The 144,179-nt window shown below is 35.1% G+C and overlaps 1 protein-coding gene across 5 annotated transcripts; it reads right to left on the reverse strand.

Annotated features, from left to right (window-relative positions):
- Positions 1–48,787: 48,787 nt before the first annotated feature.
- LOC149563787 (LIM domain-containing protein HDR3-like) lies at positions 48,788–101,322 on the reverse strand. Of its 5 annotated transcripts, none has more exons than XM_089826915.1 (13): positions 101,261–101,322; positions 100,981–101,129; positions 97,800–97,954; positions 87,162–87,252; positions 62,174–62,309; positions 59,826–59,946; positions 59,597–59,680; positions 58,947–59,066; positions 58,620–58,832; positions 58,439–58,501; positions 58,207–58,322; positions 57,906–57,964; positions 48,788–49,548 (listed from the first exon to the last, which is right to left on the reverse strand). In XM_089826915.1, the coding sequence occupies exons 2-13, from the start codon at positions 101,009–101,011 to the stop codon at positions 49,244–49,246; spliced, it is 1,494 nt and encodes a 497-aa protein (XP_089683041.1). In that variant the 5' UTR covers positions 101,012–101,129; positions 101,261–101,322; the 3' UTR covers positions 48,788–49,243. The 5 variants fall into 5 exon arrangements, with proteins under 5 accessions (XP_089683041.1, XP_089683040.1, XP_089683044.1 ...); XM_089826914.1 differs by having other exon boundaries at positions 62,174–62,315; XM_089826918.1 differs by lacking the exon at positions 100,981–101,129.
- Positions 101,323–144,179: the final 42,857 nt, after the last annotated feature.

The following is a 144,179-nucleotide window of genomic DNA, read 5'->3' on the forward strand; positions in this document are numbered from 1 at the left end:
AAGAGTAGGTTGGATCACTAAGGTGATGGAGTATGATGTGGACATTCATATTTCCAAGTTGGTAAGAGGGAAAGGATTGTGCAAATAGATGGTCTCATATTAGGAATCAAATGAGGAAGTAGCTATGGTATTGATAGAATAACAAGAAGCAAGGAATTGGATAGATGACATGATGATCTTCTTGTCAAGCAATGGATATCCTCAAGGATTGGATAGCGATAAAAGAAGATAGTTTAGATTGTAGTCCATCCCCTATGTCATTGTTGATGGTGTTCTTTTTATGAAGGAATTTAATGGAGCTTTGTCAAGATGTGTAGATATATATTAGGCTAATAGAATGGTCAAAGAGCTTCATGATGGTCTTGATGTGGGTCACTTCTTAGCAAGAACAACTACAATGAAGATAATAAGGGTAGGATATTATTGGCCATCCTTGTTCCATGATTTCCATAGGTATGTCAAAAAATGTGAAAAGTGTGCTTTCTTTTTAGGAAATCAAAGATTAGCAGCTCTTCCAATTCACCCTATCCAAGTTAACCAACCCTTTGTTCAACGGCGACTAGATTTCATTGGCCCTATTAATCCACCCCCTAGTTTTGGTCATAAATGGATCCTAGCTACTACATATTACTTCACCAAATGGATAGAGATAATTTCATTGAAGGATGTCATATAATTATTAGTTTTTGAATTCCTTGATGGGATAATAACAAGGTTTGGTACCCCCTCAACCATTATTTCAAACAATGCAAAGTATTTTGTAGGAGCTCAAATTTGTGCATGGAAAGGTGATCATAGTATTTACTTAAGAAGATCCTCAAATTACTATTCTCAATGAAATGGATTAGCTAAGTCATCTAACAAGAATTTGATCATGATTATGAAAAGGAATATAAAGGATAATTAGAGTTGTTGGAATCAAAAATTAGAAATAGCATTGTGGGATGATAGAATAACACCTAAAAGTGCTCAAAGTGCTACTAGAAATTCACCTTTTATGTTGGTATATGATAGAGAAGCAAGGCTTCCAATTTCACCAGAATTTTCATCCCTAGAATTGGCTCATTAGTTGTAACTAATGGAAAATGATGTTATATCTATAATAATAGTAGAACTAATGGAGCTAGAGGAGAAAAGAAATCAAGCCATGTAGACCTTGGAATTACACTAACAATAGATGAAGAAAAGCTTTGATAGAAAAGCTAAATTTAGAATTTTCAAAGAAGGAGACCTTGTGTTAAAATGGGATGTAGATAAGGAAAATTTTGGGAGACACTCAAAGTTTGATGTACTATGGAGTGATCCCTATGTGATTATTAGTTGCAAACAAGCAAATGCTTTTTAGTTAAGTAGGCCTGATGGTGAGATCTTGCCTATTCTAGTCAATGGGATATATCTTAAGCCTTGTTTCTGATGAGGTTTAGGGTTTTCATGTACATCATAGTTTAAGTTTTATTCTTGTTCTTTCCTATATTCCAAGAAATGCACGTATACATGGTGTTTATGCAAAGGTTGCAGAGGTTTCTAGTTCCTATTTTGTAAGTACAAAGAGCAATTTTTGTCATAGAGGGCATTTTTTTAGTATTTTAGGGTTTTTCTAGATGAATATCCATAACTTATATGACTCTATTTCCCAATGGATGTGCAAACTATTGGTCTATGGATAGCTAGCTTGCATCCCCCTTTAGTTGCCAGAATTGTTAGCCAAATTTACCTTCTTGTCAAAACTGAGATATTTGATTTTAAATAGTATAAAGTTCATATTTCTAAATATTAAAATTAGGGCATGAAAAATAAATCTTTTAAAACCTTAGGTTATATCTTTTCCTAAGTATTTTTGCACTTTAATATTCTTTTTTAGGCTTATTTTTCATCCACTATCTGATGCAAGATGATCAAGGGTTATTACTTTGTCACTATTAGAAAATGCAATTCTCTTTTTCATACCAACAAAGTGGCATATCACCACATAACTCCATGGGTCTCTTTCCTTGGTTAGTGAATTCATCATGTGGGTCAACTTTTGGATCATTTGATCTTTCATGATCTATGGCCATCACCTTTTCACCATGTAGAAGCACTCACTCCTTACCTTATGCGACCAAGAGACAAGTGAACATGTGTACCTAGTGGGCCTTCTTCCTTCTTGTGGTTGATGAGTCTTTTGACATGGGTCCAACTATCAATCTCTAATTCATTTTGTGCTTCATGGGCCAGTGTTTCTTAGCCTCTTTATTTTCCATCAGATCATGGATCATCAATGGTTGTCACTATCTTTCTATGCAAAAATTTTCATTCTTTTTTCATAGTGATATAGTGAAATTATGACATGTAGAAGGTGGTTCTTTTTCCTTTTATGGGCCACAATTGAGTTGGCATGGGGTAATGTTTCTATTGGTTGTTGTGCTAACAGGTCAGATGTATCTTCAAGGCTGTCAAATGTGATGAGATCCATGGTTGTCACTATGTCACTTTGTGGAGATGAAAGGTGGTTACTTTATGTGACATAATGATAGGGTACCACATGTACAAATCAAACACAATTCACAAGGAGTTTTCCATAATTAGTTTGAATGAAATGTCAGTGCTGATAGTTAATATTTTCTAACCATAGTAAATGTAAAGAAAAGGTGGAGTAGTTAGTTGGTTTGAATGGTCAAACACATGAGGACTTTGTGAGGTCAAAAAAAATAACATGATTGGTTTGTGGTAGTTTTTAGTTGTAGGGCTCAGTTGACCTGTTGACTTTGTTTATTCATGAGCTAGAAATGAGGGAAAAACTAGATTTTCTTACGTAACCTGATCTCTCTAATCAATCCAAATTAGTCCAAAATTAATTTTGGGCTATAAATAATGTAGGGACACTTCCCCAATGTTTGATCATCGATTTTGGGAATTTAAACATTGATTGGCATCATTTTTGTCATTTCCAAGGGTTCTTCTAGCTAGGGTTTAATGATTTTCATGTGCCTAGGTGTGTAACATGATTAGATATTTCCTAGATTTGTAGTAATGATGGATTGTAGTGGTTGATTTTGGCTTCCAAGGAAAGATATCTCAATTATGTCTGAGCTATAAAGGAAATTTTCAAAAAAATTGTAATGGTCAGACCCTCTTTGTTTCACTAGCATTGCTCTGACTGCTACTATAAATTTCATTTTTCTTTGAACTATATAACACTATGTTTTATCATTTTCAACTATTGAAGGACTATGTAGGACTTATTTTCATCTCCTTAGTGTATTGTGAACATATGAAATTTTCATGATTGTATCTTTTTTGACCTATGAATGACATATAAGTGAAAATATCTCTTTCCTTGCATCATTTACCTAGTTTTTTTTATCTAAATGCAGTTGTTTGATGAAATAAAGTCTGAATTTGTATACATTTTAACTGTCATAGTTGTTTAAAAGTGTAGTATGGGTAGATATTGGTTTGAAAACTCTATTTTGGTGCATCACCTCTTTAGGATAGATTAAGTTAATGTTCTATACACTACCTTATTCCCCTTTTCCTCTCAAGAGTAGTTAGGTGCATCTTGATAACAAAGGAAATAGGCCTTCTCTAGAGACTCAATGTCATCATTGAAATCTCATAGCTTGGATGTTGTTTCCATGTTTCACAAGGTTGTCCTTAGGTAAAAACTTTGGACAAGGGTGCAATCTTTTGTGACAATGAGTATTGATATGTTGCATTCATGACTATATTTGTCATTGATATCAACATAGCAATAATTTTGTAAAAACTAGAAGAATAGCAGTCAATAATTGATGTGCAGAAGCTAAAGAATTATTAGATGATGTGTAGTGGATGGAATACTCATGAGGTTGTCCCAATGATGTGGTCAAGATGACTAAGTCTGATTCAATGGTGTACGGAAGTTATACTTGATTTACTAGTAGTACAAAAATAGAGCATTGAAAAATAAAGTATAGATGATCTATCACTATCTTTCATTTGAGATGTAATGAAGATGATGCATAGACATATGTGATAGATGAAAGTCATGTGGTGACACCAATGCATGCCAAGAAATGGTTTCACATGTGTGAAGATTTGTATAGACTGTGAGTTGACAATGCTATTGTAATTGTGAATTAATTAATTTTCTTATTTTAATTAATTGGGAAAGCCTCAAGGCTAACTCAAGGAATTCTTATGAAGATATGATATAAAGGAAAGTTTTTTTCTTCATTAGTATGAGGACTTGGATTAGAGAACCAAGTGGGATGTGAAGTATCAGTGCATAGAGCGAGAAGGAGTAGAATGCTTGTTGAATGAGTTTAAACAGTCCAAGGGATCATTAGATGCATCATATGAGATATCGTTACAAGATTTGAAGAAGTAGAAGTCTAGTTGATAGGACAGAGATAGAGGAAGAAGCACAATTTAGTTCTATTATTCTACAAGGAATAATATCGAGATCCTTTGGACAGTGAGTTCATTGATCTTAACCTTGAAGTTGTTTGGGCAATGGGTCTAGCTATTTTCCACAACTCCTAATAGGGTTGGAATCTCCTAATAGGGATTCAAATTCTCCTAATAGGGACTCATATGTACTAAATTTTGTAACAAAATCCTAACAAGGTCCATCTTCTAACAAGGAATATTTATATTAGTACATCATCTTGTGGGTACCATCCCATTGGGGTTTTCCCTCTGCTCAAGGGTTTCCCTAGTTAACATATTTGGTGATAATTATGTATGAGTATTTAGTTATGGTTTTAGTTTATATTACTTACATTGTTAATTTTTTTAAATAGTAATGATTGTGATAGTAGTTGGATAACTAACTCACCCCCCCCCCCCCCCCCCCCCACCAACCCCTCTTAGTTATATCAATGGACTATATATTCTAACATGTTGTGTCCTTGTGATCTCTATATTTTCTTGTTGTTCCCTTGCTCTACAATTTCATTATCATGTCATGCCCTTGATTTTTAATTTCATTTTCATTTCGTGCCCCTGCTCTACAATTTCATTATCGTATTGTGCCCTTGTGATCTACATGACCTAGTTTTGAGATTTTCTTCAAGGGCGAGAAGGGGTATGTATCTTAATTTCCTTTTTTCCATGTAAACATGTGTATCTTTATATTTCCTTCTAAATGTGTATCTCTTTATATACTCAGAGAGATCTCTTTCAAGGTTCTCATTACATATATGATCTAGTTGCATACATATTCCATAATCCAAATAATAAAACAATAAAACTCACTCAACCCGTGCTAAGTGACTTAACTCAAGATCCTACACAAAAATAATGTAGACCACAAAAAATGGGCTGAGTTCATAAGAAATTTTACAAAAACATATGATAGCAGATGTTTTTAGAAAGAAACAATCCATAACCAATTAAATGGGTCTAGTTGTTGATTAGCTAGGTTGATATATACATATATTTAACTAGGTTATGGCATCTATAATGGAATGAGCCTTGTGATTATGCATATGTATTTGGTGCATTTCTTTCCTATGATATATCTCTACATTTTGTTGATGTGCCCTTGCTCTACGATTTGGTTGTCATGCCCTGTGATCTGGGGGATAAAAATTAGTGAAAATTGAGACATCCCCAATGCTCCAAGAATCAACATCATTACAAAGTCAAAATTATGACTCCAACTCAACTTGAATGGGTAGAATTAGAATCTAGATGACCAAGTTATGGTCTATCAAAGTTTGGTCAAACCAGGAATAGAGGTCATAAAACGGTGAAAAATTAATCATCTCAAAAGTGGTCAACAATGGATTTTAAATTGAAGAACTCATTGAGAGCTTACCAATGGCATTCATTTCATCAAAAATGGAGAGTAGATGTAGATGTTATGACACTTTAAAGTACAAGTAAAAATATGGATTCTAATGACATCATGATGATATCACCAGTACAATCAACATATACATGGCACATTGAGAATCAAGTGGTAAAACTTTGTTGAGGAGATTCAAACTCCGAATTGCTATGCCACACAAATGGTTTTACAAATTTTAAGGAGGGAAATCTATGTAAATTAAGTAAAGAAACTACCAAGAGAAAATGGAGCTCGATGGGAGTTGAACTCTTAACTGACCATATCCAAAAATTAAGGCTAACCACCACACCATTAGCAAACTCAAAGGGGTAAATGGGGTTAGTTATATTTGAAGTTGACTTAGTTGCCAACCTTAGTTAAATAAGGTTTATTTGTTAAGATTGCCCCTAAAAATAAAATAAGACCATATTTATAAAATGGGAAAGGGGATATTTTTGGGGATTATTTCCCCAAGCGAGATTATTTTTGGTTTGATGGTTAAAGCATAATAATGGCTAATCTCATGTATAAAATGGAGGTAGGAGCTCTTTGAAAAATGGTCCAAGTGATGAGAAGGAGATTATGGTTTTGGAGACTTGGTGATTATTCCTACACATTGGAGAATAATCTTGCAATTTTTCTTAAAGGGAATTATTTCAAAAAACTTGTAATTGATTTTGGAACTAATCAGATCAGTCCCTCTATTGGAGTAGGACTCAGAAACGTAGTCCAACCTAGGGATGAACTCCATTATCAATTGTGTTTTTTCTACTATCTCTCTACTCTATTTCTTCCAGTCATTACCTTATTATTCTTTTGTTTATTTTAAGCATTTAAATTATGTTAATTTGCTAATTAATGGTTTGAATTAACTTTTTTGTAATTATGTAATGCATTCCTCTGTAATAGTCCTAGATCCTAATCAGATCACCTTGTGATCTTTATGTTTCATTTTCATGCCCTTGCTCTGCAATTTCATTGTCATAATGTGCCCTTGCTCTCTAATTTTGTTGCCATGCCCTAGCTCTAGGATTTTGTTCAAGGGTATGTAAATTTTGGTTTCTTTTCCTTCTAAATAGGTATCTCTTTATATCTCCTTTTGAACATATATATCTAGAGATCTTTTTTAAAGTTCTTTTTTACATATTAGCTACACAACAAAAAAAATTGATCCAGCTACATACATATCCCAAAATCCACATAATAAAAAAATAAAAATTACTCAACCTATGCTAAGTGACTTACCTCAAGATCCTCCACAAAAATAATGCAAACTAGTAAAAATGGGTAGAGTTCACAAGAAATTTTACAAAAACATATCATATCAGATATATTTAGAAAGAAACTAGCCATAATCACAAGGCTCAATCCCTTGCAGAAGCCTCTAACATAATGATATTACCTTAAATCTTACAAAGGATGTTGAAGTAGTTTCCAACCTTGAAACACTCTTATAAGTATTTGATACTTGGGATCATCGTAGGGAGATTGTTCCAATACTTGAAACACTCTTATAAGCATTGGATATTTGGACTATAAATTCTCAAAGACAATTGCAAGTGATTCCAATGTTATATTACCTACTACAACACTTTTCCAGATTCTATCCAGTGGTACCCATAATATCCTCCATATTGTCTAGTTATTGTTCTATCATGTAGTCTATTTCTAAAGTCTCTCCTTCTCCTTTGCTCTTGTGCCTTAAATTTTGATTATCAAGCTTCTGAATATTTGTCTCTACCTTATCTAAAATTAGCTTCGCATTGTGTTGTAACTCTAGGATAGCGGTTTGATCATTGATAGCTTTCATTACAGCATTCAAGTTTTCAATATTTGTCAACACCCTCACTTGAGGACCTCGCATGCCAAGAACTTTTTGTACTATTTCAACACCATGTTCTTGTTTCTAAGCTAATAGTTCTTTAGATACATTTTCTTGTAAAACCGTAATTTTTTTTAACAATTGTAAACTCTTAGAAAATACATTGTTGTTTTCATGTGTGTGTGTGTGTGTCTATGTATGTATGTATGTATGTATGTATGTATGTATGTATGTATGTATGTACATACATATACATATCTATGTATATACATATATATGTATATACATACATATACATATATTTTTGGATACAATTATTTAATTGTGTGTTGTCTTTGATGTCACACAAATGTCATATCAGTCATCAGGCAGTGTCTACTGAGCTCAGAAGGTCAGCAAGGTAATAAACAGTGTCTATTGAGCCCAAAAGGTTAGTAAAGATAATTTGTAGTGTCTACTGAGTAAACAGTTGGTTATGGAGCTTTCATGGTAATCAAAGAAATTTAGTTCTTACTAAGCTCACTCGGTAATCAAAAAAAATTTGGAAGAAGTAGTTCTTACCGAGTTCACTTGATCACCAAAGGCAATTTGGAAGAAGCAATTCTTACCAAGTAAACTTGACATCCAAAGGATTTTAAGGATATTGTAATGTTAATCAAGTCAAGAAGGTTAACTCTAGAAATTCTTGGAAGTAGCATTTACCAAGCAGGGTCGGCCAGTAAAGGATTTCATTGCCTTATGAAATAACATTTATTTGTTTAAGAATAATATATCTAGCCGACTGATGAATGGTTTATTGGTAAATGTAACATATAATGGGCCGACTTGACAATCTAAATGGTATAAGTAAGAGGTCAAGTTGCAAATTCAAAAGAGTATGTGGAGGAATGAGAAGTTAATGTGATATGAAGACTGATTATTATGGAAGCGAATTTGAAGGATGATCAGAGATCATTGAGGAGCACCAGAGTCATATTTGATTAAGGAGGATCTCATGATGCTAAACAAAGACCTATATCTAGCAAATTTAGTTGCATCTTATTCAGGTCAATTCATTTTTGCTTTCTAACCATTGTAGCAGTGATTTCAAATCTCTTAACAGAGTTGGTTTAATAGCCATTTTGTAAATCCTCTAACAAGGTGACAGTTTAGTTGAATTGTTCTAAAGACCTCTAGCAAGGCCACTCCTAACAGGGTGATTAAATCCTCTAACAGGGTCACACCTAACAGTGTGTATTGTAACCTTCAACAAGGTTGGCTCCTAACAGGGCTCACTTCAAAAGAGTAAAAAATTGGTGACTAGTTACTTGGTGGTTTTTCCCATATTAGGTTTCCACGTTAAATTTGGTGTCTCTTGTGTTCACTTTATTTTTAGTTACGTGCATGAAATTCTGGAAAAGAAAGTAATAGTTTAATTTACCAAGTTACAGCATTTTTTTTCCATGTATCAATAGTAACTAGATCTTTAAGACATCTAAGGGATCTGTAGATTAATTTTTGCTAATAACTGATTCACCCCCCCCCCCCCCCCCTCTGTTACAATATCTTTAATCCCAACAATATATATGTATATGCATACATATACATATATATGTATATATATATATACATATATATATACATATGTATACATACGTACATACATACATACATACACACATATATATATGTATATATATATACATATATATGTGTGTCTATGTATGTATGTATGTATATATGTATATATATGTATATATATATGTATGTATGTATGTATGTATGTATGTATGCATGCATGTATATATGTATATAGAGAGAGAGATATTATGGATTGTGGATTATGGATTATAAACAAAAATGAAAAGAAAACATGATATTAATCATTCCCAATTTGTTGTGATTTATTGTGGAGATTTGCACACAAAAGAGGGTGGAAAGCTATAAACAAAGGTGCAAAGCTCTGAATTTTGGTGGAGATTAGTAGAGATATAGAATTTTGTTGTCGTTACCTTGTGATCTTCATGCCCTTTCTCTACAATTTGTTGGTCTCAGATTGGTTTTGATAATTGAGTGTCAACACACTTAACCAATTTTCAAGATGATGCCAAGTATAATACAGATGTTGAGCTATAGTATGTGCCAAGTTAGAAATTTAACAAGTGTCGAGTGAACTTCAAGTGCCAAGCAAGATTCAAGTTCCAAGTGATAAGTGATGCTGAGTCAATATACGTGTTGAGCAAAGTATAGATGTTGAGTGAAAAAAAGTTACTATAGGAGCCAAGCGAGACAAAATTCCTATATGTACCAAGCATCAGCAATCAATAAGTGCCAAGTAACATAGAATTGGCATATGATTTTGTGCCTTCACAAACTTAGATGTAAACTATTTTTGATGCTAACTTGAGAAGAATCTCAAAGGATCTAAGAGATAAGATTGAATCTTTTGCATTCCCTATGTAATTAGCATGCACCCAATAAGAAAAATGGAGAAAGCATGTAACCAATAAGAAAAGTGAAAGAATTGTGTGAGAAAAGAAGGATGAATACTAATCATAGATTCATATCAAACCCTTAGGCTTTGAAACCTTTAAAAGGAGGACAAAACCCCTTAATTTGAGAGAGTGCAAGAGAGGTACATGGAATGCATGAGTGAGAGTTTATGGGAGAATGCTAGTGAAGTTCAAAAGGGTTCAAAGACTTAGAGAAGGAAGAGTTGCATTGCAAAATTTAGTTTGTTAGAACAAAGTATCAACACTTCAAAGCAAAGACATATTAGATCAGGAAGGATCAGAATAGACTAAGCAGAACAAGGATCTGAAATTAGTAATTAAATATTGTAAGTCATTAGGTCAACACAATCTAATACTTTCTAGCCATTATATTAGGAATGAAAATCCTATGATGATAGGTTGGTCTAATAGCCATGTTGTAAGCCTTTCAACAAGGTGCTAAATCCTCTAACAAGGTAGCATTCCAAGTAAGTGTTTGTAAATCATTTAACCAAGTCACTTTTAACAAGGTGTAAAGCCTTTAACAAGGTAGGCCTTTCACAAGGCAGACCATTAGAAGTGGTCAAACTTTGTAACCTTAAATAGTTACATATTGCTACATTCATAATTTGTGGGTCTCATCCCCATGCTAGTTTTACCTACTCATTTTGGAGGGTTTCTAGGTGACCAAATCTTGTGTTATCTATTTTCATGTATGTCTTTAATTTTATGTTAATTAGATATGGTAGATGCATGTAAATGATCTCAATTAAAAGTTTTAGAGGTTAAATATTGTTACTTTTGATTCACGCCCCCCCCGCCTAGAAGTAAATCTTCCCACTTGTAAATTCCAACAATTGGTATCAGAGCCTAGTTCTCATAAGGAGGAGCCTTACAGCTTGGAGAAAAGATCTAGAAATGGAATTCTAAAAATTTAGGAAAGTCATAAAAAACCAAGTGATTGATATACAACTTGCTCTACATACTTTGGAAGAAGCTAGGGAAGAACTGAGAAAAATCTTTAAAGAGAAGAAGAGAGATTTCCATAGCTAAGAATCATACACAATACAAGGAGATTGACACCTCAAAATTTTTTGCAAATGGAGATTCCAAAGAGTTTGATGTAGCAATAGCAAACCTAATGGAGAAGAATAGAGCCCAAGCAGAAGAGATTATAACTCTCAAGATTGAACAAGAATCACAAGCCATGATGCTTTGTGAAGTAACTGAACAGAAGAAAAGAACTATTGAAGATAAGTCTATGCTAGAAGATGACAAGAGAAACCTTGCCAACAAATTGAAAGAAAAGTCAATTGAGCTTGTAATAATTTCAAACATGTAGCTAGACACCCTAAATCAGATGATGAATGCATATCATGAATTGAATATCAAGGATATTGAGATCTCCACATTGAAGATGCAAAATGAACAACTGCAAAATGACCTAAAAAGAGAGAAAGAGATTGTAGAGAGCTTCAACAAACCTAATGAGGCCATAAAGTACTTTGAATAACTGCTAAAATTACCAAGAGCTAGTAATGATACTTCAGGACTAGGATACACTAGCACTAAAAAAGAAGAGTCATCCAAGACTATAGAAGAAAGAAGTGACAAAGGTATGAAAACTAAACCTACTTGTCATTTTTGAGGTAAAAAAGGACATACCTCTAATATGTATAGGAGAAAGAATGCACATCAGCATGACAAACCTAAGAATGTGGGTCATTGTCACAAGTGCAATAAGCAAGGACATCAAGCACATGACTACAGGACTAGAACTATTAGAACACCAAGATTTGAAGGTCACTGCTACAATTGCAAGAAGTATGGACATAGAGCTTTTGAGTGTAGGTCAAAGCCTATGTGGACACCTAATCAGCCAACAAGGGGAAATAATCATGGACATCACTACAATTGGAACTACAACACCAGGTATAGCTGCCATTACTATCAAGAATATGGACACATCCCTAAAAATTGCATAAGAACACATTTCAATGGAAACTATAGAAGATGGCTTAGCCAAACTACATGCTTCAGTCATTTGAAGACTAGTCATATTAGCAAGAATTTCCCAACAAGGTCGAAGGCACCCAACTCAGAGTTCAACAAAGGAAAAGAGAAGGTAGGTGTTGAACACATTAGAAGAGAAATGAATAAGACATGGAAGAAGAAAGATGGAAGTAGCACATCAAATGAAGGGATCACTTCACCTAAAAGGTCAAGTGGTCACACTTCATCCAACTAAGTAAAAGAAGGTATGTGTGATTGATATACAAAGATTTATCATACATCAATTCCAAGATAAGCAAGTAATAAAAAGAATAGATGCCTTTAGATGTTGACTAAAATTCCAATACATGACAAGTTGATTGCCAAAGTCAATAGAAGCCAAATGATTAGTTGCAGTTGAGTTGGTAGTGGAAGTTAAGTGAAGAGAAATTTTAGTTGAAGCTAAGTAATGTAGAAATGCTTAAGAAGCCAAATGGACAATTGTAAATGCACTAAGCATCAAATGTTGTGAAATAAGGGTATATGATTGCATTTTGAACTATTTTTCTTCATCAAAAATAAAGAACAAAGACAAAGAAGAGTGCAGAATGATTTTAAAGTAGAGAATCCAACATTTGATCTAATATCAACAAAGATTCAGCTTAGTTTCATTGATTTCAAGGTATTTACATTGGTGTCGAGCTATGTAGTTTTAAATTTCTTCATGTTTAAATGCTAGATAGAAGAAAATGGCCTCTAGTTCAAGGAAAACTTAGAAGAAAGAGCCATTTGAGGTCCAATTAGTGTCAAATGAAGTTAAACAACCAGATTTTTGGCCAATCCCTAAAGTTGCATATAAAAATGACCTAGCCGAAGCTCTGTCTGTTATTCCTCCTAAGGTAGTTATGGTCCAAGATGTTAGGAGGTGTTATAACTGTAAGATTGGTGCTATTGGGGACATGGAAATGAGAGAAGCATATGATAGGTTGTGTGAAAATGGAGTTTTAAAGGAAGAGTATCAAATCATTGAAAGGAATGGTTTGACTTGTGCCCTGGAATTCCTCACTGTCTTTAAAACTTAGTGGATCAAAATTGTGCTCAATAGGATTCATGGTGGAAGTTTGTGGTTAGAAGATGGCCTAATCAAAATATCAAAAAGGATCATTCATAGGGTAACAAGGTATCCAATCCTAGATTGTCCAAAGACCCTTAGAAGTGACTCTAAGGAAGCAATTGAGAAGAACATAAGAGCCAAATGGAATAAGAGAGGAATGACTATAGATACTATCTAAGACCCTCTTGTTGACTTTGATGTTAGGGTTATTTCTCACAAGTTTTATCAATCCAGTAGACCTAACAGTGTACCTTGCATTGCAATGGATGTTGCTTATAAATTAGTTAAGAAGGATCATACTTATGATCTTGCAGAACTGTAACTGCAACAAATTAATGAGAACTTAGGAGAAATAAGGAAAACTAAGGGAGCATAGTGCAAATTTGGTGCAATTTTCATTTGTATATTTTTATATGTACAAAATGAATTTCCATCTTTTGGTAGAGTTAGCTAGAAAACTAATAGGTCCATTGTAGCTCAAGTGAATGAAAACATTGAAGAAATGGGATCTAATTTTGAAACTCTTATGACAAGTTATTTTGAGGATTTCAAGAAATCCATGAAATAGAGATTGAGGATACCTATTTCACTAGTAGAACAACATGTAAATTATATATATTTTCTTATAGATATTGATTATACCTATATTCAAGCAGCCATACCAAGGGTTAGATGGCTTAGAACTATTGGATATGAAATCAACATTGATGAGGCATCTACAGCTATAATAGCATTATAAGCAAAAGAAGTAGATAAGAGTGCACCACATTTTGGGACCTATGATGTGGTAAGATCAAAGGTAGATATGGATTGAAGACTACCTCCACATTGAAGAAAAAGGACAAACTAGTAAAGAAGCTTGAATAAAATTTGGAGAAGAGGTAGCTGAGGCAGAAGAAGAAGATGATGAAGAAGCTGATGATGATGAAGAAGAATAAGGACAAGAGCCATTAGCACTGACCCAAGGCATGGGTGAGGATGTAGAGGAAGAAGAAGGTGCCAAGTAGGAAGCACCAAAGGCTGAACTTAAGAAAATAAAGGCATAGAAATAGCCTGCTACACAACCCAAAGGGAAGAAGAAAGTTGCTAAGCCAAGCCTAGCCAAGCCTACCACCAGGGTAGACACAAGGGCTACAAAAAAGGTAGCCAAAGAGCAAGAGAAGAAGAAAGATATAGAACAAGGAGGGCGAATGAAAAAAGAAGAGAAGAAAATATGTTTCACCCCTAGAGTCAGACGAGGAGAGAACAGAATCTGACAATGAGCAATTTTGAGTGGTAAGACACTCCACCAAATCTAACTTGGAAAATATTAGTGATAATATTAGGAATAATGTAGATTTAATTAGTCTGAAGACCATTGATTTTAATAAGTTGTCAAGGGAGGAGCGAAACATAGTGGAAGAATCTATCTACATTATGATGGCCAAGTTCAAGACTACTCCACTCGAACTTGATAATTATATGCCTAAGGAGCTAAGTTCAATCATTGAAAATAAATGGCATTGTTGTTTGAACATGGAAAAAGAAATAAGAGAGTCAACATTGGCTCGTGTAATGCTTGACCTTACAAAAGGTCAAATAAGCAAGGCTCATAAGAAACATGGGAGAAAATTTGCACCCAAATATAGAGCCTTCAACATTCTATAGAATAAAATTGAGGATGTTGTAACGAATTCCACATAAATGTGGAAATTGATTTATGGGCTAACTACTATCAAAGAAGGAAAAGAAGATCCCTTTGAGGGAAGAAATGATGATGAGGAAGGAGAGGAAAATTAGGAAGAGAAAGAAGGAGAGAAAGAGAAGGAAGAGGTAACATTGGAGAAAGAAATATAGAAAGGTGATGAGGAAATAGTTGAGGAGTAGCAACAAGAATAGAGTTTCCAAGACACAATTTCCACCACCAAGTCCTCCACATGCACCATCTACATCTGAAAAGAAATTAATTGTGAAGGATGTTCCTGACACCTCAAGTCAGAACATTAAACCATTAACTGTAGAGGATCTCAGAAAGATCCTTCACCAAACAACTTTGCAATCATAGTTGTCTACAAATCTTGTTTTGGTGAGTGTAGAAGAGTTACAAAAAGCTATAGCTGAAATAACTAAGGAGAAGGTGAATACATAAGAACCACCTTCACAACCTCCTACAGCTACAAGTGATCAACCAAAAGAGTAAGCAGCACAAGAGACAACTACTAAGGTTGATTCCACAGTGATAGCAACTACAACTATCAAGGAGAAAACAAAGGAGAAAATAGGATAGAAAGATATCACTGATCCTATAGTACAAAGCCAAGGTGCACCTCCTCTAATCACCATAATTGATCAAGGTAGAAGTGAAGAAGATAAGAGGAGAAAACCCCCAAGGAAAGAGAGCAAGAGGCAATACAGACATTGGTTAATTTTCCTACTACAGGGACTCCTACTAAGTAGTCGAGCACTAATGTAGTACAATTGTAAATTTTAGTGCCAAGCTTGAGATCTACCAAGGTAGCAAGGGTACTTCATTATGGAGACCCTACACTTGATGAAGAGACACTCATACCAAGTTATGACTACAAGACAATGAACTTGACACAGATAAGTGAAGTGCAAGAGGCACTAGAGAAGAAGAAGAAGCAAGAAATACTCAGGAATGAGTATAGGTAGAGGCAAGCACTAATAGAAATCAAAGACATCTTCCTTGATACATTTAGCTTCCTAGTACTTGATGAAACAAAGCCCATCATGGAGCAACTGTCCAACACAGTGTTAGGATAAAATGACAGACAGAAATAAAAACTACATGCAAATATAACCAATAATAGAAAAAATAATAGATCACACAGAAATGAACACAAGGCACAAATATTTAACATGGTTCACCCAATCCCTGGGCTACGTCCACCAAATAGCAAGTCCGATCTTATTACAAACCAGTGATTACAACCTGATTACAATCCATAATCCCTTACAGCTGAATACCGCCACAAGAACCAATTTTGCATTACACTATATTACAATCCCTAAACCTAAGCCCTTTTATACAAATATTAAACTGCTTTATGGTTATAACATTTTGACCATAAATTAGCCATAACTTTACTGGTGAATAGATGAATGACAAATCTATGAATAGTACCAAAAAAAAATTAATTATGAAGTATGTATAGTACTTTCCTGATCAGTCACCACAATCTAACAATCTCCCACTTGGGGACTGATCAAGCTCCACACTAAACAACAATATATCTCCCACTTGGAGACTAATCCTGTAGCAACACCACTATCGCATGGGTCTCCCACTGGATCAAACCACCCTGGACTCTGTTGCTCTTTTATTCATGTTCAGTCTAAAAGACCAACCGAAGCTAAAGAGGATTTTAGCTTCTCCCTTGTTACAACCTTTGTCAACATATCTACTAGATTTTCATTTGTATGTATCTTCTCAAACTTTAACTGTCCATCCTCTAGAATTGATCGAATGAAATGGTATTGCAACTGTATGTGTTTGGTCTTAGAATGAAGAGCTGAATTTTTGGCAAGATGAATGGCACTCTGACTATCTGTGAACAAATAATTATCCTTCTAAAGATGTCCCAATTCTTCCAAGAAGAACTGAAGCCATATCATCTCCTTGGCTACCTCTATAGCAGCAACATACTCTACCTCTATAGTGCATAGAGCATTAATCTTCTGTAACCTAGAAACCTAGCTCACGGCTACCCCACCAACTGTAAAGACATAACCTGTAGTACTCCACTTGGTATTGATATCCCCTGCCAAATCTGAGTCAACATAGCCCTGTAAATTAGTAGTAGAGCACCCAAAGTGTAAACACATATTGGATGTTCCTCTCAAATATCTGAGAATCCACTTGGCAGCATTCCAATGCTCAAATCCTAGATGACTCATACACCTGATAACGACTCCCATTGCATGGGCAATATCTGGACTAGTGCATACCATAGCATACATCAAGCTTCCTATAGTTGAAGCATAGGGTACCTTGGACATCTTATCCTCCTCGTCCTGTGTCTTAGGACACACCTCCTTAGCCAACTTCAAATGACCAAGTAAAGGTGTGCAGACAACTTAAGCATTCTCCATAAAGAAATGTTGCAACACCTTCTCAACATAATCAGCCTGAGATAGTGTTAATGTTCTATTATTTCTATTTCTGCAAATCTTTATACCAAGGATTTTTTTTACTGCCCCCAAATCCTTCATAGCAAATGCATGTGCAACAGATCTTTGTACAACACTTTCTCATTGAATATGACATCCTGGCTTCTTATAATTTTATGATTTTCAAAATTCCAAAGCCTATAACCAAATTCATTAATGCCATATCCAACAAAGACACATTTCTTTGATTTAGCTTCTAGCTTGGTTCTATTTTCAGAGTCTATATGAGCAAAAACTTCACAAACAAAGGTCTTAAGAAAAGAATAGCTCACCTTCTTACCAGTCCATGCCTCCTCTAGAATACCATAGCTCAAAGGAGTAGAGGGACCTCTATTAATCAAATATACTGTAGTATTGGCAGGCTCCACCCACATGTGTAACAGCAACCCAGCATGCAACCTCATGTTCCTTGCGTGCTCCATTATAGTCTTGTTCATGCATTCAACCACTCCATTTTCCTATGGAGTCCTTGGAATAGTTTTTTGTCTACGAATACCATTAGTGGAGCAATAATCTTCAAATTCATGACTACAATACTCACCACCATTATCAGATCTGAGACATTTTAATTTCTTGCCAGTCTCATTTTCAACCAAGCATTTCCATTTCTTAAAAGTTCGAAATACATCAAATTTATGTCTAAGGAAATAAACCCATACTTTTCTAGTTGCATCATCAATAAATATAACATAATAATGAGAGCCACCAAGGGAAGATACCTAAGCTGGTCCCCATACATCTATATGCACAAGCTCTAATTTCTCCTTTTTGTTTTCCTTCCCAGTCTTTACAAAACTCACTCTCTTTTGTTTTCCATACACACAACTTTCACATAAATCCATATTAACACATTTTAGACCTGGTAAAACTTTCTTTGAATGAATTACTTTCATACCTTTCTCACTCATGTGCCCAAGTCTATTGTGCCACAATGCTATATCAAAATCTACAGTAGCTATTTGTTCTCCCTGCTCAACTATAGCAATTGTTCTTGAACATTCATTTTTCACTGAAACAATCAAAGTAGAAGGAACAATATGACCTATACAAAGATATAAGGTGCCTACTTTCACACCTTTTTTTACTATGAGGGAACCTTTTGAAACCTTCCAATTTTTATCATTAAAAGTAACTATACAACCCTCATCACCAAGTTACCCTGCTGAAATTAAATTCCTACTCAGCCTTGGAACATGTCTTACCTCATGTAGTAGCCAATGATTCCCATTCTACAACTTAATCTTAATTTTTCCATTTCCAACAATTTGACAGGGTTCATTATCCCCCAAATAAACAAGCCCAAAATCTCCTTAGACATAATCAATGAAATAACCTCTATGAGGTGTAGCATGAAATGAAGCACCAGAATCTAAAACTCATGAATCATCAACACTTTCTAAAGACAAAAGCAAAGCATCCTCTTCAGATTTGTTACTTACCACATTTGCCTCCTTGTCTCCATCTAATTTATCTCCTTCATTTTACTTGCGATTCTAGCAATCTTTCTTTTTGTGCCCTAGTTTCCCATAGTACCAGCAGTCATTTGGTCCTCTCAATTGAGACCTCTTCCCCTTTGACTTTCCTCTTGATTTCCCATGATTTCTAGAGTTAGTTCCTCTCTCAGTCGTTCTACCCCTACTTTGTGCATTCAAAGCACTTGCTGATGTAGATCCACCTAAGGATTTCCTATGAGTTTCCTCACTCAAAACAACACCAATCACATCTTCACATTTTAGGGTACTAGATCTAGGAATAGAATTACTCACAGCCATTACCAAGCCATTCCAGCTTTCAAGCAAAGAAAACAAAATCAAGAGAGCCCTAATTTTTTCACCAAAATTGATACCCATAGAAGATAATTGACTAGTAATAATATTAAACTCATTTAAATGATCTACAACAAATCCACCTTCTGCCATTTTCATATTAAATAAATGCTTCATGAGAAATACCTTGTTTGAAGTGGAAGGCTTTTCATACAGTGTCGCTAGGGTTTTCATCAACTTTTATGTCATCTTTGCTTTTGTAATATTAAATGCCACTGATGATGTCAGGCATAACCAAATACTTCCAAGTTCCTTTCTATCCAAAAAATCCCATTCAGCATTTGACATAGATCCTTTATTCTTGGCTTTGCCTTCCAAAGGCTTCCATAAATCCTTCTGATAAAGATAGTCTTCCATTTGCATCTTCCATAACTAGAAGTTCTGCCCATTAAACTTATCAACCCTTAGCTTACCCTCATCTGCCATCACTCCCACTCAACTGTAAGACTCCCACTTAACCATGAGACTTTTCTGTAGAGGATAACTAAAAGACAACCTCACTCTGATACCACTTGTTAGGATAAAACCATAGACAGAAATAAAAACTACATGCAAATATAACCAATAATAGAAAAAATAATAGATCACATAAAAATAAATAGAAGGCACCAAGATTTAATGTGGTTCACCCAATCCCTGGGCTACATCCACCAAACAGCAAGTCCGATCTTAATACAATCCAGTGATTACAACCTGATTACAATCCATAATCCCTTACAGGTCAATACTGTCACAAGAACCAATTTTGCATCACACTATATTACAATCCCTAAACCTAAGCCCTTTTATACAAATATTAAACTTCTTTAGGGTTACAACATGTCGGCCATAAATTAGCCATAAATTTAGTGGTGAATCTACTAATAGTACCCAAAAAAAAAAATTAATTATGAAGTATGTACAGTACTTTCCTGATCAGTCACCACAATCTAACAATCTCCCACTTAGGGACTGATTAGGCTCCACACTAAACAATAATATATCTCCCACTTGGAGACTAATCCTATAGCAATACCACTACCACATGGAGCTCCCACTGGATCAAACCACCCTGGACTCTTTTGTTCTTTTATTCATGTTCAATCTAAAAGACCAACCAAAGTTGAAGAGGAGTCCAGCTTCTCCCTTGTTACAATATTTGTCAACATATCTACTGGATTGTCATTTGTATGTATCTTCTCCAGCTTTAACTGTCCATCCTCCAAAATTGACCGAATGAAATGGTACCACAATTGTATGTGTTTGGTCTTAGAATGCAAAGCTGAATTCTTGGCAAGATGAATGGCACTCTGACTATCTATGAACAAATAATTATCCTTCTAAGGATGTACAGTACTTTCCTGATCAATCACTACAATCTAACACATAGTGGACCAGGAACAAAATGAAGATCTTGATACCAATGCTAAATTATTGGAATGGTTTGAGAGGAAATTTCAAATGAAAGTCAATGAGAAAATATCTAGTGAAATAGCACTATCACACGTTGAATTGGCTAAGAAAATTGACAGAGTGAAAATAGTACTTGAGAACATATTCTCATTGCATTCCAAACTGTGTGACTCTTCATATTTGACACAAGAGACTAGCCAGAGAATATTGAGCGTGGAAAGGAACCTTAAAATATCAAGTACTCAACTACCAAAGGATCCAGCTCAAAGTGAGACGCATTTTGCTACAATGCTTCACACTCAAAAGGAGTTAGCTATATTAATAGCAAAAGAGGCTAATTTTACTGCCAAATTAATCCAAATCTAGTCTGCAATAACCCCAAACTTGGAAGTATTGCATAAAGAAGCCTATGAAAAAAATGTTTTGAAGAAAGATCCAAATCTTTCTACATTTCTACATTAAAAGGCCTAGTACATCTTGTAGTAGAGACAACCATCTAGCTTAATAGCATTGGACAACTGGGATTCTTCTCTAAAGATAATAATGGAGGTAAATAAAATATTTTTGGCTAAGTATTCTATTCATTCTTAGGACCCTTTGACATAAGTGTCAAAAAGAGGGAGATATAATAAATATAGGAGATAATAAGAATGGGAGAGATATAATAATTTGGGGAGATAATAAAAGAGACCCAAAGGAGAAAGAATACTCAAAGAGGGAGATATTCAAATTTTGAATTTTGAGGAGTGATAAGGATAAAGCCAAAAGGATACAAACTACAAGGAGATGTGTGAAAGGGGGAGTAGACATAGACCAGACACAGAACAGAAATAGAGCAGACTAAAATAGAAGCAGAGGAATGATAAGGAAAATAATGAAAATAGCATGAGACAAATCAAGCTTAAGGAATTTTGGATATAGAGATGGCACATCAAACTCAAGGGGAGTTACAAATTTTTGAGGTATATAATCTTCTACAAAAGTTTGAAAATTTTTTTGAAGTTTTGTACACATGCAAATAGAATGTGTATTATACTCATAAAGATCGGATTCATAATGTTTAGCTAAGTGTTTTTGCATGTCAAAGGGAGAGATTGTTGGTCTCAGATTGGTTTTGACAATTGAGTCTCAACACACTTAACCAATTTCCAATATAATGTCAAGTATAATACAGATCCCAAGCTATAGTATGTGTCGAGTCAAAAATTCAACAACTGTTGAGTGAACTTCAAGTGCCAAGCAAGATTCAAGTGTCAAGTGATAAGTAATGTTAAGTCACTGTAAGTGCCGAGCAAAGTATAGATGCTGAGAAAAATAGAGTTACTATAGGAGCCGACCTAGATAGAATTCATATATGTGTCAAGCATCAGCAATCAGTAAGTGTTGAGTAATACATAATCAACATATGAGTTTGTGCCTTCACAAACTTAGATGTAAACCATTTCTAAAGCTGACTTAAGAAGAATCTTAAAAGATCTAAGAGGTAAGATAGAATCTTTTACATTGTCTATGTAATTAGCATGCAGCCAATAAGAAAAATGGAGAAAGCATGTAACCAATAGGAAAAGTGAAAGAAATGAATGGGAAAATAATGATGAATACTGATCATAGATTCATATAAGAGATAAGATCAAATCTTTTGCATTCCCTATGTAATTAGCATACAACCAATAAGAAAAATGGAGAAAGCATGTAACCAATAGGAAAGGTGAAAGAATTGAGTAGGAAAAGAAGGATGAATACTTATCATAGATTCATACCTAACCCTAAGGCTTTGAAACCTTTAAAAGGAGGATGAAACCCCATAATTCAAGAGAGTGCAAGAGAGGTATATGGAATGCATGAGTGAGAGTTTATGGGAGAATGCTAGTGAAATTCAAAAGGGTGTCAACACTTAGAGAAGGAAGAGTTGCATTTCATAATTCAATTGGTTAGAATAGAGTATCAGCACTTTGAAGAAGAGACATATCAAATCAAGAAGGATCAAAACACACTAAGTAGAACAAGGATCTAGAATCAACAATTGAAGATTGTAAGTCATCAGGTCAACACATTCTAATACTTTCTAGCCATTATTAGGAATGAAAATTGTATGATGATAGGTTGGTCTAATAGCCATATTGTAAGCCTTTCAACAAGGTGTTAAATCCTCTAACAAGGTAACATTCCAAGTGAGTGTGGGTGTAAAGCCTTTAATAGGGAAGGCCTTGCACAAGGCAGACCATTAGAAGTGGTCAAAATTTGTAACTTTAAATAGTTACATATTGTTGCACTGATAATTTGTGGGTGTCATCCCCACCCAAGTTTTACCTTCTCATTTTGGAGGGTTTCTAGATGACCAAATCTTGTATTATCTATTTTCATGCATATCCTTACTTTTATGTTAATTAGATATGATAAATGCATTTGAATGATCTCAGTTAAAATTTTTAGAGGTTAAATATTGTTATTTCTAATTCACACCCCACCCCTCAGAAGTAAATCTTCCCACTTGTAAATTCCAGCACAATTTTCTTCAAGGGGAGAAGAGGTACCTATGTAAATGTTATTTTCTTTTCTTTCTAAACTTATATTTCTTGTTCATATATAATAGCTTTGGTTAGACTCAAGGAAAACTAATTATGATGATTGTATGCATATGTACATGTATGTATGTAAATTAGTTCACTATGTGAACTAATTTACATACATACATACATAATTGCATAGTACTTGTGCTAAATTAAATTAATACATAACTGCCTATTAGTAAGTCCTCATTCTCTCTATCATTTTTTATGTGTTTATTTCACTTAAAATATTATTCTTAGGGGTATTTTCTAATATTGGATTCATTTTATGCACGAGATGATGAGGAAATTCCTAGATGTACCTGTGTGATGAATTTCTCATGAGAAATGAAGATGGACTTCCCCTAAGAGTAGTAGGAGGTGATGAGGACATTCCAAGTACTTTAAATATTGATCCTTTCTTAAAGATTTTAAATATCAACAATGAATTTAGATGTTGGGGAGGGAGTGAGCTTCCACCTTCACGTGGTTGGCCCTAATTAGTAGAGAATATAAAATTATTCCTGAAACCAAGTGAAGCTAAACAATAACCTATGATTGTATAAAAACTAATTGTGTGAATCTCTTGGTTTCAAGTAATGCAGAAGGATGCCACAGTTCAATATGCAATGTCAATTCACATACATTCAACAACAATATGCAATGTCAATTCATATACATTCAACATAAAGCGAAGCTGAAAAATGTAATAGGTTTGCATTTTTGTTAGAGGTCTTTAATTAGAAATTTTAAGTTATAGCATCACAAAAAAAATTCATGATGATGGTCTATAATTTTAAAAACATAATAGACCTATTAAATAAATGTAATCATGATGAATTTTTCTAGCTCCACCTATTGTACATGCATAAAGAATACAGTTGCACATGCATTCTCAATTCAGATTGTAAAAATTTTATTTTGGATGTGATGGAAAAATGACATGCACCAGAAGATGGGAAAGTGATGTCACTTTTCCAGGTCTAAAACCTTTTTTTGTACTTTAAACATTGATAATTTTTTAAAAGATTTTAGATGTTAACAAGGAACTTAGATATTGGTGGGTGGGGAAGGAGGGGAGATTGAGCTTCCACCTTCACATGGTTGGCCCTAATTAGTAGAGAATATTAAACTATTATCAAAACCAAGTGAAACTCAATATTAACCTATGATTGCATCATAGCTATTCAACGTTTGGTGCCAATTTTTTTTAATTAATATAAAATGATGTCACAATTGCAATGGCTAGCCATTGATCCCACAATAGTCTTGCCACATGCCTATCGCAATGGTGATAGAGGCTTCTTATAGCTTGTCATGGGACCCATAGCATTTATGTTGTACAGACATCATGATTGTGACAATTCCTTCAACAAATTCACACCGCAATACTTACAATGAAAATGAATGGTTTGCTAGAAAGATAGCCCAATTTATGACACCTATAGATGTCACAATTGTGATGGTAACCCTTATTTTTGCAACTTGTGATAGAAAATTAAAAGTCTGATGGTCATCCGATAGGAGCCAATTCCAACATATGTTAGTTGGATACTAATTACTATTGTAATTGCGATGGCTTGTCACTACAATTTAGGTCCAAATGAAGTAGTGATGGTTTAAAGCAAGTTCCTAGAGCATGGCATGAAAGATTGCATAATTATCTTATGAAGATTGCTTTTGAAAATAATGACAATAGAAATCTGTACTTGAAGATAGAAGGAAGTCAAGGAATTTTACGAGCTGAAATATTTGATGATGATCTTATATTTGGAGAACAAGATAAATTGTATAAGACATTTGCAAATGAAATGATGAAATAATTTGAGATGTCTATGTTTGAAGAGATAAAATTCTATGTTGGATTACAAGTGTATCAAATGAGATATAGTATTTACATTACTCAGTCCAAGTATGTAAAAGAAATCTTGAAACTTTTGGTATGGAAGATTCAAGACCATTTAGCACTCCCATGGTGACAAGATGCAATTTATCCAAAATTGATGATTCTACTAAGGTAAATAAAACATTGTACAAGTCTATGATTGGGAAATTGCAATATGTAGTTCATAGTAGACCTGATATTGCACTAGTTGTTGGGATTGTTGTAAGATTTTCTACAAATCCTAAGGAAAATCACTTGATGGTTGTCAAAAGGATTATGAAATATCTAAAAGGAATAAAAGACTATGGCCTACATGAAAAGAAAAATGACAAGTTTCAAATGAGATCCTATGCATATGTTGATTGGGCTAGAAACATTGATAACAAGAAAAGTACAAGTAATGGAGCATTTTCCTTAGGAAAAAGATTACTCACATATACTAGTAAGAAATAGAATTATATATCACAATCTACTACTGAAGTTGAATATGTGGCTACTGTAGTAATTGTACAAATGTGGTATGGATTAAATAGTTACTCAAAGGAATGAAGGAAGAAATCACTAAACTTGTGGTAATCTATTGTGACAATAAAAGTGTTATAAATATATCTAAGAATCATGCAATGAACACAAAGACAAAGCACATTGCAATCAAATATCATTATTTGAGAGAATTGGTTCAAGACAAAGAAGTAAGAATGGAATATATGAATACAAAGGAATAGATAGCTGATATATTCACAAAGGCTTTACCTAAGGATGCACATGAATATCTAAGAGGTAAGCTAGGGGTGATACCCCTATCTCAAGATACTTAAAAGAGTAAGAGTAGTGTCCTACATCAACCGAGTTAAATGGCATACTTTACAACTTGATGCAATGGATCTTACTTTAGGAACTACCTAAAGTAGGGAAGGAGTTAACATAAGTTTTATAGTCACAAAAAAGGTTATAGAGGTGTTGGTGTTTTAAAATGAACTAAAACTACTAAGCAACAAAATGCTTAATACCAAGATGACAATACGCACACAGTCTAAAGACTAGCCAATTCTTATTATCAATTGTATGTGCAAACCATTTGGGCCCAACTTCTACAAAACCAAGAGTGGTTTTCTACTCTTTTGGCTTTGCAAAACTAGGGTGGGTATATCGAGGGATGATACAAGACTGAGAAAACTATATGAGAATTATCTTAGTTTCATTCTGATTCTCATCTCAAATTCTCCAATATATTTACAATTCTTGATAATTTAATAAACACATCCCATATAACAGATATGGCCAAAAATCTTCTATAGTTCTGCAGATGCTCTTAGTAATAATGGCTAACTAAAGCTAAAACATTCCATGCAGACAAGTACAAGCCAACTTTGAAGATCTACAAGAAATAAAAATAAAATTGATTATAATTCTGCATTTTGAGAATCATGTGTGACGTATTCCTCTTTCAGCTGGATCAAATTTGATCAGTGCCTAATCCATTGGGGCAATAGAGTCTACTACAAATTTCTAGATCTAATTTGTTCCCTTACAACAAATTTTATCAGCAATCCTTATCAAAATTTATCATTCAAAACCCTTTCCACTACTATAGCAACCTTATCACGTTCACCAGAGCTTTTACTTAATCCATTGAATTAACAGCAGTGATAAACAGATATACAACCTAACTGGATTGCATTCTATTGCACGGGCCTTTACCTATACAACATCAAGATAACCAAGCAATCAAAAGGAGACAAAATTCAGAAAGAATTGATATGGGGACATTTCAAAATTTGTATTCATTTCCCTTGAAAATTGTATACAATTTACAATAGACTCAGAATGACCTTCAGGAAGAAACACATATCATTCTATAGTCATGTATTCTCAAGATCTGATAGAGAAAATACATCACAAACTTGCTTTCAAAACATTGGACTAAAGACAAACTAAGCATATCGCTTAGAAAAATAGAATTTGGACCATCACATTGCCTTGAAAATTCACTTATATAGGTGTGAGTTGTAACAAGCAAAGGAAAAATGTGACTGACAGATTTCCTTTATAAGAAGAAGGCACAAACATTTGTCAAAAAGAAAAAGACTAACAGGAAGTTATGCCAATCACACATTCTTTTGTGGGCTTCTGTCTATCACCTCCTTTCATTGATTTTGCTCCAACGATGATTCTGTCGTATGTGTAACTGCTAAGCTTGTCCCTGACAAAATCTATTCCGATGATTCACACTCTATCCTCGACCTGTAGGTTTTGTCAAGATAACTACTTTGTGAAATTTATCTGTACTTCCCACTCTTCTCTAATCATGTCAGGCTTCAGAAATAGTGAAAAAATTACTTAGTGTGTAACCTTTGAGCAGGGAGACAATGTGGTTGTCAAATATAACAAAATGGGTATCTTCTGATTCCCAGCCACATCTACTTTCTTAACCACCTTTTAACCAAAATTTGCCATCCATTGATACCAAAAAGGTGCATGCTAACAAAAAGTGAGAAAGACCATACCCATGAGTATGAAATCTTCTTCATCTTCCTCAAAGACTAGGCATAGGACCCCACACATTTTTGTTATCCTAACATCAGCCTATGATATCTTGAAAATTTGTTTAAAGGATGATGTTACCATTGAGACGGTTGTTATCTTACTAGGTTCATTCTTTATCCTTCATAAAACCTTGGTTACTTGACTACAACATCTTACCATAGTTTCAAAAAGATGAAACTTTAAGAAAACACTCAAGATTACTAGTTTTCCTCTATCAAAAATCCATATACTTTTACACCTGACAAAACACTTCTTTTCTGCAAACCAGTTTGAACTAGTATGCGGGATATTACAATCACAGGCCCAAATACTTTTACCTAGTAATCCCACTGTTATCCATAACCTAGGATCTAGTGAACTCTTTGGAACCATCCTTTGATTAAACCATACAAGACTGAAATTTTTTTGGAAATTATGGCATGAGAACTTACTTGGAGTTTTTTGCTCTTCGTAACTCTGCAATTTATCTTTGAACCAATCACTTCACGCTCGTGCCAGATTTATCTCGATCCTTGCAGTAATTATCTTTGTTCAGAAAAAATTTCAAAATCTTTATTCGTGCAAGGTGAAACTGAGAAAATATTGCCTGTTATACTCTATTATTAACTTCACATGTGAAACTTTTCACATCTTATTAATGTGCATAGTGCCACCACCTTCAGTATTTAAAACTTTGCTATCAATCTTAAAATCATACGATCATGGGGTATAGAGAGAGACAACTAGGTATCGCACTTGACAAGTTGGCTCTCTAATCCAATGAAAATCTCCCACGTACACAGCTCTTTCTTTGATGGTGCTTCTATCTGGACCCACTGGAAATTGAGGACACGTGTCAGCAGGTCACTACTTCACTCTACATAAAGAACGAGCACCTTGCTATAGTGAAGCAGTGACAACCATTGATATGATCTTGATCTTGCAGATGAAATGTTACTGTACTGCTTAGAAAAACAACGGTGGGCCCTCATTCGCTATCTCGCTATACATATTGTTTGAGCAACCTTTTATGGCAAGACAACAATGGCCGTTGATCTGAGATTATATCAAAGGTGGAGGAACTACACCAAGTATCCTAAGGAAAAGTGGGCCCTACCCTTGCTATGTCGCAGAGACTAAACATTGTGCAACTCTTTATAGTGAGATGGCGAGGATCGTTGATTGAAAACTTGATCTGGCGATTGGGATCTCTCAAATGCTTTTACGGGTCCAATCACATTGCTAATGTAGGAGAATCTACACTGCTGGCAATCACTTTGAGCCTAGTCAGCCATCCACGTCACCTCAAGTCCCACTGGCTATTGGTTTTTTACGGCGCCTCCCTGCTTTGCTAATGGCAAGGAGTCAAGTTTTTTCAATAGCAAGGTAGCAAGCTCCGATGACTTAAAAAGAATTCGACGCCGTGAAATACAAAGAGCCATGTTATCATTCCTACCAACTACTTCTGACAACAATTATTGCTTGTCATGCCACTTGGTCATACCAAAGTTACTGATAAATTTTGAGGCAATCGTATTTTTTATTTTGCGACACCTCACTACTTCGCTAACAACAATATGGAAAAATTTTCTTATAGCAAGATAGCAAGACATTGGGAAGTCATCATTCCGGTGCTGATTTCTGATTGTCTCCAACTAGGTCCCTTTTCCTGTTCTGACAGCATTTGCTAGGTGTTTGTGATTGAATGATCAGTTAGAAGATAATTTTTCGACTACTGTCTCTTCATCTTGCGGTCCCATTTTACACTTTCAAGCACTTGCTACCTCGCTATACATAAAGAGTGTCCATGTTTTCATAGCGAGGAAATGACAACGGTGGATCTACTTAGATCGAATGGCTGGGAAATTTTTGGAGGAAAAGTAGCTCAGGGCACAAAAGATATAAAAGGAACAAAATATTCACCCGATTTAAAAAATTTAAACATTTCGTGCCTGACTGTTTATGAAGGGAAAGAGACATAGGGTTCACACAAAAACTTTCAAAGGCTTGCAAATGGACAACTTATCTAGAAACCCTATTTATCAACTTATGGAGACAATCTAAAGATTTTATATCTAGGCAAAGGATTTCTATCATTCAAAAAGTCAGACCAACAAGAGGGAGAACCTAAATTGATGGATATTTGCATGAATAAATGACAAGTCTTTGGTATTGTTGTCAAAGAGGGAGAATTTAGTAAGAGAAAGAGTTCATTTGAAGAAGAAGTAGAGAGATTACAAATCAAACATTACCCTATACAGAGGAAGGACATGTATTGATAGAGGGAGAGATTTCAATAAAAGGTATTAATTTCCTTTTTCGTATTGTTGTTGGTATTGGTTTTCCTTCAGTGCCAAAGAGGGATATTGTTGAAAAAGAAGATTGTTGAAGTGTTGGAACCTATCATGGAACAATCATTATTTTTTCACTGATATCAAACTTGCTACTTGCTAGTAAGACAAGTGTTTTTTGGTCTAAATGTTATCATTTGATTGATTGATGAAGAGGATTTGAAAAGAAAGGATAACAAGAGTGCCTAGAGAAAGATTAAGTTATATGGTGCATAAAAGGAGCACTAAGACTAGATAAGACTTTGATGATATGATGTATTTTTTATCTACTTAAGGCTAAAGTTAAAGGATACTTAAGCTTAGACAAGAAGAAGAGTTTTCAATCAAATGTGTCTTCCAAGCCTGACCAAGTAAATAGTGTAAGCCAAGCATTTATCTCAGGCTAAGCAGAAATTTTAGTATGAGTCGAGCAAAGAATAAATCTAGTATGTGTAAGTACAAAGCATCAAATAAATGGTAGTAATGACCAATCGAAGACTTAGTTCATGCTGATAAATCTAGTGTTGGCTAAGCATCAAAAGACTATTATTGTCAAGTGAATAGTTAGTTATTGTCGAGTGACAACATAAAGAGTTTGATCAAAGATTTGATGAATCTAAGATGACAAAGTTGATTTCCTTAATTGTGTGAAGCGTGTTGAAGATAAGTATGATGAGTTGGTGGCACAGAATTCTAGATAAACCATTTTGAGATGAATCTAATGAAGATTGTAAGAGAAGTTTCTAGAGAGAATAAAACGGAAAGAAAGGAGGATTCAATGAATCTAACCTAACACTAAGATGGACGATCAAGATTAAGCAAAAAAAGATCAAAATTCTCTATTTAATGGAGTACAAGGCCAAAAGAAAAATGTGAGAATGCGAGCCAGAGAAAGACAAGAAGTATAGAGATTTTTCTTCATATGATGGCCAAAGGAAAGAGCATGCTATTGGCATACTAAGCATGAAGGCTTAAGGATGTGAAATCTTGAAGGGTGAACAAGAAATCAAAGATGAAGAGGAATGAATTTCAAGAAGAATGGAGGGCTGAATCAAAGATCTGAAATCTGCAAGTGAGTTGTTTTTGCTATCAGATCAAGTCCTGCTGCTACTTTTTAACAATTGTATCAATATAGATAAATCATTTGGATTAAGGTTGACTTAATAGTCATGTGTAAATCCTTTAACCAGGTGACATTCTAATGGGATACTCTAAAGTCCTCTAACATGGCTCACTCCTAACAAGGTGATTGAAATCCTTTAATCAAGGTCACATTTAACAGTGTGCATTGCAACTTTTAATAGGGTTGGCTCCTCATAGAGCTCACTTCAGAAAAGTGAAAATTGGTAGCATGTTACTGGTGGATTTTACCAAATTGGGTTTCCATATTAAATCCTTGTGTGAAATTGTGTGAATGATTTTGTGATGTTTCATATTTACATTTCTACAAAGTTATTTTGACCTAGGACAATAACCTATAGAGTTATGAAGATATTGGATGCTCTAATCAATACATGCACATATATGTGTGATGAGTACTAAAAAAATTTATTTGTAGATTTGGACCTTGGATAACTAATTCACCCCTCTCTCAATTTCTAAATATTCCAACATAATTTATAGTATGCTCTAGTTGCACTAGGTTTCTACAGTAACAGTCAAGTTTCTTATATTTCAAATTGAAAAAAAAAGGCATCCAACCTTGGATCTAACATGGAGGGGTCTTAAATACATGATTAGTAACTACTGCAACTAGTTTTAGAGTACTCAGAACTAATTTTCTCAAAGTTTTTAATTTTTTGAAATTTTGTATAAAAAGTTGTTAATGATACACTTGACAACTTTTACAAATTTCAACATCTCATCCCACCTCTTGTTTTCCTTGCACTCAAAAAGGTACATATAACTTAAGGTATATGAAACATATTAGAGAGCTAAATATGATCTCCCAACACCTAGATCCACCTTTCACAAACTTAACCCAATTATGCATATTGGGAAATCTTCACTTACATTGTGCACTACTTGGCCAAACTTAGCACTTACCCTAAGTTAGCTTACTAATACCAACTCAAACTCACTTTAGGATTTTGCAACTAGCCTTTATTGATTTCTTGACCCATCATATGTCTACAAGCTAAAATTGTGCTAGGTTTTTTCATTTCACCCTAAGGTACTCTTGCACCATTTTCCCCAAGGAGAAAGAAATCAAGTCATTGTTGGAGTGATCAAGGTTGGATCTATTCCCATCTTTTTGAATATTGTCTTAGGTACCCATGTAGCTTTTGATTCATTCATTCCCTAACACTTAATAAAGTGTTCCAAGTACACTTTGTGTTTGGTCTTCTTGACTACCCTTGAACCTATAACCCTTTCTTCTTGTGGCTTTGGCTTAACTGGCAAGGTTAAGTTCTTTTCATCCTCAAAAAATATCAAATAGTTCTTTACTATCCCCTGAGATTGGACCTTTGTAAGGCACATAAAATGTTATTTGAATGTTGGAGAAATTCCTATATCTAGGTAGATCCACCTTGTAAGTGTTGTTCTCATTTTTTTTCAAGATTTTGCAAGGCCCTAATCTCTTCATCTGCAACTTATTAGGAACTACCTTCCATAACCTTGATTTGTTCAAATGGACCATAAAAAGATCCCTTGTTTAGAATTTTTATATTTTTTTCTCTCATCTATACTTTTCTTTTCCTTATTTGTATTCTCCACTAGTGCTTTCTTAATAGTATCCTTCATGGACTAAGCAAATTCCTTTGCATATTGTGGCCACAACTCCTGAATCTCTAAGTTCACAAAAGCCTCTTAGATGGATCCCATAAAATGTCAAATGGAATTTTACCTATGTTGCTATTTATTGTGTCACTATAGGAAAACTCAACTTGAGGAATGGTTTGATCCCATGTCTGACCAACTCCTTGGTAAGGCATCTTAAAAGTTTTCCCAAACTTCTATTCACAACCTCAATCTACCCATATGTTTGGGGATGGTAAGTAGACCCAAAAGAGAGGTTAGTTCCAATATTTTTCCACAAGGTCTTCCAAAAATGCCACATGAATTTAGAGTCCCTATCAAATACAATACTCATAGGTAACCCATGGATCCTTATGACCTCCTTGAAAAAAAATAAACAACTTGGTGTGCATCATGAGTAGTCTTGCAAGGTATAAAGTTTGTCGTTTTACTAAATATAACAATCATATCCATATCTAGTTTTGGCTAAGGCTTCTACAAAATCTATGCTAATACACTCCCATGGTTAGTTGGGGATAGGAAGAGGTTGATATAGACCTGCATTTGATGAAGTCCCCTTGGCTTTTTGACAAATAATACAAGTCTCCACTTATATTCTAATATCTCTATTCATCTTATGCTAATAGTAAAATCTCTGAACAAGTTCTAGAGTCTTAGTCACTCTACAATGACCATTAAGACTCTAACTATTATTTTCTAGAATAAGGTTCTCCCTCATTGAACCTCTAGGCACATAAAGTTTTCCTTCGTTAAACAACAAACCTTCTTGAAGAGTGTAGTCAACATATTCACTATGAAAATGGTTTTGAAATTATTTACATACCTTATATGGAGAAAATAATTCTGCATCTTCATAGTAAATATCTCTAAAACTATTTATATCAATGCTCCTTAACAATATTTCTTGAACTGTCAGTAACCTTTTGCTTAGTACATCTGCAACATTGTTTGCTTGTGCCTTCTTGTGCTTGATGGTGAATGTGTATGCTTGGATATATTCCACCAACTTCATGTTTTTGTGACTTAGCTTATTATTTGAATTTAGGAAGCATAATGTTTGATTATCAGTATAGACCACAAATTATTTAGGGAGGAGGTAATTCCTCCATTTCCTTAAGGCTTGTACCAACATATACAACTCCAAGTCATATGGGGAGTATTTCTTCTTAGCATCACCTAGCTTTTCACTATGGAAAGATAGTGGTCTATCTTCCTAACTTAGCTAGTTCATCTCCTTGACTTAGGAATTCTCCTATGGTAATCTCACTGGCATCACATTCCATAATAAACAATTTCTCAAAACTAGGCAATGCTAGAATAGGTTGTGTAGAAATCTTATCAATCAAGATCTCAAACCTTTTGTTAGTTGTCTTTGTCCATTGAAACTTTTCCTTCATTCCACCCTTGATGGTGTCCAACACTGGTGCACAAATTCCACTAAATTGTCTAATGAATTTCCTAAACAATTGTACTAAATTATGAAAGCTCCTTACCTTAGTAGTTATCTTGGGTATAGGCTAGTTCAATATTACCTCCACTTTAGCAAGGTCCATTCTTAAATCTCCATATTATATGACAAAATGAAGATAGATCAACTCATGCTTCATGAACTCACATTTCTCAAAGTTTATTGTTAGATTTTCCTCATGCAATATTTGCAACACATTTTGTAAATGTTCAAGATGGTCAGCCTTAGTCTTATTGAAAACTTAAATTTCATCAAGATAGACAACAAAAAACTTATTAATGAAGTCCTTCAACACTTCATTCTATTGGAGTATATATATGGAAAACAAGATATTGAGAGGGGGAGTTAATCAGGATCTTAAACTTTTGACTTTAAAATCAATCTCAATAAATCATACCTAATTCATCTTTAAAAATGAAATTTTAAAAAAAAAAAAAAGTTCATCACATCCATAACAATTCAACACAAAACACAATGATTTGGTTACCAAGAAACACTTCAAGATGAAGGTAAAACTGGGGCGGGGATGAAACCCACAAATATTCACTATTGCAACAATAAATTTAACATGTTAAGGTTACAATGTTTGATCATAAAATATGCCAAAATGATTCACATATGAGTTTTTTCCATTACAAACTCACATAACAAAATTGTATTGCTTGGCACCTAAATGCTTCTGACACTCAATCATCTATGTTGTTGCTTTGCTTCTATAAGTCTATGTGCTTAGCACTTGATAACTTCTCAATATGCTTGGCCATCATTAAATTACTCAGATCATACTATATTCCTCAGCTCACATATCTACTCAGACTCTATTAAATGCTCGACAATCATTGTTCTGCTCAGTCTAAGTGTAACTTGCTTGGCCATTACTAGATAACTTGGTCATAGTAATTGTTGGATACAATTGTTCAATTGTGTTTGTCTTTGATGTCACACAAATTTCATATCAATCATCAAATAGTGTCTACCGAGCTCAGAAGGTCAGCAAGGCAATAAACAGTGTCTACCGAACCCAAAAGGTTAGTAAAGATAGTTTGCAATGTCTACCGAGTAGACAGTTGATTACCAAGCTTTCAAGGTAATCAAAGAATTTTAGTTCTTACCGAGTTAACTTGGTAATCGAAGAAAATATGACACAAACAGTTCTTACCGAGCTCACTCGGTCATCAAAGGAAATTTGGAAGATTCAGTTCTTACCGAGCGAACTCGGTAGCCAAAGGATTTCAAGAATATTGTAATGTTAATCGAGTCAAGAAGGTTAACTCTGAAAATTCCTGGAAGCAGTATTTACCGAGCAAGGTCAGCCAGTAAAGGATTTCATTGTCCTATGAAATAACATTTATTTGTTTAAGAGTAATATCTTTAGCCGACTAATGAATGGTTTATTGATAAGTGTAACATGTAAATGGGCTAACTTGACCATCTGAATGGTATAAGTAAAAGGTCAAGTTGTGAATTCAAAGTATGTGTAAAAAAAAGGTGTGGAATTAATGAGATATGAGGACTGATTATTGTGGAAGTGAATTTGAAAGATGATCAGAGATCATTAAGGAGCAGCAGAGCCATATTTGATCAAGGAGGATCTAATGATGCTGAACAGAGACCTGTAGCTAGCAAATTTAGTTGTATCTTGTTCAGGTCAATTCATTGTTGCTTTCTAACCATTGTAGCTGTGATTTCAAATCTCTTAGTAGAGTTGGTTTAACAGCCATTTTGTAAATCCTCTAACAAGGTGACAATTTAGTTGAATTGTTCTAAAGACCTCTAGCAAGGCCACTCCAAACAGGGTGATTAAATCCTCTAATAGGGTCACACCTAACAGTGTGTATTGTTACCTTTAACAGGGTTGGCTCCTAACAGGGCTCACTTCAGAAGAGTGAAAAATTGGTGACTAGTTACTTGGTGGTTTTTCCCATATTGGGTTTCCACGTTAAATCTGGTGTCTCTTGTGTTCATTTATTTAACCTTTGCATGCATATTAATAACTATGAATGCTAGATAATTAGTAACTAGATAATCTACCGAGTTACAGTATTCCTGCATTCTTTACCGAGTATTAGCAGTAAGTAAGCATTATAGACATCTAAGGGATTTGTGAATTGTTTTTGAGATAATTGATTCACCCCCTTCCCCCCCTCTCAGTCACTCCATCCATAATTCCAACAAGTAATGACCTTGTAATCTTGCCTAGTAATGGACTTGCAAATGACTAAGTGTTTGGTCACTAATCAACAACATAATCTTAGAGATCAACAATCTCCCCCTTTGACATTAGTGGCAAAAACACTTTGTCATGAAATCATTCCTTACAAAAATATATTCTCCCTTGAGACCAAAAAATGTATTTTATGGGTAATATCTTCTTCTTCATAGCTCTCTGAATTGTGACTTCCCCCTTATTACTTCTCCCTTCTTGCCACTTATCAATAATCATCCTTGACTTATTTAATATCCCCCTTGTTTTTGTCATTGATGGCAGTTGGGGTTGTTGGGGTGAGTTGGAACTTCTCAAAAAAAAATTGATGACTTGCTATAATACAAACATAGCCCTTGTTCCATCTTTCTTGTACCTTTTCCAAAATTTGAAACTAAATCTCTAGCTCGGCAGCTAGGTTAATAAATCCTGCAATGTGTGCATAATTTGTGTCTTTCTACAAAATTTCCTTGGAAACATAAATAACCTTTTGAATTATCTCTATGTATGGCAATAATTGAAGTTGAATTAATGTAAACTTGGTCCTTATTTCTGCATCTTTATTTGTGAACTCAGCCAACCTTGTCCGATTAAATAAAAGTTCACTGAATGAAGATGAACTTGAGCATTTGTTCTTGCTCAATGAGTGAACATTATTCTTCATACTTGAATGTAATAGTTGTAATGATCATTGAGTATCTATTGTAAAGATATCTACATCAGACAATCCCAAATATAATGAGTTTACCATTTTCAAAATTGTTTCCAATTGTGTAATGGATGTATAAATCTTGACTTGTCATTGTACAATTTCATGCGAGACTTTTTGCAAAAATTTATGCTCCATTCTCCTTTCTGACCATTGTAACAATTTCTCATTTGTTTCTATGTCCTTTGTTTGAACTTTATCAACTACATATACTACTTGATCTAAAATTATATGTTGTGATTGAATCTATAATGCCAAAAGAATCTCTAAAAATGCCTTTGACAATATGAAATACTTGTCTTCTCTTACGTTCCCTCTTTAGTTGTTCTTCTTTGGCCCTTCAACTCAACAAGTTTTTTAGTTCATGTATTTTCTCTAAGGTAATATTGTTCAAATCATATGTAGGTAAAGTAATTACCTCATTAAGGTCTATTGACTCATCAAAATCCTATTCTACATGAGTCATAGCCTGAGATCTTGAGGTTGTATCACTCAACAATGATAGTTGTAATTTCTTCCCTTTCTCACTTGATCTCTCCTTTGGTTTTTGCATTGGTATAGATATCACTTGTTGTATAGGTGTCACTGGTGTAGGTTCTACAACCTTTGAACTCAAAATTTGAATGACTACTTGAGTAGCCTCTTGCTCTTTCTGTGTAATTCCTTCATCTACCATTATTATACTTTAAACTTTCTTAGAATTCTCTTCCTTCTTCAAGATTTGCATACAAGTCATTGGTGGTGAATATACAATCAATGCCTTACCAAGTTGCTTAGCATTTTTAGCCTATATAACTAGTGTTATTAACACATCATCAGTCTTCTTAACTTCAAGCTTTGGATATTCAACTATCTGTAACAAAATTGGATATGTACAGAGTTTTCTTATGTCCCTCATCAATCCTTGAATTTCTTTTTTGGTGAGTATATTTGGATTAGGTGGAGGGATGCCAGTGTCATCTTCAATTATGACAGTATCCTTAAATTCAATTCCACTGACAAGTTCTTCAATTTCTACTACTAACTTAGCCACTTCCTTGTTTTCTTCATCTTCAGATTTTGTAGAGTCTTGGCTTTCCCTCACCTCTCAAGTTGGAGCTTGTACTCCAAATACTTCTTTCTAGAATTCAACACTTTCTTTTTCTACTTCAGGAAGTTTGTTCTTCAAAAGTTTGTTCTTTAGAACTTTGTATGCCATGTCCCTTGGCATAAGCTTCTTAATAGAACCTTTAAGAGCTATAGACATATGTGTCTTTCCCAAATCTAGCATGATATGTGCCAATGTTGTTTCCCTTATTTTCTTCTCTATGGTCAATGCCCATTTCCATTTGTCATCCACTCTATTATACAATCCCATGGGAATTCCAATTTCCACTTCCATAGGTGTACGTGTAAACTTTATCAACATATTAATTAAAGCTTCTTCAAGTTTATCTTGTTCTTCATTGCTCAAAGAATCATATTGTAAGTCTTTAAGAGGTGAAATATTTTCTGATTCTATCAATTTTTCACATCCCTGATCCATAGTCATTGGAGGGAGTACCTTTACAATTTGTAGTTTTCTAGTCTTATTAGACTTTGTCATTTATTCTTCTTCCTCCTCCTCTTATGTAACTATCAGTTTTCTTGGCTTCACTTTCTCATCTGTGTGCATTCTCTTCTTTGGTGGGCTCCCTAGTAGTAGCTTGGTAGTAGGTTGTGTTGACTTCCTTCTTGTGATGAACACTTTGTCTTTTTTCATTGATAGTGTTACCATTTCTTGAATGTTCTTCTAGAGATCTTCCTTTACCTTAGGTGCAATAATCACTACCTTTCTTTGTTTTGGTGTATATTGTTTCACAACTATAAGCTCTTTTCCTTTTCCTTCCCCGGCCTCTGAAGGTTGTCCTAACCCTTCTCCTTGTTCAGTTTGACTAGCCTTGACAACTTTTCTTTTTCTTTACTTACCTTCCTTAGGTGTGCTAGCTATAGCTGTTAGCTCAGAAATAATTGTTTCAAATGTGTCAAACTACTCAGCACTAGCATCTATGTCTTATGCCAATAGTGCAGTGATTGTTGTTGATATGTCATCAACATTTAGTTCATAGGGCATAGGTCTCAACCATGCTACGCTAGATATTACATCTTGTGTGTACACAAAATCTATGCCCATAATGAAACATATTTTGTCATAGTATTTATCCACAACTAATTTTGGAATCCTCATCATATTCTTCATTTTAGTTTTGAATTCATCAAAATAGTTATCCATGACTACTTCAAAATTATCTCCTAATCTTTGTATTAGTCCATTCAGTTGATTTACATCAATTCTATTTCTATCCCATGCAATCTTTCTAACAACAGGGAAATAGTATTTACATAGAAAAACATACAAACTAATAGGGATCCAAACTTACAAGATGTGTTCTTAGCTTTTCTTACTGCTTCTAGGTTCTCTATAATTTTTTGTAAATACATCTTGGCAAGATCGTATTCAGGATCTTTCTTCACAATTTTATATCCCAAATCAACTAAAACGCACCTCACATTGTTCAATCTGCTAGATTGAAAAAACTTGTGTGCAATCACGTGAACAACGAATTCAGTTAGCAGATCCTCAATGCAATCTTTTGACATTTCACGTCTATTCCATTTTTCCTTAGTTAGGTTTTCAATTTCTTTCCATGTGACACTCGTTGTGCTCTTAGGTCGATCCAATGTAGGATACCCAATTACTCTTCAAATAATTGTTTTGTTGATCTTGATTGGTCCACCTTCCAACCATACTTTCATGTCATGAACTTGGCTTTGAACAATTTTTATCCATTCATTCTTGAAAACTTTGGAAAAATCTAGGGCATGAGTCAACCCTTTGTTTAGGAGTTTGATTACCATTTTTTCTTCTACAAATGTTAGATATATGTCCAATCTTTCCACAGTAATAGCATGTAGGTTTACCTTTTGATTTTGCATTCCTTTGTTCTCCACTCTTGGTTTCTCCTTCTTCAGTAGTTGAAGATCGCTTGTATCCAAGTGCAGATGTGTATTTTGCTCTTGGTGACTTCATCATGTCTTCAAAATGTTTGATTGCTTCATCTGGTTTGTTCAATCTTTCCATGAGTTCCTTTTCATGCTTCAACTCATTCTTCAATTGCTCACATTTTAATTTTAGATTTGTGATCTCCAAATCTTTTATGTTTGCTTCCTAATTTACAATTACTAATTGGTTTATCATATCAAGCTAAGTATTTGTAAGCTTCTGAACTTCAAATGATGTTTCTTCAAGTCTATTAGCTATCTACCTTTTGTCTTCTTCAGTCATGAGCTTATCTTCTATTGATTTTTTCTTTTGTTCAATAGCTTCATGCAGTGTGATAGATTGGATTTCTTGTTCTGTCTTCAGATCTTTTACTTCCTTCACTAGGGCATTGTTCTTCTCTAGTAATTATGTTATTACTTCATCTTTGTTACCAGTCTTTTCATTATTGAGCAAACCTTTTATGTCAAATTCTTTGTATTGAGTGGGATTAAGTTGTGTAGCCATCTCTCTTCTCCTTTTGAAGGATTTTCTCAATTCTTTTCTTGTTGTCTCGAATTATTGCAACCCGGTATATATTTCAATTACCTAATTTTCAATGATCTTTTGATCTTTCTCATCTTGTATACTTTCGTCTCCATGATCTTAGACTCTCTAGTTGTTAATCTTTCCTGACAAGAGGTCTGAGCTCTGATACCAATTGTTGGAATATATATATATATATATATATATATATATATAGGAAACAAGAACTGAAGGGGGGGTAGGGGTGGGGGTTAATCACGATCTTAAACTTTTGACTCTAAAATCAATCTCATTAAATCATACATAATTCATCTTTAAAATTGTAATGTTGAAACATCAAATAAGTTCATCACGTCCACAACAGTTCAACACACAAAACAATGATTTGGTTACCTAGAAACACTTCAAGATGAAGGTAAAAATGGGGTGGGGATGAAACCCATAAATCTTCACTATTGCAATAATAAAGTTAACATGTTAAGGTTACAATGTTTGACCATAAGATATGATCTACTTGGTGAGAGGTTTGTCTTGTTAAAGACTAAAAGACTATTAGATCTTGCCTTGTTAGAGGGCTTGACACATACAATAAAGTAAGGACTCTGTTAGGAGATTTACATAGCTTGTTAGGACAACTCTGTTAAGAAATTTTCCCTATCTCAATTACAAAATAATTGATTCAGTACCCAACCCTCGGTATGCTCTGTAAGTTGATCTTGGGTCTCCTCTTTCCTTTGTCTCTAATCTGATTCTCCTAATCTAATAAATTTGTTCAGTCCTTTTCTACTATGATTGCTCTCTCTGCTGGATTTGACTCTTCAACTCCTTCACATGCATATTTTCTTTCGCATTTCATCCCACTATGATTCTAGGGTAAGAATCCTCCTTAAATAGACTTCATGTAAAGCTTCCAAATCTTGATCAAGGGTTTAAACTTCATCATCTTTTGTTGTCTATGTCCTTTTTTCTTATTGGTTGAATTGTTTGCCTAGGGATCACCACCTTTTGCTAATGACACATAAATAGAATATGATCTAGCTCTACAGATATTAAATCTTATATAAATTTCAGCCAAAATGATTCACATATGAGTTTGTGTCATTACAAACTCACATAACAAAATCGTATTGCTTGGTACCTGAATGCTTTTGATGCTTGGTCATGTATGTTTTTGCTCGGCTTCTATAAGTTTGTGTGCTCAGCACTTGATAACTTCTCAATATGCTCGGTTTTCATCAAAGTACTCCGCTCATACTATATTCCTTGGCTCGCATATCTGCTTGGTCTCTAGTAAATACTAGGAAATCATTGTTCTTCTCGGTCTAAGTATAACTTGCTTGGCCTTTACTAGATAACTCGGTCATAGTGATGACCTTGTAATATTTCCTAGTAAATGACTTACAAATGACTAAATGTTTGGTCACTAATTGGCAACATAGGCTTAAAGATCAACATATTCATCAACCTCATAAAGGTGCTATGGACATTAGTCAACCCAAATGTCATAATAAGTCATTCATACAAACCTTATGTGGTCTTAAAAGCATTTGTCCACTCATCTCCCTCGTTAATTCTTTTCTAGTGATAGCCACTCTTGAGGTGATTTTTATTAAAATTCTTGGCTCCCCTAGGCAGTCCATCAAATATTCTATCCTTGAGATTGGAAATATGTATCTTATTGTGACAAGGTCTGATACTATTCCTAATTAGGCCACAGTTAAGAAGTTATTGCGCCTACTTTGCAATCTCCTCATTCTATTGTGGTGTCATTTTATAGGAAGCCTTGTTGGGTAGTGAGGCTCCTAGGATGAAATCTATTTGATGACTAATGGATCTTTTGGGTGACAGTGCGACAGGTTGTCCATCAGTTACTATCTCCTTGTATGGATCCAACAACTCTTGAGCTCTTGTTGGTACATCAAGATTCTCATATGCCTTCTCTTATTTAGGTTTTAAAACCAAAGAAAATCTTGAACATTCTCCCTCTTCTAAAGTGTTGAGGAGCTCCTTCTCTCCTACCAAAAGCACATCAGGGTCTACTAATTTCACTTCCTGGTCTCCCAGTATGGATCGAATCTTATAGGTGCCCCATCTTTCTTTAAAGGAATATGAGTTATCAATTCCATCATGAAGAGGCTTCCTATTAAACTGCCAAGGTCTTCCTAATAGGAGATGGCAAGAATCCATAGGTAAGACATCACATAGCACTTTATCCTTATACCTCCCTATTGTGAAATCTACCTAGGCTTTCTCATTAACTAACACATGTTGCTCCTTATTTAACTAGGTGACCCTATAGGGTTTTTTATGTGGGGTTCTTTAAAAATTTAGCTTTCTAACTACTTCATTAGAGACAATATTGTCAGTGAGTCCTAAATCAATTATAACTTTGCATACCTTACATAAGATTTTGCACTTGATCCAAAACAAAGATCTCTTTTGGCTTCATTCTTCTTGAATTGGTTCTTTGATGAGGGTCCTCCTTATTATGAGATAGTCTCCTACTTCTAAATCCAATGCCACTTCAGGTGACTTGCTTCTTGAGGCTTCTTGTACAAAACTAATTTTTTTGTCTCTACCTTGGGATGTGGAACTCTTTTCAGGACACCCATATGTTAGATGCCCAAACTGATTAGAGTTATAGCGCTTCATATGAGATAAGTAAGACCCCATTCCTTGTCCACTAGATCTCCCTCTAAAAGTGTTGCTTGAACCCTTTCCTCTATTGTAGCCACCTCTACTACTAGTCTTCCCTCTTTTCTCTCACAGCTTAGACTCTCCTTAGGTTCTTTTCTTTGAGTTTCTACCTCCAAAACTCCCTCTATGACCTTTGACATCTCTTCCTCTACATTTGCCTCTATTATTGATTTCATGTTTCATTTTTAGCTTCTCTTACAACTTAAGAGCTAGTTGAGAACATTTATGTGCATTGTATTTGGACTTAAAATGCTAATTTTCTCTTATATGTTCCACCTTAAGCCATTAAGATACCTAGCTACTTTATGCTCTCCTCTTCTATCACCTTGGATCTAAGGCATAACTTCTAGAGCTCCTATGTGTAGGCACTTACATCTAGGTCTTTTTGTCTTAAGTTTTGTCTTTTTTTGTGCAACTGCACTTCATAATGCTCAAGAAGATAGGTCTCCCTTATTTTGGCCACCATTCCTTTCCAACTAGCTATGGGACCCTTCCCTTCTTTTTCTATTTCAACTTGCACAAATTTCTACCAAGTAAGTGTGTCTCCTATAATTCATGCCTTGGCAACCTTAACTTTTTGGGCTTCACTAACATTTTCACACTCAAAGTGATTCTTCATTCCTTCTATTCACTCCATAACAGATTATGCCTCCATCTTACCACTAAATAAGGGTACACCTTCTAGGGCTTTACCTCCCAAAGACTTTGTTGGTGTAAATACATATTTACTATTTACACTTACTTAAGTTTACTTAGGTTAATGCATTATTTTGCATTATTTTATTATTTTATTTTGTGAGACACTTAGGAGTTTGCACACCTTTTTGAGTTGTCATGTTGACAACATAGAAGTACGCAACTCTATTTCAACACATGGTGTCTACAACACTAGAGGTTGCATCATTCACTGAGTTGTCATGTAGACAACACAATTATTCGCACTCCCCTTTTAGCACATGTTGTCTACAACATTGATTTGCATGTCACACCCTTGTAGGCTTATCCTCTCATCATTGCACTTACTTTTGTGTTTAATGGAGGATAACCCATATCCGGTGGACATTTACCTGGTTGTATGACTTATCATGTAGCTGATTCCAAGGCATTCTAGATGTATCTCAGAGGCCTTTATATACAAGCACTCCTAGTGTACTCTTAATGTATATTGAATGAATATATCGTCATTTTGATCATAATCTCTCTTTCTGGTCTACAATTGTGCTTGTGTTTGAGTTTTTAGTTCTTGGGTGAATTTTGCCCTAAGGCAAATTCTTACAGACTTAATATCTTTAAGGAAATGTTCTTCCTGCAATATCGGATTAGGCATTAGCACTTCATCCTCTATGGAAACTTCTTTGAGCTTTTCTTCCTCTTCCTTCTTAGTGACCTTGCTTGTCACCTCTTCTTTCTTATGGACTACTTCACGAAGCTATGCCTCCAACTCTGCAAGCTTATCTTTGAACTACCTATTCTCCTCATTCTAATCTTGCACTTTCTTGGCCAACTCCACATTACTCACCATGGTTGTTTCCCCCATTAACTCAATATTTGGCATGTAATTAAATATCTACCCAAATATTGGTGGCTCTAATACCAATTTGATCAACCTAGTCCTTTACCTACTCAAGGCTTCAACTCTTCCAACAAGGGTCTCTCAAGACTTCAATTCCACTCCTAAGCTTTCTCCCAAGGTACACAAGAACGTTCTCTCCACTTTTTGAACTAGGTATTATATCAAGTACCATAAACCTTCATGTACTTCTGCTTCTTCTAGCTCTTATAGACACTTAGCAGCCTCTAGACAAATGAGATGTCTTGTAGGGGTCATAGGGCCTTCAGGTCTACTTCAAAATGATGTTTATTTCTCATTTGCCCCATTGTTAATACTTTCCTTCTTATTGATCTCTAAATTTTGATTTTAGGCCTAATAACCTTTTTTTGTCCAATTAGGCCTCCAATCCTAGTTGATTACATCCAAAGGACATGGCAAAGTAACCTCCATCGTAGATACCCTTTTTGGAACCCTAAAAAATTTAGTTGGTCTCAAACTCCCATGCATTTGTACAACACATATCAACAATATAAGGGTTTGATGAGGGTTTCAAGGGCTTCAACTACAAACTCTATTCAACTCCTTCAAAACTATGGTAAATGGATTCATTAATTGCTCAAGCTTAGAGTACATACTCTTCATACTCTGCCTCAACATCTTGATTCATTGGATTGAATCAGTCAACCAACCTTTGTAAAATTTAAGCTTTTCACAATGATCTGCACCTAGTTGGGTAGCACGCTAACTCGCCTAGGGCATCACTTTAAAAATGGTAGTCTACATTTTTCAAACCCAAATCAAAAACATGTTATAGTACAGAGTCCCCTCTTTCAATCCTCCAAAACGTCGTACAGTTTCAATGGGGAAGAATCAAATGGGAGACATTTTTCTCACTAATTCCTACTTCAATCTAGAAACTGCCAATGAGCTTAGATATTTTATATAATATTACAAAATTGTTTAACTATCTACAACAAGACACACAAAGAAAGAAAATAAGCCAAACTAACTATCTATAGTGGATTTTCAAATATTTCAATCCATTATTTACAAGATGCTCTAGTTGCAATAGGTTTATATAATAACAGTCAAGTTCCTTGTATTTCAAATTGCAAAACAAAGGCATCCAAGTTTGGATTTGGCATGGAGGGGCCATAAAAGCATGATTGGCAACTATTGCAACTGTTTTCAAAGGACCCACAATTGATTTTCACAAAGTTGCTACTTTGTTATTGTATTGTCTTAAAATGGAAGCACTTTCATGTTAAGAGTGTTTAGCCCTCAGAGTAAGTGGTATGGGGTCATGTCAAGCGCCTTGAATAGGTCTTTGACTTGGATTTGGCTTTTTCCCCTAGCTCTACCCCCTTTTTCACTTTCTTATTGCACTTTTCTGGCATTATGGACTGAAATCCTGAGATTCTTGACTTTTGGGTCAAGGACAACCTCAGGGTCAAGGTCCACCTCGACCATGACCTAGGGTAAGGTCAATCTCGTCCCTAACCCCAAGTTCAAATTTCAAAGTTCCATGATTTTCGGATGTTGGGTTTAGGAAAGAAATATTTTTCCACTTTCGAGTCGGTTGTTTTGGTCTCTGAAATGGTAAACTCTTAAATTGCATTTAATCTAGGTCCATTTCTAGGGGTTAAGGCTAATTGGGATTTAATGCTCTCACATCGGCCTTCTCTAGAAGTTTGTGCCCTAGATCTCTATATAAGGAAGCCTCCTACTTTCATTTTCTCTAACCTACGAACGCTCGAGAAGACAAAACAAGGCATAAGGAGATGAGACAAAGTTATATTCTTTCATGATCAAGCATTCAAGCATTATCAAGTTCAAGCAAGCATCCAATTCATCAAGGAGATCCATTAGTAGCCATTGAAGGATTCAAGCTCTGTGGAGCCCTCTTGTTGAAAATTCACCCACTTCCATTCAAGCCTCTTCCTAATCCAAGATCCATTCAAGATTGGTGTTGAAGATCTAATGTCATTGATTTGAGACATCTCACATTCATTTCTACATTCATTTGGAGCATTCATACTTGTGCATTCAAAGATTTGAATCCTCCACAAGGATTTCTATATAAGCAAGGTGAATTGTTTCATTTACTTTGTTTATACATATTACAATTTCAAGGTTAATTCCAAACTTGGGTTTGACTAAGGCAAACCCCCCATCAAAACAAGAAAACCAATTTTCTTGCAAGTACAAGTGTGGAACAATGAATATCAGTGTAAATTTGGATACCCTTTTCGTCGAACTTGCAGGATCTGCAAACAAAAATTTTGTCATAGCAATGTAGATCAAGGATGACTTTTTGGGGCACAATTGTGCCTTGCTATCTGGGTCAAGGTCGACCTACCTTTAGAAAAGAAAAAGATTTCTAGGTTTTGTAGAACTCGTAGTTTCAATTTAGGATCGTGAAAAAACTTTATTTAGTGGTAAGATGGAGGCATAATCTGTCATGGAGTTGATAGACGGAAAGAAGAATCACTTTGAGTGTGAAAAACAATATACAATATAAAGATGTTGAAGTAATTAAATTGCTCGGTCAATAAATAGAACAATAAATTTTATAAGCAAAAACAATAATGTAATGGATGATGAACAAAAATGTCATGGAGCTCTTGGTGAGGTAAGTGACATTGTTTACAGGTTTGTCCTAAGCCACCAGCCATCCCCATGCACGTTGTCATCTGTTTTGAAAATATAGTGGGCTGCCATGGAATGCAACAATCAACATTGATAATACAGAGAGATAAGGAATGACATTTACAACTATGTCTATAGTGAAATCTCTAAATGCTCTCCATAGTCAACCCACTTTTACCTTCAATGAGTACTCCAAAATGCAAAATAATTCATCTGCAATTATATACAAAACTAAGGAATCACATTGAATGCATGAAACAAAATGTAAATATTTTGTACATAAGAGAACAATAAAAATCACATTATCTTATTAAATGTTTGTCTAAAACAAAAAAAGTTCGAAAAAACTCTATACATGAACAATTCTGGAACATCTTGTAATACATATATCACTATCAGCATAACCTTGCACCCTCCAAAAGTACAATTGCTAGTCTTAAACTTAGTTGAAAATATATTAGATTTTAATTTTAAAAAGCATTTTTTGAATATTTAATCTTTCTTCCCAAACCATCATCCTTTCGATTTTTTTCCCTCTTAAAACGAATGAATAGTCTCGCTAGAGATGCATTCTTCCTATCCAGCATTGGTTCTTTTTGTAGACAGACGTTTTGGTGATTAAAAGAATTATTTTCAAAGCTTAAATCCATTGCTACTACAGTTGGGCTTCTTTACTCTTTACAACTCGAACCCATGTTCCGAGGTAGGAAAATTGAACTCTTGAAGTTGGAATTACGGCTACATTCTTCCTACTAGAAACTATTGTATGCATGGAAGCTTTCTCGTTTTATGAACGGAAACTATTGTTGATTGTCTCCTTAGAGAAACTGTTTTCTCGTTATTAAAATGGTTGGTCCTTTTGATTTCTAATTGTTTTGTCCTTCAGAACTACAATTTCCCCACCGTAGTTGCTGACATTTTAACTATTCCAAGCGCCAAATACATAGCACTTCAGCTCCCCTTTTTCTCTAAGCAGGCCACGCCATAGTTGGGCGCTCATGTTGTTGAAAATTAAATCTTCATCCCCTCATCTCTGCCCCAAGTCTTCTGTAGCTTAAGTGCAGTCAATGAAGTTGCGAAAATTACTTACTCCATACAGATATTGATAAAAAGGAAAATGCAATAAATTGATATATATATATATATATAAAAGTTGCCTGTTTTTACTGGTGTTCCTAGTTCTCTCATTAACCATGATGAAAGATAAGAAAATCATAAACTAAATAAACTAGGCATACATTTATGTAACAAAGAAACATTCATTATGTAAAAGATATAACAGATGCATAAGATTGCATCTTCTCTGTACATGTATGTTTGATATCAGTACATAATGAATTCGTTCAGAAAATATTATTGAAACTTCATATAGAATCTTGAAACAACGTTCACTGCATATCCAAAAAATAGACACATCCCGTCAGACAAAACATTGAAACGTTCATTTAATTTACTGCCATATCTCTAGGACTTCTTTCAAATGCCTTGGATTTCTGCATTATGCATTGTTTCAAAAGACACTCTCCCCAAAGTTTTATAGAAATTCAAAGGTATAAAGAAAATGGACAGATCAACAGTGGGCAACTGTTGTTGACATCCATGTTATTCGGCTAAACTTCTTTCTGACTGGCAGAAGGGAAGGACTTACTTATAGTACGACTTTATATTTCATATTATTAACAAGAATGACTTGGATAAAATACATCAATAGGGTCACTGCTGCTCATTGAATATCATGAACTGCCACATTTAGTATCCAGAATAAGGTACAATTGAATAATGAAATCTTAGGGAAAGCTGCCCGTTAATTTAATGTGATCCAGAGTTCGCCGTAAACCATATTGAAGCATGGCTGCATGACCAGCCCTGAATCCCTCCCCATAAGCTGGTGAAGTATCCATTGCAATTTGATGTATGAAAAACTCCCCAAGTTTTTTCTCAAATGTTGATTTGACTCCCTTTTTTGAAGAGGACCCTGATGATGTTGATGCTCCATGTCTACTTGATCCTGCCATAACCTCTGATTCAAGCCACATATGAGAGAGGACCTGACAAATACCCTCTTCAACTTCAGGACTGAGAGTGCGGAAGCCTGCAAGAGATGTGTACACCATAAATGAAGCAGTTCTTTTTGAAGTGTATTATAAGCCTTGTTGTAAAAAATATAAGCATGTAGACACATGACTGAATGAAAAAGAAAAATAATCACCAAAACATGTAATTATGATTGTAGGTATGAATTTGATATAAGAAGTAGCTTGTGCAATAACCTGGCATATACTAAATGAAATTAATGTATTTACCAACATATTATGTTATTATTCAAAGATGTGTAACATTCAGGCATCAAGATTTGGTTTTAGTTAGTTAAGGTTTGTATGTCCGGATGTTATCTACAGTTTCAAGCAGGCATGCCCTATGTATATAACATTATATTTGATTTGTTGAAAACTTGAATCAAAGGACATATCATGGATGTCTAGAAATTATTCTCCCTGGTGATACTGTCATTTGTGTTCTGGCAAAATAGAAATTTACATTGCATATGATTAGTCAATGATCTGTAATTTTGAGTCTCAATTTTCAAGTTTTATTTTTTTTTAGTTAAGTTTCAGTACATCCGTGTGATTATCCACACCCATAACAACACCTAATTTATCTACCAAAAGGGTGGTTTTCATTCTTAAGTTTTATGAAATCCTAACTGATGAGCAGGCAAACTTACTACTAAATTGCTAGACCAAAAACCAAGGTGTTATGTGAAAGAGAAACCTAATCTAACCAATCAGTGCACAAGTTTGCAACCCAATGAATTGCCACCTGAGGAACTTGGGTGTTATGTGATCAATAGATTATTCAGATGTCCTATCTAAGCATGGAGATTAAATTTTTCGAATTTCAGACATTGACCCAGATGCTAAATTTAAATTTCAACAGGGCCAGGTCATCAGGTCAGCAAAGCATTTGCAGTTTTAAAAGACCGTTCCCAAGCCTTTGGTTTCTTCTATCATGCCTCAGCATTTAACCTTGAACAAACAAACCAAGAAATCTGCATGCCCTTTGAGAAAGATTAATGCTGACAAACGTGGAATATAAGATGACCCCATACATCAATTCAAGAACCCCTTTGAATCCCAGCATCAATACAATCTTCCAAGGATATATCAACAGTTCTAAGATGACGAGAGTCTGAGCTAGGGCACAATTTCAGAAACAGAATGTTGTCATGGGTCTCCTTTCTAGCTTGGACATGTATAGGAGAACCCCTCAGTGCAAATTTTGACAACGTCAATCAATGTCAGTTTGCATACATCCTGAGAAACCCAAAAAGCTCACATTAACCAAACTGAAGTTGGCAGTGGATCGGAGATTGCCAACATTGACAGGACATCAGTGAGAGAAGGGGCGTTGAGCACAGGATTGTTGACATCGCCAGAACATCAGGAGAACTGCTGGCGTCAGCAGATGGAAGTTAGAGAAGGGGCATCAGGGATGGCAGGTGATGTCAACAAGGCAGGGCATCAACGCCACTGTTTTAGAATGTTGATTTGGGCAATTTAAAAGTGTATTAGAAAACAGGCTGACATCAGCAGATCAGCAAATGATGTCTGAAGGATAAAACAAAATGCAGTTGAACTGAAATGGATCAATGGCACTTAGAAGCATACTATAACTGCACTATATGGCTGCTCTTAATTGCATAAATCCTATCTACTTTAGTAATGGCCTCAACAGACAAATCTATTTCATGGAAAACATCCTGCAAACTTACAATGAGAAAAGAATCTCCATATCCTCTCACCAGAGCTTCAAAAGGAAAATGTGTCAAACTTGTAGGAGACTGAAATGAATGATGCAACTTACCTTCTGTAACCTCTGTTCATAATTATGGTAATGCAAAATACAGAAGAAATATGAAGATTAAATAAAATAATTATGACCATTAATGTGATGCAAGTATTGACTAAATTCTGAAGGATTGAACATATAATTTCTAAATATTCATCACCCTTCATGTTGTAATGCTCGCAGTGAATTAAATGACAATTTGAAAAATCTAAAATCTTAATAGAAAAGAACCCTCCTTTTCCTTGAAAATGCTCTAAAGTTTTCAAAAACTATTAACACATTTGAGATTGATGAATAATTAAACTTTCCAATTGTATTTAAAAGCCACAGATAGGATGCCAAAACTATCAGTCATTTTCTTTGCTGAAGCTTTATCACTTTGATTTCTCTTTGAAGACACTTTTAGGAAAAAAGACATTTTCTGGGTTTATAGCTGACTTCTATCTAATAAAGGGCACATTTAGTTGGAAGATACTTCAACATGCAATTGCCTGTAGGATTTCCTATTTATTGTTAGATTTTCTTTAAAACATGCAACTTAAAAATGAGGACTCGTTCAATTTCAAGCTCCTTGTTCATAAACAACAATATCAGAAATAACCAGCATTCCATGGTGAAAGGTCCCCAAGGGCCAGGATAGATGTGGTGTCTAAGATGCCTCCTGCCCAGAGGGAAGGGGAAAAATACTTCCTTTCTATTGTTGCAAAATATATAAACCAAGGGCATCTCTGGGACATTCTTCATCGTTGAAATGATCCTTGGTGACAATTAGAGAAGCAGAGACATTCTCAAGGCATTTGTAGATGTCCCTGCATGCTGTTATATTCTTATGGCTATGTTTGGATTCCTTCAGGCCTACATAGATAACATATTATTGTGATATAATGATTAATTGATAACATAATTATTATATTTTTATATTATAATTATATTGATTATAAATTATTATTATATTGATATAATTATTTTTATATTTATTGAGATAGCATAGTTATATATTAATTATAATAATTAATATGTAATTAATTATAAGAGATAATTTCTATTAAAATATAATTATATTATATAATAATATAATATGATAAATAGGGCGAAATGTGCAGAGTGGGGACCCCTGGTGGAGGGACACCATTGATAAGTATACAGGAAGAGTGAAAACTCTCTCTGGGCAACTAATTGAATATACACACAGAAAAATAGCATGGTGGCAGAGCAAAGCCTGGGAGGAAGATCTCAATAAAAAAAATATAAAAATCCAGACTGCAAGGAATAGAAAAGAGAAAGCAATGATTTAGAAGTGATCAGATGAAAGACAGCATTTACATAATGAGAAGTCAGCAAAGTTGCAGTTATAAACAATGCAAGCTGGAACAGATGGCAGCGAATGATTACATGAGTTGATAGCATGAAGTAAGGACCAACTCCCCAGTGATTCTCAAGAGAACACCCAGCATTGACTACACGTGAATGCATATGCTGTATAAGGCAAAGTCAATAAGCAATGGTTTGATCTACAAATGATTACGTATGCTTGGCAGTATCAACATAAAAATAAAATCTATGGGAGAGACAACCCTCCTATAAGTCGAAATACATACAGATGTCAAATTCATGTCATAGAGCAATGATTATTATTATTGATGCTAACACTGAATATGTATATCGAACAAATGGATGCCAATTTATACAAACACAGATACTAATCACCAAAATTATCTAACAGGAGGAGAATCCATGGAGTGCAAATCAAACAGCCGTATGATTTATAATTTCTGAAAATTGATTCAAATCCCAGAAGATGTGCAGTATTTGCTAAGTAATTGAGGGCAGTCTCCTTGCGTACTACTAATGCCAAAGAGTGATAAATCCGTGACTATATTTCTCCAGGCACATGGATATGGTGACAAACGAAGGCAATTCTGAGATGATTCATATACTGTAACTAAGTGCTCGATGTCCGTTTGAATGGATAGTGCTTGTGTATCCTTTTGACATGATTCACTAATTTGAAATTCAGAGGGAAATTTGAAGGTAGTATGATATACTCATAAAGAACATTATCGGGAATAGTACATGGTTGTATAATTATTATAATCATAGCCAACGCTAGATATTTGCTTTCCTATGCATGATTCAGACTTTCATATTGTCAATTATTCATTAGAGAAGTTTACGATAGAGAAATATATAATGGAAAACTCGTTTATCACAGAGACGTCACCTCGTAGAGATCTTGCGAAAAATAGGCAGCCTCTTATAATAAAATCGGAGCAATCAACAAAAATAACTGAGGCTAATGTTAAAAGCTAAAGATTTCATTTGAACATTATTATTGAGAATAATTTGAAAATATTGGATATATCAACTCTTCCACAGTCCTGAACTTCTTCAGGTGGAAGCATAAAGGTTGTCTGATTATTTCAATGGCATCTACGCAGAATCAATGGGAAATTATAGTGTGAGTTCCTTCAGCATGAGCCTCTCATTATAGTCATAGCGGACGCTAGATATTTGCTTCCCTATGCATGATTCAGACTTTCATATTGTCGGTTATTCATTATAGAAGTATACGATAGAGAAATATATAATGGAAAACTCGTTTATCACAGAGATGTCACCTCATAGAGATCTAGTGAAAAACAGGCAGCCTCTTATAATAAAATCTGAGCAATCAACAAAAATAAGTGAGGCTAATGTTAAAAACTAAACATTTCATTTGAACCTTATTATTGAGAATACTATGAAAACATTGGATATATCAACTCTTCCACAGTCCTGAGCTTCTTCAGGTGGAAGCATAAAGGTTGTCTGATTATTTCAATGGCATCTACGCAGAATCAATGGGACATTATAGTGTGAATTTGTTCCTTTGGCATGAGCCTCTCATTGGTTGTCACCCCTGTCATAAAGTAAAGATCAAATGCTTGAGGAATTAACATATGTTTTAAGGGGATGTTCAGTTCTCCTGGTTATTAAACAGTCACTTTCCTAACCAATTTGTTGCTAGCTCCTGCACGTACTAGATCAACCAGTTATGAGTACTTTTACTGGCTGTTAATACATATGGTTGTATTTCCAGGGATAGTCATTCTTTACAAGCACAAACTCCTTATTCTCGGTGATGGATTCATTTCTTCATGCCTTGCAAACTCCCACATGAGTCTTCTACATATGAGTGAGATTCTTCTAGTTAAGATGCCTTATTTCACTTAAGGGTGTGAGTTTCTATTGAGTGAACTTGTTCATATCAGAGGACTCTTTAGCATGGAAACCCCCTACCATAAGAGAACATATGAAGAAGGCATGAACAGAATATATTATGGAATAAGGTTGCTTGTTGGAAGCAGAAAGACCCAAAACAAACAATGTTTCGAAAACTTCTCAATTACGTCTTCATTACAACTATTTGGCAAATATATGAGGGGGAAAAAATAAAATTATGATAAAATGTCAGTCCAGATGCTACAAAAGAGCAGCCCTCCAGTGATATGTAAATTAAAGCAATTGAGTGAAGTTTAAGGAAAAGGTAAAGAAAATCTGGTATACACACCGCTAAAAAGAGATAAAAGTGGTGGCACGAGTCACGACCGAGTGAGGAGGTGGTGTTGGTGCAGCCTCTGCCCTTCTTGTTGGCTAATGTTGTGTATTGACAGTGGGATGATTATCTTTAAATTGGAGAATAAGGGTTGGCTCATGTTGTCCTTAAGGACTGAGTTGAGACGTCTTTTGAAGAGGAAGAGTCTATACAGATTGTGATCAGTTTATTCAAAGAGAAGGAACTAACAGTCAGACGGATTTTGACAAACCATTAGGGGCAACATTGGGCAAGGAGGTTAGGAGGTTGATACAAGAATTTGAGCTTCAGAGGGAGCAGCTAGAGGATCTACTTCAGCTGACTTCTGAGAATCTTAATCATATTGGTTCAAAGGGAGTGGACCATGTTGAGATGGTGTCTCTAGTGATCAGGTATACTTCCACTTAGACCGTGATTTCTCCAGTTCTATCATGAGATGGAAGTTGCGTCAGTGAGATATGATGATCGATTTCCTCTTAGGGCAATTATAGAAATTAGAGGACTATAATTCATGGGATGGAGCCTTGTGTTTGCAGGTTGGAAGGCCTTTGTGTTGCTACCTTGGTCATGATATTTCTGAATAGATGGATACTTAGTGAGTTTGGGATTCACCAAGTGTGAAATTTCATGATAGGTCAAAGCATGTGGAGATCAAATACAACTATATTAGAGGTATGGTGCAAATGAATGCTATTTAGTTGAAAGTACAGTAGCACTAATGATCATATGGCTGATATTCTCACCAAGCCCCTTACCAAAGAGAAGTTTTTGTATATTCGAGATATGCTTGGAATTGTGGAGAATGAAACACTTGTTGAGAGGGACTCTCAGCATCAGTGATTCCTTGAGATGTGTTATAATGCATTTTTCCCTGAGACAAAGAAATTTGACATGAATGCTATTGTAACATTTTTCTCCGAGACAGAGAAATTTGAGGTGTTATCCCCTGTAATGCATTTTTCTTTGAGAGGGAAAAATTTGAGATTAAAACACTTGTAGCGTTTTTCTCTATGACGGAGAAATTTGAGCTGTTAGCCCTTGTTAATGCATTCTTCTCTTGGATGGAGAAGTTTGAGGTGAAAGCTCTTGTTCCACTCTTTGGGAGTGGTCATGGTGGATCCACCCTCTAGAAGTAGCCATGGTGGACGTCATGTGAGAGTATCCATGACTTAGCACTTGTGTTTATTCACCCTCTGGGCATAGCCAATGTGAAAACATGATGAGACGACATCATGTCGAGTGATTCCGTGATGGGCACTTGTGCTCATTTGCATTCATGGGAGTAGCCATGATGAACCCACCCTCTAGGAGTAGCCAGAGGTCATGTGAGAGACCCCATGACTCAGCACGTGTTGATTCACCCCTAGAAGTAGCGATGGTGAATGTCATGATGAGATTACGACATCGCATTGAGTGATTTCGTGATGAGCACTTGTGTTCATTTGCATTTTCCATTCATGGGAGTAGCCATGGTGGATATCATTACATAACTCGAATATCGAGAAGGATTCCTCCCTAGCTAAAGAGGGAGCATTATAATTATTGTAGCTATGATCATATTCCTTCAAGTTGACATAGATAACATAAAGGTTGTGATAATATAATTATTGTGATATATTAATTATATTAATAATGTTAGTGTGATATAGTAATTATATTGATTATATTATTATCATAATATTGATAATATACTAATTATATTTATTGAGATAATGTAACTGTGTATTAATTATATAAATTAATATATATAGAACTATAAGAGATAATTATTATTATAATATAATATAATTAATAGAGTAACATGTGAAGAGTGGTCACCCTTGGTGGAGGGGTACAGTTGATAAGTATATAGGAAGAGTGAAAACTTCCTCTCTTGGTACCTAACTAAATTACAAATAGAAAAACAACACATGCTAGGACATCCCTTGACCTTCATGAGGATGTTTGAACATCTCCAACATGAAGAAGCTATCCTTTAACTATTTTAAAAGAAAAATATAATTTAAAAAAAAGAAAACTACAAACCCTAAAAGGAAGCCCAAGGCCTCCACCCTAACATTAACCTCTATAACATAAATCTGTCACCTTGCTGATTTCTTATTGGAAAAGAGAGGAAGACAAATCTGAGGAAAGAAGCAGTGAAACAGAAAGATGAAGATAGTATTTGCATGTAGAAGGGCATCTTCCATCAAATTGTACGTATTTTACTCAAAGAACAAAGAGATTTTGTAGATTTACTTAACTCTGACCTTATCAAATTAAAGTACTGTAAATTTCTTGATAACCAACTGGTCATCAAAGGGACCTTTAAAATATGGTAATGATTGCAAGGCTCCGACCATAGAAAATATGGTTTTTTTTATTGTATTGGAGAAGAGGGAAAGCAGAAAATGAACGAACGAGAGGATAGGAAAAGGAAGGCAAAGTTAAGGGACTTGCACAGAGGGCGTTTGCCATTATATCATAATAATTAATAGTCTTTATTTGACATAGTGAACAAAGAGCTAGGGTTGATTTACCAAACTCTGACCTTAAATACCCAAAATTCCTTAAAATTCAATTGGTTACCAGAAAGATCCATCAAGAACAGTAATGGGTTCAATCATTTCACCCCATATAAACCCATAAAGGTTAAATCTGTTATTTTCTGATTTCACATTGTAAAAGTTCTAGATGAGAGAAAGAAAAAGATGAAGGTGATGGTTACAGACAGGAGGTCATCTACCATCATGTTGTCTGTATTCGATTCTAAGATCCCAGAGCTGGGGTGGAATTACTGAATGCTGACCCTTGTCAATGACCCTAGATTTCCTAATCCTCAACTGGTCACTAACAGGGATCTTTGAAGAATGATAATGATTTCATTGATAATAAACAAAAGCAATGACCATTGTGTTTGAGAATAGGTTAAGCACACAAGCAGGCAGCTTGCATACATTATGAATATTTTCCTTCACAGAGGAGAAAGGCAAAGTTGGTACTCAAAACATTATTATACATGTATTAGAGAGGTAAAGATAGAATACCATTCAGACGCAACCATGCGTGCATTAACTCGTGGGCTAGAATTGAGCCTGTTAATAATCTGCATGGCAGCATGAGGACAACTATTAGAAGCACTATACATGATAGCCCTCAAAACATTGTAAATCTTTTCCATGACTGATTGATTTTCATATAAATAAACAGAGTAAAAATGACATTAGAGTCAGCAAGGGGTAAGGTTTGTGCATAGCTTGATAAATTAAATCTGGGTTCAATAACTTTCAAAATGTGTTGAATCAGATAATGAAAATTAAAAACAGACTCTGGTTTTACCACCACTACCTTGGAAGGCCATACAGTATGAGAATCGCTGTGACATCACATCTTCGAGTCAGCTTCTGGGATTCAGTAAACATGTCAAGAATACGATTTCCTCCGATCCTTGGCCTTCTAGAAATCTATTCATCAACAACAGAAAAAATTAATCATACATTTTGGTTATAAACTTAGAAGAAATGGAATGAATATTCTACTACTAAGTTTAATTTTGGAATTTCAGCAAGGAAATTCTTACACTGCTGACAGTTTGCTCCTCTGACAGGCAGAGTCCTCTGGTCTCTGGCATGTGATGATGTCCCTGTAAACATAGCGAAAAAATATGGGACAATTGAAATGCAACAAAAGACCTCTATAGCATTTAAATTCAGCTGTTGCACTTGCAGGCAAAATAGGATTAAATATATTAAGAAACTTACATCCTTCTCCCCTTCCATTGCTTCATTCAATGCTTGCCTTTCAACAAGCAACATTGGGATCTGCTGATTTATTCTCATATTCATGCCTTCATAGAAGTCCCTGATTTCAAGGTGAAGCGGTTGACATTCACTTGTATCCATAATTGCAGAATCCAAGCACTCGAGACATAATCTTCGACCATCATCTAATGAAATGTACTGTTCATTCCTTCGCTGAAAGAACATACACAAATCACAAATTTAGCTGTCTCATTCTGTTATTAAAAAAGGCAAGAATTAAATAAAAGTATATACAACCATGCCATGGAAAATATGATGCTTCCCCACCTCCATGCGCTCACAACTACAACAGCGAGGTGTGTTATCCTGTTCATGTGAAGGACAGTATCTCTGCCCCCAAAAAGGGTGAGCTCTGTACTCAATTAGGCCAGCTCTATTTGTTGGAATCTGGAAGAAAACATTGTTGAATTGTTTGTATTAAAATGAATGTCTAATTAAAATAATTAAGAAAAAGGAGCTTTTAAAAAAAGCTTTCATGGTGTGTTTCAACTATGAAACCCATCTGGAAGACAGAAAAATAATAAGTCAAGATCATTCAAGAAATATTTCAACAAAGAACCACTATTTTCCACCTCATATTCTAGAATGGAAAAAACAGAATTTGAAGTATTGGATAGGTGCCAAAACAAACTAATGTCCTATAATTTTATACATGGTTGAGAATCAAGTATCATAAACCATCCATAAAGAGAAAGAAATTTAGTTTTACACTCTTCATAACAAAAACTGGAAGCAAACATTGAATTTGTCAAACAAACTTTAACATTCAACCTTAACCAAGTCTAGAAATATGGATAACAAGAATGTTTTAAGTCTTCGCTATACCCAGGATCTTCAAGCAGAAATCATAGGCTTCACTTACAAACGCATTTATAACGTGTATACTAGTAAAGTTGATCAAATGGATTTAAACTTACAAATTGTTCACAGACATCACATTTTGGATGATAAAGCTCCTTGTAACAGGACTTGTGGTATGGATCATTTCCTGACATGGAAAACTACACAAACAAAATAGTCATTTTTATTACACAGTATAAAAGAATTGTTCAAATAAACACTAAAAACAGGTAACAAGTTGAATCCACTTAGCCAGATAATGTACTACATGAAAAAAAAATGAATACAATGAAAGGAAGTTTATACCTCATAATCGGAAATAGGTTCCCTACAAGAACGACAACGAAAACACTGAGGATGCCAAACAGCTCCCATACAACTCAGAAAGCGCCCATAGCCTATCTCAGTGTTACATCCAGCACAGATCCTGTGTAAAATATTGCCCTTGTCATTTCCAAGAACAGCATATATTCAGTTTTCTAGCTTCACCTATGAAGGAATACCTTCATTAAATTTATCGTAGCAAGAAATACTATGACCACATTACGTTTAATCAGCACTTGTAGCAATAAGCATGCAAATTAGTGAAATAAAACAATAGCTAAGGTAAATGTTCTTTAGAAAGAAGTCGACAAGAGTGAACGTTAATGCATCTAAATTCCAGTTTTAGGGATCTAAATGGAATAAATAGCCCCTTGATGTGACTTCTTGTTTTATTATACATGTTAATATGTATCATTCAAGCAACAAAATGTGTGAACACTAGTATAGGCGACAAAAATTGGTTTTTGAATAGTAACTTTTGTATATAATACAGTTGCTGTAACTAAATATATTCATTCCCCTGCAGAGAACACTTGTACATATTAGCAGACTGCTGCTTGATACTTTTTTTTTTAAACCAACACAATATCATAGCAGATTTTTAGTTGACTAAACAGTATATACATTATGTACTGTATAAACTAGAACAGCCATTAAAATAGTATTATCACTTATACACCTTACGTTATTTATAGTTGTCTGAGTAGAGTGATTAGCATTTACTCTGAGATATCTACTCCCTTGAAAAGCTATTCAATTGCCATTTCATGACAGTAAAACATGTAAAAATATCATTTCTGAAACCACGAATAATAAAGTACTACCAAGAAATCAATTTTCTTATGCCTTGTATTTGCCATTATTATACTCAACCAAAATCTGATGAATTTTATACTCACATACATGTGATCATGGCTGTTTATAATAGAGATGGTTTATAACAGAGCTATCCTAAAATGTGGACATTTAGGCCAATACTGGCTCTATTAAGTTGCTTTTCTGGTCCACAGTTAAATTCCTGTTAATTGAATAAGCTACAGAAAGGCTATTCCCTTGCTCTGGGATGTAAGCTGAACCCTGTATGCTTACTATGGCATTGTCCAATGCATTTGTAGAGGATCTATCACATCCTCAAGTTTCTGATATACAGTTATCTATCTTCTAAATTGACAAATATTTGCACACGGTAGCATAGTATGTAACAAGCTGTCTTACCTATTCCATAAGCCTTCTTATTCAGAAGATTTTTAAGAAATTCTTTTGAAGAATAATGGATAGACCATAGTTAATATCTCAGAAAATGGCAGAACACTCTGTCTTAACATCACTGACAACCAACCCTATTGCTGTTGCTATTTATACAAGTATCATAACTAAGGACCTTGACTCAGTGTAAATGGCATACTTCTGTTGTCAAATTGTGCCTTGATATACTTTATTAGATTTCTACAGAGTCCTTTATGTATTAAAAACATCACGTTGAGGTTATGAGGAATCTCAAGATGAAATACAATGTAAACATAGACCCTAAATGGACCATATAAACATATTTCTATGGCAATAATCATGAAGGAATAGAAGATGCCTACTGACATTAAGAGTGGGTTATAACAATAAATAAAGTTGAATCGTGTATTATTATGTTACGCAACAAGCGTAACATGTAACATCAGTACATGTTGAACCATGGTTTAATATTAACTATTAGAAGAAATGAGCGCAGGAATTAAGGGTAAGGGTAATGTCATACTTACCAACGGTCATGGCTATGGGTAGACAGAGACATGATTTTCAGAGTCATGATATCCAAGTACAGGATATGGAGCACATCTGATATATTCAGAGTCGAAAACTTTGAAAGACATATACATAATGTGTATTTCTTGTTCAGCAATGTGGGCTTGCATGCATATGGTACTTATATTGATTCAACCATCAAACGTTAACTATAACAATCAACCAGAACTAAAATGACCAATCCATTCAATACAATTGATAATTTATACTTGTCATTTTGAAAAAGCCTACAAGAAAATCATTTCACCCATACGAAACGACCAAATGATGAGAAATGAGGTATGTGTCATATTGACATACAGAATACAAAGCTAGAAACGTACCTTTATCCACTAGGATAAGTATATGATCAACTAAGGCAATCAAGTAGAGCTAAAATGGTTCCAATCCATTCAATACAATCAATGATTTATACTTGCCATTCTGAAATAAACCTTTAAGAAAATTAATTCACCTAAAAGTAGTGAGGACAGAACACTGATAAGTGGGGTATGTGCCATATTGACACATAGAAAATAAAGTTAGAAACTGACCTATATCCACTAGGATAAGTATACGGTGTCTGGTAACTTGGAGTTGGTTCTGGACGTGGAGGGGAGGCTATATCCAAACTCGCTTGTAAAGCTCTTGCAAGCTCTTCATCATCATCCACCTGAGAACTGCTACCTGCTGCAACTATATTAAAACTTATTATTAGTCATTTATGGCACTAAGAGAAGGTATGAGAGGTTTTTGACTCTTCACAAAGATTATTTAGATTTCAAATAAAGATGCAGAGCTAGTTGCATGCATCAATTCATTCTTAAACTCCATAAGTATGTTATTTATTGAATGCATCAATAAAAGACAACCAAGAATATTTAGAGTAAAGAGTGGTGCATGCCTTTCAAAATGAAAGCACACAAAATAGAGGATTTTATTTTTTCACAGTTCAAGGGCATTGTAGAAAAATATATCAAATTTTTACATCCTAAAAAACACAGTAAAACTTTTACAAAAAATTAAAAAGGCTGAACTGTTCCTCAGCCAAAGTAATACTTGGGTTGAAGCTCAATAATGACCTATCATGTATTAAAGGACCAGAAAACGTCTTCAAATATGTAAAACAAAAATTGAGCAATGCCAATAAACTCAGAAACAGTACTACAAGCTATCACAGTACTATTGTGACCAATGATAATATCCAAGTAAACCCATTCCATTCAAAATACAATAACTTGGGAAGTTAGGGGGATCTTTTGAGGTCATGATCCCCTTCAAGAGAGTTGATTCACTGATGTAGGGACTTCTGGAGCCCATTATTTTAGATCCAGCAGTTCAATTGGAGAAAGCTTGGGAATTTTCCAGTTTCAGTTTTTTAATTAAATTTCAGACTTTTTCATCTAATAGATTAGTAAGTTGAAAAGTAGTGTTGCTTTAGCTAGTTTCAAATAACTGGGAACTTTCATTGGCATAGTGGATAAGCATGCAAAATTACTAAATAAAGGCAAATCAAGGAAGTTGTTAAAAAATGGCCTAAAAAGAAACATTTTGGACTTTGCCAAAAATTGCCAAAAAAGAAATATTTTGAATTTTGTTACAAATTGCCAAAAAGGTAATTTTTCAAATTGTACTTAAAAGGAAGTTTCTTTTCTGTTTTGGGAGGATGAAATGAGGAATGAAGAAAGATAACTGAACTTTTTGGATCTTCTGTATTTTGTTTTCAATAAATTTTATATTGTGAATTTTGGCTACATCATTTGGTATCAGAGCATAAAGATGGCTGAGCAAGGAAAGGAAGAGAAGATGTTGCCAAGACACATAGGTACATGCAAAACCTATAGAGACAAGTAGCAGAGCTTGCAGGTATGACAAAAGAACAAAGAATAAGAGAAAATAATTTTGAAGAACTAGAATCAGCTTGCAAATATTAAGAGGAAGAACTAAAGCGCCTAACCTTTAAAGAGAGGATACTCAGAGCATCAGAAGGAAGAAAACAAAATGAAGGAATCAAATTTGGAACTTCTAACCATATAGACAGTCTCAAACAAGAGAAACCAATGGATTGTTTGAAGAATATGGAGTATTTTAATTTAATGGAAGACTATAAGTGAAGAAATGAAGGTAAAATTTGCAAGCACTAAATTGAAGGGCCATGCAATGATATAGTGGGATCATCTACAAAAGGAAAGAGTTGACGGAAGGATAAAATCAAGAAGCTGAGAGAGAAATTCCTACCTATGGATTATGCAAAAACACTTTCTTGTCAATTTTTAAATTTGAAGCAAAACCTGTCTATGATGAAAGATTATACGACTGAATTTTACAAATTGTATATTCCTGTTAAGCATCAAGAGATCCATGAACAAATGGCTGCAAGCCATGTAAATGGTTTAAATTCAAAAAAAATAAGCATGCATGCATGGAAATTGGCAGTAAGGAATAGGCATACCAGTTAGCTTTAAAGGAAGCAAAAAAACATAATAGACAACATTTCCTAAGCAATACACGACCAAGAAGAGTTAGAAAATATCTGTTGCAGCGTGATTCAAGTTATGGAAAGGGATGATACCCTGTAAGATTTCCAAAATCAACAAAGAAGATGAGGGTTTCGGTGGGCCGCAGGTTACCCCACAAAAACCTTTCATTTGCTTTTTTGTGGTGAAGAGAGTCATAGAGCGTTTGTGTGTCCAAACTATTGCATGCAAGAATCCAGAATTGGTTGAAGCTAAAGATGAGGAAGAGATGGCAGATCTAACTGTTCTACCAGATGTGGGAGAGAGTCTCATCACAAGAACGAAAATGGTGGTTTGAAAGGAAGAGAAAGAGCAGAACAAAGGTCATGATGATTTCTAGCTTTGAGCATATATTTTTTGAACCAGATACACCTCAGCAGGAAAGGCATGTCAAGTTAATATTGATGGTGGCAGTTGTGAAAACATGGTTCCTAGATTGAACTTACACTATGAAAAACATCACCATCCCTACCACATTGTATGGTTTGAAACAGGGAATGAAATCATTAATAAGAGATGCTGAAGCAAGTTATCCATAGGAAAGACTTCAAAGGATGAGGTATGGTGTGATATCATTCCAACAGATGCATTATGTATTGTTAGGAAGGCAGTGGATAAGATAGAACAGTAACGCATGCTGGAGGAAAGAAAACATCCCTGTTGAAAGGATGGTTCTAAAGTGATTTTATTGCCTTTTAAGGATGAGGAGAAAGTTGATAATTTGCAGTTCACAAGAGAATCTACCAAAAGAAATGAAGGAACAGGTTTCTGTTAGGAAATGGGAATGCAGAGAGGAGGAAATGAAGAAATACTGGCACCAACAGAAGCAATTGAGTATCCTTTGGGGGATGTTCTAGTTTTGAAAAAAAAAGCAGCTTGGAATGATGATGAGGATGTTGAAGCAGTTGAGAAGAAAAAGGCAAAGATTGTTTTAATTCCGATTTTATCAAAGATGGAATGCACACAAAAGAAGAGATGGAAGGAAAGGTAGTAGTAAGGGATGATAAGGGATGACAAGTGTGAGGATGCAATGGATTGGCAACATTAGGTTCAAGATTCATTTATTTTTTTAAAAGAAAAGATAAATTTTTCACCAGGTATGGACAAGACAATGTAGACATGGAATGATCATTACAGTAAGTATCTGGTACAGTGGGATGGACTGGGACAAAAAGATAACACATGGATCACAGAATGGGAATTTAAGAATCCAATTTGTGATAAGTGCCACAAGTTTCAGCAGAGTAACTCGTAGAATTTGAGTTGTTTCAACCAGAGCAGAACGATACATAGACTTCTGGAAGCCACAATCTTTTATCCAGGAGTTAGCTTTAGAATATTCCAATTTGAGCTTTAATTTCAAACTATTGCCTGCAATTAGGTTAGTACGTTGATAAAGAGTTTTGCTTTAGTTAGTTTCAAATAATTGGAAACTTTCAGTGGCCATGTGGATAAAGCCTGCATCATTACCAAAAAAGAGGTAAGTTAAGGAAGTTGGTAAAACACTACCAAAAAGGCAAATTCTTGGAATTTGCTAAAAATGTCAACCAAGGAATTTTTTGAATTATGCTAACAATTGCCAAAAAATAGTAATTTTTTGATTTGTACTAAAAAAGAAGTTCATCAGTTGTGGGATGCAATAAGGATCGAAGAAAACTTAGTGAATTCATTTTAGTCTTGTGTATATTGTTTTCAATAGATTTTATATGGTGATTTTTGGCCACATAACTCACCAATTGGGGCCTGCAACAATCCCCTTCTGCTTAGGATTGTGTCTTGCTTCCACACATTCAACAAGCACATGGTGGATTGTGACAGGACAATAAATTGGAACATTTCTGTCAGTTGCTTGGCCTTAGCGCTTGAGCTACTAGAATGGGGAAGCCTGCTCTATCCTGCTTGCTCTATGCAAAAGGAGAGACTAAAAAGGAATAATGTCCGATCATAAACACATAAATTTCAAGGAAGAGAATGATTTGAGAGTCTCTTATCATGTCATAAAAAAATACATCATTTTTACTAGAATGTGTGTTGTTATGAATTTATTAGCTACACAGATAAGGTAGCTTCTTTGCAAGGTAGGTAAGTGATAAAAGTAACAGGACTTGATGCTTTAAATTAAATAATAAAGGTCAATAAAATCATGATGGTCAATCAGAAAAGGTAAAGATGGAGATGAAACTTGATGATTTGGATGAAAGGATAATGTTCACTATAAATGCAAGTAGCCATCAGCAAAGGTACTGTTGGAGAAGCATCCAGATATAGAAACAAACTACACAGTAAATTAGTTTTCACCAGTCTGAATCGATTAGTTGAGTGACAAATGAATATTTGACTTTATAGATTTAAAATGTTCATATAGTGAAACCCATTCAGCATATTTTTAAACATAGCTACCATAGTTGTGATATGAGAGTTGCAGTACAATTAGCCTCTAATATTTTTTTGATTACTTGGAACCATTCTTTGAAATATGATGAGAAAAAATTAAACTAAAACAACCACTGGAGGCTAGACTGCCCTTCCATAGTCTGCCATAATGTATGAATAGCAAGTAATGGCTGTCAGATGGAAGGAAACATTTGATGAAATGAAATGGATCATGTCATGCCCAGTAGCCTACTGTACGTAGCCTAACCCATTAATTTGTATTTTTCCATTGCATCAACTAGTGATTGTCATTCCTGACAAACATGGTGCTGCTGCTCCAGCTGAACTGTGTGGAGGGACCCCTCAGGTCATGGGGGATACATCCAAAAAGGAGGGTCAAGAATGCATACATATTGAGGGACATTTCCACCATACAGATTTTTCAATGAAGTGTTTCTCCAAGTTCCAGGGTTAAGGGGTTAAGAGGTCAGGGATTCGAATACAACAAAAAATACCTGACCTGTATATGGGTATGGCTATATAAATAAGATATAAAAGTTAACATTTGAAGATTTTAAATACATATACACTACAAACAATTTAAGCAAACTAAATGACATTGAAATTTAATCAACATGAGCACATAAATATATCTAATAAAATTATAAACATGAGAAGCATATAACAAAAAACAGGAGACATGTCAATTTTCTTTATGGTGACAAAGAGTGGGGTACAAAGGAGAGATGAATGTTCAGGACAGCTGTCTAGGACATGGACACATGTCCCAAGGAACGCTAAGATTGTGTCCAATGTTAATGTGAGCCAAAGGAAATCTTGCTGGGATCAATGAAGAAAGATGCCAATTTAATGAGTTACTAATCAGAACGGAATTCCAGGAATATTCCCAAGCTCCTAGGCCCTATGATCCAGATCATGGAGCAACACTCTAAATTGCGAGATTTAGATGTGTTAGAGGAAACAATGTTTTCAGAACAACTGTATCTATATACCATCTACAGATTTTTTGACCTGTTTTATACATATGCTACAAGTGTACATGTTACTTTAGAAGAATGAAATTACAAGATCGTTGAAGCTTAAGTAATCACTGATGGATTGCCTTTCTCTAGGTGTGATGGTTGCTCTTCCACATAGAGGCTATGTATACAATTGTGCTAACAACGCATGGGCCATAGAAGCATGGTCTTGCACTAATTTGCCCACTTGGATGCGGTTTCAAGATTCGGCTTCAACATTTGCTCAAAAGTTTTTGGGGCTAGGTTTGGGTTCGAGTTGGGTTCGTTCATACAAGATTTTTTTATAGAAAAAGAATATATATATGTGTGTGTGTAAAAATATGCTGCAGAAACTAAATTCATAGACCACTATGTTAATATTAAAGCAACTTAGAAGAAATCACCACCACATATATTAACAATTTAGTTCGAATGACATATAAAAAAATGTCAAAATATATCACCATATCAATGTTTCAGTTCAAAAACAATAATGTCAACATTACTAATCAGTCATATGTGATCAAATATCATAAAAAATCATCAAACAAATCATCATCATTATGCTGCTACAGATTGGCAGCCTCAGCCCCAAACTTGGGATCTGCTTCAACATCACTAAGAATCTTGCAATCACCATCATCAATTACAAGTGTATCAAAGTGGACTTCCAACTCAGTAGACTTTGGTTCAACATCCCAATGTTTTGCCTCCCCTTTTTTGTAAGTATTCTCTGTGTGTTCTAAGACTCAACTTTGAATGCACAAAGACCAAGTTATTTGCCTTCTTCGATTTTAGTCAGTTGCACTTTTTTGAGTGGATGAAGGAGTTTGAGCTCTAATTCCTCTCAGGTGATGATGAACTAGCAACCTATCAAGATTTACAATTTTCAAATTAGAGTTAAGATTTTTGAATATTCATCAACAAGAATTTGGAAACTAAAATCTTAAGATTGAATAACTTACCTATGATAAAATTTTGATGGCAATGGGTTATAGGTGTTGGTACATTTGTACATGGAATTACCATCGTTTATGAGCATCAACATTGTTCTTGTCCTCAAGAGCTTCAAGACATCAATCACCGATGCTTGTGAAACTCATAAGTTCAGACCTCATTCCAGGTCGTAGATGCTTGGGAAAGAGTCTTCAAAGGGTTGTCTTCTACCCTTGTGCAACTCCAAGATCTCTATATGGGAAAACTCTAGTGGTACTCCCCTTGAGGACTGTTTGGCTATAGAACCTGGGGCTCAATGCAAAGCCAAGTAGATGCAAAGGGGCAGCCATTTTGTTCAATCTCTCTACCGTGATTACTTGTAGCTCCTTGAAGAAATTTTCTTTGGAATCTTCCTCTCTCTCTCATTTATGATAATTCTAATATCCTCAATCATGGAGTCAATGCTATCATGTACCTCACCCAAAAAAGGCATCTACCCATGCCAATGCATTGGATTGTGCTCAATGTAGGCTTGGTTAACTTCATAAGGTGCTTAGCATGATCTCACCAAGAGTCATCTAGTATCAATGCCTTAATGATAGCTGTCTTGGCACTATTAGATTGCCTCCATATGCTCCAAGTAGCACTGATTACCATTTTAGACAATGCCTCTTTACTTGACAAGGCGTCTCAAAACAATAGTGTTGGAGGCAAAGCGGGTCTCAACAACCTATTTTAAGATCAAAACAATAATAAAGTAAAATCAAGATTAAAATTTACATTTAAAAACATAGAAAGATTACTAAACTAAAGTGACTAGATTTGTAAAACATATTTAAATTTTAAATAATTTACTTTACCTTCAAGAGCTCCAAGTTCGAGAATTATCTAAAAATGGCTTGTGTTGTATGGTGGTTTGTTTCAAAAATTTGGATCTCTTGTACCTCTTCATACATTTTTTTAATCTACTCAATCTTAATGCCAATTTTTTGCAGCATTAGGTTGAGTGAGTGCACAAGACAAGGTGTCCAAAAAATGTGTTTGAAACGCTCCTCAACCAAAAAGTCGGCAGCCCTACAATTCTTGGCATTATCAATCACCACTTGAACAACATTTTGAGCGCCAACTTGCTCAATAGCTTGGATGAGAATGTTTGCAATTAAAGGGCTGTCCTTCACCTCTCCTTCACAATCCACAACTTTCACAAACATTGCACCACTTGTGGACACTGCAATAACATTCACAAAAAAACGATTTCTTACATCTTTCCATCCGTCAGATATTATTGTCACACCTATTTTGATCCATGAATCCTTGATAGATTGCACGGAAGCCTCTACACTAGAGACCTCTCTATCCAAAAAAGTAGTGTGTACCTTCCCATAATCAAGGCCCATTAATTGCTCTCACCATTTGTGGCCAATGTGGTAAGAGAACAACATTATGACAATCCATTTACATAGACTTATCTCGTTGTGGCTTGCTCAGCAATGTCTCTAGCTTCATTTTGAAATGATGTTTCCAAGGGCCCCATTGCCCTCTTAGTTACAACTTTTAGTTGACGAGAACACAAGAATGGATGGCCCCAAGCAAGTTGTTCATTTAAAGCCATAAATGATGTTTTTCCTTTTTTGAAAGCCTAGGATTTTGCAAAGGAAGAGAAGAATTTTCCCTCCCAGCAGCTTAGTCTACTTGTTTTTGTTCTTGAATGTATTTGTTCACAATGTGGTTTGGAAGGAGAGTTTTCGATAGCACTCTGTCAACTCTTAGCTTCCCTGTACAAAATTTAATGCCTTTTTGAGGAATAAAGCATAAATGTGCTTTCACCTACTATAAAAGCTACTAGATTCCTCTTTGCAATGACTGCAAATCCACACATAGCCTCCTCCACTTGACAATGGTTGAACCGTTTCCACATATTTCCATAAAGTGGACAGAAAAACCCCTTCCACACAGGCACAGCAATGGAAGCCCAATATATGTATACCGACACAAGTATGTGAATTAGGGTGATATAATCATGTGCATGTGTACACAAGCAAACAGATAATATTTCAAATACAAACATGTATACACAGACAACAAAACCAATATCCCAATAGACAGAAATGTGTGTGTGCATATATATATATATACCATTAACTTTGTATGTACTCATACATACAGATGGACAGGTATAAATATTTATGCATCTAAAAACATATAAAAATATAATGTGTTGTGTATATATATTATATATACAGACAAATATAACTGTAGATATTCTTTGAATTCCCGGCAGTTGTGTATCTCTGTAACTCTCGACTATCCAGCAAGTGTTCATTTTCTACGAAGCGTCTAATTGTTTGTATCCAGTCTGCGCGCAAAGGGTAAATGCTCCCCAGTGTGTCATTGGGCAAATGGTTCCCAGTCTGCCATCAGGTAAACGGTTCGAACTCTAATAATCTGCATTCTTTTATAAAAGTATAACTATAGTTTTACGTTTTTCACTTATTCCCCATCGGTCGTTGCTTTAGGGCTGACATGGCAAAGATAAATAATAAAAATTAAATAAAAAACATTGCACTAAAGTCCAAAATCATCTTTAATTCGCCCAACAACATCAAAGTCATTCCAAGTTCTATATCAAAAAACAAATTTCATTCAAAAGCGTGGCAAATTTGTCCAAGGTCCTGCAGACTAAATTTGCCACAAATGTCTCAAACTGGCAAAGAATTTACTGTGATTTTGAACTGCATATGACAACACTGCAAACCAACTATTGAATTTCACTGTCAGGCAGTAAATACAGTAACTTAGGTCTTACATGTTGCAAGGTCGCACAAAATTCCAACATGCAATGCAAAGCACAAAGGTGCAGCTGGTGTTTACCAACTTCTAATGATCCAAATGAGTTGTGTCAAGATGTGGTTTTGTACTGCATAAACACCAATCTTCTGTGTGGAGTTTTGGATTGGGGCACCTCTTTTTCTATATTTGCTATTGTTATGTTTTTTGCTTTGATTCTGACCTACAGTATTGATTATTTCTCAGATTGTGGGTAGTTGTGAGGAATTGGATGTAAGTGGTCACTGAGAATTGTGTTTCAACAAGCAATGTTCAGGCACTTTATAGATGCTTCTTATAGTCAACAAAGGGTTCTCATTTTATGTACAGTTCTCCTAGTTACTTGGGTATGTTGCATTTAAATTGCAATTATAGTCTAATAGTCTTTTGGTGGAATTTTACCATTGTTTCCTATACAAATTCAGGTAAGATTAATTAAGATTTGGCATTGGAAAAAATATTTATCGATGAAACAGGGAAGATGAAAACATAAATTGATAGGTCTATCAATGAAGAAGTGAAAACAAATCAAGAGCCGAAGAACAATCTCCTAGGAAGTTTTTGACATCTCTAGGATATTTTAGTATGGGAAGTTCTCTCAAGAAGTCTAGAGAAATCAAACACTAACTGATGCTATGTGGAACAACTTAGGTGTAAGGGAGACATGGATACTTTATTTGAGCCTACCCCAGCTCCTTGCAATGCATTATATTTTACTACAGGATTTTTGGACTAAAATTGACCACAAAACACACAACCAACAAGTAGTCGAGTAGGATGAAGAAAGGAATCGTTGAGAGGAAGAAGGGCAAGGTGAAAATTGATGTTGCCATACCTTCAGAAATTGATGTATTAAGTTCAAACAAAGGTGGGAGCACACCACCTAGTCGAAGCAAGAATCACGAAATCAGGTGATTGTTGAAAACTTGAGACTTGTAGACAGTGAAGAGAAAAGGGGAGTACAAACTACAACAGAAGAAATCGATCAGCATAATCTTAGAGATGAAGCAAAAGTCAGAACCAAAGAAAAAGTTATAAACAAAGGAGTATTCACATCCAGTCAAATTTAGATACAATTTACAAAGTTGTTGACAGGAAGAAGAGTGAAGTAGAGATTGACGTTGTCATACCTCAAAAATTAATGTTATTAAGTTCAAATATAGGTGGAAGCACACCAAGAAATCAGGTGATTGTTGAAACCATGAGAAAGTGGATAGAAAAGGAGACTACAAGTCATAATAGAAGAAATCCGTCAACATAATCTTGGAGCTGAGTCAACATAATCTTGGAGCTCAAGCAAAAGTAAGAACCAAAGAAAAGGTCAAATTCATAATCATGAACAAGGGAGTTTGCAGATCCAATAAAAATTAGATACAAATTGTAGAGGATCAATAGGGGAAGCAATATTCCCAAAAAAAGAGCCACAATGAGGACTTCTTCAATAGAGCAGAAAGAGAAGCATAACATGATATTTATGATATTGAAGATTTACTAATCAAAGAAAGTAAGCCAAAAACGCAAGGACTGAGTATTGAAGTGGAGATAAGTAACCCCAAGAGTAACATTAGTGTATGGATCATCAAAATCTCTAGAAGGACCATGGATTCTTAAATGCTCAAGAGTGTGTTAGGTAAGCACCAAAGCCTCAGAATCAGAGCTTCTTAAGGACAAGGTTCCAATCCCTAAATTTGAATAAATGCATTGCATGGTGTACAAAGTCATTTGGGCAGCAATCTGACAAATAGATCAAGCAAATTGATTGCACTCATTTCCAACCACCTTCTGTAATGAAATAACTTGCACAAGAGAAGAAAATAATAGGAAAAATGCTGCAAGTACTTGAGAACAATAAGCCACTTTGAGAGAGCAAACCTCCAAAAGTCTCCAATGCCAACATAGTTAACAACAATAGGTTAAATGGTGTAGCATGCCCTTCTCTTTAGAGAAGCAGTGTCAATGATGGAGGACTGTGGCTTGACAATCAGCAAAGACCTTTATATATGCTTCTTCTAGTCAAGGAAGGGTCCTGATTCCTCATTGGTCTACATATTCATAGTACAAGCACTACCTTGGAACAAAACAATCATCTACAAATACATGGTATTTTTGTTATGTTCTATTTATATTGCACTGGGAAGTGTAAGAATTTTGGAATTGAAAACCTCTAGTGATGATGTGATATTTGTAGTGGAAGTACAAATGTGACATGGTAAGGAGTTACGTGAGATGTCTAGCATTACAAGGTGAGACTGCAGCCTATCACAACTTTAGTACAAATCACCCTAACCATGCAAAACATAAGGAGTGTTCATCAAAATATTTAAGGTGGATGAGCAAAGGAGGAAACAAACCATAATGGAAGAGAATCCATCAGTGCACTCTTGAAGCTGATGCGGGGGTTGGAGTCGAAGACAAAGTCAAAGTGAAAGTCATAGTCATGAACACGGGAGTTTGTACATCCAATCGAATCTAAAGACAGCTTACAAAGTATCAATGGGTGATAGTTCTCTTTACAAGTAATGAGCAACCAATTCGGGCTGAACATGCCAAATGAGAGAATCTTTTACTCTAAGATGGAGTCTGCGGACTTCTTCTCTACAAAAGAAAGAGAGAAGCACAAAATATTTATGTTATTTAAGAAGAAGTATACCAAATAATTTAGGGCAATGGATTGCAGTGGAGAAAGGGACCTCACACCGATGCACAAATCGCCAAAATTTCTCTAGGGATCAAGGACTCTGACATGTTCAAGAGTGTCGGATGAGCACCAAAGCATTTAAACCGAAACTTCTTGAGGAGAAGGTTCCAATCACTAAATTCACATCAAGGCATTAGTAGGATTACAAAATCATTTGGAAAGTGAATACACAAATAGATCAGCTTATGAGATAAAGTAACTTGCACAAGAGATGAATATAACAGTAAATATGCTATAAATATATTCTCACAATTAAGAACAATAAGTCACTTTGAGGGGGCAAATCTGCAAAAGCCTCCATGAGAACATGATTCACGATATGATATCATAAACTAGCTGCCCACTCTTATATATCATACTTATGCCTTGCAAGCCAGCCAATCCAACTTAACAACTTATGGAAGACTATGTTTGATTATATAACTTAATCAAGGGTTATGCTAGTCACAAGCCAACTACACATGTACAATACAATCAGCGGTTCAAGGGCATAGCAAGTCCCCCTCTTCAAGAAAGTGTTGTTCTTAATTCAACTATGGACTGACAATAGTCAAGAACCTTATATGTACTTTTTGTAGTTATAAAAAGGTTCTGAATCTACCTAGTATACATTTTCATTGTATAAGCACTATCTTGGAAGAAAGCAATTAATGATCTTCGTATTCAATAGCATGGTATGATATTTTATGCCTGTGGGATGTTTGTACTGAAAAACCTCTAGTGATGATGTGATATCTATTGTGCAGGCGCAATTCACCCAAAAGTATGTTGCATGATATGTCCAACAACACAAGGGTAACCACACACCCTATCACACTTGGCTCAAATCAACCTAACCATGCACAAGAAAAAGAGGCGCATCTAACAATTTGTAGCTTAAGAATATTGTCCACTTTTTGTGCAATCTATTACCACATTTTTGGGTTTCTTCCACCAAAGGATTGACATAACCCTAGATCAATCCTTTGTGTAACATGGTTTTCTTTGCCCATGTTCTAAGTTAGGGTTGTTGTTGCACCAAAAGATCAACCTGTCAATGCCCAATACAACTACTAGACTCATAGAACACAGGAGGTGGTTAAACCATGTCATAAATCCCGAAGGGGAAAATTGGTAGCTCATCCAACAATCACCCTGTTGGTGTTTTAAAACTATTGAATCAACAAAATGCTCAATACCAAAAATGATATCACTCACACAATCTAAGGATTAGCCAATTTCTATTAACAATTATATGTGCAAACCATTTGGACCCAACTTCAACAAAACCAAAGGTGGTTTTCTACTCTTTAGGCTCTGCAAAACCAGGGTGGGTATACCCAGGGATGATCCAAGACTAAGAAACACTGTATGAGAATTATTTTAGTTTCATTCTAATTCTCATCTCAAATCCTCAAATACATGCATAATTCTTGACAATTTGATAAACACATCCCATATAACAAATCTGGCCAAAATTCTTCTATAGATCTGCACATGTTCTCAGCAATAGTGGCTAACTAAAGCTAAAACATTCCATGCAAACAAGTACCAGCCAACTTTGAAGATCTTCAAGAAATAAAAGTAAAATTGATTATAATTCTGCATTTAAAAACCATTTATGACACATTTCTCTTCCAGCTGAATCAATTTGACTAGTGCCTAATCCATTAGGGTTCAAAGTCTACTACAAATCCATAGATCTAATCTGTTGCCTTGCAACAAATATTATCAGCAATTCTTATCAGAATTCATCATTGAAAAAATCCTTCCTACTACTGTAGTAACCTTATCAAATTCACCAAAGCTTTTACTTAATCCATTGAACTAATAGCAGTGGTGAACAAATATACAACCTAACTGGATTGCATTCAATTGCACAAGCCTTTACTCATACAATATCAAGATAACCAAGTAATCAAAAGGAGACAAAATTCAGAAAGAACTGATATGGGGACAGCTCATAATTTGTATTCATTTTCTTTGAAAATTGTATACATTTGCAGTAAACTCAGAATGACCTTAGGAAAAACAAAGAGATCATTCTATATTAATGTATTCTCAGGAACTAACAAAGATAATACATCATAAAACTTGCTCAAACATTGGACCGAAAACAAACTAAGTATATCACCTAGAAACAATAGAAATCAGACCCTTTCTCTAGCCCTGGAATCTCACTTATATAGTGTGAGATGCAACAAACTTCAGGCTAAGAGAAATCGACAGGTGTCTTTTACAAGAGATATTTGCATACACCTATGACAAAATGACAAAAATGTGAGTAACAGAAAGACTTATACATCAAACATTCCTTTTGTGGTCCCCTTTCTATTACATCCCTTGGAATCGGCAAGGTACAATGATTTGATTCTTCTATCAATCTGATTCCTCGGAATAAGTGACCATGAGGCTTGAAAGTGATGTGTCCTCTTCAGTTACCTGCAAGTTTACTTTCACTTGGGGATTTACTCTGTCTTCATCATCAACTGTTAAAGTAACAGTTACACTTACATCATCTTCTGCCTCGTCATCTTCTAACATCTGCTCTATAGACATGAACTTATCTTTCCACTCATTATAAGCAGTGTCATCTGGCCAATCAAAACTCAGGACTTTTCTTTGTACAATTATCAGGGAATTTGCAATTGCCTCCATATCCACCAGATCTTTTCTGATGGTGTTGTAGAATAACAACACTTTTACCAACTCTTCATTTGTCCTTGCCCACAACAAATGACCAATCTCATTAATGATTTTATTCATTCTTTCAAAAAGAATTTCATCTAATTCTCTTTTCCACTCTTCCTTTTCCTTCACATTACCAATGGTCTTTAAAGCACAAGGAAATAAATCAAACTTCTCTGCAATATACTTGGAAAAACAAATAATTAATCTTTTTTGAAAAGAATCTTGTTTGTCATCAAAACCTTGCAATTTATTTAGCAAATCAAAGATCTGTTCTATTTGATGACATGGTAGTTGAATGACAAATATACACATAGTAGTGATATCTTTATTCCTTTCTGTCCATTTCTGCATAAGGGTTCTGAAACTACCCTCATTTTTCTTCAATTCATCCCTGATGGTTGCAATCCCTGATAACAAATCAAAAAATGATGGCCATTCAATTCTATCTACCAAATACATGGCACCCTGTCTCAATTTTTCTTCATACTAATCATTTAGTTCCACATGCAGTGCATATAATTTATTCTTTTCTTCCTCAAATTCCTCTACACTGTAGAACTATGGCCTTTCTGGGGTATCTGGTACTCCAACAATTGGAATTGATTCAAAAGGCTCGATAGGGGGCCTGGGGGGGTATACAATCTTGGGTCTGCTAGATTCTTCTACTTTTCTTTTCCCCAGTTGTTTCTCCATTTGAGATACTTTGTTTTCTAATGATTGTATCTACATACCCCTTTCCTCATATGCTTTCAAAACTTCTTCAAACCTAGCATTGAGTTGGGCAAATCTATCTTCTTCCTGGCTAGATACAACACTACCAAATTTTAACATTTCTGACGCCATTCCTATTATTTGCTTACTACCTACCTCACCAGCCCTGAAAACTATCAATGCACCAATATGCTCTGCAGTCGAAATTTCCTGCATCCTAGTCTTATCCCTTTTTTCAATGGACAGAATAACAAGAGCTTGATGATCATCACTAAATTTGACTCCTCTATGAGCCTGTAATACCTCTTCTTCAGTTTTAAATTGGACGTCCTTTTGCTTCCTTACTGAATCAAAAACCATGGCATTCACTATATCCCATTCTGGCAAAATAAGGACTCCTAACTGTCTAATTACTTGCCTACCGGCCTCAGGGGTGAATTGAGCAAAATCATTCAAAAATTTAGACTTTACCTCCTCCTGAATAGTAGAATCCGATTTGTCAGGTTGTTCAGCCTTTATCTTTTCACAAGTCTTCTCAAAATTTCCTATATTAGCCTCCATAAAAATCGAACAAATGCCCTAGATTTCACAAAATTTTCATCATTAATAAACCTTTCAGAGGCTTGCACAACTATTGGATCAATTTCCTTATCTTGGTAATCAGCAACAGTTAAATCCAAGGAAGGTGTAGGTGGTTCTCGTGGCTCTCCAATCTCCAAATCTGTGGAGGTAACAATTACATCTCCCTCTCCACCAATTCGTCTAAGCTGCTCTCTTAGAGATGTTTCATCATCAATCCTGATTGGAGATTGGCTTGAGGAATATTGCTCCACTTGGGAAGAAGACCCTTGCTCTAACTTTTGTCTTTTTGGAGCACTGGCTGCAGGTGGGCTTTCTGGCCTTGGTCTCTGCTGAGGAGGAGCCTATTGCACATTCTGGACCATTACATATCCTGCCCTTCCCTTTTTTGCAGAGTGTATTGACCAGGAGACACCATATTTCTACTGTTTATTCTCTTCTACACCTCTGCAACCTTGTCTGGATAAGCCTTGACATATGCAGCCTTCTTCTCATTCATGGCCTGTATTATCACAACAAAATTATTCATCAATGCCTGCATCTTGGCTCCCCAATATTTCTTTTCTTTCAATGGATCATAATGGAGGTCAAAAGCATTAATGAATTCTAGGGTTTTGCTAAATACTATCCATTTCTCCTTTCTCAATTCTTGTTCTTGCAAAGTAAAAACATTTCTAATCACATCCTCCGAATAGTAAACTTGTTGCACCATGCGGGAAGCTTTTATTCTCTCTCTTAAGAGGTCATAGAATCCTTCAGGATCAATAAGCCTGGCATGAGACTCTGCCATGTTATATCTATCTAAGAACAAATTCAAATGCTTCCACCCTTTCCTTACAAAAACAAAATCATGTGCCGCAATAACAATTGGAAAAAATAAACCCTTATTAGGCAACTCCCTCTCATCCATAGTGCCTATTTGCCATAACAACTCAGCTATTCCTATCTTCAAAGGCACATGAAATGGCAACACATGAGGCTTTCCCAAGAAGCCATATACTCTTATCACTATTGAAACATTATAGGGAATGATATCCCCCCAATTATGACTAACTAATAGTCCTTTTGCATGGTCCTTGGGTCTAACCAATTCTAACAGTGCTTGTGGAATTCTAGGGTTGTCTCCTCTCAAAAGCAATCTAAGCTTTGATGCAAAATATCTGTCAAACCTCACATAACTGGTGTCTATGGCTTCTGAGGTCATATCTACACTCCACAACTGTACTGGATTCCTCTCTCCATTTCTAGTTGTTTCCAACTCCATAACCTTACAGAAGAAGGCAAGTGTCTTATACAAACATACATACATGAGCAATGAATACCAACAGAAAGGTTTATCCACTTTTCCCCTTGCTATTCCCAACAAACCATTGTGAATCTCCTTTGCAAGGAAAGTAGCAAAATCTAGAATAGTGCTCATCCCAAATTGAAGAGTTTGAGCCATTATAAGGACAATTGAGCCTAGGATCTACTTAGCTTCATCCATTCCAAAAAATTTACAAAGAGAAATGTATACTGCTTGAGCCCTAGGGTTAAAATGTCTTTTCAGTAATGGCTCGGGTGTGCTAGCAGTAATCACAGAGAAGGTTCCAACTTTAGCAGCATACTCCTGCAATGGCCCTGTTCTCAAGTATATTCTTTGTGCATCATATCTTGCTTGCAAATCATCCATATCAATGATTTCATGTACAGCGTGGTTAGGGTTAAGGTTAAAAACTTCACTGAATAGCTTAGGGCAAACCCTAAAAAGATTTACTCTAGAATGATTCTTCACCCAACCCTTAATAGGATTATATTTCTTAGCCAGGTCAATCAATAGATCACTATCAAAGAAAACTATAGGGACTGTTAATTTTCCAATGTTGAATTCCCAGACATTGCTCATGGGGGTATCTAAATTACTTTCTGAGAACCATTTTTTGAACAATTGCAAACCCCCGATAGATACTTGGGCGTCTCTTACCCAGTTTGCCCTATCATAGAAACCCTCAGCGACAACTACCCTAGGGTTCTTAGGAATGAGTTCCCTTCCTTTAGTTATTTCATTTACTGATAAGGGAAATTGTTCTAGGAAATCATCATGCACAGCCCTCTATAAGTAATCAGTTTGCCCAGAAAACTCCTTCCGTGGAGGCACCTTTTAAAAAATTTAAACTCTTACAACAGCAAATTTTGGATTTCTTATGGTTACAGGTTACCCGCTAAATTTTCCCTTCTTTCTCTGCAATTTCGCTGAAACCGCTGTGAAATTCCGTGCCCTGGCTCTGGAAATCCTTTTGCTTTGAGAAAATCTGCAACTTTGTGATTCAGTAATGGCGAATTTTTATATTACACCCATGCATTAAGGTCGCATGAAGGAACTCTAAATCATATTAACTCCTATAGCCGTTATTTTTGTGTTTGCGCTTCAACTTTGAATTTCACCCGTTGATCCTATGATGATCGGACGGTTTTATTTGAAGACACAAAAAGCTTTAAAAATTTGAGAGCCCTCGGCCACGTGTCTAAAGGGTGCATGCCCACATTACTTAAAATTCCTGCAACTTCTTATTGCGGGCATGCGTTCTCCGTTGATCTTTCCTAGATCGACGATGGGCCAAAGTCCTTTTCCTTGACAGCCCACTCAGCTAACTTAACCAATAAAATATCATCCTTTTACCAACGTGCTCTGACAGATTTGACTGCGGCATTTAAAGTTTCAGTGCCCGTGACATCACCACTTCCAACTTGGCAAACCTGTCATATTCCACCAATGAGCGCACTTTACTTCATCTGACCTTTCCAGCATGGCATGACTCATCATTCCCTTTAAGTCTTGGTCCCACTATGCCCGCTTGCCCGCATTATTTAAATGTCGAGCAAGTCCATATTGCAGGTAAGCGCTAACCCTGGATCTTATTCAGATCGACGGCAATCAAAAATCTTCTATGACTGTAATATCTAGTCAGCTAGTCGGAACAATGAGACGCTTTCTCTATACTCCAGCTCATCTGACAAGTCCCACATAAGACAAGTTGTTATTACCTTCTGAGAAAGGCGAGCCCATGATGTCACACTATGCCACGTGTCGCATTGGCGCTTCCCCGCAATGTATAACATTCATGCACTTTATTATTGCGGGCATGCGCTCGCCCTTGATTCTTTGCAAGATCAACGATCAGAAACTCTAAACTATAGAATAATACCTTCATTAAAGAATGAGCCAATGATATTGCAGGAATTTCAAAACGTGTGCGAGAACACTAACAACTCTACAAGAAGGTTTGACTAGCTCTAACAACCACGAACCTTTAGCGGTGCATTGAGGCTGAAACGTCAGCAAGGGCTACGTGTCGAAAAGGCGCTTGCCCGCAATATTTAAAGACCTTGCAGATCCATATTGCGGGCAAGCCTCAACCCTCGATCTTAAAAGGATCTACGATGATTCAAAGATATCGCAACTTGGACCTTTTTCAAATAAAATAATGCAATTTAGGCAAACTTTATAAGGTTTATCAAAAGATTAATAAAGGTATCTTTGCGCGAATAAACCTTTTGGGATAAAAATGTGTTGCCAAAATTCATTTGAAATAATACTTTCTAAAGTTTTCAAAGGCTAGGGCCAAACAAGGCAAGGCACAAGGTTATTTGGTGAATTTTTTGCCTAGGGTTTTTTGACCAAATTTCAAATTACTTGGAGTGCACATTTATGGTTTTTCACTGCTGAATACAACAAAACAAGGGTGGTGAAAAACCAAGCCAACACACCCCTCAGTGTTACCCAAAGAGATTTGAACCTATGACCAAGTTCTAATACCACTTGTTATAAGCTAGAGTTGTTGTTGCACCAAAAGATCCACCTATCAATGCCTGATACAAGCACTAGACTTATAGAACACAAGAGGTGGTTAAGCCATGTCAAGAAACCAAAAGGGGAACAATGGCGGTTTGTCCAACAACCCATTCTCCCAAGGTTTCAAAAAGATTATAGATGCTTGTGGCATGTTGTCTTGCATTTTGTCACCACAAAATCCAAGTAACAGTACGAAACTTTTTCAACTTAGTTTCACATTTCTCTAAGTTTAGTTCGTTATTTAATTGGTTAGTATTGATCAACCGATCAGTACCAATTGATATAATGAATACTTTTACTAAAGCCCTTCATAATGTCTTTTTCGTTTTGCTTTTTGTCAAACCTTTGCTTGATTTTTGAAGCCTTCATCATTTGTTCTTTGCTTTTGAGTTTGTGTTTGTTGGTTTTTTGTCCTTTGGTTTTGCTCATGTCATGCATTTTGTTTTTCCCTTCGATTCAGTCTAACCTAGAGGTCAATCGGAATTGTCAGTCAAAAAATATGTCCATTTTAGTGCTTCAAAAATGGACCTTTTGGGTGCAACAGCACAAATTAAAAATATGATGTTATATTTTCAATTTGAATTTCACTTTTTGAAAAATATAACTTATACTCACTTTTTGTTATGGTTCTAAGTTTCTTTAAAAAAATTTAACTTAAAGTGACTATAGTGCACTTTATGTTATAATTTTCAATTGAATTACTTTTTAATTTTTCACTTAAAGTAACTATATAACTATATAGTTTCAGTTTAGTTTTTTGTTTTAAAAATCAAATGTTTATTTAAATGTTACTTTAAAATGATGTTTATATGTTATATTTCAAAATATGATAAATAAATATTGTTTTTGACCCATTTTGTAACAATTTTTATAATTTTAAGTGAATTAAATGACTTAAAGTCTTCATATGTGGACATTTTATATGCAATAACATGTAAAATCCATCAAAAGTGGACATTTTACATGTCACTGCATATAAAGTTCATTTTGGTAGACCTTTTTGATGTCATTACATCAAAAGGTTATCATGTAAATGAACCATTTTGATGTAATTGCATCAAAAGTGAAGTTTTCATGTCTTTGCATCTAAAAAGTGAGATGTAACTTAAAACATGCAATTGACTCAAAAAGATCTGATTTTAACCAAAAACATGTTTTAATAGGTGCAATGACCTCCAAAAAGTTCGATTTTGAAGAACATGTCTTTGCCCTCCAAGAACCCGTTTTTGGAGATTGTGAGAGATTTACTTGATGGTTTTGCATGAGATTTTCTCCAATAGGATTGTTTTTTCTTAGCCATGGATTTTCCAACATTGAAAATGGATTTATCTTGCTAAAAACCAATTTTTCAAACTCCCTACAAGGGCACATTTTTGAAAAAAAATCAAAAAACACCATTTTTGGCTCATGTTTTTACTCCAATCCAAATCGATTTGGCATTTTAAGTGTTTGTCATTACATTGTGATACACATTTTCAACTTTGGAAGCTAAAAACAAATTCATTTCATGTCTCTTGTAAATCATGTTTTTGCTTAAAATGCCCAAAAATTGGGGTTTTAATCCACTTTTATGCATTTTGAAGCCACTTTTTTGCATTTTGATCCATGCATATCCATTTGCGGAAATAATTTTTGCATTCACAAGTAAAAAAGACTCAAAAAATGCATTTTTTGGCCATGTTTTTGGAAAACGGCCCATATTTTTGCACAAAAATCTCATGTTTTTGTTCAAAAAACTCAAAAAATTGCATTTCCAACCCATACCTTTGATCAAGAGGGATTGTTTTTGAGTTTTAAATGCATAATATTGTCTTTGGAGACCATTATTTGACACTTTCATGTCAAATTCGGCTCTTCATTGCTCATTAATTTTTGTTAAATGCAAGTACGCAAAAAGTCAAAAGGTTGTTTGAAAATCTAGATTTAAGGGAGAATTGCTCTTAAGTATTTTGACTCTTTAACCTAAGTTGCCGATTCGGGTTCTCGTTTAGGTAATGATACATGGTTCGGGTACGTGGGTATGACAATTTTTTCCCTCCTTGTGGATTTAGGTTTGTCCATATATGTATGTATTTATTTTCAACATCAAAGTTACAAATACAAAAAGAAGATTGATGCTCATAAATCTGTATTGGCCAATAAAATTATAAATAAATAATTGTATTACTAATATGGTTTCAGATTACATCCATTACAAATTGACATCAATTCAAACATGATCAACAAACATAACTATTGGCTGGGTTATACAAATCTATCAACAGTAATATACTCAGATTTTCAAATATAAAAAAATCAATCTGTGACCATCAAATGAATCAAAGTAGGTTGTTGTTCATTACTATCATAAACTAAGGGCATTACATAGACCAATTTTAATTTGAATAATATTAGCAAGCCGTTGCAAGATGAAGACACTATCTAAAGCTGATGCAAAGAGCATGCTGATGAACAAATCAAAAATAAATACATAAACTAACCTACTGCCTTAAGGTACTTCCTCGGTGCCCACATTTGTTGTGTGTCCTTCTATGAAGGACCCAAAGAGAACCCGTGAAGTACCCCGAAAGAACCAGTACCAAAACTATACCAGTACCAGGACCCGGGCCCAAACAGCAGTACCCGGTAACTGAGTCTTTAACCTCCAAGTAAGTAGACATTTTCAAGCTTGCTCATCAATTCATGTTTATCTTGCTATTTCCATGCATATTATTGCTTGATGATTGCCATTTGTCCATATATATGCCATGAAAAGTGCATTTTACTTTTTAAAATGATGAAAACTCTCATTTTCACACTTTTGGAATTTCTCCAAATTCCAAATTCAAATTTACGTGTTGAAGTGGCTTGCTTGTTGAAATGTTTGAGTCTTTTGCCAAAGGCATGTGTTTGTTTCATGCTTGTTTTTGTGTTTTGCTTGTTTGCATTTCAGTTTTTTCTCCATTTTGGAAGAAATTGCAAGTTCCTTCCTAAAAACTTGAGCATGTTTCACTTCACTCCACTTTCCATTTCATGCGAGAGCATCGTCACATTACATTTTCATCCCTATATATGCATTAGCACCTTCATGCTTTCCCATTTTTCGCATCTTTCCATGCTTTGCACCTCATCTTCTATTTGCACTTACATGTAAAAGCTCGTCCTCCATCCGCATTTGCACGTCATCTCACTTTCCATTCCCCGTTACATGTTGCATTCACATGCAATCCATTTCCGTGCAATCACATCCTGAAAGCCCAAGTCACTTTTTAAAAATCAGCAATTTCCATTTGCACGCATTCCAAAAAAAAGGAGTTCAAGGTGATGATGGAAAGTTGTTCCAAGTTTACATCCGAACACCATCAAGAAAGTTTTCAAAGTGTTAGAGAATCTAGAATATACCAATCTACAAAGGAGAATTCACGACAACTTGAGTGAGAAAAGCTAGATCACATCAAGTTTCCACATGACAATGAACAATTCATCAAAGTCAGAGGTTATCAAAAGACGCAACACCATGATTATCAAGGTGAATGCAGCGGTACGAAGTACAGGAACTTCTGATCTGGTGATCATTCAGGATTGCATCGTCAAGTACAAGGCCCTTCAAAACAATCCCTAGGATTGGTTCCTTCTCTTCCATCTTCTTTCTTCTTCTTTCATGTTTGTAGTTGGAGAGAATGCATTGCATAGAAAAATGTAATTACATGTAATGTGAGTTGCATGTACATGTGCATGTAAAGGATGTAATGCGAGTTGCATGTGCAGTTGCATGTAACCCTTTATTTTTTTCTGTAGTTAGACTAGGTCAAAGTTGGTTGAGTTGCTCCCACTTTTGCCTCCACCTTTTTCTCAACTTCTTTGCCTATATAAAGGAGTGCCCCCTCATTGTAAAATCATCATTATCTTTATGCAAGAGAGCTCTGGAGAAATTGTGCCAATAGAACTTTGTTTGTGTAAGCACTATTTTGAGAGAAAGTGAATACAAAGGAGCATTTGATACTTAACTTTGATTAAGTGAGATTGTTATTTGTGTGAGTTGTAAGCTATAATTCATCCAAGTTATCTTTGATTCATATTATCTTGTGTTATTCGTAATTGTATCTCATGAATTGAATAGAAAAGAATAAAGAAGCAATTAAAGCCAGAGCTTTGACCAGGAGCAATTGTGAAAGTGTATAGCTAGAAGGTTTGTCTATAGCTTATATTTTCTTCTTAATTCGCAAAATAGTTAAACATTCTTACTTTTAGGAGTCTTTGTGCCCTAATTGTAAAGCTTTTTCCATATAGAAGTATGACCAGACTTAGAGCCAAACTGGTATATTTTTAGCTAGCCTTTGAGTTAGTAAAGGTTTATCGGTATCACTATTTCCAGCCCTTGATAGAAGTATAGTTGGAGATTCACCCTACCCATTACTCGCTCTACGAGTAAGTGGATTCTTTCTTGAAAGATAAGAAAGGATATTGGTAACACCCATTTTATAAAATCTCTCGACTTCTTGCTTACCTTGAGTTGATTCAAGGAATGGTGAGAAAGGGGAGCCTTCCCCTTAAGGTAGGAGAGACTATGTCTGACATGTTGTCGCTGATCATCCTATTTTGCGACTGGATTTTTACCCAAAACTGTCAGTTGCAAAATATCCACCCAACATGGAAAACCTTATTAAGACTATTGACATGAGCTTTAATACCTTCAACACACTTCTTCCAAGTGCTAGTTCTCATTTAGCAAATAGAAATCGTGATTCATGAAACCTAGTGCATACCTAGGAATACAAAATCAAAGGTCAATTCCTCAACTTCAATTCTTCTGCTCATTGCAAATTCATCAGGATATACCTAGATGTTTCAATTACTTTTTCACAATATCCATTCAATACATTCATTCATCCATATTGGACATCACATTAAAAACAATTTATCTTTTCATTGAGATCAAATACATTAATTCACCAAATGTCATGGCATAAGTTACATCTAAGGTGCTCAAGAGTTAGGTGAAAATAATTGCATCCAAGTTTATTTTATTTATATAATGCACATAATGATTAACTCTTCAAAGCATGCAGTAATAAAAGTTCAGGGCAAGGCATTGCTTCACAAGTCAATATGAATGTATTCAACAATAAGACTTCCAAACCTAGAATATTCATAACATGTATTTACTTTTCCTATTGTGCTAGTATTCTCAATGATGAATATTTAAATCTACAAGAAAATCATTCATATAACATCTGCAAAAAACAAGACTACAAAAAAATAATCATTCAAGAAGAAAGCTACAATAAAGCACATTAAAAATAAAATGGCAGTACAAATAAAAACATCCTAGCTATTTAGCTCAAAAATGGTCCATGATTACATCAGCACCGAGAATGTAGATGAGGAGTTGAATTCTTATACCTATGCCATTTGCCCTTTTCAATTCTTCGTCAGAGAGAGAAAGTGCAATTGCATGATCCAAATCCTCATTTTCACTACGTGAGTGGCCATCCTAAGTACAAAAAATAAGATAGAGATAATAAGGATGTGATAAGCAAAGAGAGATGCTAATAAAAAGAATACATTCTGGATATGACCAAGACAGAGAGATATGTCAGAAAAGAAAATACTTTTTAACAGATTAAAAATTTACTAATACAAATCATTTTAAATGACAACAAAAATTGAAATGAATTGAATGTTCAAATTTGACTTTGCATAGATAAAACTGTAATAAATATCTATCGTGGCTAATAATGACTTCTTTTGTTAACTATTTTGTATGTACTATGCACAACAATACTAAGTTTCTTGCAGAATGGTTTGATCTGAATTCCATCAGATATGTGACAAGCATAATAATAAAACTGTAAATTAGAATTCTCCAGTATTTTGCTGAGTTTTGAAGATAAATTGACATAGGAACATGAGAAGACAATTTTAGGGGTGCACTTTTGTTAACTATAATTTGTACATGTAACAATACTCAATTGCTTGCAGACATCGTAATAAATTAGAATTCTCCAGTGTTTTGCTGAGTTTTGAAGATGGGTAGATGCTTTTGGGGGTGGCAAGAATTTTCTTGAATATTGGTGATGAAGTGGGGAGCTATTGAAATAACTTAAATAATTAAAAAGTGGAACAAACTTTAAAAATTAAAAATAATGTGCTGAATTTGCAATAACAATCCTTTTAAATAGCTTTTGGCAAAAGAAACAAACTGTCCAGTTTTAAAAGGAGACACCCCCTCCAATTTCAAGAGACATTTGGGAATGTCACCCAGATGCTCAAGGCATGTCGCTGTGAAATAATGGAATTATTTTATGTTATAAGTGAGCAGGTAGATTATGCAACACAATGCCTTCATGCATTATCCTTTGAGAAGAAGAACAAACATCCTCTGCAAGAAGAAAGGAAAATTCCCAATACAAGAACCTAAACAGAGAATAAATGATTTATGAAACCTGTAAGTACAGGACTGAGACAAATGGATCAGTGGAATCATTCAGCTTCCACCAAATATAAGACTCAATTTGGAACTCACGTATGGATTGGAAAAGTGCAAGACTCAAGCACTCAAGCACAAACTAGTGTTAAGTGAATTTGGCCATAATCAATGTTATGCCAACATGTGACTGGCTTGATCAAATCTTAAATAAAAGGACTTTGGCACTGTCCATTTCGCAGTGAAAATGCAGTTGACAGTAAGATGAATGTGAACGTTGTATGTCACTAGTGTATTCAGAAAGATTAATGGAGATGTACAACACTTCAAGGAGCACTTTCAGACAAATTGTCTAGACTTTATTTCTAGTTAAGTTACTATTTCTAGTTTCTGTTGGTATGGTCACCAATTGGTCAGTTGAAAGTTTTGACTGAATTGCTATTTTTAGCAGTTACTTTTTATAATAACTTATTTTTTTGGTAGCTGATCATAGCTTCACTCCCCTCTCAGCTTCATTGTTTAACATCTTCAATTTCAGGACTTTAGGGGAACAATGCTATTTTTTGGCAAAAGACTATTTATACTATATGCTATTTTTAGCACTTGACATTAGCTTCCATTCTCTCTCAGCACAGTGCAATGCTTTCCAGTTTCGGCCTTGGTGAGTTTTAATGTTTTAGAGAGAATTTGATTGTTATGACTCGAGTCTAGTTACTTTATCAATTTAATGAGGGTAATGGGTTCAAGGGAAACCCCCTTGATCACAGCCTAGTAAAGTGGTCACTTTAAGTTGTTTTAGAAGGCTAGAATGGGTTTCATTGAGGGGATGCCAAGGTATGGAGCTATTTTAATATTTTAAAAGACTATTTTACTGCCTCCAAAGTGGAAGAAATATCGAAGGGAAATAAAGTAAGGTTTTGTGTTTTATTAAGAGAGCTCTAGAAAAAGCATCTCTAGATAGAAATGAATTCAAATTGCAAGAAGGTTGCCCTAATTTTTCCCTCTGTCTGTCTCATTTGAGCTCTCATCTGGTTATGCTTGATTTGACAACATAATCAAATGCTGCTGGAATGGGGTTAAGGAATTCTTCTTTTGCTTGTTGAGGATAGAAACCCTCTTCTTGTTTGTTGGTTTTGGGGTGAGAGGCCTATTAAAAAAAATCAGTATCTCACTACATTAGCTAGTTCTAGTTAATAATAATTGACATTTAGTCTTTCTTTTTTAAGTTTTTCTTAGTTAAGTCTATTTTTAGACTATGCTATAATTAGCATCCGTAAACTCTATTTAAAAGTTCATTGTTAATGCAATATTTACTTCGTTTTCTCTGTTCATTTTTTAACAACGGATCTGAGACTGACCCCCTTATGGGAGTGCTCAGGATTTTGGAAGCACTTCATTTTTGAATAAAAATAATGATTTTTTAGTAAAATTTTTTCAGAAGTTCCTGAGTTTTCTAAAGCTTCCACTTTGATTAGAGGTCTACTGCAATTCTGTGTGCATCTGGTTGTGTAGACAGAAATAATCATTTATTATTTATAGTTTGAACTGATTATGTAAACACAGACTGCACTTTTGTTTGGTGCAATTTTATCTCTACCCACGACCTCCATCTTTAGCGGCATCCAGCAGGTATGTTTTTGGCAAATCCTGGCAAATCCAGCACATGCAATTTTTTGTCTGCAAGCTGCTCCCAGCCACAAGGAAAGAAACAATGATTTTCTGGTATTTTGGTGGAACCCGTGCTTTCCTCTGGCCCACGCCACATTAGAAATTTTCGGGGATTCGTCTGCAGTCTGACTAGAACCCCCCGCAATTTTCTTTTTTGTTGGCAGCTGATGTTTTGTTTTTGTTTGACCTGCACTCAGACCCGTGACCAGCCAGCAGCCACTTGGCAGTTTTTTTAGTGCCTAGCTCTTTCCAAATTTTCCAAACTCATTGTTTGTAAAAGATGAAATTTGATTTTGTTTCCAACAGTCTAAGTTGAAAGTGATCTGCCAGCAGTCGTCTTCATCGGTCAACACAGCTTGACCCCAGTTTTTCACTACACACAGGCATTCCCCAAACCTGTGATTGTTTCTAGACTCTTTATGCGCCTACACACGGTTGTCTTGGCGGAGAGTTTTTTGGCCAACACAAACAACTTTTTTTGGACCTTTTTTATTTTGACTAAACAAGCAAGCTAGTAATTTCTTTTGTTGGTGCTGCAAGCATTTTTTTTAATATTTGACCAAGTCAAACTAGTTTTTCTGGTGCAATCCCAAATCCCAATTTTTTGGGATTTCTGACATTAGGGATTTTTGATATTACAAAAACAAATCTGATGGCTTTATTAATTTTTTTCCCTTCAAAAATGCAGTTAGGTTTCATAATTTTTTCTCTTTCAAATTTAATATTATTTAAATAAATTCAGTTAGATTTTACCCTTTTTTTCTCAATAACAGAGTTCCATTATCTTTGGTCCGTATTCTTTCATCTGTATCTATGTTTTTGTTTGGTTTTGTCAATTTTCTCCTCAAAAATTGTTTCTAGTTTTTGCAATACAAGAAGTTCATGAGGGATGTTATTTTAGGGTTTTTACCATTTTTCTCCCAAAATTGATGCTTTGTAATCTTCAAACCCTAGTATCTTGTAGTCTGTTTTGGGGCATCATGCTCATCTGCAAAGTTTTTGCTGATTTTTCCTCAAAGTTGCGCCAGTTGTTCTCAGTATGTACCTTTGTTTCCAGGGAAGGACTGTTAAATTTCTGTGATCATTTCTGGTCAGCAGTTTTGCCAATTCTAGAAGGGTCTGCAGCAGGCTCTACTCTTGTTGCAAATCATTTTGAAGAGGGGACCACCTTCTCCGTTGTTTTTGGCTACACTTGGTCATTGACATTCTTCAGATCCAAGAAGGGTCTTAGCAGCAGTAGAAAGTTCTATCATATTTCTGAATGCTCCTATTCCAGTGATCACACCTGCTATCATTTTGGGTATATTCAAAGTGTTTCTCTTCACTCGGCAACGCATTTTAAGTGGTTGTTTGTCATCTTTGCTGAAGAACTGAATTGATTATGCCAAATCACCACTAAAAGTGGGTGCTACCTTGTTAGCACACGGGTCTGATAAGGAAAGGTTAAAGGAGTTTTCTGACCTTTGGAAGGTGGTCTTCAACTGAGTTTAATAATGTTGTTTACAACAGAAAGTGCTGCAACAGACTTGGAGCAACTAGTGACATGCTATAATTACAAAGAATCATGTAAGTCCATATTATGCCTTGCTTAGTGCTGGCAACAGTTCTGAGCAGGCTATACTGATTTGAAAAGATAATTTCAGGTCTGATTTCCGTTTTTTATCATACTTCTTTGATATTGTAATTGAGATATATATGTTTGATGTGAAGAAAAGACTCTCTTTCAATGTTATGAAATTCTCAATGTTAATGTACTGACTGAGCGGTGATGGTGGCAAACCCCCCACTTCAGTTAGTTTGTTATTGAGAGCATTTGCATAAGTGGGTTTTATTATCATGCAAGCAATCTGTAGATAACAATCAACAAGTTACTCTTCATTGATTTAAATATTGCATCATATTTTTTTTTGTTAAATCAGGGTTGGTTATTACAAGTAAAAACAAATATCAATGAATTTGAAAAGTTTGGCTTTTAAGGAACTTGATCTCATTGAGGACTTTGTGCCTTCACCATTCATCCCCACCCCCACTCTAATATAAATAGTCCCCATTGTATTAGTCATGGCAAAAAGGAAACTTATACTATATTTTCTCCCTAGAAAACCACTTAAAATACAACACAAAATGGGGAAGGTCTTGTAGTGAATGTGACTAAACCTTTTCCAATAGGAAGAAACATAGGAAGATTGCTAAGAATAAACAGAAGATTGTGAATCCTGTTAGGAAGAACTCCAAGATTCTCGTGGCAAAGAGACAGGTGAAGGTGGTCATCTCCTCTGATGATGATTATGACGAGGAGGGTGTGGATATGGACACAAAGAACAAATAGGTTGGCACCAATAGGAAGAAACAAGGCATCTCTGTGAGAAATAAACAGAAGAAGGTGCTCAGAAGTGAAAGTGACAAGTGGTCTTCTCCTCTAAAGCTCATCCTAGATCAATACAGAGAACTCCCCAAGAGGTGAGGATAATCAGGACACCAATGTTTCTCCTTTGGAGCAGACTCAACTACCCGCGGGTGACACCTTTGTTCACCCCCCTATGACTGGGGGTGCCTAGGATGAGGAAGACTGTTTGGAAATATCTTGACATGAACCCTGTGACGTTGGGTATTGCTAGGGAAAAAATTGACTTAATGGTTGGCGGAAAGGAGCTTGGAAAAATTGATCTCAGAGAGTTAATTGATGCCTCTATGTTGATACTTAGTGATTCAGCAAAGAGCCTAAGATGCATTTGTTGAACAATGTCAAGAACAGTCTATTGGACAATTTCATATCCATCAAATTGTTGTGTCATGAGATAAGTGACATCAGTGATAGAATGGCTGTCCTTGAGGGTGAAGTGAGTAATCAAAAGTACTCTGAGATGGCTGACAAGGAGAGCCCAAATATGGGACCCTTAATTGACATGGCTGCCTTCTATAGGCTGGAAGCTAAGGTGTTGGAGCAAGACACCAAAGTGGCAAGCATTGAAAATACTCTAAGAGGTATTGCTAATCAGAGTTATAAAGTCCTCAAGGCATCCAATGAGCACATTAAAATTCTTATCAACAAGCTGGCGAATTCGGTTGGTGACAAGGCCATCATAAAAGTCGTTGATGATCAAAGGGGTCCCATGGACTGTCAGGATGGGCCTGGCAAAAGGACCAGAGCCAGCACCAGAAAGATGGCTACTGTTGTTTCCACTGAGATAAAGAAAATTAAAAATGTTGCTGAGAAGATGGATCAGTTAGAGGTGCAAGCAACGAGGCTCCTCAAGAGTTTGGGACAAATGCTTTGTTGTGTTTCCTGGCCCTGGCTGTGTTTTCTTTTTGTGTCTTTTGGTTGGCTACCTGGTTGTTGTCCTTTCATAGCTAGCCTTTGCTGTGGCTAGCTTTGTTCCTTTTTGTTATGTTTTGCTATGTGGGCTTTAACAGAGTAAATCTTTAGCTACTGTGTTTCAGGGGCCCTTCAAAACTTATTTTACTTAATCAAAAACAAACACAATATTGTTAGAGATATAACCCTAACCTAGGAATAAGATTAGATAAGCTTGTCTTGGAACCTGCAACCAAATTAGATATCTCTTCTTTTAATCCACAAGAATAAGAGAGAATAAGACATTCAATCAATCGGAAAAAGAGATAGATATGTGCAATAAAATAATGTAATGCTTAATTAAAGATCATGAAGTCATCTTAGGTAGTTTCCATTTTTGCCTTTAGCTCACAATAGTTTCTTTTAGAATCATCACTAGTGTAAATCTATATAAAATGTTTTCATCTCCTTTGTTTAATAACATCAATTTACCATAACATAGTATCAGAGCCAATTGACGGGGTTTTTTAGGAATTGGCAAATTCTGTAAAAAAATTGTGACCTCTCGCTTTTGGATAAATTAAAACAAAAATCATGAGATTTTTTTTCCTAACCTCTGCATTTTTTAGAGCTTTCAATGCTTGCGTTTTGAATTGACATTGTCTTGCATCAAAGGGTTTTCTTGAGCCTCTAAATTCACGCAAAGAAGTTTTAAGCTCTTGCCCTTTGGTTTTTATACACTACCCGCACCATGTTCTTCTACAAGGCCTGCATGCCCATTCATCATGCCCATAGCTCTTCTCTACGACATCTCTTTGGCATTTTGTTATGATTGCAGATTTATTGATGAGTTTGTTTTGGCTATGAGATTTGCAGTGCAATGGCTCTAACTCACGTTTCCTATGTGCTTACTCTGCATTTGCAGCCTCTATTGATGACGATCAACTTTTTTGGTTCTTGCAAGTTTTGTCTCTTTTACCACTGTGCATGAGGTCTCAAAGATCATAGTGCCAATGGCTTCGGCTCCCAAAGAATTTCGCCCTACAATTTTCTTCTGCCCACACTAGGGTTTTGTGGATGCCATCTTTGTTGTAAGCTCCATATTTTTGTTGAGTTAATAATTTATTCCCATAAAATAATATTTGGTGCGATGTTAAAAATAAATCCCTTAAGAAATTTTGGGAAGGTTTTATAATTTTGTCCATAAAAATTTATTCTAGGTTTTCTTGATTTTGTCCTAAAAACTCGTTTCTAGGTTTTGCAATTCGCAGAGTGGCATCTTCACATGGGATCTTATGACGAAAAGTGTTCCTTTTAGGGTTTTTGCTATTTTTTCCCAAAAAACGATGCTTTATAAACTTCCATTTTTAGGTAATCTGATTTTTTCTTAACAAAATCATGATTGGAATGCCAATCTCAGGGTTATTTTGTTATTTCCGAAAAATCATTGAGGATTTTGTCGATTTTTCCCCCAAATATTGTGGCTTCTTGCAAGCTGTTTTGAGTCATTGTGCTCATCTGAAAAAGTTCTAGGTAAATCACCGTATCTTGCAGTCTGTTTTGGAACATGGTGCTCATCTACAAAAGGGTTTGGCAATTTTCCTCAAGATTGTGATTTCAGCTTCATCTCAATGTCTCTGACTACTGGGAGTAACACCTTTGTTACCCAACGTCAAGTTGTACGAATTATTGGACATTAACAATTAGCAGATCCTGGGAGGGTCTCAGCAGGAGCAAAATGTTATGATGATCAGGTTGGCAAATTTTTGGTTATCTCAGTCATTTGCAAAAGTTTTGCAAAATCAGGGAGAGTCTCAGTAGCAGGTTTATTTTGCAGAGCATTCTGATGAGAAAGTGCAGTCTTTTCTATGCATTTGTGACCAAAGGGGGGCAGCCTTCTATGCATTTGTGATTAAAATACTTGTAGATTGTCTTATGTTGGGCAGTTAGAATGATGACCATTAACAGAGGGTATTAAAACTATTTCTTTAATGGTCATCTCAGTCATCTTAGATAGTTTCCATTTTTGTCTTTAGTTCAAACTGTTTCTTTTTAGAAACATAGACTTTGTAAATCCATAATTGGAGCTTTTGTCTCCTCTATTTCATAACATCGATTTACCATAATAATCTGAATATCAGCAGTAGATTTCAGATTACATTCACAGACCAATATGTCACTATTCATTAGCTGGCAACCAATTGTAACAACAAAGGTGAGATTTAGTATGGCTTTACAAAATATAATATTTGAAAGCTAATAAGGCTAAGGGCCAATATATGGTCCAGTGCATATGATGCAGCATTGGTATCAAGTTACATTAATAAATCAAACACACACACACACATATGTTATTTATCATATTATATTCATAAATCATGCATAATCTATTCAGACTTGATATAATCATAGCATATCCCTTATTCTCTTGTTATAGCACCTTTTGAGGTGCAGATAGGTTGCAGGGAATGGCTGGAGTAATTGCTCACAAGGTGGGTGAATCCCAAGATAGGCTAAGGCTAGGCATGTAATTCTGAAACCCAGAGGGCATAATTCAGAGATAGGTATGAATACATGTTCTAGAAACCTTGAGGAAATCCACTTGTAGATAGGTATCTGAGCGCCCTATAACAAGTACTCCCTGCCGGCCTCAGAGTTGAGTTTGGGGAGAAGTAAGAAAGTAGGTTTGAATATGTTAACTGTCAAATGTATTATGAATCATTAATTGTCAATGTATAGTTATCTGTAAATCGTTGGGAACTGGCAGCCTCCTAGGTAGGAGACATTAAAGAGACTAAGTGAATTTCCATTTCCAAGTGCAATCTAAACCATAGTTAAGAATTTTAGGGTAAAACAACTGAAGTACAACTGAGTTCTTTACAGCCAAAATAAGATACCAAATAAATGATGTGGAATTATATATTTGTCATTCAATTACTCAAAAAAGACAACTGGCAACATGCATGGGCAGATGGTGGCAGGTGCAATGACATGCCTATTGACTGTTAGCAATAGGTACCAAGTTCAAGTACTACTTTGTTGCTCAAGCATGTTTCAAGTGGGTCCTTAAACTTTAATGTCTTTAAAAGTACTGGGATGTCACCGCCCTGTTTGTGGTGTCACTGGCTGGTGTCCATTAAAGCTAGAATTCACATATCAAAAACAAAATGACGGTGACAATGTCCTACGCCATAAACTGCTGCACTCTATCTCTTCTATAAGATTGGTACCTTGCCTTAGAATCATTAATTTAAAATTAAACCAAAGATGGACGATATGATATGCACATACCCCATAATTTGCTTCTAATCATTTATGGGCACTAGTATTAAAGATAAGTAATACCGATAAACCTATGCAGGAGAAGCACAATTAGCAGAATCTTAAATGCAATTGAAAGAAAATAATGTCTCATTCATAATATTAAAAATTATTTGCCCTGGGATAGCATTTGGGGAAAAAATCAGAAAAAAAAAGCACTCGCTTACTGTCACAAGACAAAAAGATAATTCTCACTTGAGCTTAATCCTAATCCATATGCTAGTATTTTTAGGCAAATCACTATACAAAACAGATAAACGGCACCATAAACAGTAGACATAAACCATGGGTCACAAAAATGCCTAACTAGCCCAAAAAATACTCCCAAGCATGCATAACCCTTCATATCCTCTAGCAGACACTCAGCTCTTAGTTCCACCAGGTATGGCAGAGTGTAGAAGATGCAAAGTACAGAAAACATATTCAAAAAATATTTTCTTATTCCTTTTGTCTTTATCTAGGATCAGGAATACAAAATATGGAGATTGATTTACATCAATTACATTTTAGGTCAATGTTTTCAAGAAGTTTTGATGAAAATGCATCCATGTATGACAATAAAAAGGTAATAAGGCTTTTGGCACTAGCTTTACCTTAAGGCTAAATGCAATTGACCAAGTACCAAGACAAATTTATATCCAAATTGGTCTGTAGTTGCCTCACTGAAAGCCATAAAATTTCCAAGTAACGAGAAACTGACTTCCTACTTTGACAACATCCTTTAGACAATATTGTGTGATAACTGAGGAAAAAATTAAGTATAGAAAATAGCTTGAGGAAATACCTTTGCACGCATTGTTCTACAAAACGACCCAAAAGTCTTTACCTAATTTTGTCTCACACTTTCCAATCTACGAAAAAAGCGCACTGCTTGCTCTTTTCTTGGTTAGCAAGTTCACTTTGGAATAAGTTAATTCCCTTAACTAGCTAAAGTGAAACAGAATAGATTCCATTATACTCTACTGAAGTAGACATATAGTTAAATGAATACCAATACTTAGGCCTTCATTTTCATAGAAACCTTAGTTGGGAAATATGTAGAGAGAAAAGAATACAGGGGTGTTCAAAAGTTGTTAAAGTATACAAAATAGATGCAAATCTAGCTATATCATGCGATAAGTTGATTGCTCCTTTCTTGGTTAAGAAACTTGCAACAGAGTAAGCTACTTATTTCATCCACCTAAAAGTGAAATAGTACTTACTACATGCTACATATTACATTTTAGTAACCAACAGTAATCTAGAACCCAAAATTTGATAATCTGTGATAAGTAAAATCATACAATGACAAGCAAAAATTTGAAAAGTAAATAAAGTGGTTCGAAATTACCAAAGAGCCAGAATGTGCATCCCAAGCCCTATTTTCCTCTCCAAATGCTCCAAGATATTGGCCCTCAGAAATCCTGTGATTGGAACCTTTGAATATCTTGTTAAGCCACTTCATGATTCGTAACTTCTTTTGCACATAACCAGGCACAACATGATCTGCATGCATTGGCGAAGATATGAGTTAATGACTGCATAAGGCTAATAAAGAGAAGCAAAAACAATTACTATAGTTTCATTTTACTTCATAGAACATATGTAACTAGAAAGTGAATTGCTATAGAGTGCTCAAATTGAAGCTTAAGTTGATTGCATAAGGCTAGTGAAGAGAAGCAAAATAAAATAACGAAAGCCTTTTTTAAGTCATAAAACATCTATATCTATAAAATAAATTACTATAATTTGGATTGAAGAGTAAGCTGAATGCTGTAGCATATGCTAGCTACTGTAAACATGTTGACTAAATGTTCCTTTCAACATAGCCATATATGCAAACAAATTAAATTTGGTATTTATATTCGGCTTTCTATTGTTTCAAGGAAGATTATAAATGATGATTCAAACTTGTAATGAAACAAAAGTAATGCTTTACTATAAAATATAATAGACCTATACAGAAAGTATGTTGCAGCGAAATTTATTTCATGTGTTATTGGTATGATGAAAGAAATAAGAAGACGCTATATCACAGGGTTCTTTGATATCCATGCTAGAAACAAACAGAATGTTATCTAAAAGAAGTTTTTAGACCTTCAAACACAAGGAAAATTTCATTAAAAGGGCAATCTGTCTATGTGAAAACATATGTAAATATGGTCAATCCATCAACAGCATGCAGTGAATACTAGATAAAAGTACAACTGATACTGTCAAAATGTTAGCATAAACATTCAAAAACTTGTTAAAATCTAAAAACTAGTGAAGATAGGTAAACCCTGATAAGCTATAGAAAGGTTCAGGAAGATCAGAGTCATTACTTTCCTCAAAAACAAATATTGGGCATATTTTGTTCACTCTTAAGATTTCTGGGCCAAGTAAGGTAAGCTTAGCATGAAGATTATGATATGTATACCAGACCTCCTATTTAGCTTACACTGATCTTTCCTGTAATTTCATTTTCCAAATAAAAGACATAGGCAGAGTGGAAAGAGGCAAATAAGCAAGGAAAGGGTCATCTAAAGCTGAAAATATTAATAATGTAGAGCCCAAAAATATGACTGCAACAGTTGCTGTTCAGAGTTGGCCGATTATCAATGAATTATCAAATCTAGATCAATCTAGGTATCATATTAGTCTGGGAAATATGATTTATCCCTAAAGCAAACCATAAATAAATGGTATCATGGGTTATTAAATAACATGCCACAGATATAAAATGAAAATGATTGCAAAACAAGCACTCCAGTTGACAGTTACCATGCTATAGAGTTTTAAAAAGCCAATTAGCTCAAATTATCAACCATATTCCAGTATTTCAACCCGTCTGGAGAGGAACTGAAAGGTGACAGGAAGGGGGGAAAAACACTGTAAATATTTGTGCCGTGTAAAATGGCTGTTAAACAATTCTGATGTATCATTTAAGATGGTAAAGAGGCTCTAATGGATACAAAAGTGCATTGGCATTTCATTTTAATAGAAAAAAAATAATTAAAATAAACATTGACTTTTGAAGGCATTGAAGAAACAGAGCAATCTTGACAGTACGGTCAAATTTTGAAAAAGAAAGGCTATCTGAAGCCATGGAAAAGAAGTGCTAAAATCCTTAAGTTAGCTCCAAGCCATGTCACAATTAAGGTTTTTGGTTTCACTATATTGAATGCAAAACCAGCAGAAATTAAAAAATTATGATTTTAAATATAATGAAGATATTTAAAAAACTTTCTGGCATATTCAGAATTTTGATAAAGTGACACACTATTAAATGACAGATGGAAGAAGATACAACTCCTCTAGCATACCTAAAAAAACAGTCTGGGTCAAACTTTTTCCATGTTTAGAGGGATTTGATTGTTAAGGAAAAGGGATTGGCAATATTGATTCGAAAATATTTAAGTTTCTTCTGCCTGACCAAGATATCCGCCAGCCACCTTGCATCTAGATGTTAATGTTGTTCATCTTAACAACCACAAGAGGAGATATTAGCTATCGTATAAAAGATGTAAAAAGATTTCCATCTATAACTTTGATAACAAAGGTGTTGTTTTTCTAAGGAAAGGAAACATATATTGAAAATAAATTTATCCATTATACATAATCCTTAGTTTGAAGGGAATGTATGCCAAAGCTGCAAGAATATTGCAAACAAATAGCAATAGTAACAGCAATCAGCCAAATTTGATCCCATGTCATTGGCACAGACTTCATTTGCTGTTTGCGTCTACAAAAGGGGAAGAAAACAGTCAACATAACACTGTCTCCATCATTCTATTAAAGAAATCTCTACACATGGAACAAGATAAAAGGCCAGAGATGTAGACTTGCAGTCATGCTTATATGCAGAAAATTCTTTGTCATATACATGAGATCCTTGCAGGAGAAAAAAAAAAAAAAGTAAAGTATTTCCAAATCAGGAGAATTTTTGGCAATCCATCAAAAGGGTAACAGAATCATTCTTGTCACGAGAGCCAAACATCAATTCCATGTTTATTGGGCCACCTAGTCTTTTTCTATGATTGAATTGAATTCTTGATGCCTGGGATTCAAATGCTATCCACACTTATTAGAATGCCCAAAGACCAAGCTCTGCTGGGTAGAATGTTTCCAGCACGGTGGCCAACACCATCATTAATCAAAGACCAGGCAATTCTCCAGACCTAAACATTACTCCTAAAAACCCAGTAGGGTTCTCAAAAATGCTTTGATTCCTCAAGTTATCTAACAGCGCACCTGAAGCCAACTCCAAACTAAACATTTCTTAATAAAAACATAAACGGTGCACTTATCTCAAATGTTACTTAAAGCTGAAAACAATCATTAACAAAGATCTAATGCCAGTTTCCTAGGATTATGCAATAACCATCGATTCAGAACTTCACACGGATGCCTCCGTTAGCTAAAACAGCTCAATTTTTTTAGTCAAACATCAAAAAACAGATTTAAAATTTGACCAAACAGACTTACAATGGATAAAAGACATCAAGTGCAACAACAAAAAATGTCAAAGAAAACTGAAATGAAATGCCTACCAAAAATACAAGGCTGAACTATTTGACTCATTTCAGCTGAACAAAGTTCTGTATCAATCAATCAATATGCTTCCCAAGGATCTGAATTTGAATGTATAATTGAGCACCCAATAATATAGCTACACCCAAATCCCACCATGGCCCGTTAACTACACAGATCCAGCTTTACAAAGTCAAGGCCAAATTCATATTGCACACAAAAGCAAAACAGTAAAAATTCTTATCTCTTATCAAATGACTTTTTAAAAGAAGAAAGGAAAAAAGTGGGCATCCATGAAACCTGTAAAGAGATGATGATGAATGGGCCGCTCTCACAAAGCTGTATCAAAGAATAAGAGCTCCAAACTGGGCACCCAATTTTATGTCTATATATAATAGAATGTTGTTAAAACGGTGTATGGATGGTGTCACGACAATGCACAGTAATAGGCAGAGAGATTTATTTTCGACATCCCCTGGAATATAGATTTATCTTCTGATTGGCCTCCACCAAGCCGTTTGTCATTTCGTTTAAGGGGGCTATATAGCAATAATAATAATAATACTAACAATAAAAAAAGCAAGCGTGGGAAGAACCCGGTACGAATCTGTAACATGTTTTTAATCATCAAAATTTATTGACGTAGAGACGAGTTAATCAAAAGTTTACAGGTAGATTCTTTTTCTCCTATTTTCGGTGGGTGCTATGGGTGGGTCCTATGTGTGGGTCTCAATAGGCTGTCTTAGCCTTATTAGAAATCTTTCATTCCCTCGATATATAAGTTACATTGACTGCGAAAATTCTTATGTGAAAAAGGAGATTTTCCCGGCAAAAAGGACTCCTAGCCCAAACATATAAAGGAATTCACCGAATAAGATATTTAACAATTTTAATAAAATATTTACTAAAAGAGAGATGTGATTTAAAATTTGTAATAGGTCTCCTTTAAATATTTATAGAGTATGACATATGATAGCATCAAAGGTTAGCTTTTAAGAAATTTTGAAAAAGTATTAGAAACATTATTGTAACATGTCAACATTTTGAAAATTATGTATTGAAAAATATATAAAAAGAATGATACATGATTCGAGCAGTTATCTATGGTTGATTTTTTATGCTTTTTGTTTTATTAAAGATAGCCTTTGTTAAGGCAGTTTTAAAGTTATTGAGTATAATGAAATAAAATAAAAATTGTTTTGTGTATTTATTTGTTTTTACAGTAGTAGCTTTTGGATTTGTCTTATAGATTCAATATATTCTGCAATAAGTATATAATTAATGAGATAAATATTTTTGATAAATATATAAAATTTACATAAAGATATGATTATTGGGTTTTATAATTTTGCTATGTATAATAATTAAATATCATTCTATGATAATTGTTTAGTTTTTCATGTCATCTTAAAAACTTTTTAGTCTATTTATAAGAACTATGAGGCCAGTCTTAAGTTCTAAAGTACTACAAACTTGATCTACCAAGATCAATATGAGAAAGTATATGTTTGTTCACTTTCATCTTCTAAATAGTTGAGCTTTTCAAAATGGTGTATAAGATCCATTTATGAGTTTATCAACTAGATAAGTGAATGGGTTTATCTTAGTCAAACTCCTTTATCATGCCAAATGAGCTATAGTGAGTAGTATTGAAGGCATTGTATGCATGTAGAGACGACTTGTATGATAAAGATATGAATTTTATTATTTAGTGTCTTTAAGAAATTGAAATGCATTTCAATTGTTCTTCAATATGAAATTTGTCTCAACCCAACCTTTGAGACTCATACTTTTCAGGATTTATGTGACGTTATGGCTCTGTCCACTTGGTCAATGGACCTCAACTAGTGACTATGTGTGTTAGCCTTTATGAGACCGACTTTAAGTCGATATGTTCCTCAACTTGGACTTTTAGTCACTATGTTGTTCAAGTATGTGATTGTGTTATTTTGTTTTCCTGCTTTCATGTTTGGTTTGATACATGATGTTGATGAGGTTGTACTTTAGTGGAACATTATGATCTTGTTGTATTTTGATATCATACTAATGATTGCTACATGAGTTTATATATATATATCATGATTATATGTCATATGAGTACCTTGATGATGTTATATTTAGTGATGATTTTATATATCATGATGTTGTAATTGGATAAGTGCACCAAGTTGTGGTGCCAAAAGGGGGTATAAGTGGCCACTTTTTTTCTTAAATCAACAATTTATGAACTTTGACGATAATTTGAAGATAGTTACGCTCAAAATTTTAAAGATATGACAAAAACAAAAGTAGTAGTCCTTTGAATCTAGTTTCTAAACTACTAAATTTTGTTCAAAATGGTTTAGTTTTAGGTCCTCAAAAAAGGAGGCCACAAAAAGTGGTACTATTTTTTTAGAAAAATCATAACATAGTGCAAACTGTGGCTCCCCTAAAATTATTTGTTTTTACAGTAGTAGCTTTTGGATTTGTCTTATAGATTCAATATATTCTGCAATAAGTATATAATTAATGAGATAAATATTTTTGATAAATATATAAAATTTACATAAGGATATGATTATTGGGTTTTATAATTTTGCTATGTATAATAATTAAATATCATTCTATGATAATTGTTTAGTTTTTCATGTCATCTTAAAAACTTTTTAGTCTATTTATAAGAACTATGAGGCCAGTCTTAAGTTCTAAAGTACTACAAACTTGATCTACCAAGATCAATATGAGAAAGTATATGTTTGATCACTTTCATCTTCTAAATAGTTGAGCTTTTCAAAATGGTGTATAAGATCCATTTATGAGTTTATCAACTAGATAAGTGAATGGGTTTATCTTAGTCAAACTCCTTTATCATGCCAAATGAGCTATAGTGAGTAGTATTGAAGGCATTGTATGCATGTAGAGACGACTTGTATGATGAAGATATGAATTTTATTATTTAGTGTCTTTAAGAAATTGAAATGCATTTCAATTGTTCTTCAATATGAAATTTGTCTCAACCCAACCTTTGAGACTCATACTTTTCAGGATTTATGTGACGTTATGGCTCTGTCCACTTGGTCAATGGACTTCAACTAGTGACTATGTGTGTTAGCCTTTATGAGACCGACTTTAAGTCGATATGTTCCTCAACTTGGACTTTTAGTCACTATGTTGTTCAAGTATGTGATTGTGTTATTTTGTTTTCCTACTTTCATGTTTGGTTTGATACATGATGTTGATGAGGTTGTACTTTAGTGGAACATTATGATCTTGTTGTGTTTTGATATCATACTAATGATTGCTACATGAGTTTATATGTATAAATCATGATTATATGTCATATGAGTACCTTGATGATGTTATATTTAGTGATGATTTTATATATCATGATGTTGTAATTGGGTAAGTGCACCAAGTTGTGGTGCCAAAAGGGGGTATAAGTGGCCACTTTTTTTCTTAAATCAATAATTTATGAACTTCGACAATAATTTGAAGATAGTTACGCTCAAAATTTTAAATATATGACAAAAACAAAAGTAGTAGTCCTTTGAATCTAGTTTCTAAACTACTAAATTTTGTTCAAAATGGTTTAGTTTTAGGTCCTCAAAAAAGGGGGCCACAAAAAGTGGTACTATTTTTTTAAAAAAATCATAACATAGTGCAAACTGTGGCTCCCCTAAAATTATAACTATTTTTTGAAATTCTTTAATTGCTCTAGTCAAAAGTTACCTAACACCATGTAGTTTATCCCAGATTTTTTGGGTAATTTTATAATGTATATTTTTTTAATGAATTTTTCAATTGCACACATCCCAAAAACATGAAATATCTATGTGCTCCTCGTAGAAATGATATGATTGAAAACTAATCTAAAATCAAAACTTCTTTTTTCCAAACTGTGTAGAATGGAGTCTATTTTCTAAAAAACTAAGTTGTTGTGAAATTTGATGAACGAGCTAAAATCTACACCCCAATTAGTGCATGTTGATTTTTGACAGAAAATGGACATACATTCAAAAGAAATTATAGTTGAAAGGCTTGAAATAGTTCAAATTGAAAATAAATTATATGATTATATAGCTAACATAGAGATCTACAATGTCATGTAACCTAATTTTATCGAGCTCAACCACAAGGAAACTTGAAGAAGAGCACACAAGAAAAATCAATCATTTTTTGTATGTTTGTTGCAAAACACATCTCAGACTAGTTTAGAAATTGGGTTGGATCCCCAAGGCAAAACCAAGCCTTAGGCTTGGTAGAATCTAAAGCTTTAAATAGCATGTGCATGCTATTTAAAGCATTTTTAAATTCAAGCTTATAGAATGCATGCACACAGACTAGTTTAGAAACTCCAAACCTTTGGGTTGGATCCCCAAGGCAAAATCAAGCCTTAGGCTTGGTAAAATCCAAAGTTTTAAATAGTGTGTGCATACTACTTAAAGCATTTTTAAATCTAGGCTTACATAGTGCGTATGTGCTATAGAGCGCACGCACTCTGTAAGCCTAAATTTCAATAGAGAGGGAAGGAGAGAGGGTAGAGAATGAGAGAGAGTAGATGATGGGGAGAGAGGAGATGGGAGAGGGTGGGATTGGGAGAGGATGGGAGAGAGAGAGAGAGAGAGAGAGAGAGAGAGTAGGGGATGAGAGAGTGAGAGAGTGAGAAAGAGGGAGTGTAAGGGATGGGAGAGGGAGAGTGAGAGAGAGGGAAAGTGGGGGATGGGGGAGGGTATGATAGGGCGAGAGAGAGAGAGAGAGAGAGAGAGAGAGAGAGAGAGAGAGAGAGAGAGAGATGTGTGTGAGAAATGTATAGTAAAAGAGAGGAGCGAGAGAGAGAGATTTAGCTAGAGAAATATGGAGATGAAGATCAAGATAGATACATGAAAAAAAAATAGAGATAAAGATAGAGATAGTAGGGGATGGGATAGGGTGGGAGAGAGAGAGAGAGAGAGAGAGAGAGAGAGAGAGAGAGAGAGAGAGAGAGAGAGAGAGAGAGTAGGGCATGAGAGAGGGTGGGATAGGGAGATAGAGAGAGGGGGGAGGGAGGGAGGGAGAGTAGGGGATGGGAGAAGGTGGGATAGAGAGAGACGGTGGGATAGGGGTAGATAGAGAGTAGGGGATGAGAGAGGGTGGGCGAGAGAGAGAGAGTAGGGGACAGGAGGGAGAGAGAGAGAGAGAGATTATGGCATGGGAGAGGGTGGGATGGGGGGAGAGAGAGATGGGAGAGGGTGGGATAGAGAGAGAGAGGGGATGGGAGAGAGAGAGAGAGAGAGAGAGAGAGAGAGAGAGAGAGAGAGTAGGGGATGGGAGAGGGTGGGATAGGGGGAGAGAGAGAGTATGGGATGGGAAAGGGTGGGATGGGGGGGAGGGAGAGAGAGAGAGAGAGAGAATAGGAGAGGGTGGGATAGGGAGGAGAGAGAGAGTAGGGGTGGGAGAGAGGGAGAGGGAGAGGGAGGGGGAGAGAGAGAGAGAGAGAGAGAGAGAGAGAGAGAGAGAGAGAGAGAGAAGGGGATGGGAGAGAGAGGGAGGGAGAGAGAGAGAGAGAGAGAGATTAGGGGATAGGGGGAGAGAGAGAGAGAGAGTAGGGGATGTGAAAGGGTAGGATAGGGGATAGAGAGAGAGTAGGGGTGGGAGAGAGGGAGGGAGGGAGAGAGAGATTAGGGGATATGGGGAGAGAGAGAGAGTAGGGGATGTGAGAGGGTGGGATAAGGGGGAGAGAGAGTAGGGTTGGGAGAGAAGTAGGGAGAGAGAGAGAGTAGGGCATGGGAGAGAGAGTAGGGTTGGGAGAGAAGGAGGGAGAGAGAAAGTATGGGATGGGAGAGAGAGAGAGAGAGAGTAAGAGAGAGTAGGGTATGAGGGAGAAAGAGTAGGGTATGGGAGAGAGAGTGAGTAGGGGATGAGAGAGAGAGAGAGTGTGTGTGTGTGTGAGAGAGAGAGAGAGAGAGAGAAAGTAGGGGATGGGAGAGGGAGGGAGGGAGAGACAAAAAGAGGGAGAGAGAGGGAGGGAGTATGGGATGGGAGAAGGTGGGATAGGGAGAGATAGATTTTTCACATAGTGTGTGTTGAGCTATCATTTTGCATGATGCTTAACGACAATCCTTTTGAACTCCTCTCTTGAAAAGCTAATCTAGGATCAACTCCAACATTCTAGGGGATCTTGCAACCTATTGGAATCCACTCAGTTGAAGATAAATGTATTTGTTCACAAAGAGACCTTTTTTGGTTTGAACCAATTTCGAATAAGATGATCAATATGTTTATTGTTTCAAAATTAACCACCAAAAAGGATATTTTTGGGGTATTTTTTGTTTCTAAATGAATGCAATCTAACAATGCAACTATATTAATTCCTAATTTAACCAAGAGTTATCAAAGCAAATAACAAAGATAAGGTAATGAAAGATGACAATAAATAGCATAAAAAGGAAATTCCTAACCATAAACCATGGTAACAACACATCTACAAGTTAAATTATTGAAAAGATCGGGTAGGAAACCAATGAAAATAGGAGCAACGCTTCCAAAATTCCACGGATGCAATCATTGATGGAAACTTAGTAAAATTGAAAGATGTTTCACTTCTTATCAAATCACAAGGCCACGAAAAGTGTGCTCATGCGAGACAAGAAGCTATGTAGGAACAATAGGGTGATTTTCTCTCCAACTCTGGACATCAATAGAATTCATCAACATGTGGCAAACACCAAAACTAAAATATTGAACAAGCAAAGCAACACAAAAAAACTATTGGCTCCATTATTATCATGAACAAGAATCCACAAAAATAACACACTCCAGGAAGAATAACTACGCTCAGAATGAGGGCACCAAACGCATATATTATTGCATCAAAATAACGACCCATAATACATGTTACATTCCTCAATTTATAAGAAATCATCTCCTCAATTTGTGTTGAGAGTGAGAGATCTCTTCATGCAAATATATGCTTAAAATTAATAAAAAAAATCTAATTATGTACAAACTGACTCTCTAAATGGTGCTAAAATAGGACTCCACCTTTGTTTATATCAATTAATGGGTGCATGAGCCTTTGCATGTCTTAAAACAAAGAAAGAAACAATAGATAAGAAGAAGGAAGCTATAAGAGGATTTGGGAGTCACTAGAAGCTCTAAAAATGGAAACTTGGCCTTCTTTGAATGTTTTTAGGAGTTAAACTGTCATCAAAATGCATTTTTGATGCATGAAAAGCTCCAAATTTGGAACTGGTAGTTCATTGTCGACGCACCTCTAGCTTCTTCAAAAAAATTGGCACACCTCTAGAATAGTGCACCTACACAACAGGTTCAAAAATTTTAAAATTTTCCCAAGTGTCAAAACTGAATTTCTAGCTTCTAGGTTTTCTTCCCCTTTATACCAAAGCAATGTCTAGATGTTTGCTCTTGAATTTCTCTATAATCTCCATCACTTGGGAAGCTTCTAGTAAATCTAATGCCTTGTATTTATGCCTAACTATTTGCCAATAGTTACTAATATCCATTCAAGTTTCAGCAAAATTGTCAAGTCTAGCATCAAGTCTCAACAATACCTCTTCAACCTTGAATGCTTGCCTAATATCTTCATTAGACGAAACATCCTCGAAAGTTTTTTGGAATTATACTACCACTACTTGTACTGATTTGAGCTTCATCTTCTACTCATCTTCAAAAATCTCAAGGGAAATAGCATCATAATACAAATCTGCAACCAAAATTTTCTCTTGAGACTGGCCTTTTAACTTTTGAATATCTCCATGAAGTTCTTCCATGACCTTATTTTCTGCAGCTATCTTCTTGATCCAATCCTCAAGTTTATCAATCTCATCAATTGTATACACTTTCGTGAGTGTACAATACCTTTGACCTTTTATTGTTTGGAGTACTTGAAGGTCTTTTCCCCAGGTATGTACCTTGTCCATAAGCCCAAAATCCTAGTCTACTATAGATACTAGTTTCTCCACATTAGAATGAACATTATGCAATAGGTTCAAATTAGCCTGTATTATCTCTACACCCTTATGCTCAAAATTTTCATGCCATTGTTGACATGCTCTCAAAAATGAATCAACTCGGATAGTCCCCTTATCTCTCCTTTCTAGTGCTGCAATGAGAGTAACCTCTAAGTGGTCTTGATCCAATGGACCTACAATTCTGTGCAAATATCCTCTTAGTAGCTCATTTTCTTTGTGCAACTTTATTAACTCATTCTCATTATCATCAAAATGCTTGAACACCTATATAATGCCCATAGTGATCATTACTTTAGTTGTGTCTACTATGGGCTTTTCTAATAAGACTTATGTAATTTGATAGTCCTTAGGAGTCAAATCTTTGATCTTAGCATGTGGAGGAGGAATGGCTATGTGAGCATGTAGGTCATGATCTCTATTCTTCATTATGAATGTCAAACATTGTGCATCACTCATAAGTGGCTCAAGCCTCTTGATGGCTTCTACTAGCACATCCATGCTCTCCTCTTCATTCAGGTTTAGCTATCACTTTTGTCAGACCATAACTTCCCTCTTCAACCAGGCTAGTGTAATGCCCATAGGAGACAAGTACTTGGTTGAAGAAGAGGTTTTCCTAGGAAGCGCTTTTCCCTTATCACTCCTTTGTAGAGTCTTCTCCTTTTTAGAGAGATCTAAATTTGGTGTCCTTGCATCTATAGTATCGAAAGTCCTAGCCTCTATATCTGAGAAGTTTTCTAAGGTTCTTTAGGTATTTGTCCTTCCTTGGATACTTCATTGGCTAGTCTTTGTCCAGGTTCTTCTTCACACACTTCTCTCTCTTCTTCAGTGATAGGAGGAAGGGGAGTGGCTGATCCTTTGTCCAAATATGACAAATCTTGAAATGGTGGTGTTGAGGTACCCAAATATCCTTGTGGTAGAGATGGCATTTGATTCCAGTCCTCTCCCAAAGGTTGGTTCATGGATTTATCTCATATTTTATCAACCACCATTTTAGTCCCTACTGGCATAAAGTTGAAATCAGATATTTTGAAGATATTTTTTCCTTGCCCCTCTTGCTCATTTATCCAATATTGCCACTCATCCTCTAAAGTTGTAACCTCAATAAGTTGCCTAGGAATAGATGGTGGCATGATGGTGGAGCTTCTCCTCTTCTCTTCCTAGGAAGCCCTTGCCAAGCATGTCCTTTGACTCAATGAGAGATTGTCTTCTTCATCCTCTTCATTCTCTTTATGGATAGTTTCTAAGACTAGAGGAATAGGTATAACATGTCTTTGTATCTTCTACCTCCTAGTCCTTCTAACAATAGGACCCACTCTAGCTCTCTTAGCAGGGGAAGGAGAGGCTTGTTCCTCTTGTGCAAGTGGGGATACCTCCTATTTTGGGGCTTGTTCCTATTCTTTTTTCTGGTGTTGGTAGAGGCACTTGTGGAATATCCTGAGTTTGAGTTACCTCTTCATTTTGAGGCTCTTGGTTCTCAGGTGCTTGAGCTATCAGTTGGGCTTGAGTCACCTCTTCCTGTTGAGGTTCTTCAACTTTGGGCTTAGCTTGCTTTGGAGAAGCTATTTTTGTCTTATTCTTCCCCTTGTCTGCCCTAAAGTAACCAACTTCCTTGTCATGCTTATATACCATTTCTGGCCTGATTGCAGATTGCACAGGGAAAGTTGGTACTATTATTTTTGCACCTTTACCCTTTCTTAGGCATATTGTGGCCTAACAGATTATAGTTTGAGGAACCAGTCCAGCTTAAAGGGCTTCTTGATCCAGTCCTTTGTCAATTGGATTATATGTCTTGCCCTGTGATTGATATTTGCATTCTCTTCCCTATTAACCTTTACGTTCATGATTGGCCTATCAAATATCTTGTCACAATTGTATAAGGGATCCAAGACCTCTTGAGTGTCTTGTTGGACAACCTTAAGTGGATCTTTATCTTCAAGGCACTACCCACCAGATATAGAGTCATCCTATAGTAATCCCTAATTTGGATATCATAGTCATCTATTGCGTTCATCCAATGATCCTCTATTGCATCTTCATGAACAAATTATTTCCCTACCAAAAGTTGAACCCTACCAATATTATCAAAAAATGGACAAAGATAGTTGTAATCTTCTAAGGGATATTGATCCCATTCTACATCAAAGGTCAGGATATCCTGTCTCCACTCAACTTCAAATGGACCTATAGTGATGTGCCATATTCAGGTCTTCTCATGATATTTCCTCACTCTGTCATATGCAAATGTGAGTAGTCTCACAATCTCCAACAAAATGAGCCTATTCAATGGATATCATGGGAGTTTCTTTGGATTCACAGTTGTACCTACTACCCTTAGGTAGGTGAATGTCTTAAATTGGATGTAATAGGCACCCATCTTTGTAATCTTTGTTGTTGCCTCTATTGACATCCTCTTGGCATAATCACCCTCAATGAACAACATCATTGACTATTTTGTGTTCTTTGCTCTAATTTGAGAGCTTCTTCTTTACCAATTGGGGATATACCGCATAAGGCCAAGCATTAGCATCTTGCATGCTTCCTTTCTTATACAACCTTGGATAGTCAATTGTCCTTGCCACCAATAAATACACCAAGTATGATGTCATGCAAAATTTGGGGTCAACTTTGACTCCTACCAATTGCTCATTTAAGTTTTCACTTAGTATTGTAGCCCAGTTAATTGGCATTTTAGTTGTTATGATGATCTTTGATGAAATGTACCATCCAAATATTCAGGTGCCCAGCTATTGGTAGACCCATAACACTACTCAGAAGCACAATGAAGTGTCTGATATCATCCTTCATGTACCCTCTAGTCATAGCTACATTGCTTGGTCTTCTTCCCACTAGTGTTCTCTCAATCAAGAATGAAAATTGTATGATCTCTTTAGCTTCCTTTTCATGTTCACTATACTATCTTTCTACTTGATGTTAAGTAATTTTCACATATTGATCTTCTCTTGGAAGATGGAAGACTTTCTCAATGTTCCTTGGTCTTAAATCTAAGACTATCTCCCCTATCATACTCTTCACAACTCTTTCTTCTAACACATAATTCTCTGCCAAGGCCATGACAAGCTCAAAAGATTGTACTGATGTGGGATGTCAGGCCATGTTGATCAAGTCTGATCTTAAAAGTGCTAAGATCATCAAGGACCTCTCCTTAGGCTTGTTGCAAAGTACTAGGAATGTGTTTTAGTCTATATGTCCCAATTTCGCATCTCTAATCTTTGAATGTGCATCTTGAAAGTGTGATTTCTTAGGTGCCCCTTGAAACTTGAAAACAACTAGTTTTGGAGCCATCTTCTCTACAAGTAAGGAGAATGAGGAAGCCATTTTATTTGCAAAAAACATACACACATTAGTCTAGAAGGGTGAAAATTAAATCCTAACAAAACCCTAATTGCTAAAGCCCCAAACCTGGAACCCCAAAATGCTCGTAAAAGTAGTCAAATCCCTCATTTAGCTCTATTTATGCAGTTTTTGCACACCTACGCACCTTGATGGGTGTAGTAGGTTGCTTAATGACTCAAGAAAAATCATTTGCATGTAGTTGCACACCTACACAGCCATATAGGGTGCACACATGCGCATGTGTACTACTGTACACATTTCATGTGCAATGGTGACAACTAGATTTGCAAGGTTAAGGGTATGCACCTACGCACCTTAATGGGGTGCGCATGTGCACACCTTTAGTTGTGTTATGGTTAAAAAAGGTCAACAATGGTGTGCAAATGCACACCTTGACTAGGTGCACATATGCACACCATTACCTAGGTACTTTAAGTTGGATCTTGATGAAAAGTGTGCACTTACACACCTTTCCCTTAGGAGTTTGTTAGCATTTTTTATGTTTTAAAGATGAAAATAAAGGTGCGCACCTATGATAGGTGCACAGGTGTGCTCCTTTCTTTGGTTAATTCAGTGCTTTGTGTGCAGGAGAGGAGTTTTAGTGCACCTCTTATGGTGTGGAGGTGCGCTTTGGAAGATTGAAGGAGAATAATGAAAGACAGGAGGGGTAATCCTGGGTATTTATGGACCTAGGACCATGAGCACCGATGTGTGTAGGTGCATAGGTGCGCACCTCTAAAGGGTGCGCATGGGCACTTCCACCTCTAGTGCACTTTCACACCTGTGGTGGGTGCGCATGTGCATTAGGTGTGCTAGTGTGCACCTTGACCTCTTAAACAACTTTCTCGTCCAATTCAAGCAAATCTAACAACTAGGTTTTTTAGGTAGAGTATTAGGCAAGACCTAGACTCTAGGAAGAGTCCCAAAAAATAACTTAGACCCCGGACTAGGGATCTAGGAAAGCAAAAAAATTACTAGGGGGTCCCCATTTCTAGAAGCACCAAAAAATGGTTATAAAAAAAGCTTGGGTCTCTATTGACCCTTTTTCTATTTTTTGTCTATTGTCTATTATGTTGTTTGGACATAAAACATAGGTTTCATGTTGTTGGAAGTTAACAAACACCAAATTCAATCATTGGATACACTATTTGAAGGCTTTTTGAACATTCTTTTATTCTATTGGAAGCTAGCAAACACCAAATTCAATCATTGGATACACTATTTGAAGGCTTTTTGAATATTCTTTCTATAGAAAATGTTAGTCCAGTCCTTTTTAATATATTCTTTGATTCTATTGAGACAAATTTCATTATAATTTGACAAGTTGTTTAATATATAGTGAATTCATTGAAATTTATATGTTTGAATGAATTGTTATATGGAAATGTTTAGAAATTTGACAAGTTGTTTAATATATATTGTGTATTCATTGAAATAATTGTAATTTGTATATGCATTTGAATGATTTGTAATTTATAAATTGTAAGTAATTTAGATTTTTGAATAATTTGACAAATAGAAATCATCATCATGCCAAGGAAGAAACCAAAAACTCAAACAACGAAAGAGAGGGAGAGAGATTTGGCAATTAAAAGAGATAAAATGAAACTGCTATGTGAACAAAGAAAATTGTAATGCAATAATGAAGAATTGTCTTTCAAAGAGGAACAAGAACCACTGATACAAAGAAACAAAGAGGAAGAATTGGAAAGACAAAGAGAATGATGAGACTCTCATGCTCAAGAAGACAATTGAATTTTTAAGCTACATCATCTTCCAATATTGGAGTCATATCATCATCTCATGTTGAAGAGATGCTAATTTTTACATATAATGATGTACACACACCATAATGTCATGTTGAAGGCACAACATCAACATATCCAGTAGGTGATATTCCATCTTTTGCATCTTATTGCCAAGGCACATCAACTTCAGTTCAAGGTACACAAAATACTCAACCTTATGTTGATGTTAAAAATGTTGAGGGAATGAAAGAGATTATAACACCTTCTAGAATTTGTTTTAGAAGACAAAAATATTTGATTGATATTGATACTAACATTTTGAAATCAATGCTTGACAAGATTAGCAAGCGTACTTGTCAAAAAAAAGTTAATCGTATGTGGAGATTATTCCTTGAAGAATTAAATATTATAGGTCAATGCCAATTATTTGTTGAAATGATGAGGAATTTGAAATTTAGGCACATCATGAAAATTCTTGGGCTAAGAATGATGGATGATTCAAATGAAAAAAGCATTGTAAAGAATCTAATGAGTGCATATGACAAAGTGGGTTCTAAATCACACACCAAAGATAGTAATATCACAAGATGTGTAATTACATTGACAATAGTAAGTACCCAAAGGAAGAAAGCTCGAATCATGATAAAGATAAGAAAAACATTGAAAATTGGTAAAGGAACTCTAAGGAGAGCTATGGTAGGGCGTCAAAGATTGGAAGATCCAACAAAAAAATGAGTTATGGACATTTAGCGGTAGACTACTGTGAAAGGACAAAGAAATTAGTGAATCTTTGAAATCATTAACTGAATATTTTTGAACAAATAACACACGTATTTCCCCTAATCAAATAGATGTTGTAAGAAGGAGGATTGGTAGCCAAAATTGTGACCCATATGAGAAACATTTTTTAGACTCAACTTAGACACAATTTTTTGCAAAATTTATTTGTATGTATCCTCAAATTCAAATAAGTCAAATATTTTTTGAGATGGGTAAACATTTTTTATGTGAAGATAAATCACACATGCACAACTTGTTGTTGTAGGATACATATTGAATTTTCTAACCATTTTGATGTTTTTAGGAATATATGTGTGTTTTTGCATTCTAATTTTGTTTTGCAAGATTGTGACATGAATGAGCCACCTAGATCTTCAAGGGAATTCATATCTAACATTTTATTTGAAATAGGGAATGGTCAACAATTTTACAAGATGTCATGCTTGGATGGTACATGATTATTTTGTGGTTCTTTGCAACTTTTATCAACTTGAAAACATATGGATAGTACACATGCAATTAAAAATGAAATAACAGATTACAAAAAATATAAGATAGTGACATATGCTCTAAAAGATGGGAAATAGGGCAAAAGATTTGATTTAGTCATTGAAAAAGATTCCAATGTATGAGTTCATGAAGATTTTTTGTGAAAAGATTTTTTATGAGTATGCAAGGCATATACATAGAGCTTGATGGGTGGATTTGCAATTTAAGTTGTGCAAGGATACATATCCACTAGATACCATTATTTTGATTGTAGAATTTGCAAAGAACTACACACTACAATCACAAAATCATGTGCAAGAAAAGTATTATACTTCTCAAAAGGTTTCCATATTTGTTTAGATAACATTCATGTATTCACCCACAAGTACAAAGGATGATAGAAAGATATTGAGGGAGTACCATTTTTACATCAGCAATGATCGATCACATTCTACAAAGTTTGTATATGGTTATTTTCAACTATTTTATGGAGATTTGGCTAACAGGGGCATACCATATTGCCAACACATTATTTTTTTAGATAATTGCACATCTCAATTCAAGAATGCACAGATGCTCTCTTAGTTGAGCAGAATGCACAAGTTGTCTAGAATTGATTATATGTAGAATTTCATAGAGGTTGGTCATGGAAAGGGAGAGCATGATGGTGCAGGTGCATGCATCAAAAGAGCCTTAGGTCATGAAGAACTAAAGTACAAAGATGGAGCAATATTAACAGATGCAAAATTCATCTTCTAGTGGTGTAATGCTACAACAGGTCTAGGTAAGGAAGGTGAGTCTACAGTTATAGATTTTTTTAGTTGATAGATAATACTAACATTGCACCATATGAGAGTTGTTGCACATTAACAAGATCAAATGAGTTGCACTCTTTTAGAAGCTCTGATGCAAGTTCATGGAGTATCTACACGCAAAAAATGGCATGCTATTGTCCATAATGTGTAGAAAAAAATTGAGATGAGTGTGAGTTGACTAAATGGGTGGACAAATGGGATATACGGGTTTTGGACCTAATTGACACCTATCATCCCCCACAAGCACTAGAAATGGTAGAGATGGATTCATCTATTGATTTTAATTGCTTGTGTGATCTAGTGCAACCTAATAATATATATCTTTGTAAATTCAATATGTAACTTTATAACTTTTACCTAAGTATTTGCTAAATTAATTACCCCATTTTGTACATTTATCACTACAAGCCATGTTTTTGTTGTTATTGCATCTAAAGACAATCAAGAAGGGACATATTATTATTTGTGTTGTTGTGTCTAGGCCAAAAAAATTTGGATTAGTCGGTTATAAATGGTGAAGGTTTAGAGTACCATATAGGTGCAGTAGTTGTAACCAACACATGACTTAGATGATATTCTATGAAGAACCCTAACTTGTGGTTATTCGAGGATTGGAAAACAAAGAGGAAGATTCTTCATTATTCAAACCTTGTTGTCGCATCAAATGTCCACTTGACCAAATATGGTGGAAAACCACATAATAAGACTCTTTGGAAGGTTTGCAAGTCAGACCACAAGGCAATACTTGAGACATTAAAATGTAGATTAGATCTAGTTGGTACATTCAATTGAATATAATTATAAAAACATTGAATCCTAACTAGGGTCCTAGAATGGTCCTAGATGGACCCATTTAATCAAAAGATGTAAAGAGCAAAAATTGTTCAAAAGTTGCGAAGTTGCTTGAGCAATGTTTGCAATTTTTGCAAAAAGTTGCAAATGATAGTTTGGGAAGTTGTAACTACCCATGGTTAGGTATTTGAGCATGGGGAAGCATAGTTTGGAATGTTAGAAAGTTTTCAACATGGGGAAGCATTCAAATTCCTAAGTTGGTCAAAAGTTGCTCAATAGGTTAAAAGTTGTCAGGGATGTGCAACTAAGGTATTTGGTTACCTTATAGATCCCAAGAATCTTAACTAGGGTCCTTGAATAGTCCTAGATGGACCCATTTGACCAAAAGATGTAAAGAGCAAAAATTGCTCAAAAGTTGCAAAGTTGCTCAATGTTGCCCCACTTTTCACCTTGTATCCATTTTGCAAAAGTGGAGATTTTTGTGTCTTAGTTTGGTCTAGCTATGTCTAGGTCTAGTTTTTCCCCTTAGGTGAAAAGAGTCTCCATCAGATTTTCCATCTTTCCCTTCTCCCACATTTTATGGCCAGGTGGGTTTTTCCTTGATGTCATGAGTCTATGGGTAGCTTATTCACAAAGCTGAACTTGTTTGTGGCTTATCATGTTTTTCCTGTGAAAGAATGAAGTTTGTGAAAAATTGAGCATCGCCTTCTCCTCGACGGGTTTCCAACCCATGAAGGTAATTTCCTGCAAAGATTAATGAATGAGGCTTACACATTAAGGTAAGAAGATAACGAGTTGCTTTATGGAAAATTCCCATTTTTATTATAGTTTCATCACGAGGCTCAGAATCATCCTTAGCGAAAAACCCAAAAATGACTTCTCCTCAGCGGGCTTTCGACCCATGAAGTCTGTTTTTCACCAAAGGCAATTGTGAAGGAAAGAGACAAGGAAGTGGGCCCCCCTTCGACTTTCATAGTCCTTTCAATATTTTCCAAACTTAGAGGAAATGTTAACTCAAAAGATAAAGTGTAAATAAAGCATGGGCAAAAAAATGGAAATCTCCTTCTCCTTGGTGGGTTTTCAACCCGTGAGGGCAATTTTTCACATTCATAAAGAAATCAACTTTATAAGTAGATTGGGGTCATGAATTACACACAAGGTATCTTAAGATGTCAATGGAAATAGTCTAACCATTGTTGGAAAGGTATACTAAGTAGAATTTGGCTAGGCAGATATTTCCTTACATAGTACTCTATTCTTAATTCTCCGAAATTGAATGGAAAATGGAAAGGTAAGCATGAAATAAAGGAAAGTTATCATTGGGCCAACAAAAATAGTGAAAAAAAACCAAAATGTCTGTTAGAAGCTCACACATTTACTGATTTAATGAATTTATCCTTTAATTCATTCGTGTGGCGTAGATCCTAAAGATTAATGGATGAATTAGGATTTCTATATAGAGGGAAACATAATAGTTTTTCAAACTACCACTTTTTCTTGAGCTGTTATGTTGTTAAATTGCACAACACTTTCATATTTTCTATGCTTGCAAATTCAATTCTCTATGCCTCATCTAAATTCAAAGTTCAATTTACTTCATTCTCAAATAGAATGGCAACTAAATTTGTGGGGTTTGATGGGCTAAATGGGATCAAGTCCACATTGCAGAACTTCACAGATACTTCACTCCACTTTTATGATATGCAAGATTTCCAAAGGAGGTTGAGGTCAAAGTCCATTCATCCTATTACCGAGAAGCTCCAAGGAAGTGGACTAGTGGAGGTAGCTGGTTTCGTGGTGGCAGTCCAAGCTTCATAATTGATTTATGAATGCATAAATCACTACAACCTGGATACTAAAAAAATTCTGCTACCTGATCATATAGTGCTAATCTCCATTGATAGGAAAATTGTAGTGAACTGCCTCTAAGTTCCATAATGAGAAGAGTTTCAGAATTGATAGTAGGAGGAGCAGTCTCTGAGTTCTCCTTGAAGAAGATGGTGTGGAGGAAAGAAATCATGCAATCCTAGTTTCAAAAGCCATAGGGTGCCAAGAGTAAGGTCCCTAAAACTCTATTTGGTACTGATCTCAAACTTGAGATTGTAGACATCTTGGTTCTCCTGCATAGATTGAAAAGTGAGGTAGAGGCTCTACATTTTGTTGAATAATATTTCTTTCTGGTGTAAATTATTTGTTTAGATATGTAGTATATTGATTGGGCCAATGAGGTAAGTGAGAATCTATCCAAAGCTCTCAACACCATGAAGTTTTACAACACTTTTTATATATCTTCCTTTCTGATTTATATGCTAGCATCTCTATAGTTGTGGCCAAGCCTTCCAAGAATAGAAAACTTTCCGGATGATGTGAAATGTTATGAGTTCTTTCCATGTTTGCAATTAGAAAATAGTTATGTTGAATATGTCAAAGTTAATGACACGTTTACAATGAGAATTTTTAGGGAACTCCAAAGATGCCTGGAGAGGAGGTTCAGCCTGAAGGCAATGGTGGCTATTAGTCAATTTGGGAACTATTTTATCTAGTTCTCATCTTTCTCATATTTGCATCTTGCAGCTTTTGATGGATTCTCCTTGAAGCTACCCAGGTACCTGAATGATATGATCGTGTTGATAGAGATTGTGAGGCAGGCAGTGTAGGTGAATGTGTTAAGCGAAAGCTTGAAGAAGAAAGGGTATGAATTCCCTATGAAAGTTGGAGCTTACAGTTGTGAGTCCTACTCTGATGCAAATAGTATGCTCAAAGTGTTCAAGATGAAATACAAATTGGAGGCGTATGAGGTCGTGCGACCTATGTTTGATCTAAATGGATATATGAGGGATGTGTTGTAGATTGGAAGTGCGATCAAACACATTACCATTGTTGAAGACTATTGGGTAGACTGTAAAGATGAACTTGAAAGATGAGATCGTGCTTTCGCTAGGCTCATAGTGGAGCAAATTAAAACATTTGGTATCAATTTCAATGTTGAAGGATTGGAGGATGATGGACAAAATATGTATAACAATACATATCTAACTAAGATAAGGAGCATTCTTATTAGTTCAGAGCCTTATGAGGATGCTAAGGAGGATTTAGATGTTATGATGACCAGAATCATCAAGAGAACTGAGAAGTGGGTTGAATGGATGACCAAGAGGAGCTAGAGTAAAGGTATAACCACTCAAGCTTCTCCAACAACTGCAACACCTTCTTCCTCCCAGAGTGCTATGCTAGGCATAACAATAGCTACCACTCAAGGACCAACTCAACCTTTGGGAGGAGGTGATCAACCTCTAGATAAGAGCATTTTGATAGCTAAGACTTGTCATGGTGGCTCCCTCCTAGTCATCATAACCCAAACCAGTGCTGCAAAGAAGAAGATAGAGGAGCCAAAGGATAGTGCTACCACTCCAGTTCCATCCCCCCATGTTACACCAGTTCCATCTCCTCATGTTTCTTCGGTTCCTTCTCCCCATGTTACTCTAGTTTCCTCTCCTCATCATAGCCCTGTTCTGCTAGTAAGTGCTACACTTCTACAACCAAGTGGCTTCCCAATACAGATAGTAGATTTGGGAGATGAAATGAGCAGCAGTGGTGAGTCTATTGAGTTTGATGAGGTAGCAAAGAAAACTCTAGAGGTAGATAAAGGCAAGAGCTCTTCAAAGCTCATTTCGCAAGATTTGAAGAATCCCTTCTCTTTGATTATAGTGAAAATCACTCTAGCTAAGAAGAAGATGTTTAGTATAGAATCACTTGTGATGGCCTCCAAGTAATAGGCACTAATTTCTAGTTGGAGGATACTCTGGAAAGAAAGAGTAAAAGGAAAGATGAAAGTGTTCCTACCAAAGACACTATATCCCTTGCAGTTCATTCTGGATTTGCATTAACCAAGGTAAAGAAGTAGAAAAATTTGTCTATACTTGGGCAAGATCTAGAAATAGGGCTCCTGATCACAATGGAGATAGCCAAGCCCAATAATGGAGGAAGGATTGAAGATATGACTACTGATGATTTTACTCTACACTTGGTGGACCTTGGAGAGGCCAGGCATGACACCAAGGTTGGTTTGTGGAAGTTAACCAACGAGGTGATTAAGGGACAATTAGAAAGCTTGAAGTTGTCAAAGACTAGAATGAAGGCTGAGATATAAGAATTGAACAGGTTCATCAGATAGTTGGTTACCCCATTGGCAACTATCTTTGGAGTATCAGTAACCAAAAATCCTATTGCTACTGAGTTCAAGTCCTCATCTCTTTACTTCAGGAAGATAGCCACTTTGGCCAAATTGGTAAGGAATGGATTGAGAAGCTCAAACTAGAAAGAGCCACTATTATAGAACAAATTGGTAATGTTATCTTAAGATTGGAAATAGAGAAGGATAACATCTTATCAAATAGCAATACTCTAGCCAGAGAAAGGATGAAGTGTGATGATTGTGTCTTCCTTCTGAAGATGATCATTTAGATGAAGGAAAAAGAAGTTGTTGAAGCAAAATCTTGTCAAAGGGAGATGAACCTCTATTTGAGTGGCTTCAAAGCATGTAGTTCAAGATAGAAATGATCCTGTCAGTAGAAAAGGGACTTAAAGAAATAGAGGATAAATTGAAGAAGACCCAAGATAGAGGATTTGAACTCATGAAAGGGCTACATTTAGATTCACAGACTAGTGGCCAAGGAAAATCGCTCATCAAGATAAATGTCATGAAGGAGAACTTCTCCGAATTCTTGGATAGTTTTTCTGGTATATCTTCTAGTAGTCAAAACAGAGTTGCAGAACTCCAGATGGATGCATACACACATGGCCATAAAGGAGCTACCAAATCAATTGAATGTTGTGAAGGAGCTAGCTCTTGAGATACACCAACATACACATGCCTAAGCATGAAGAACTCATCCCAATCATAGTTGCCACCAAAGCCTATAGAGAAAAAGTAGAAAAAGAGAAGAAGTCGAAGTGATTCACATTTTGCCCTACTTTTTTGTTTTCTTATGTAATTATTGTAATACGACAAATTAGTGTCTTGCCATTTGTCATTTTCGAGAAGATGAACCAATTGAATTTCTATTGTAACAATCATCTCAAAATCATATATGTACGAAATTGAAAGATTAATAAAAGTTTGGCAAATTTTTGATGTGAAATACTTGATGTTGCAGAGACAATTGAAGGGTATTTTATCAATTATTTTTTGTTCCATTTCTATTAGTTATATTTTTCTGCTTTCTCTTTTGTTTGGATTGAAGCAAGGGAAGAACAGAGTTTTGCTCCTCTATTTCAAAGTAGCAAACAAATGTAATAAATAATGTCACTGCATGTTTAAAGAGAAATCCTTCAAGCATTTTTCCTTTTAAGTTAACTATAGTTCAAATTCAAATTAACTAAGTTCAATATTATTAATCATATTATTAAGCTTTATGAGTTAATAAGATGTGTGAGTTCATAAACTTAATCAATTCTTCAAAAATCCTTTTTGCTTGAGTTAGATTCTATTTAGGTATGGCTTGGTTTGCCTCTTCTGTTCTCGGGTCAAGAACATACCCCTATTTTAGTTTTAGAAACAAAATGTAATTTGTTGCAAATTTTCTATAGGGAGTTGTACCTATCAATTTAGAGGAAAGCCAATCTATCCATAAGTAGCTTTTAAACTGTTTGTAATAAGATATTGTTCCTAATTTGGGCATTCAAGAGTCATAATCAAAGAAGAACAAATCTGTTTACCAACACTCAAAAAGTTGCTTGAACAACTTTTGTAAATTTTGCAAAAAGTTGCAAATGGAGGTTTGGGAAATCGTAACTACCCATGCTTAGGTATATGAGTATGGGAAACAAATTTTGGAAGGTTAGAAGGTTTCTATTCAGATTTCACACTCCTTTCCAACCAAGTTGCATGTTTTAGCAACTTTTACAACTTTTACAATTTTGCACAATAAGTGCAAATTTTGTAAAGTTCACTAGATTTCACTTCTAGGACTTGGAAAAGGTTTGAAATTATTAAAAAAAAAACAAAAAAAATCTAATCCTAGGGTATCTTACCCAAAAACTCTAAAAGACCCAATTTTGTCTAATTTGCAACTTTTGCACATATTTGCACAAAGTGGCCTAAGCATACATATCTTTATCATATCTCTCTCACCATTCATCATGGAATTCAATTATCTACTCTATTAGCTACAAGTGGTTAGGTAAACCCTAGTCCCAATCTTGTCCTGTCCTATTGATTGATCGAACATTCTTGGGCACACCAAATTGCATTGACCCTACGAGTCATTAAATGCCATAGGACAACTATCTTTGATGGGGCATATCTTAGAGCTCATGCAAGGTATGGATGAAATTCTAGGTGCTACAAGATCACATTTATGACACCCACAATAACCTCTCTCTCTTTTTGGAGATTGGACTCCATTTTGATTTTACAACCCCATCTCGGGTGATGCTGAAACTTGTAGTGTTGGCCAGTACAAAGTTGCCAACTATTGAATCTCTCTAACCATTCATCATCTAATCAAATTGTCTACTTTTTTAGCTATGGGTGGCTAAGTAAATCCTAGTCCCAAGCTCATCCCATCTTATTGACCACTCAAACATTCTCGAGCATGTCGAACTGAATTAACCCTTAGAGTCATTAAATGTTATAAGACAACGATCTTTGATAGGGTATATCTAAGAGATTGTGAGAGGTATGGATGCAATTCTAGGTGCTATAGGATCATGTTTCCAAAACTTGCAATAACCTCTCTCTCTTTTTGGATATTGGATTCAATTTTAATTTTGTAGCCCCATCTAGGGTGATGTTGAAACTTGTAGTGTTGGCTAGTACAAAGTTTCCAACCACTGAATCTCTCTAACTGTTTGTCATGGGATTGAACTGTATGTTATATTAGCTCTAGGTAGCTAGGTAAACCCTAGTTCCAAGCTTGTTCTATCCCTTTGACTTCTTGAACATTCTCAGGCACGCCAAACTAAATTGACCTTAAGAGTCATTAAATGCCATAGGCAATGATCTTTGATGGGGCATATCTTAGAGCTTGTGTGAGATATGGATCAAATTCCAAGTACTACAAGATCATGTTGCTGACACCTACAATAAACTCTCTCTCTTTTTGGAGATTTTATTCTTTTTTAATTTTGCGGCCCCATCTCGAGTGATGCTAAAACTTGTAGCGTTGACTAGTACAAAGTCACCAACTATTGAATCTCTCTAACTATTCATCATGGGATCAAACTATTTGTTTTTTAGCTTTGGGTGGCTAGGTAAACCCTAGTTCTAAGCTTATCCTATCCCATTGACCACTTGAACATTCTTAGGCAAGTTGAATCAAATTAACCTTAAGAGTCATTAAATGCCATAGGGTAGTGATCTTTGATGGGGTATATTTCAGAGCTCGTGCAAGGTATTGATGTAATTTTAGGTGCTACAAGATCATGTTGCCGACACCACAATGAGCTCTCTCACTTTTTGGAGATTGGATTCTATTTTAATTTTGTGGTCCCATCTCGGTTGATGCTAAAACTTGTAGTGTTGGCTAGTACAAAGTCACCAACTATTGAATCTCTCTAACTATTTGTTGTGGCATTGAACTGTCTATTTCATTAGCTCCAGGTGGCCAAGTAAACCCATGTTCCAAGCTCATCCTATCTTGTTGACTACTAGAACATTCTCAAGCATGCCAAACCAAATTGATCCTAAGAGTCATTAAATGCCATAGGATAGCAACCTTTGATAGGGCATATCTTGGAGCTCATACAAGGTATGGATGAAATTCAAGGTGCTACAAGATCATGTTATTGACACCTACAATAACCTCTTTTTATTTTTTTTGGAGATTGGATTCCATTTTGATTTTGCGGCCCCATCTTGGGTGATGCTGAAACTTGTAGTGTTGGCCAATACAAAGTTGCCAACTAATTAATCTCTCTAACCATTCATCATGGGATCAAACTATCTATTCTATTAGCTCCAAGTGGATGGGTAAACTCTAGTCCCAAGATCATCCCATTCGATTAGCCACTTTAATGTTCTTGGGCATGCCAAACCGAATTGACCCTAAGAGTCACTAAATGCCATAGGGTAGCGATCTTTGATGGGGCATATCTCAGAGCTTGTGTAAGGTATGGATACAATTCTGGGTGCTACAAGATCATGTTTCCAAAACATTCAATAAACTCTCTCTTTTTAGAGATTGGATTTCATTTTAATTTTACGACCCCATCTCAAGTGATGCTGAAACTTGTGGTGTAGGGCACCTAGGTGGCAATTGGATATGTCATCTCATCCAACGATGGAGACTCGTGATAGAAGGTAAAGGGGTGATCATAAAACTCATTTTGGACATGCTATTTTGTTATGGTAATAAGGCAATCTTTGTTTGTAAGGTCAAGGAACTTGAAGTCACCTATAAACCCAAGTTGCCTTAGTCCTAAGGATTTTTTCTTTTTTGTTGTTTTTGTTAATAAGTTGACTCAAGAAGTGTTTTGAGAGTCATTATACCTTATATAGGTCCTACATGTTACCAAAAACCACTTGGTCAAGTTCTAGGAAGAGTTAGTACAAAAATTGCATTTTGCAATAAAAGTTGCTAACAACTTTTTGGCAATTTTTTGGAAAATGTTGAAATTAACCTTGTAACCAATCAAACCAACTAGTAATTAGTTGGAATGGATGTGAAATGATGAAAATACCCTCTATGAAGTTAGAGGAGGCATAAGGTGTACGTTCAACTTATAAGATGGTGATCTAAAACAACTAAGGGAACCTTTAAATCTTCCTCCACTTTATATAAATATAACATGTAGGTACTATGATCATTTAACCCAAAGAAGCATGCAGTTTACTGCTCAATTAGTGAATACAGAGAACTATAACCATAACCAATGATGTTAGACATACATGTAAAACTTAGTATTGATCCTAACTTCATATTACCATGTATAAGGAAGTTTAAGAGTCACCATAACCATGAGATATTAGAAAAGAATAAGGATTGTAATCAACTAATAGTACATCAAAATAATCTCACCAAAATGAATGATTTATTATACAAATTCACACCATACTCTACACTTTTCTTCTTCACACCTCTTCCTCCTTATCTTCTACATGACATTACATTGTTTATACCATAACATTACCTTTCACCTCCTTTAAGAGCTCATCCAAGATGGATGACCTTCCATCTTCCACAATTTGTCATTTTTGCAAAAAAAATGCTGACAACAACTTTTTTTTGACAATTTTACATTTTTTGCACATTTTTCATTTTATACTTTCACATGCTTCCTTGGTACCCTAAACAGGTTCAAAAGCTTAGTATGACCTTTTACCACTCTATATATGGCCTTACATGGGATTTTCCACATTTTTCCACTAAGGTGTATAGTAACTTATGAATGTTGATACCACTTAAATGGAAATGAGTTGAGTCTTTGGAAGTAATTTGGAATATGGTGCTGTGAAAGATCCTGGAGGGTGTAAGGTAGTGGAGGTGTTGTGAGGTGCGAAGGTTAGTTTTTTGGGTATTGTGGAGATTAAGGTAGAGATACTTGGTAGAGGTGAGTGTGGCAAGAGGAAAATGCCAACCACCTAGTCTCTAGCCTTGGAAAGTCCTAAGTGACTGAAGTAATATGTTTGGAAGACTTGATAGAAGCCTAGTTAGAGAGTTTTTATTATAAGAACTAGTATCACCACCTCCTTCTTCCATCATATTTGGTATCAGAGAAGGATTACACCATATTGGATAGCATTGTTGTGTTGGTTGCAAAAGTTGATGTCGGCAAGATTTTGATTAGAGCAAGAGAAAAGGTAGTTGTTGATGAAGCCATCATTTTTGGAAAATAGCATGATGAGTTAGGACTTTGAAAGTCAAAAGTTTGTAAGATCTTAGTAAGGTAAAACTATAAAGAAGTTCATTTTTTATTTTTATTTGAAAGTTTAATGAGTTAGGAGTTAGAAGGTATGTTTTAGGCCTATTTGTCTAGACTCAGGCTTGCAAGTTATATGCTTTATTGAATAGTTGGGAGTCTATGTTTTTGGAATTTAGTCAAGTTTAGTATTGGGTATCTTAATGCCTCATTGGTTTTGGTAGTTATTTGGAGAGATTTTGATTTCCTACCTTAAAACCCCAAAGGTAGGGCTGCAAGAAAGAGTCCCTTTAGGTTTGTTCATGAGAATTGATGTTTTGAAGCCCACTAAGGTGTATAACCTTATGAATGTTGAAACCACTTAAATGACAATGTGTTAAGCCTTTTGGAAGCTTATTGGGGTATGGTGTTGTGAAAGATCCTGGAGGGTGTAAGGTAGTGGAGGTGTTGGGTATTGTGAGAGGTAGTTGGTTGAGTTTGTGAAGGGTTAGGTAGAGACATTTGGAATAGGTAAGGGTGGCATAAGGAATAGGCCAACCACCTAGTCTCTAGCCTTGGAAGAGTCACGAGGGATTGATGGTAATATGTTCAGTAGGCTTGAAAGAAGCCTAGTGATGAGAGTTTGGTAATAAGAATCTAGTATCACCACCTCCTTCTTGCAACAATATTGTAATACCTATTTTTTTTGCTAGGTTTAGTGGAGAAAAACAAAGTTGCTGTCTAAAAACCATAAAAAGGGCTACAAGGGAAATTAGGCCTATTGAGAGCAATTTTAAAAAATACATGTTAGGAGAGTAAACCAGTTGTGAAAACCTCATCATTAGGTGTTCCTTGAAGTGTCTAAGGTGTTAGTTTGAAGCAAGAAGTTGATTAAGATCCATTTCTCAAATTTTCTCATTTTTCCCTTATTGCTTCCGAAGTCTTGAATAGGGAAAGTGATCAAGTGGTTTTGTGAAGTTGGGTAGAAGTTTTTTCAGTGTTGTAACCAAGTTGGAAAGAGTCTTTGAAGACACTTAGGATGGTGGGAAAGTAAGTTTTCCTTAAAAGTGTTCTTTTTGGGAATTCACTAGCTTTTGGTGTGAGCACTCTGTATAATTTTGGATGCAAATTACATTAAAATGAAATACATGAAATGTACTTAAAATGTAAACAAGAAAAAAAAAGATATATATTATCATAACCAATAATTTCATAAGTCTAATAATGTCATGCAAATCAAATATATGTCATACATCAAATATAAAATGTCATAAATACATCAAATGTATGTCGAATATGTCCACTAACATAAAATTCAAGATATATGTCCACTAATGCCTATACATGTGTGTCTATCCCTATATCTTCTCCTTCCCATAAGGGGAAGGAAACAAATCCCTAGAGGTTTTAGGTCATTTCATGGAGGGAGATGATGGGGGCTTCCTCACATGCTCTCTCGTCCTCTGGTTTAGGCTCCTCTCTAACTAGAGCTAATACAAAAAAAGTAGATATGTATCAATAATTATTATACATTAAAATCAAATATATGTACACACAAAATTAATTATTTTCTTACCACCTTCAAATAGTCACTCTTTACATCCACCTCAAAGGCTTGAAAATGATCAGGAGTGACAAAGCCCTACAACAATTCAATCAATATAATCACTTGATCACACTTATAAATACCATTTGAAATTTCAATACTAACTATTATAAATAACAACTAAAACTATGAAAAGTCTTTCATACCTCAGTCAATGGCTCTGAACTAGCCATCATAGCAGCAACTCCATGATCAATGGACTAGCGAAGATGAGGAGTCTCGGACGTCAACAATTGCAAATCATATAATACAATTTACATATAACATGAAACATGAAACAAATATAATCAAATGAATTAAATTAACAAGAAACAAATGTACCTCTACAAAGCTCGTATCATGCCTAGGCTCAGAGTCCCTTGTGAATGTCGATGGTCTAGTAGAGAACTAATGTACATGGATAAAATTTTTTTGTCAATACTTCATATGATTACTTAATAAATATATGTATTAATTTAAATGATTAAATCTATACATACCTCTCAACTCATTGACGGGATGTAAAATGGGGTTAGGGCATCCATACTAGGGCCATCAACACTCTTACCCTAAATTTTGAATAGTGTCAAGACATGCTAATTAATTAGTCATTCACTATACATATGAAATGTGATCAAATTAGTTTATTATAATTATAATTTCTTGTGTGTCAATGCCAAATGTGTCATTGAGGAACTCATCAATGACTAGCCCATCATCCATAATGTCTTCAACATGAATGCTAAACATGCATAAGGATCCACATGATGTGCACATGTGATGGTGATACAAAGAATGCTACTCCTCAACTAATGGACTAGCACAATGAATGAGGGTCTATGTCAAAGCATTGATAGTCCCTAGAGTACTAGTCTCTACATGTTCCTTCATAACTAAAAGAATAATCACATGCTCACCCTGTGGCTTGACAATAGGCACCCTAACTACTTTAGGGTCATGACATGCCCCTGACCTCTCAAATGATGACCCTCCACCTCCACCTTGAGAATTTAGCATATCAAAATAATTGAGGATCTCCCCATGGACAAATTCACAATACAATTTTTTAAAGAAATACATTGGAACATTGTGATTATTGCAAGGAGGGGCATCAAAGACCATCCACCATCTATCCCAAAAGGTATTTCTAATATCATCATGTATGCACCAATGGATGGGAAACCTTTTAGTTGTATGTTTAACAATGTCTTGTTCTCCAGGCTTTTTAAACAATGCACATATGCTACCTTTTGCTATGTCCTTTTTTCTCACATCTTTATAGGATAATTTATTTGCATAATATCTTCTTTTTCCTTCTCTCTTAACATGACAAATATCTAATTGACCACTAACAAAAGCTACATGGCTCATAATGGACTCAAGGGAGGATGCCAATTGTGCTCTCATAGGATTAGTTTTCCCACAAGCTTTCAACCTACCAATGATTACTTCTAATTTATTTTTCCCTCTTTCTATATCATTCATTATATTGTCTTGGGTGTCAGGAGGAGGTCTTTTAATTGGTGGAGTATGCAAAATTTCTTGCTCTTCTTGTGGAGGGTTTTCATTTTTATTTTTTTGATTAGGCTGGGGATTTGGTGGTTGATTATTCACATTTCTTGATAATAAACCAAATGAATTTTAAATAAATAAAAAATTTTGAAGCAAAAATGCAAAAACATACAAACTAATACAAAAACATATGAAACAATCCAAAAACATACAAAACAATGTAAAAAGAAGAGTAGAAAACATACTTGACGATCCCGATCTTGATCTCCAATGACGAGGAGCCATTTTGAGAAGGAGAATGAACACATTCTTCAAATTCCACAAATCACATGCCTTCTATTGAGGGGAAAGTAGAAACCAACATAAAGAAATAAGGAAAAATGAAATGGGTCGTGGCTTTGCAACCCATTTATAGAGCTCTTAAAAATCATGCATATGCTTTGGAGCCAAAGCATGTGAGCACTTTTAGAAATTTAGAAATTTGAGTTGTGTGTCATCTTTTTGGCACCACAACTTGGTGTATTCATGAAATTGATGATGATGTAACATGCTTGGAATGACATCATCATGATGATTACAGGTGATGGTATATGCATGCATATTGAAATAAGATATACTTGAAATGGCCTATGATATGACTTTAGTGCGATCATGGTTTTTAATGGGTACTAACCTATTGTTATGGTTCGAGTGTGACTGAGTGGTTGCAAGTTGAAGGCAAGAGTGTGGTTAAGGTAGAGTAGGCTAGCTCCTTTATAGTGGTGGGATTGGATGGTTGGTCAAACATGCACACTACGCAGTCATAGTAGATGCATTTCCATAATAATTTAAATATTTTATTTCTAACTCAAAACTCTATGTGATCAAATGGGGAAAAAAGGAAATGTATTTCTTAAAATCAAGAATTTTGTTTCATGTACATTAGTATAATTATTTTCAATCGTAGTTGGTGTTTTGTTGGATTTCAAAATATGTTTATTGATGAATTAGCATTGAATTTCCATTTTTCTAAGTGTATTGTTCTAAGTAATTAAGAGTCAAATATATTGGTTTATATTATATTTTCCTTTTTATTTTTTAAAAAAGAGATCAACAAATTGTTTGCATCGAGTCGATGGAAGATAGATTCAATATTTAATTTAGATAGTGGAAATGATACTTTGGTTAACTAGACTATGTGTTAGATTGACTTTGACTAGAATCCTATGTGGCATGTTCGATAAAATAAGTCCTTTACATGTGGTATCAAAGTTATAGTACATTTGGACCCTTTTTTTGATGGCAGATCATTGAAATTTTGATGCCCTATTGTCACCTTGTCAACAACATGAGGCATTCAAGTTATTTTGTCACAAATTGAGATGATTAGGGTCATCATCCAAATTGATGATAAATTCCATTGTAAACCATGGGTAGACTAACAAAAATGTGTGACATCCATTTCATTGCAAATCTTGGAAGGTCGTCAAAATTTTGATGACATCTTCCATTGAAAATGTGAGCACCTTTCTTTGTCTCTACCATTGCCAGACTATATGCTACAATGACCATTGTGACGAGAAGGCTATACTATTGATAACTTTTCGTTACAAAAGACTGTTAGCTAGCCATAATAGTTTTCATCATCATGATATAGCTTACCATGAACTCTATGATAGGAAGGCTATATGAATGATGGCATTCTATTGCAAGACATTGTTGGTTTTTCTGTTGAATTGTTGTTAATCATATAACACTCCCATCACACATACCATCACAACTTATAAGGGTCATAAAAATACCAATGATGGTCAACATTTTAAAAGAAAATGGATTCCCTCAACCTAGTGTGTACGTGTGTAAGAAAAGCATCACCATAGTGAGGCTTGCTTGGTGGTGAAAGAGTATGTATATAAAACATTGTCATTAAAGGAGAGAGATGGGTAGTTTTAGTTTTTTTGTGGGGAGAGGGCTATTAAAACCTCCTCCTATGATGTATCTCAAAATATTAAGAGAGAGAATGTGTCCATGCATGAAATCTTATTGCCAGTAATGGTAGAAAGTAAGTGAATGCAAAATTAGCTCATATGGGAACGAAAAGGAGTTTGTGGGCTTGTAACTAAGATAGCTAAAGGGTTATTTGGATTTCCTACTACATGATTATATGATGGGTATGGACAAGCCTAGGTATAATTATTATTTATGATCATAGTACAGTCTAGCTCTGTATAATATATTATGGTATAGTTAGTACTATTATTATTACTACCACTACTACTGACTGACCTAGCATCCTTATGCTCTTGGTGGCCACTAATGTGGTTGTGTGTAAGCCACTTGTACTACAATAGATACATAAGACCCTTTCTTTTCATTTTCCCTCTCTTCCTTATCCACTAAAAAAGATCATTGCAGAGACATAGATCACAAGGGAACAACAAGAGACAAAATATATATTCACTGTTGAATCATAACTGAATGAATGGAAAATATAGGTAGGGGCATAAGTTACAACATAATCAATGAAAATTTAATAACTTTTAGTTTTCCCTCCATTACCCTAACTCAACAAAAGCTTCCACTGTCTAGCCCCCTAGTTTCTCTTTATCATTGATTTGTGTGTATGTAAAGAGGAGAGAGTGAAGAGCCTGTGGTTAGAACACCACATCAAATTCTTATGGCACTTCATCAATGACCTTTCCCATAAAATTGATATGTAAAACCTTCTCATGAGATAATGTGTTATGATCTCTTCATCAATGGGATGGAACTTGAGTCTAGGAGGCAATTATGAATCACACTTATCGTGATTATAACCAAAGTTAAGGATATTCATTATTGAATCCTCTTCCCAATATTCTCACTAAGATACAATAAAATAAATGGATTATTTGAACTACTCTCCACTATATAGGCTAAGGAAGTCCTGTCAAATTTGCTAGATGCCCACTTAGCCTTTTGCAAAATATGATATGTACTATGCAGAGATGTTGTGTTGACTTCTTATATGGGTGTTATGAGAGGTGGAAAAATGGGATGGGATGAGATAAGTGGAGAGGCATAGATCAAAGATGAACAAAAATCCTATTGCTAGTTTGAAATGAATTCCTCAGTCTAGTGCATACATGTGTAAGAAGAGCATCATCGTAGACAAGCTTGTTTGGTGTTGGAAGAGTATGTGTATATATCCTTATCATTAAAGGAAGGGGGGAGAGGTTTTATTTTTGTGGTTGTGGTGGTAGGGGGAGCTATCAAAAGCTTGGCTCCTCCTATTATGTATCTCAAAAGCTTAAGAGAGAGAATGTGTGCATGCATGAATTTGTGTAATGTCAGTAATGGTGGAAAGTAAGGGAATGCAAAATTAGGTTATAGGGGAACAAAAATGAGTTTGTGGGGCTATAGCTAAGACTAATAAATCATTATTTGGTTTGCCTAACACATGATCATATGATGGGCATGAATATACCTAGGCCTAGTTACTATTTATGATCATATTATAGTTTGCCTTTATATAGTATAGTATGGTATAGTTAGTACTATTACTACTACTACTACTAATTGGCCTAGCCTCATGGTGCTCTTGTTGGTCAGTACTAGACCGTGTATACAATCTCTTCATTTTCCTTTTCCCTTTCTTCCTTCTCCACTAAAAAGATCATTGCAAAGATATAGATCACAAGGGTGTAGCAAGAGACAAAATATATACTCATGGTTGAATCCTAAATGAATGAATGAATGGAAAATCTAAGTCAGGGCATAAGTTATAACAAAATCGATTGAAATTTAATGAATTTTAGTTTCCCTTCCATTCCCCCAACTCAGTAAAAGCCTCCATTATGTAGCCCCCTAGTTTTTCTTTATGACTAATTTGTGTGTATGTAAAGAGGAGAGAATGAAGAGCCTACAGAAAAGACACCACATCAAATTGATATACAACAAGGACCTACATTTTTTAGTACTTGGTCATTCATGACTATTTATATTCTTACCCACCTTGGAAAATCCTAGCTATTTTCCATCAAATTTTGTCGAGCTTTATAAATCAAAATCCTACAAACCGAAAAAAAAAACCATAATCAGTGTATGAAATGAAATAGACACGTGAGTAGAGAGAAACTAGAAATACATTATGTATAGATAAAACTGTAGGAGGAGGCTTTCTAGAAGCTTTGATGTCACTTTAAGGCACCTAATTTCCACATATCAACCAAGGAAGATCTAACACTACAAGGAGGGGTCAATTGCATTATCAATCAAGAGATACATCGTGAAAAATTACTCATTGCTAGAGGATAAAAAAAAACATATTGAATATCCTATGCTAAACTAATTCATCACTTGAGAGAGACAATATGTATAACAAACAACATTGTGATTCAAATTCAAAGCTTGGCCTATTATAAGCTCTTACCCTATCTTATCTTATTCATCCTAAGAAATTTGGTGTCATTGATTGAATTTTCTAGTACTTAATAATTCAACATCATGGTTTGGGACTATTCAAACATTATTTTCTGCTTATCAACTATGTTAATGTATGTATGAGTTCTGACTTAATTGTCTAAGTTTAATATTTGGCAACAGGGTATGAAAACTTGAATTTTATGAGTGGGATATTTAACAAGCTTTGCACTATAATGGAATATATCAAGCTTCAATTGGATATTAATACATACATAATATTTATGATGTATGGAAAGATAATCAATGTAGTGTATATGATTGTAGCTAGCTATGGATCTAGAATCTATATATATGTATGTATATAAAGACCTAGTTTATGATTGTAAATATTATAAAATTATTCAATATAGAAGAATCAACAACAATGTGAAAGTATTTTATCCCAACCATTATAAGATACCCAACTATTGCAAAATAAATTAATGTTGAAGTAGAATAAGAAGAGAAAATATTGTTAGGAAAACTAAATGTTTTGTTATTTGACATCATGATAGTTATGCAATGAGATCTTGAGATTTTCAAACTTGAGTGTCATTCTTGGCACCAAAATGTGTCAATGCTCTAGCACTTTCAAGACACATTTTTCATAGACCAATTTCTTAAAGGATCATGAAATGGACCTCTATTCAAAAGAGTTTGTGTGTTAAAATCCCTTGAGAATAAGCCCCTAAGAAACTAGAATGATTTCCCCAAAGGTGCCTCATTGTCAAAAGTGATCCCCTAATCTTACTCTCATGTTAATGGAATGTATTTTTTTGAATGTCAATTGTCATGAATCATGATGTTATTGCCACAAAAAATTGAATGGTATCTCATCCCATGGTCTAGTTTTGGTGACACCACAACATGGTCTACTAGCAACTTGAATGTCACCTAAAAAAATATTCTTTGATACTTTAAGATGATTCAATTGTAATATCTAAATTAAAATTTTGATCAAGCCATGAAACTGCCTTTCTTGATGGAATATTTCTTTGATGAGTGCAAGTTTGATGTAGGGCTTTGGTGAGAGTATGCTTTGACTTTAAAACCACCCAATTTTTATCATAAGTCATTGTGAGGCTCTCTTTGTGTTGGCCCCTCATTGTTCTCCAACCTTCATTGACGAGCTCTATCATGTTAATACGGAGAGAATCAATACAAAGTGCAAAAAAAAAGCTAAGAATAATGGAATTAAAACAAATTAAAATTAACTTTTAGGATCCGACAATGAAGTTGTTAAGATGAATCACATTTCCCTTAAAAAAGAGAATTATGGCCACACCAACCCATTGAAAATAACACATTTGAATGAATTTTGCCCCACAACTAAAAACAAATGGCCCAATGAACCCTTAGGTGATATTTTGAAACAAAATTGCTTACTTTTAAAAATGCCTAATATTTTGCATTGTCCAAGACATTTTCTCTAGTAATACTATAGATAGAAAAAAAAAATGTAAAAAGGAAGTTAAACTTGATGCATTAGATCACCAAATTCAAACAAATATCGATAGAATGAATGATACCAACCAAAATGTTCTGGCATATTTAGTAATGTTGGCTTGCATTTTGTCACCACAAAATGTTGGTAATAGTAGGAAACTTTTTCAAGCTTAGTTTCACATTTCTCTGAGTTTAGTTCATTATTTAATTGGTTAGCATCGATCAACCAATCAATTCCAATTAATATAATGAATCCTTTTACTGAAGGCTTTTGTCAAGTCTTTTTCATTTTGCTTTCTATCAAGCCTTTGCTTGTTTTTTGAAGCCTTCATCATCTTTTTCTTTTCTTTTGAGTTTGCATTTGTTAGTTTTTAGTCCTTTATTTTTTCTCATGTCATGGCTTTTGGTTTCCCCTTTGATTTGGTCTAACCTAGAGTGTAATCAGAGTTGTTAGTCAATAGTTATGGTCATTTTAGTGCCTCAAAAGTGGACCTTTTTGATGCAACAATACAAATTAAAAATACCATGTTATATTTTTAATTTGACATTTACTTTTGAAAAATATAAATTAAATCCACTTTATGTTATGTTTTTAAGTTACTTTATCTTTTAAATTTTCACTTAAAGTAATTGTTATCTCTAGAAGTTGCTCCTTGACTAGAAACTACAATTCTAGGATCTAGGATTCAGTCACTTTGAGTAACATGGAAACACTCCTAGGTAGTGGGAAGTACTAAGGTTAGGAGTGAATCTCTAGGTTATAGGTTGGTTCCTTATGATATTTCACCTATTTACTTCTTCAGACAGAAAATAAAACTTGAGAGGGAAAGGGATAGAAGGATTTCTTAAAAGTAAATGTTGAAAGTAAATGAAGTAATGAGGATACTATTGGCCTGCCATGATAAAACACTTCTAAATAGTTAAAACGGGTACAATATTGACTTCAAAACATCCATACATAAATGTTTCACAAGAAGGATCTACTTTAGACAAGATGCTAAAGGGAATGATAACATTCACAATTCCACAGAACTTGAAAGAATGTAGAACATCAGGAGTTGCCACCTATATGAATACTCCATCCCTCACTTAAAGATAAAGAATGAGACACATAACTTAGGGATTAAATATCAATCACAAAATTTATATCAGATCAATGCTTTAAACAACAAAATGAGACATAAGAAGGGCCCTTGAACTGTTCCTTTATTTATATTTCAAAGGTAGTTCCACAACATTCATCTAGAATGAGTATAAAGTAAAGTAATCTACAGAGAAAACATGAAGGATTCTTAAGAAATATCAACAACACTATTTTGCATAAAAACTTCAAAATGCCAACCCCATTTCTACATCTTGGAAATCCTTATAAAGAGAAGGATTACAAACAACTTCTAATGTGTGGGCATATGTCAAAAGGTCATTGAAAGAAACAAAGATATTTCAGAAAGTTACATTTTACATTTTTCTACATTCTCTGTATTTAGGTAAAACTAGGAAGATGATCATGAAAAATCTAGGTGGTACTTGTTGCAGGAGTTCTTTAACTGATTTTGTTTGCCTTTATTGCCTTTCATCATGAAATTCCTCAACTACATCAGCTAATAGAATCATGATATCTTCAACTACTCTTACCACATCCATTTTTTGCTGGGGTCATTCAAAATATCTAATCCTTTCTTTCAAACTTCCTACTCTACTTTATCCAGAATTAGATCTTTGTGTTTTCTTATTTTAGCTTTGCAACTTGAACCTATTATCAAAATCTTAACTGGCTGCCTAGTGAGAGTCACATGCTATTATTTTATAGGTTGGATTCACCACATTTTCACATCCCCACAACTATATTTCTATTATAAGTAAGTTGATGTTGGTCACAGTTTGGTTTTGACATTTGAGTGTCAACACACTTAACCACTTTCTACATTGAAGTCAAGTACACTATACATGCCGATCCATAGTATGTGCCAAACCAGAATTCCAATAGGTACCGAGTCATTGTTGATGCCAAGCAAGTCAAAATGCTTCATGTGCTAAGTGAGCCAAAACTATGCATGTGCCAAGCAAGACAAAATGCAATAGGTATCAAGCAAATTAGGATCAAACATGTGTCGAGCATCAGTAATCTAGTATGTGCTGAGTAACACAAAATCAACATATGAGTTTGTGGCTTCAAAAAATTAGATGACCATTTTTTTGAGCCGACATAGAAGGATTTTGAAGGATAATAAGGATAAGAATGAATCTTTTATATTTCCTATGCAATCAGCATGCAACTAATAAGAAAAATGTAGAAGGCATGCAACCAATGAGAAAAGTGCAAGAAATGAGTAGGAATTCAAGATTCAATATGGATAGTAGATCCATACCTAACCCTAAGTCTATGAAGTCTTTATAAGAAGGCTTAGACCCCATGATTTCATGTTGTTGAATAAAAGTTAAGGAAGTTGCTAAGCAGATAGAAAAATTGCAGAATAGGGTAAGAACCAGGGGCATCAAGGACTTAGTGAATTGAGCAGTAATTACTTATCCAGTTGATCAGAATAGTACAAGGGCTATGAACATATATCAAATCAAGCAAGGATTACATCAGAATGAGCAGATCAAGTGCCTGAAATCAACAATTGAAGATTGTAAGCAATTAGGTCAAAGATTTCTAATACTTTCTAGCAATTGTATTAGATAGTGGAAAATCCTATGTTGATAGGTTAGCTTAACAACTATTCTGTAGATCCTTTGAAGAGGTAACTAAATCCTTTAACAAGGTGACACTTCAAGTAAAGTATTTGTAAATCCTCTAACCAGGTCATTATTGACATAGTGCAAAGCCTTTAATAAGGCAAACCATCAGAAGTGGTCAAACAATTATTGCTGTAGTGATTTTGTGGGTATCATCTCCACCCCAGTTTTACCTTCTTATTCCTGGAAGGTTTCTAAGTTACAAAATTATGGTGTTATGTGTGTTGATGCATGTGTTTACTTTATGTTTATTTGATATGTTTGCATGCATGCAATTTACTTTCAATTATTTGTTTTAAAAGGATTTGAAAAGATAAAAGTGTGGTACTTTTGATTCACCCCCCCTCTCAGAAGTACTCTTCCCATTTGAATATTCTAATAGTTGACTTGCGATGACATTATGTTTTGATCTTACGATCCATGCCACATGTCAACACTTAATTGGTTCAACCTCAAACTTTCTTGAAAGTGGGCCACTTGCACCACATGCCCCCCTCTCATTACATCAATTTGGGTAACCTTCTTCTTTGGTTAGCAACATAACAACAATGCCTGATCAACCTTCAATCTGACCATGGAAACCAATAACTATGTTGGGCCTAGTAAGACATGTGTCCTATTGTTGCTATCTCACTATGAGTATTCATCGTGCATCTTTTGTTAGCAAAAAAGTGATAACTATAGATCTCCCTTTGATCTAATGATCCTAACATAATATCTTGTCTGCAATATGTTTATACTAGTGGCAATTCAAATTTTGATAGCTAGAACTTCATGCGTGACAAAAACTTATGACAACTCCTTGCATGGGTTGATGCTACCACTTTCCACATGTCACATTGTTGTTATGTAGCTATAGATAAAAATTGTGCAGTTGTACATAATGACATAATGACAACCCTTGATTTGCTAAGATCTGATGGTCACAAGGAATTGGATTTCACTTGGCATATTCAACATTCTCTGTCAATTGGGTATTACCACATCATCATGTTTGCTTTGATTCCTTTCTTACTATGTGGCTTAAGCTTTAATTTGGTCCCGCTAGGACACATTTCTTGTTTTTGCTATCTCTCTATAGATAAAAATCCTCTATCTTTTTATAGAGACAAGACGATGGCCACACATCTACTCTGAGATCTATGATCCTCCATGTTTAGTTGATTGTTGTGCCTAACTCTAAAACAAGCTGGCCCACTTGTCTACATGTCTGCTTGTCACTTTGTCGCTATAATTATTGATTGTGAAATTTCCATTAATGATATAGTGACAACCATATATCTCCTTTTGATTTGATGGCTTATAGTTGAGCGATCTCTTGCTTCTACTTCAAATATGCGGTGAACAAGAAACTGACAACTAGAATCTTATTTATGACAAAAGAATTTTGGCAGCTCCCTGCATGGGCTGGTCCTACCACTTGCTATGTGTCAAAGCTATCATTATGTCGCTATGGCTAATGATCTTCAACTTCCAATAGTGATATAATGATGATCATAGATCTTTATCTAATTAATGGCTAATAGAGAGCCACAACTTATCATCCTTGTCGATACCTTTGACCAATCAAGTACTGCCACATCATCAAGTTTACTTTGACCTATTTCTTACTACATGACTTAAGCTTTAATCTAGCCCCACTTGTCCACATGTCAGTTTATCAGTTTGTCAGTATGGATAATGACCTTACTTCTTTGGTTAGTGACATAATGATAGTTGCACATCTACCTTTGATCTAATAGTCCTGAAGATGCCTCGATCCCTATCAGTACCTTGGCCAATCAAAACCTTGCCTTATGCCAATTCATTCTGACACCCTTCCACATTCTCACTTTGTAGTTTGAAACTAGTCCCACATGTCCATATGTCTATTTGTCGCTTTGTCACTATAACTATTGATTGTGCAACTTCCATTGACGATATAGCAACAATTGTAGATCTCTTTCTGTTCTGATGACTTATGGTTGAGCGATCTCTTCCTTCTTCACATATGTGGCAAATAAGAACTTGACATCTAGAGCCTCGTATTGACGTACCCTTCTATAACTTCTCTCATGAACTGGTCTCACATATCCATGTGTTGCATTATTGCTTTATTGCTATGGATAACATCCTTGCTTTTGGCTAGCAACATATCAATGACCACTGATCTATGTTTGATTGGAAGATTAGGAAGATGCACGATCCTCTCTCTCGAAAGTCAAAATAGGTCCCACAAAATAGGTGTCTATTTGTTGTTGTATCACTATAGGTAATGACCTTGCAACTTGGTAAAGTGACATAACAATGACCCTTGATCTGCTAAAAGATCAAGGGCTTTCATGATTTTTGACTTCATGACATAGAATATAACCTGCATAAGCTTAAAAGGTTTTAATAAAGATTTGAATGTAAACATAAGACATGCAGATTCAAAAAGGTTAGGAAACCAATGGATATAAAAGATAAGACATGGTCAACATTTTACATATCCCCCTCATGCATGCATGGTATTTAATGAACCAATAAAAGAACGTGAAATATGGCCACCACCCTAAAGAAAAGACTGGTCAATATTTCTACCCATTTTTCATAGTGATAAAAATGGTAAAAGTAACTATAATGCACTTTATGTTATAATTTTAAGTTGAGTTACTTTTTGATTTTTCATTTAAAGTCACTATATAAATTATATAGTTTTAGTTTAATTTTTGATATTTAGATCAAATGCTTATTTAAATGTTACTTTTTAAATGATATTTATGTGTTAATATTTTTAATATGATATATAAATAGTTTATGTTCCATTAAAGTAACATTTTAATGAAATTAAATTGATATATGTTTGTTAAATGACTTTAAGTTATCAAAAGTGGACATTTTATATGCAATTACATGTAAAATCCATCTAAAGTGGACATTTACATGTCATTGCATATAAAGTTCAACTTAAAAGCATAAGACTATCAAAAGTGGACCTTTTTGGTATGATTACATCAAAAGGTGGGTTTTATATGTCATTGCATAAAAAACATGAGATTTCACTTAAAATATGCAATCCCCCCCAAAAGGTTCGATTTTGATCAAATGCATGTTTTAAAATATGTGATGCACCCTAAAAGGTTTAATTTACCTTGTTGAGAGTTTTTAAAATATGCATGTCACCCCAAAAGGTCCAATTTTGACTAAAAGCATATTTTAAAACATGTGCCTCCTAAAAAGTCCAATTTTGGAAGAACACATGCATTTGCTCTCTGAGAACCCAATTTTGCACATTGTGAGAGATTTACTTGATGGTTTTGCATGAGATCTTCTCCAATGTAGTCATTTTTTCTTGGCAATGGATTTTCTAACATAAAAAATGGATTCATCTTACTAAAAGACATTTTTCTAAGTTCTATCCAAGGGCATGCTTTTGGAAAAAAATTCAAAATACATCATTTTTAGCTCACATTTTTGCTCCAAGAGGAATTGATTTGGCTTTTTAAGTGTTTTACATTGCATTGTGACTCATGTTTTGGTGTTCAATAGCAAAAACCTTTTTGCTAAAAATGCCCATAAAATTGAGGTTTTTATCCACTTTTATGTGTTTTGAAGTCACATTTTTGCATTTGGATCCATGTATATGCATTTGGGGAAGTTGCTTTTGCATTCACTAGTAAAAAATGACTCAAAACATGCATTTTTTAGCCACATTTTTGCAAAAATGACCTAGATTTTTGCATTAAAAAGTCATGTTTTTTTTCAAAAAACTCAAAAAATGGCATTTCAGCCCATACATTTGGATCAAGAGGGGTTGTTTTTGAGTTTCAATGCGTGCACTTGTCCTTGGAGACCATGGTTTTGGAATTCTCATGTCAAATTCAACCATTTAATGTCCATTACATGTAAGTACAAAAAAACTCAAAAAGTTGTTTGAAAATCTAGATTTGAGGGACAATTGGTCTTCGAGTCTATAAAACTTGCTATTTTTGCTCTTTAACCTCCAAGTAAGTGGACATTTTTGAACTCGCTCATCAATTCATGCTTATATTGCTATTACATGCATATTATGGCTTGTTATTGCACACTTGTCCATATATATGCCATGAAAAGTGCATTTTGCCTTTAAAAATGAAGAAATTGTTCATTTTCATCTTTTTTGGTTTTTCCTTAAACTCCAAATTTGAATTTGTGTGTTGAAGTGCCTTGCATCTTGACATGTTTGAGTCACTTTCCAAAGGTACATTTTTCTTTTGAGTTTTTGTGTTGTGTGCTTGCTTTCCAATTTTCTCCAATTTGTAGAAATTACAAGTTCTTTCCCAAGAACTTGTTGTTGTTTCACTTCATGTGAAAGCATCATCATGTTTCACTTTCATCTTCCATGTTACAACACTTTGCATCTCATCTGACAAATGTGATTACATGTTTTCCATCTCATTCACCATCTGCACATGCATGTAATCCCATTTTTTGATTCCATTTCCATCTCTCCATATGCATTCATGCCTTCATGAGAAAATACATGTTTTTGCATTTTTCCATGCTTTGCACCACATCCACCATTCACACTTATATGTAAAAGTGCATCCTTCATTTGCATTCACATCTCATCTCATCCTTCATCCCTTGTTACATGTTGCACTTACATGTACTCATTTTTCATGCAATAACATCTTGAAAACCCTAAGTTACATCTAAAAGTCAACAATCTTTATTTGCACATATTCCCATGCATTCCACTTTTATGTTTCAAAGCATTTCCATCCTTCCAAGAACTTTATTTCAAAAAAAAGAAAAAAGAGAGAGTTAAAGGCACCGATAGAATGTTATTTTAAGTTTACATCTAGATATCATCAAGAAGGTTTTCAAAGTGTCAGAGAATCTAAAATGTGTCTATCTACAAAGGATAATTCACAATAACTTAAGTGAGAAAAGCTAGATCACATCAAGTTTTCAAATGACAATAGACAATTCATCAAAGTTAAAGGTTATCAAAAGATGCAACACCATGGTTATCAAGGTGAATGTAGTGGTATAAAGTACAAGAACTGCCAATCGTATTATTGTTCGAGATAGCATCACCAAGTACAAGGCCTTTCAGGACAATCCCTTGGATTTTTTCAATTCTCTTTCGTCTTTCTTCTTCTTCTTCTTTCATGTTTGTAATTGAAGAGGACGTATTACATGAAGATGTGTAATTACATGTAACATGAGTTGCATGTACATAAGGTGTAATGCGAGTTGCACGTGTAGTTGCATGTAACCCAATAATTTCTCTCATTAGTTAGACTAGGTCAAAGTTGGTTGAGTTTCTCCCACTTTTTCTTCCACCTTTTTCTCAACTCTTGTGCCTATATAAAGGAGTTCTTCCTCATTGTGAAATCATCTTTATCTTTATGCAAGAGAGCTCTAGAGAAATTGTGCCAACAGAACTTTGTTTGTGTAGCACTATTTTGAGAGAAAGTGAATACAAAAGAGAATTTTAGATTTAACTTTGATTAAGTGAGATTGTTATTTGTCTGAGTCATAAGCTTTGTGCATAATTCATCTAAGTTATCTTTGACTCATATTATCTTATGTTATTGGTAATTTTATCTTGTGAATTGAATATAAAAGAATTAAGAAGCAATTGGAGCTAGAGCTTTGACTAGGAGGAATTGTGGAATTATATAGCTAGAATTTTTGCTCATAGTTTATAACTATTTCTTAATTCTCAAAATACTTAAGATATTCTTACTTTTAGGAGTCTTTGTGCCCTAATTGTAAAGCTTTTTCATATAGAAGTAT

The sequence above is a fragment of the Cupressus sempervirens genome, chromosome 4, assembly GCF_028749045.1.
Source record: "Cupressus sempervirens isolate cs-2001-9-10 chromosome 4, ASM2874904v1, whole genome shotgun sequence".
Lineage (NCBI taxonomy): Eukaryota > Viridiplantae > Streptophyta > Pinopsida > Cupressales > Cupressaceae > Cupressus > Cupressus sempervirens.

Coding starts and splice junctions, on each gene's coding strand:
- LOC149563787 (XM_089826914.1), bottom strand. CDS start 101,011: ATGAGTCAAATAGTTCAGCCTTGTATTTTTG. Junction 59,681..59,825: donor AACCTATTTCCGATTATGAG/GTATAAACTTCC, acceptor TTGTTTGTGTAG/TTTTCCATGTCAGGAAATGA. Junction 59,067..59,596: donor GTGATGTCTGTGAACAATTT/GTAAGTTTAAAT, acceptor GTTTTCTTCCAG/ATTCCAACAAATAGAGCTGG.